The sequence below is a fragment of the Moschus berezovskii genome, chromosome X (assembly GCF_049115385.1).
Source record: "Moschus berezovskii isolate FMDL1 chromosome X, NW_MosBer_1.0, whole genome shotgun sequence".
Lineage (NCBI taxonomy): Eukaryota > Metazoa > Chordata > Mammalia > Artiodactyla > Moschidae > Moschus > Moschus berezovskii.
Window position 1 is genome coordinate 52,317,117 of NC_142488.1, and position 144,179 is coordinate 52,461,295.

Here is a 144,179-nt window from a genome sequence, read left to right on the forward strand (position 1 = left end):
TGCTACCCCATGCAGTGTAGCCCACCAGGCTCCTCTGTTCATGGAATTCTCCAGGCAAGAATACTGGAATGGGTTGCTATTTCCTCCTCCAGGGGCTCTTCCTTTGATCCTCAGGGATCAAATCCACATCTTCGTCTCCTGCGTTGCAGGTGAATACTTTACCACTGAGCCACTGCTGCTGCTGCTAAGTCGTGTCAGTTGTGTCCGACTCTGTGCGACCCCATAGACAGCAACCCACCAGGCTCCTCCGTCCCTGGGATTCTCCAGGCAAGAGTACTGGAGTGGGTTGCCGTTGCCTTCTCTGACTGAACCACTAGATGACCTCATATATATTTGTGGCTACTTCAAGACATAGAGCATATATTGTAGGGCAGCACCTCTAACACAAAAGGTGTTGTCTCTCAACTTGTGGCATAACTGTCTTCAATATAGTCATTATTCCATTGGATAAGGACAATTTTTTATTTCTGAGTGATGGAGTGCATGATAAAAGCAGTGAATTCCACAGATATAAACCAATCACCACACTGTTTGGGTTTAAAATAATCCCTTGATCAGAAGCAATACTTCATGAAATGTCACATGGATTAAATTTCTGTAATATGGATGAAATGTTCTGTAAAATCACAGATGGTGGTATTGACAGAAGTACTGCAGGCAGTGAAGGTAAGTCCATGTCTAGAATACTCACTTATTGCAGAGAAATTATAAAGCTAACTAACTCTTCCATGATATAATGGGTTCAAATTAATTAACATATGTCCTCAGTACCTGACTGACTGGTCCCCTTGAGATTAGTATGTACTAGGAATTCAGTATAGTGTTGACAAGTTGGGTATCAGCCTTTGAACAGGGAAATCATGTTCCTAAGGCCATATATAACCTCAAAAAGTGCAATGGCAAGAAGTGTGTGTAGATGTTGGATAAGTGAACTTGAGTAATATTTGTTAAAATAAAAATAATTTTTAAATTTTTATTTTATATAATTTAAGACTTACAAAATAGTGGCAAGAATAATAAAAAGAATTACCATATACATTTAGCCTAGGTCTTCCAATGTTAATATTTTACTATATTTGTATTATCCTCCCTCTATCTCTCACTCTCTACATACACACACACATGAGGACACAAATTTTAAAATATTTTGAGAGTAAGTTGCAGACATTCTCTTACAAAAAACAGTACAATAATCAAACCCAGACCAGTAACATTGCTATTAATAGACCTTATTTGGATTTTGTCAGCTGTCCAAATTGCACCAGAATTTTGTGAGCAGAGAAGGGAAAGTATTGAATCTATTATGAGGTGTGAACAGGGTAGATGGTATACTGAAGCTGGGATTAGGGTGAAATCCAGAGATGGAGCCAAAGGGTCTTCCACAGGCATTGGGCCTCCTCTGCCAGCTCCAGGCCAAAATGGCACCACCTTCCCCTTACTTCAGGCTCCCAAGAACTACCTTCTGGCCTTCCACACCTATGATCTTGCAATAATCACATTGTTTTGTTTAGTTGTTAAGTCATGTCCTACTCATTCGACCCCATGAACTGCAGCATACCAGGTTTCCCTGTCCTTTGCTATCTCCAGGAGTTTGCTCAAACTCATGCCATTGAGTCGGTGATACCAGCCAACCATCTCATCCTCTGTCACCCCCCTCTCTTCTTGCTCTCCATCTTTCCCAGAATCAGGGTCTTTTTCTATGAGTCAGTTCTTCACATCAGGTGGCCAAAGTATTAGAACTTCAGTTTCAGTATCAGTCCTTCCAATGAATATTTAGGGTGGATTTCCTTTAGAATTGACAGGTTTGACCTCCTTGCTATCCAAGGGACTGTCAAGAGTCTTCCCCAGCATCATAGTTTGAAAGCATCAATTTTGGGGTCCTCAGCCCTCTTTATTGTCCAACTCTCACATCTATACCTGACTAGCGGTAAAACCATAGCTTTGACTATACAGGCCTTTGTTGGCAAAGTAATGTCTGTGCTTTTTAATACACTGTCTAGGTTTGTCATAGCTCTTTCTCCAAGGAGCAAACATCTTTTAATTTTGTGGCTGCAGTCATCATCCACAGAGACTTTAGAGCCCAAGAATATAAAACTTGTCAATGTTTCCAATTTCTCCCTCTTTTATTTGCATGAAGTGTTGGAACTGGGCACCAAGACTTCGTTTTTTGAGGAGACTGGGTGCTATGATGCTCCTTTTTCACCCTCATTCTGAGGCTCTTTATTTCTTCTTTACTGTCTGCCACTAGAGTGGTATCATCTGCATATCTGAGGTTCTTGAGATTTCTCCTGGCAGTCTTGATTCCAGGTTGATTCACCCAGCTTGGCATTTTGTACCATATATTATGCATATAACTCAAATAAGCAGGGTGAAAATATACAGTCTTGATGTACCCCTGTCCCAATTTTGAACCAGTCTGTTGCTCCATGACCTATTCTAATTGTTTCTTCATTGACCTGCATACAGGTTTCTCAGCAGGTAGGTAAGGGGTTATTAGTTCTAGAAGATCTTGTAGGTCTTGATAGAATTATTCAACTTCGGCTTCTTTGCCATTAGCGGTTGTGGCATAGTCTTGGATTACTCTGATGTTGAATGGTTTGCCTTGGAAACAAACTGTCGTTTTTGAGATTGCACCCAAGTACTACATTTCAAACTCTTTTGTTGACTTTGATGGCTACTCCATTTCTTCTAAGGCATTCTTGCCCCCGCCCCCAGTAGTAGATAAAATGGTCATCTGAATTAAATTCACCAATTCCTGTCCATTATAGTTCATTGATTCCTAAAATGTTGATGTTCACTCTTGCAATCTCCTGCTTGACCACTTCCAATTTACCTTGATACATGGACTTAACATTCCAGGTTCCTATGCAATGAGAACCTGTTTACAGCACTGGACTTTACCTTCACCACCAGACACATTTGTAACTGAGCCAAGTTTCCTCTTTGGCCCTGCCTCTTCATTTTTTCTGACGTTGCTTCTTTGCTCTTCCCCAGTAGCATATTGGAGGCCTACTGACCTGGGCGGCTCATCTTCCAGTGTCGTACTTTCTGTCTTTTCATTGAGTTAATGGGGTTCTGAAGGCAAGAATACTGAAGTGGTTTGCCATTCCCTTCTCCAGTGAACCACGTTTTGTCAGGCCCTGTCTAGCACAGACATGCCCTTCAACCCCTCCTCATAGCTGGATGACATGTATGGTGCCTTGGTTGTGTCACTGCTGGTCCTCATTGACCATGTAAACCTACACCAGCCACTGGATGCCAGTCAGCATTCCACCTAGGGGCCTGGGCAAAGGCCCTGCTGGAGCCACTGGGAGGTCTGGGGAAGGCTGGGGTCAAGGATGGAGGACATTCAGAAGTGGAGAGCTCCCTGACCTCACTGCTCCTTCTAACTGACCCGAGGCCAACCTGCTGCTTGCTTGGCCGGCCACCAGCCAAGCTCTCTGCCTCTATATTACAGGTTGGAAAACTGACTCGAGACTGAATATCTTGACCATATTACACTAAGAATAAGTGAAGGCTGGATTCAAATTCAAATCTCACACCAAAGCCAGTGATCTTTCTGCTACACATTTAAATATATTTATTTTCCAAAAGAGAGTGTGGACGAGGTAAGAGAAGAACAAAAAGTTCCCCAAGTATCCTCAGAAGTGGAGAAAGTTCAGAGCCATCTGCACACTGCTACTCTCCTTGCTACAGTAATCACATAGTTCTCGAAATATAATTTACCTGGGATTAGTTGTCCGAAGGCAGTGACCCCAAGACTCTTCCAGCACTTCAGCACCTAACACAGCTGGGAGGATCCACAGAGCTCCATCCTTATTACACAGATTAGGTTTCTGTCTCACAGACAAGAGCTGTGGAGCAGGGAAGAGATCATCTCTTCTCATCTCTCATTTCCATTGACAACTGGGCAAGGGAGGCTCAAAGAACTCTGAGACTATTAGGGGAAGAGCCTGCCTCTTAGGCCTGGTGTCATCCCCAGACATCACACAGCTGGTCTAAAGAGAAGTTTTATAACATTGCCAAAAGCCCCTACAGCTCCCCTCCCTAAAGGTCAGCTATAATCTGCACACTACAAATTGGAGTTGGGGGTGTGGGTGTTGATGGGGAGAGGGAATGACAGCTCAGGGGAGACCTGTGCTTACCCAGGTGGCTTATGGATGGACACGTTGTTCTTTTCTGAAGCTGCAAAGTAGAGTCCATCTACCTGAACGATGCTGTAAACACGCATTGGGAGAAGCCTGGGGTAGGTGAGGGACTCTGTGGCCGAAGCTGGGACGTAGTGAAAGCACCCTCCCCTGCAGAAAGGCAGCTCCAGTCCAACAGAGCTTGGTTGTTTCCACCAACATGTAGAATAACCAGCACCCAAAAAGGTAAGGACATCAGTCCAGACCTAAGGTACCATAAGATGCAGGGCTAGAGCAACCCTGCCTGAAAGGCCTCTGGGTGAGGTTTCTGTTGTGGCAGTCCTAAAAGAGGTTGGAAAAGAATTTCCAGATATAGAATGCTGCAGATAGGAGTGAGTTTATCAAGAACAAATAGCAGAGATAAAGTGAGCACTGTGAGCGCAGCAGGTGACAACTCCTGACAGACCAGGGACAGTTTTTGTGAGTTAATAGCCAATTTTTACAGCCTCAAGACAAAATTTCTGCTGAAAGGTAGCATTAGGTGATTGGTTGGGGTGCTATAGGGTATTTACTGGAGTGGGTATCTCTGCCTAGTTTGGATTCAGGAAGCTTCTAGGTGAGGATCGGGGGCTTTTGGCAATGTTACAAAGGGGCTCAGTTAGTTTTGGAGGTGTCCTTGGTTCTGGGCTCTGCTTCTGTGGCCTTGACACAAGGCTTCACACCTGTGGCCTTGGGCAAGACTCTACATTCTCCTCTCTTCTTATCAATGTGCCAAATCTTTGGCCCCTTAACACCCTGCTCATGTCTACCTGCTTATCCTCATCTTAGGTCACGAGGACCCAGGTCATTGGGAAACGGGCAGAGACCATTTCTTCCTTCTGGAGAGAGGCATTGTGGGGTCCTGGGTTCCAATGCCCACTCTCTGCCAGGGTGCATTTGCCGAGGGAGATGAGAGTCTGCGGAATGATAAAGTGACTTGTTCTAGTGCAGTCTGTATACTAACTGGCTGCTATCCTTGTTGTAGCAACAACTGGAGGTTTATTTCACATTCTAGATGAAACAAACTCAACAAGAAGGTTAGAGATACATGGCCAAAAGATTAAAAGAAGCAGAAAAGCTGCCAAGGGGCCTAGAAAAGGGGTCAGTCAGGAGAGTCAGGAACAGACATTAGCCTGTGATGTAAGTGTTTCTCTGGGTAGGAGGAAGATGCAAGAATTGGGGCTCATGAAAACCTTTACTTGAAAATATCTATCTGAAGGCCTGTCCTGCCAGTTTTTCCCAGAGCACAGAGTGCCTCATTCCTGATTTCTACCAAGAACTCTTTTCAGGGGATGTTCAAAGTCAGCAGTTGCAGCAGCTCCTAATTTAATCTTTGCAGAGGCAGATAGGAAGAGCCAATTTCCAGTTGGCAGGGCCTCTTCATGGCCATTAATTTGACCATGATCTGGGAGGTATTTTATGGCTGCTTTCTCCTATAGTGCTGTGAACGCTCATTCCCAGGTCCGGTGAAGATTTTTCTGAAAGGTCACTCAATATGTTGTTACTGGACTAGGCCATAAAAGTAGCAAAAGTCCTAGGCCATATCTGTCTAACTAGTAGTCCCATAGTCCAGAAAAATATTCCCTCTTGTTGCTTCTTCCCATATATAGAGTTACATTATTACAATCATTGATCTCATATGTAACTATACATGATCATTTCATTAGAAACTCAGTCACACATTTAGTAATGTGAGAGACAACAATTCTGTAAAACGGGCAATATAGAAAACAATATAGCTAGCAGTTATAAAAGGTCATAAGTAAGAATTTAAGAACTTTCCTTAGGTGCAGCCTTGGAAACAAACAGAGATCATTCTATCGTTTTTTAGATAGCACCCAAGTACTACATTTTCTTTTGTTGACTATGAGGGCTACTCCATTTCTTCCAAGGGATTCTTGGCCACAGTAGTAGATATAATGGTCATCTGAATTAAATTCACCCATTCCAGTCCATTTTAGTTCACTGATTCCTAAAATGTCGATATTCACATTTGCCACCCCCTGTTTGACCACTTCTAATTTACCTTGAATCATGGACCTAGCATTCCATGTTCCTATACAATACTGTTCTTTACAGCATTGGACTTTACTTCCATCACCAGTCACTTCCACAACTGGGAGTTGTTTTTGCTTTGGCTCCGTCTCTTCATTCTTTCTGGAGTTATTTCTCCACTCTTCTCCTGTAGTATATTTGGCACCTACCGACCTGGGGAGTTTATCTTGCAGTGTCATATCTTTTTGCCTTTTCATATTGTTCATGGGGTTCTCAAGGCAAGAATACTGAAGTGGTTTGCCATTGCCTTCTCCAGTGGACAATGTTTTGTCATAACTCTCCACCATGACCTGTCTGCCTTGGGTGGCTCTACATGGCATGGCTCATAGTTTCATTGAGTTAAACAAGGCTGTGGTCCATGTGATGTTTGATTAGTTTTCTGTGATGGTGGTTTTCATCCTGTCTGCCCTCTGACAAATAAGGATAAGTGGCTTATGGAAGCTTTCTGATGTGAGACTGACTGTGGGGAAAACTGGGTCTTGTTTTGATGGGCAGGGCCATGCTCAACAAATCTTTAATCCAATTTCCTGTTGATGGGCAGGGCTTTTGCTTGACCTGAGACCAAACTATGGTGGAGGTAATGAAGATAATGGCAACCTCCTTCAAAAAGTCCCATACTCTCACTGCCACACTCAGTGCCCCTGACCTTGAAGCAGGCCACAGCCAACCCACACCTTCACCGGAGACTCCTGGACACTCACTGGCAAGTCTGAGTCAGTCTCTTGTGGGGTCACTGCTCTTTTCTGCTGGGTCCCGGTGTGCACAAGGTTTTGTTTGTGTCCTCCAAGAGTCTGTTTCCCCAGTCCTGTGTAAGTTCTGTAATCAAATCCCACTGGCCTCCAAAGTCAAATTACCTGGGGGTTCTCAGTCCCTTTGCCAGATCACCAGGATGCGAAATCTGCTGTGTCCTAGAACTTTCTTAACTGTGTGAGAATTTACTTGGTATAATTGTTCTGCAGTTTGTGAGTCATCTGCTCAGTGGCTCTATGGTGGGTTTAATGGTGATCTCCTCCAAGAGGGCATATGGCACAAGCTGTGTGATACAGGTCTGCTGCACACAGAGTCCCTGTTTCTAAAGCAGACCATTGATGACCCGTACCTCCAAAGGAGACACTCAAACACTCAAATGCAGGTCTAGCTCAGTCTCTGTGGGGTCTCTGGGTCCTGTGCACACAAGGTTTTATTTGAGCCCTCAAACATCTCTAGTGGGTATGGGGCTTGATTCTAAATGTGATTTCCCCCTCCAACCGTCTTGCTGGGGCTTCTCCTTTGCCCTTAGATGTGGGGTATTTTTTGGTGGAATACAACATTCTCCTATTGATGGTTATACAGCTGCTGCTGCTGCTGCTAAGTCGCTTCAGTCGTGTCTGACTCTGTGTGACCCCATAGATGGCAGCCCACCAGGCTCCCCCATCCCTGGGATTCTCCAGGCAAGAACACTGGAGTGGGTTACCATTTCCTTCTCCAATGCATGAAAGTGAAAAGTGAAAGTGAAGTCGTTCAGTCGTGTCCAACCATTAGCGACCCCATGGACTGCAGCCTACCAGGCTCCTCCGTCCATGGGAGTTTCCAGGCAAGAGTAATGGAGTGGGTTGCCATTTCCTTCTCTGGGTTGTACAGCAGTGAGTTGTAATTTTGGAGTTCAAACAGGAGAAAATGAGCGTACATCCTACTACTATGCCACCTTGATTATATTTACTACTGTGGACAAGAATCCCTTAGAGTATCCCTCATAGTCAACAAAAGAGTCCTAAATGGAGTACTTGGGTGCATTTTCAAATATGAAGAATGATCTCTGTTCATTTCCAAGGCAAACCATTCAATAACAGAGTAATCCAAGCCTATGCACCAACCAGTAATGCTGAAGTTGAATGGCTCTATGAAGACCTACAAGACCTTCTAGGACTAACACCTAAAAAGAAGTCCTTTTCATCATAGGGGACTGGAATGCAAAAGTAGGAAGTCAAGAGATACCTGGAGTAACAGGCAAGTTTGGTTTTGGAGTACAAAATGAAGCAGGCCAAAGGCTAATAGAGTTTTCCCAAGAGAGTGCATTGGTTATAGCAAAAACCCTCTTCCAACAACACAAGAGAAGACTCTACACATGGACATCACCAGATGGTCAATACCAAAATCAGATTGATTATATTCTTTGCAGCCAAAGATGGAGAAGCTCTATACAGTCAGGAAAAACAAGACCAGGAGCTGACTGTGGCTCACATCATGAACTCCTTATTTCAAAATTCAGACTTAAATTGAAGAAAGTGGGGAAAACCACTAGACCATTCAGGTATGACCTAAATCAAATCCCTTACAATCATACAGTGGAAGTGACAACTAGATTCAAGGGATTAGATCTGATAGACAGAGTGCCTGAAGAACTATGGATGGAGGTTCATGACATTGTACAGAAGGCAGTGATCATAACCATCCCCAAGAAAAATAAATGCAAAAAGGCAAAATGATTGTCTGAGGTGGCCTTACAAATAGCTGAGAAAACAAGAGACGTGAAAGGCAAAGGAGAAAAGGAAAGATATACCCATTTGAATGCAGAGTTCTAAAGAATAGCAAGGAGAGATTAAAAAGAAAAGCCTTCCTCAGTGATCAATACAAAGAAATAGAGGAAAACAATAGAATGGGAAAGACCAGAGATCTCTTTAAGAATATTAGAGATTCCAAGGGAACATTTCATGGAAAGATGGGCACAATAAAGGACAGAAATGGTACAGAGCTAACAGAAGCAGAAGATATTAAGAAGCGGTGGTAAGAATACACAGAAGAACTCTACAAAAACGACCTTCATGACCCAGATAACTACAATGGTGTGATCACTTACCTAGAGCCAGACATCCTGGAATGGGAAGTCAAGTGGGCCTTAGGAAGCACCACTATGAACAAAGTTAGTGGAGGTGATGGAATTCCAGCTGAGCTATTTCAAATCCTAAAAGATGATGCTGTGAAAGTGCCGCACTCAATATGCCAGCAAACTTGGAAAACTCAGCAGTGGCCACAGGACTGGAAAAGGTCAGTTTTCATTCCAATCACAAAGAAAGGCAATGTCAAAGAATGTTCAAACTACCACACAATTGCACTCATCTCACACGCTAGCAAAGCAATGCTCAAAATTCTCCAAGCTAAGCTTCAACATTACATGAACCCTGAACTTCCAGATGTTCAAGTTGGATTTAGAAAGTGCAAAGACCAGAGATCAAATTGACAACATCTATTGGATCATAGAAAAAGCAAGAGAATTCCAGAAAAACATCTACTTCTGCTTTGTTGACTATGCCAAAGCCTTGGACTGTGTGGCTCACAGAAACTGTGGAAAATTCTGAAAGAGATGGGAATAGCAGACCACCTGACCTGCCTCTTGAGAAACCTATATGCAGGTCAAGAAGCAACAGTTAGAACCAGACATGGAATAACAGACTGGTTCCAAATTGGGAAAGGAATATGTCAATGCTGTATATTGTTACCCTGCTTATTTAACTTATATGCATAGTATATCATGTGAAATGCTGGGCTGGATGAAGCACAAGCTAGAACCAAGATTTCTGAGATAAATATCAATAACCTCAGATACGCAGATGACACCACCCTTATGGGAGAAAGTGAAGAACTAAAGAGCCTCTTGATGGAAGTGAAAGAGGAGAGTGAAAAAGTTGGCCTGAAGCTCAACATTCAGAAAACTAAGATCATGGCATCCAGTCCCATTACTTCATGGCAAATAGATGGGGAAACAATGGAAACAATGAGAGACTTTATTTTTGGGGGCTCCAAAATCACTGCAGATGGTGACTGCAGCCATGAAGTTAAAAGACTCTTGCTCCTTGGAAGAAAAGCTATGACCAACCTAGACAGCATATTAAAAAGCAGAGACATCACTTTGCCAACAAAGTTCCTTCTAGTCAAAGCTATGGTTTTTCCAGTAGTCATGTATGGATCTGAGAGCTGGACTATAAAGAAAGTTGAGTGCTGAAGAATTGATGCTTTTGAACTGTGGTGTTGAAGAAGACTTGAGAGTCCCTTGGACTGCAAGGAGATCCAACCAGTCAATTCTAAAGGAAATCAATCCTGAATATTCATTGGAAGGACTGATGCTGAAGCTGAAACTCCAATACTTTGGCTACCTGATGTGAAGAACTAACTCACTGGAAAAGACCGTAATGCTGGGAAAGATTGAAGGCAGGAGGAGAAGGGGACGACAGAGGATGAGATAGTTGGATGGCATCATCAACTCAATGAACATGAGTTTTTACAAGCTCCGGGAGTTGGTGATAGATAGGGAAGCCTGGCATGCTGCAGTCCATGGGGGTCACAAATATCCGGACACGACTAAGCAACTGAACTGAACTAATTAGGTGCAGCCCAGTATATCCCAGATCATCTGACTTAGTTTGCTTAATGACTTAGCCTGGTGTGACTCTCCCTGTTGTAGATCATGGAGCATCTGATCCTTATCCAAAGACTGATTATGAAGTTAGGCTTCAGAAACAAACTTAAAATGTCCTCTTATTAACTCAATTAAATCTTGCAACTGTATAACATAACAGCAAGGAACTACCTGGGAAGTGAGTCTTGATAAACGTAGACTTTAATTAACAAAAGTAGAATTTAACATTTAGTGAAACACAATTTTTTGACATTACCCCCATTTTTATTTAACACAGCTAAGACTAATTTGTTTTTAAAATAAGTTGGGTCCATTGACTATAGATGCCTTAAACCTGCCATCAGATTTTGCCTTGGTGTGTATTTTTTTCTTCTAGAGGTCCTCAAAATAATTTGAGATTCCTGTACATGTTATGATACAGTCTTTTATTTACCTGATAAGGCTGTTCAGAACCCATGTGTCTCCAATTTCTGGAGGACCTAGGCAGAGAGAAAAGAAAAAAGTTTTAAATTTACCCACATGTGTAAATCATAAAGTTGCTTTGAACCGTAAATAGCTTGAGGAGAAGAGCTTGTTTATATCTGAAAACAAAGACTGGAAGCTAGGAATACGTCAAACAAAAAGTCATGAAAATTATATCCATATTTAGCAGTTTATTTAATTTCATGTAATTAATCTTTGTCCTGTTGTCCTTGCCTGATGATTGAGGATGAAAATGACAGTTATAGTTTTAAAAAGTTTGAAAAGTTTTTATTAAGGCACGCATGATTTGTCAAAGTAAAGTGGGTACCTTGATCACTGGGGATTGTAGAACCTACACCCCAGTGGAAGAAACACTTTCAACCATTTTTCTCCATTGTGAGAGCTTCAACCCTGCAGCCAGGAAAAGCTTTATCCCATCAAATAAAAGTGAGGTTTGTCAGGGAGCCATAAAAAGCCAGATGGCCATCTTTTATTTTCCATAGCCCTGACTGATTTATAGCCATTGTTTACCCATTTAAAATTGCTTGATTTAGCAGTAGATGAGGGGTTAATATTTGTAGAAGCAGAATGAAGTTTGTCTATGTGTGCCTCAGTTTCCATAGATCATTGTGAAATAATATTTACTTTATCATAGTAACAGTAAGTTTTAAAAACAAATTCAGATCTTAAAGGTGAAGCAATCTATATAGTCTTTTATCAAAAGCTACACTCCAAGAAAACCCTGTTCTTTTAACATAGAGAAGAAACCAAATCCCAGTTTGGTACCAGATTACATTTACTGTGAAACCAAAGTTATTTGCTTAGCCAAAGTAACAGTAAAAGATTTCAAATTAAATTTAATGTCTTAAGAAACTTGTACCACAAACAAAACTCTCTTCTCAGGGTCCAGTTCCCACAAACCTCTTTTCACTTTCTATATTCATCACTTATTTGCCCATTCAGAGAACAACCACCTGTAAAATCAGACTTACTGCCTTTTCACTTAATAAAGTGTAATCCCATTCCCTGTTCAGTTCAGTCACTCAGTCGTGTCTGACTCTTTGTGACCCCATGAACCACAGCACGCCAGGCCTCCCTGTCCATCACCAACTGCCGGAGTCCACACAAACCCATGTCCATTGTGTTGGTGACGCCATCCAACCATCTCATCCTCTGTCATCCCCTTCTCCTCCTGCCCTCAATCTTTCCTAGCATCAGGGTCTTTTCAAATGAGTCATCTCTTCACATCAGGTGGCCAAAGTATTGGAGTTTCAGCTTCAACATCAGTCCTTCCAATGAACACCCAGGACTAGACTCTCAAGAGTCTTCTCCAACACCACAGTTCAAGAGCATCGATTTTTCTGAGCTCAGCTTTCTTTATAGTCCAGCTCTCACATCCATACATGACTACTGGAAAAACCATAGCCTTGAATAGAAGGACCTTTGTTGACAAAGTAATGTCTCTGCTTTTTAATGCACTGTCTAGGTTGGTCATAACTTTCCTTTCTAGGAGTAAGCGTCTTTTAATTTCATGGCTGAAATCACCATCTGCTGTGATTTTGGAGCCCCAAAACATAAAGTCAGCCACTGTTTCCCCATCTATATGCCATGAAGTGATGGGACCAGATGCCATGATCTTAGTTTTCTGAATGTTGAGCTTTAAGCCAACTTTTTCACTCTCCTCTTTCACTTTCATCAAGAGGCTCTTTAGTTCTTCTTCACTTTCTGCCATAAGGGTGGTGTCATCTGCATATCCGAGGTTGTTGATATTTCTCCCGGCAATCTTGATTCCACCTTGTGCTTCTTCCAGGCCAGCGTATCTCATGATGTACTCTGCATAGAAGTTAAATAAGCAGGGTGACAATATACAGCCTTGACGTACTCCTTTTCCTATTTGGAACCAGTCTGTTGTTCCGTGTCCAGTTTTAACTGTTGCTTCCTGACCTGCATTCAGGTTTCTCAAGAGGCAGGTCAGGTGGTCTGGGATTCCCATCTCTTTCAGAATTTTCCACAGTTGATTGTGATCCACACAGTCAAAGGCTTTGGCATAATCAATGAAGCAGAAATAGATGTTTTTCTGGAACTCTTGCTTTTTCCATGATCCAGTGGATGTTGGCAATTTGATCTCTGGTTCTTCTGCCTTTTCTAAAACCAGCTTGAACATCTGGAAGTTCAGGGTTCACGTATTGCTGAAGCCTGGCTTGGAGAATTTTGAGCATGACTTTACTAGCGTGTGAGATGAGTGGAATTGTGCATAGTTTGAGCATTCTTTGGCATTGCCTTTCTTTGGGATTGGAATGAAAACTGACTTTTTCCAGTCCTGTGGCCACTGCTGAGGTTTCCAAGTTTGCTGGCATATTGAGTGCAGCACTTTCACAGCTTCATCTTTCAGGATTTGAAATAGCTCAACTGGAATTCCATCACCTCCACTAGCTTTGTTCATAGTGATGCTTCCTAAGGCCCACTTGACTTCATATTCCAGGATGTCTGGCTCTAGGTCAGTGATCACACTATCACGATTATCTGGGTCATGAAGATTTTTTCTGTACAGTTCTTCTGTGTATTCTTGCCACCTCTTCTTAATATCTTCTGCTTCTGTTAGCTCTGTACCATTTCTGTCCTTTATTGAGCTCATCTTTGCATGAAATGTTTCCTTGTATCTCTAACATTTTTTTAAGAGATCTCTAGTCTTTCCCATTCTATTTTCCTCTATTTCTTTGTATTGGTCACTCAGGAAGGCTTCTTTTTTTAAATCTCTCCTTGCTATTCTTCAGAACTCTGCAGTCAAATGGGTTATCTTTCCTGTTTGCCTCTCTTCTTTTCACAGCTATTTGTAAGGCCTCCTCAGACAGCCATCTTGCTTTTATGTGTTTCTTTTTCTTGGGGATGGTCTTGATCCCTGTCTCCCGTAGAATATCACAAACCTCCATCCATAGTTAATCAGGCACTCTATCAGATCTAGTCCCTTAAATCTATTTCTTACTTCCACTGTATAATCATAAGGGATTTGATTTAGGTCATACCTGAATGGTCTAGTGGTTTTCCCCACTTTCTTTAAGTCTGAATTTGGCAATAAGGAGTTCATGATCTGAGCCACAGTCAGCTCCTGGTCTTGTTTTTGCTAACTGTATAGAGCTTCTCCATCTTTGGCTGCAAAGAATATAATCAATCTGATTTCAGTGTTGACCATCTGGTGTAGAGTCTTCTCTTGTGTTGTTGGAAGAGAGTGTTTGCTATGACCAGTGCGTTTTCTTGGCAAATCTCTATTAGCCTTTGCCCTGATTCATTCTGTACTCCAAGGCCAAATTTGCCTGTTACTCCAGGTGTTTCTTGACTTCCTACTTTTGCATTCCAGTCCCCTAAAATGAAAAGGACATCTTTTTTGGGTGTTAGTTCTAAAAGGTCTTGTAGGTCTTCATAGAACCGTTCAACTTCAGCTTAGTCAGCGTTACTGGTTGGGGCATAGAGTTGGATTACCATGATATTGAATGGTTTGCCTTGGAAACAGAGATCATTCTGTCATTTTTGAGATTGCATCTAAGTTCTGCATTTCAGACTCTTTTGTTGACTATGATGGCTACTCCATTTCTTCTAAGGGATTCCTGCCCACAGTAGTAGATATAATGGTCATCTGAGTTAAATTCACCCATTTCAGTCCATCTTAGTTCGCTGATTCCTAGAATGTCGATGTTCACTCTTGCCATCTCCTGTTTGACCACTTCCAATTTGCCTTGATTCATGGACCTAACATTCTAGGTTCCCAAGCATAATTCCTCTTTACAGCATCATACCTTGCTTCTATCTCCAGTCCCATCCACAACTGGGTATTGTTTTTGCTTTGGCTCCATCCTTTCATTCCCATTCCCTGGAACTTTTTAAAAAAAACACACATTTTACTTTCCTTCAGCAACCATGAACTGTCCTTCATATCAGCTTCTGTAGATTGTGAAACATAAACCACCAAAGTTCTTATCTCATTTGCATTTTATTTCTTAAAAGTTTCTTTACAATGTCTATGTTAATTAGATTAACAAATAAACATTAATATCAGGTATTAGCTTAATAGTAAATATTCTCTAGTTCATGTGAATCTGAAATTCATTTAGTTTAATTTCTTTTGAATTTAGGATTGTTTGGTTTGCAAGCACTTACTTTTCTTTAGGCCAATTAAGTTAGAGCTTATCTGCAAAGTAACCTCAGCAATATTACCCAAAGACAAAGACACACACTGAGATATACATATATATCAAGACAGATAGAGATCGCACAGTTTTCCACTTGAGACTTAAAGTCTCTTTGTCTTTTTTTTGTTGTTGTTGGCTTGAAACTATACTAATTTGCCCAAGTGCTAAATTTTCAAATAGAGTCGGTTGTGTATCTCAAGGACATGGGAAAAGTTAACATCAGGCTTTTGCCCAGGCGTGTTTCTGTTATATTAGGATCAGAGTTCCAAAAAAGTATTTTAACAACCCAGCTTTTTCTAATTGCACATGTGAAAAGAACCAGTTTTGCAGTTTCAAAAAATAAAAATCACTTTAACCAGTTTTCTCCAGAGTCTAACAATATCCTGGCTATATTGTCTTTTTCTTTTCTGTGGTCATGGTCTCATAGCTAAAAATTTTAAACCAGAGAGTGTCCAGATTGACTCTGATGACAGAGGCAGAGTGACTGCTAAGATGTTGTCCCAGCAAGTGTTGTTTATCTGGGGAGGTGGGGTCTTAGTTTGATAAGAAAAATCTGAAGGAGTAAGGGAATTTGCAGGAGTAGGGGAAGCTTGGTTCTTTTCTCATTTTCTTCTCCTCCCCCCACTCTCTGCTGCCCCAAGAGATAGGAGGAGTTAGAAGGGGATTCTGTAGAATGTTAGAAGAGTTTCTCCCAGGCTTTTAATTATAGGAGAAAGTCCTGGGTTAGAAGATCTGATGGAAAGGGAGAGACAGAGGGAGTTGAGGAGATGGGGTGGCAACAGAAAGACATATGTGGCATGAGTCCCTCAATCCAGATTCTGACTAAGTGCCATTAAGCTTTCAGCACAAGGAAAGGTTCCCCAATTTGTACCAGATCCAAGTTTTGTTGCAAAAGAATGTGAGTCTTTTCAAGATTTTCAGGGTCAAATTTTTCCCGTTACTGAGAATACAGCCTAGAGGTGAGTCTAAGGGAGGTTCTCAAGATGTACCTGAGTCCATTCTTAGACTTTCCCAGTGAATCCTCCACGTGTGACAAGGCACCACATGTGGCTAATGGCACAAATGGACAACTGTCCCAACAACCGCATCTGACAGTGAGAGATGACCCCTGAGGCAATGGCAAGCCACTCCAGTACTCTTGCCTAGAAAATCCCATGGATGGAGGAGCCTGGTAGGCTGCAGTCCGTGGGGTCGCTAAGGGTCGGACACGACTGAGCGACTTCACTTTCACTTTTCACTTTCACACATTGGAGAAGGAAATGGCAACCCACTCCAGTGTTCTTGCCTGGAGAATCCCAGGGACGGGGGACCCTGGTGGGCTTCTGTCTATGGGGTCACACAGAGTCAGACACGACTGAAGTGACGCAGCAGCAGCAGCACAAAACCATGCAGTTAGGCCCAAGCCTAGGCACAAACTGTGAAAATACACCTGGTGGCTAAGGCCAGTGACAATAGAAAAGAGTTTCCTGGAGCCAACTGTGAATGCTTTTTGACGATTCCCTGAAATGTGGAAGGCACTCTTTGGGATGACTCGGAGGCTGCTTTTAGGCTCCTGTAAATCTGGACAGAGGGAGGAAAAGTGAAAGTAGCAGAGAAGACAGGCTGAGGAATCTGCCTTGTAGCCCTGCTGGGAAGGCAGCGACCTGGGGAGTGGGCTCAGTTTTGCTTGAAGCAGTATGTGCCTGAGACAGTGCACAAAGTAGTCTTGCTGGGGGCAGATACTGATAGCCTGGTCTGTTCTGTGATTCCCCTTTATCCTGTCATGGGAGTCTTCAAGCAGCAGGTGCCCTAATGATTTTTAAGTGCCTGACCCATGCCCACACAAATTTAATTGGCCTGGTCCTCAGGAGAAGGAGGAGAAAGAGAAAACGAGAGCCCTCATCCACTTGTGGAGAAGGCAATGGCAACCCACTCCAGTATTCTCGCCTGGAAAATCCCATGGATGGAGGAGTCTGGTAGGCTGCAGTCCATCGGGTCGCTAAGAGTCGGACAGAACTGGGCGACTTCACTTTCACGCATTGGAGAAGGAAATGGCAACCCACTCCAGTATTCTTGCCTGGAGAATCCCAGGGACGGTGGAGCCTGGTGGGCTGCCATCTATGGGGTCACACAGAGTTGGACATGACTGAAGCGACTTAGCAGCAGCAGCATCCACTTGGGATACTGGGGCAGAGTGGGCAGTGGAGCCTTTGGAACATGCCAGAGAGTAACCCTGGCCAGAGTTCCTCAATTGCTTCCACGGCCACTTGCCTGTTCGCAGAGGGTTTGAGAAAAAAGAAAGAAAAGGAGAGTCAGGTAGAGCTTCCTGAGAGTAGTCCCTGTACAGGCCACCAAATGTTGGGCCAGTCCGACCATGAGTTGGAAAAGAATTTCCAAATACGGAGTACCGCAGATAGGAGTAAGTTTATCAAGAACAAAGATCAGAGATAAAGTGGGCACTGCAAGTGCAGCAGGCTGACAACTCCTGACAAGCCAGGGAGAGTCAACAGTTTTCATGAGTTAATTGCCAATTTTTATAGCCTCAAGTCAAAGAAAAATCCTGCTGGAAAGTTGGCCTTAGGTAATTGGTTGGGGTGCTATAGGTGTTTACTGGAGTGGGCATCTTGGCTAAGTTGGAGTCAGGAAGCTTTTTAATGATGATCAGGGGCTTTTGGCAACATTACAAAGGGATTCAATTAGCTTTGGAGGTGTCCTTTGTTCTGGGCTCTGCTTCTGTGGCATTGTTAAAGGGGACTGGGGCAGGATTCAACAGTTTCCCCAGGCTTGCCTAAGAAAATGGTCAGGACCCAGGCCTGGCTGAAAGAAGGTCTGGCAGTGAGGACAAAAGGCAGGGATGGGTGGGGGCTCCAGACTACTGGCTCCTTCCTACTAACACTGGGTTCTTCCTCTCAGAATGTGGACGCTACCCAGGAACCTGAAAGAAGCCTTGGACACTGTCCTTGCCCACTGCTGAGCCCTTTCCAGGAAGCTAAACTCTTTGTTCTTGCTTTCTTCAGCCCCAAGAGTGCCTACATCTGCCCTTGCCCACGTTTGGGTACCACTAAGCTTTTGAGGAAGTTATGACCTCATCCTAACTTGATCCTCAGCAAGAGAACTCTGCTTTCCAGCAAGACCTCAGCAGTTCAAGCCATTCCCATTCAACAGCCAAAAGGCTGACTGGCTCTGCATGGAACTTTGTCTTATTTTCTCAATTCTTGTTCCCTAAGCAATAAAGGGGGCTTCCCAGGTGGTGCTAGTGGTAAATATCCCAACAGCCAATGCAGGAGATATGAGACCAGGGTTGAATCCCTGGTTGGGAAGACACCCCTGGAGGAGGGCATGACAACCCACTCCAGTATTCTTGCCTGAAGAATTCCTTGGACAGAGGAGCCTGGCAGACTAGTCTGTAGGGTCAGAGTCAGACACAACTGAAGTGACTTAGCATGCACGCATAAGCAATAATTTCCTTTTTCTCCCTGCAGGAGGGGAGAAGCCATTGTGAGGCCTTCTTCAGTATGCATAAGCCTGTTTCTATGATGAGAGCCTGTTCCTGTGGGGGTGGGGAATTGCAAAGGCTTTCTAGAGGCAGATTCCTGGGCAACATTTCCAGAGACAGCAGCAGGGGTGGGGGTGGGGGGTCAGTGGGCCCACTCCTTTACAGGCAATGTGATTAGGTGAGACTTTTCTTCTCACACAGGAAACTTTGGCACCTGGTTCATCATGTTCTCTGCTCCTATTCTTGCCCCCATCATGGAGTTATTTCACTTTCCACATGGATAATACAACCAACACCCTTGAGTCCCCAGAGCATTATCTCCAGGAACAGCTAGGAACAGCTATATTCCCTTCCCTTCAACCACCCACTCTCTGAACTTTATTAGTATTACCTGGAGTTCTACCTCCTGTCTTCTTAAATGCAACTGTCTGACCACCCACACCCTCTCTCATTATTTCATCTTTCAATGTCACTCCAAAACACCTAGCAGCATATCTATCACATGATTCACTTAAGTGATATTTAATACCATACCTATGTTTAGACCTCTTTAACATTCATGTTCATCAATCACTCTTTTGTTTCCCTATCCATTAGCTAGAAAACTGATCTGCCCTTCAGGCTAGTACTGAGGCCCCATGTCTCCCATACAAACATGGTGATTTCTCATTAAACACAGGAAAAACAGGGAACACATCTAATTTACTTTGCAGTTTCAACTTTTATTTCTGATACCAAAACTTGACAGCACACAAGGGAGGGGGTAAGCAATAGACAAGGAACAGCAAATAAATTTTTCCTGCATGCCACTTTCAGTCAACAGGATGTGGCTCTCTAGATAGCTGCGTTTAGAAGGATTCTGAGGCTTCATCCTCACTCAGGGGAAAGACAGTTGCAACGGATTAGCAATATCTGTAAACATCAAAAAGAAAAAAAAATTAAAAAGCAATGCATATACCAAGTAGTAAGGAATATCAATAACAAATACTGCTTTCCCATACTTCCTTCATCTCATCACCATGGGTTTCCTAGAACTCCCAGCTAGAGCACATAAATACATTCCCATGGACTCTATAATTCCCAGTGACCCTAAGTGCCCAATCCAAAGTGATATACCTACCCAAAATCTCACTCAACCCAGAAGAAACCGATGGCACCAAAGTTTGCAGCAAAGTTGGCACTGGCTGTACCACCAGGGCCAATAATGGGGCCAGCAAAGGTCTGAGGAAATCTGGAGCGAGCATTCTGGTGGTATCTGGCCCAGAAGGTAAATGGGATTCTGGACCAGGGATCTCCAAAATCTCCTTCCTCATCCCACGTCAGCAGCTCAAACTCAATGTCATCCCAGCTCCAGGGCCCAGACACGGCCTCATCTCCAATCCCCATGCGGGTTCTCGCCTCAGCCCGCGCCTCAGCCTCGGCTGCAGCAGCATCCAAAGCATCCAAGGCCTCATCTGCGGCCTCCATGAACTGTGCAGTCCAGTCACGAGGGTCTCTCTTCTGAACCTGAGATGAGGAGTAGAAAATAAAGCCCATGATAGTATTAGTTAATATTTATGAAGCATCCACTATATACTTAGCACCCTACTTTGTGCTACTGTTTACATAGTAACAACAAATACCACCAATAGTGTGGCACCTACCATGTGCAATACCTAAGAAAGATCTCATTCCTGCTCTGGACTTATCCCAGCCAAGTCATACTTCATCCCTTAACCTATCAAGTCTAGAGCTGTTCCTCTATTACCTCTGCAATGAATCGTAGCACTTTCATCTTGCTAGTCTCATGGTAGGATCGGAGGCCCCAGAGGAACTCATACTCAGGAGGGTTGCTGTTGGGTACTCGTCTGTAGTCTAGGTACCTTAGAAAGAGGAGAAAGGCCTTTGTTTCTACCCAGCCAAAATGAGAGTCCATCAATGCATAATAATCCGAGATTCTGACACCTCAGATTTCAGGTAGCAACTCCCTCCAGTCTCATTCCTAAACACAGGTTATTTACCCTCTAATAATCAGGCCTTCTAATTCCTGTGCTTCTACACCAAACAGTCACATAAGACTGGAGGATGACTTATGTAGAGTCATAGAAAGGACAACAATTTTTCACCCCCTCTGCCACAGTTCTAACTCCAGCTTCTTACAATCTTGTTACTGAACCACAGATAGACCCATTGCAAAGCCTCTGCTAAGCCCAGCCTTGGGAATATCTGCTGTGGGTGTGGCAAACAAGCTCCACTTGTAAGATAATTATACTGCAGGAAAAGTCAGCCACAAGGTTTATACTCAGTAAATACTCCTGAGTATATATGTGTGCATATGCATAGGTATAGTTAACATAAGAAATGAGCAGCATGGGAAGGGCTTTCTGAGGCTGACCAGCACACAGAATTCATGAGGACAAGACAAAATCACTTAGGCATCACTTACTTTTGTTTTACAAATTCGTACGTGAGAAGCTTCCTCAGATCTCCAAGGAGGGGATGTCTTACCCTGAAAGCAAAAAAAAAAAAAAAAAGAAGAAGAAGCGGGGGGTCCATAATTAGAGACTATGACATTGCCCAAAGGGAAGAAAAGAGTTTTCCACCACAGAAGTCAGAGATAAGAGAAGAGGCAGAGGTCAGGACTATTTCCCCATCCACCCAGGTCACATCCTTGGGCTCTGTACCTCCCTAAACCAATTCCCTTAGACTACCAGGTTGATGCAATCCTGGAACCATCCTCTGTTGCCAAAGAATCATATAACAGGCAAGAGATGAGAGAGCCCAATCATACCCAGGACGCAGTCCCATCTTGCGTAGTGCCTCCCAGAGGACAGCTGCAATGGGAGGCAAGGGGAGACAAGGGATGGAAAATGAGCATGGAAATCAGGCGGTGTCCGATCCCCAGCTGCTGGCCCGGCCACTCACCTTCACTGGCACGGTTGCCATTCATGAAGATGACACCCAAAATCACTAAAAGGAGACCCAGTTTCGGTGTGTCTTTGGTCCTAAAGAAGTTAAAAAAAAAAAAAAGAAGAATTTTTTTCAGCAGTCATTTACACAAGGCACCCCAGGCAGTTTACCCATCCAGCTTTCCTAGTATTCCCCAGCTAGGAGACAACTCTACCCCAACTCTGCCCATGACCTGCTATGTGACCCTGAATCCTGAGCCCCTATCTACTTGAAACTCCCAGGAAAAAACCACCGCAGAGAATGGCAATGCTTCCCCTCCTTTCCCATCTTACGTTCCCAGTATGCCAGCCAGGGACTCAGGGGTGCTGATGAGAATATACAGGTGTTCTTCCTTGTCAATTTCTTTCAGTTGAATTCCAAATTTCTACAGGGGCAAGAAAACAGACTATGAAATAACAGAATCTAGCATAAGTGTACCCACATTCACCCCCTATGATTTGCACCAAACTCCCAATAGGAATCCCATGAATCTTTTAAATCAAGACTTTCTCATAATATCTATCAAAGCCCCTCCCCGCAAACTTTTCCCCATCATTCTGTCCTTCAGGGTTGCCTTCTCACCTTCTCCAGGACAAAGCATGCACGTTCAATGATTTCTGGATACACATCAGTGTATTCACGGATGATATCTCTTAGCATTTCTGCAGGTGAGAGGAGGGAGCATCTGAGCTGAGCAGGGGCCACAGAGCTGTGACATCTTTGCCAGCCCTGCCCAGGGGAGCACAGTAAGTGAAAAAGGAAGACTCAACCATGGAAGGAAGGGATTGAAGGGGAGGGGACATATAAGCACAGAGATATCCACAGAGAACGATATGAGGGGAAGGGCAGATCTCTGGGAAAGGGTACTGGATGCCTACCTGAGCGCTTGATGGGCACCTTTGTGTAATCTTTAAGCATCAGATACTTGACCAACTTATTAGCCTGAGAGGGAAAAAGGAAATCATTAAAGTTATAAGATATTGACAGAACACTTGGCTGAATTATAGATGGAAGTACAACAAAGAAAAGAAGCGAGGGTGGGTGGGGTGAAGCAACTGGGGAGTTACAGTTCTTACTCTTTCCTGAAGAAGGGCCACATCTCGGGGCTGTGAGGCACCCAGGTTCTGTGAGGCACGCGAATTAGGAGAGGGGCGCAGGTTCGGTGAGGGGCGCAGGTTTTGCCAGTCTGGTGGAACTGGCCAATCAGTGGGGATCCAGTCAGGTGGGAGCGGCCAGTCAGTGGGGAGTGGCCAGTCGGGTGGCAGTGGCCAGTCAGGGGGTAGTGGCCAGTCGGGAGGGCCTTGCCAATCTGGAGGACCTTGCCAGCCTGGTGGAGTCTGCCATCCAGGTGGGGTCTGCCACCCAGGTGGATTCTGCCAGGCCAGTGGGTTTGGCCAGACAACCGGACCAGGCCAGACAATGGGGTTTGGCCAGATCACTGGGTTCTGCCAGATCACTGGGTTTGGCCAGATCACTGGGTTCTGCCAAGCAATTGGGTTTTGCCAGGCTGGTGGGGTCTGCCTAGCTGGGGGGCTCTGACGTGCTGGTGGGGTCTGCCTGGTTGGCTGATTTTGCCAGCCTGATGGATTCTGCCAGGCCAATGGGGTCTGCCAGAGCACATTGGGGGGTGCGCCAGGTGGGCTCTGAGTGGTAACTGGAACTGGTGCAGACCTCCAGGTCCCTGGAGCCAGTGGGGCCCGCCTCTGATCCCCACTGCTACTCTCTTCCACATTCAAGTTATTAATCTGCATCATCAAAGAAAAGGAAGGTCAGCGTTACCAAGTGTTTCTATGTCCTCACCATATCTATTTCAGGAAGGCCCCCTAAAACCCTCACCTGTAGTGACAGCCTGACCTACTAGCCAATGGTCACCCTGAGTCCTGGGCTTGTCTTTCACTGTCTTCCAGGCAGGAGTTTCATCTCTGAACCAGGCCAGGAGCAACCCAAGGGTGGGGCCTGAGGCTTCTCCTCTTCCTATGTCCATCACTGGCTCTGCTTGTACCACCCTGGACAAATCACTCAAGTCACTTCACCTCTCTGGGACTTAGTTTCCTTCTCTGTAAAACTGAAACTATGATCTCTAGCTGGTATGAGGTACCTTGAAGATTTAGTGAGTGAGATAACCTGCGTGAATGTGCCTAGGTCAAGATATAACACATGGCTACTTTGAAAATGTAAAATGAATTACATACAGATTGTATATATTATAGGCCCATGTCTCATCTCCCCATTAGTCTGTGGACTAACAAGAATCATCATATTTACCTTATCATCCCCTACAACATAGCTGTATGTAGACAATTATATATATTTAGTTTTGTCTTGTTTAGAACAAATGAACCACCTCAGAGAAGAAAGGAGAGCGCCCAAAGCAAAGTAGAACTAGCAGGGATCTCACCTTACGGGTCCTCTTGCCCCGAATTATAGTCCTGGACTCCAAATTCTGAGCCTGGGAACCATCCGCTGATGTCTGTGCAGCTGCACCATCAGATTCACAGATACCTGGGCTTGGGTCAGCCTCTATGTCAGCATGGGAAGTGGCCATCTTGGCTTGGTTAACATTCTGGGTCTGGGTATCAGGAGTTGGGGCCGTAGTGGTGTCATTCCAAGCCTTGAAGGCTGTCTTGGGCTGAGTGTTGACCATCTCATTGGCATTGAGAGACTGAGAGAAACCGTAGGACGCATTTGGGACCACTTTAGTAGTGGTATTCTGGGCCTTAAAGGCCACTTCCGACTTGTTGGCAGTTAACTCACCGGTAGGGGCTGCCTGGGAAAAATCATAGGCAGCATTTGGGCCCTTTGGGGGGGCATTCTGGGACTTAAAGGGTGCTGTAGGCAGCATGTTGGGAGTCTCCTTGGCATTAAACGCCTGGGAGAATTCATAGGCAGCATTTGGACCTTTTGTGGTGGCATTCTGGACCTTAAAGGCTGTCTTAGACTTAGTGGCAGTTTCTAAAGCCTGCGCATCAGCCATCTCACTGACTGCTGGGGGCTGTGAACTCTGAGGACTAGCATTCGGTGCACTGGCAGCTGCTGTGGCCTGGCTGGTAGGCGGAGCCTCCGAGATCTGGATGGCCTCCATCAGGGTCTGCATAAGCAAGGTGCTGTCTTCTTCAGAGGCCTCAGCCTGCAAATAAGAGGTAAAAATTAAATCTCTGGGCTTCCGAAGTGGGGTTGGCAGGGTGAGGGTGGTGCAGAATGTGTAGGGGAGGTGAGGCTGGTTGGTGCAAAAAGAGAAGGTTGAGTAAGACATCTAGAGGCCTGAGTGGCGTGAAGGGGTAACAAAACATCTGACAGGGGCTGAGTGAGGCAGGGGCTAAACAAGGAGTGGGGCCAAATGAAGAGAGGGGACAAGTGTGGAGGGGGGCTGCTGATCTAGGAGTGAGGTTAGAGCAGAGCAATGCACCCTGGGGTAGGAGCTCAGGAGGAGGAGGTGGAACAAGAGTGCCGCCTTGAGGAGTTGAGGAAAATAAGGGGGTCGCAGGGGGAATGCAGGAGAAAGGGAAGGTGGAGGCAGGAGGTTGGGGGAGGGGGCGGCACAGTGCTCCATAAGCGTCAGGGCTAGGGGGGGCGGGGGTAAAGTTCCTTACTCAATGGGGATTCTCTGGGCAGATTGCCCTTACTATTAGCAGGGTCTCCCCTTTATCTGAAGGGGAACTGCTGGCTAAAAAGGGATGACACCCCCCCACCACACACACACACACCTTAAACCATGGGAATTTGAAAAATGACGGAATCTAGGCATCAAGAAGACAACATCAGATCCAAGCGTCGGGACAGCCAAAGGAGCCCCGGGGGAACTGTCGGCTAGGGAAACGGTGGGGTGGGGAGCGGAGATCTCACCTGGAAGCCGAGGAGGCCCGCACCACAGTCCATTTTCTGAGACATGATTCTTGTCCCTCTGGCAAGAGCAGAGCCTGGGGGGTATGGAGGAGGAGTTGGGCGTTATACTAGAGGGCAAACGGGAAGGAACGAATTTGGGGAGATGGTGGTGTTTGAGGTTTGATTGTGGGGGCGGATGAGGTGTTGAATATGAGAGGAACGGGCCAGATTGGAGTGGGAAAAGTGAATGGGTGTCCGGATGGAGGTTCTGAATCCTGAGAAGCTACGAAGAGAAGCTTCAAATCGGGATTCAGATAAGAATTCTGAATCCAGGCAGATTGAGTTTGGATTCGCATTTGGGAAATTGAATGGAGTTTTTGAATAAGGAGAATCGTCTAACAGTACAGACCGAAGTCGAGAAATCTGTAGAGGTTTTGAACGATGGGAGGGGTTTAGAGAGCGAACAGGGATTCTGAATAAGGGAGAATCGGGTGAGGGGTGTGAATCGGGGCTTGGGGAGTGGGAGGGATAAGAATCCGGGATAAAGGGATCGGGATGAAAAATAGGGGGCCCGCACCAGGGGGCAAGATGCCCTATCTGGGGGCTAATTCTCACCTTGCCTCAGGCCCCAACCCCAACCCCCTCGTAGCCTCCCTTCTTCACGACTCAGAGGATCGGGATTGCAGTTTTCGGCTCTCAGCAGCCGCACCCTCTCCTTGTCCAGGAGAAAATGCCAGCGCGGCAGCTAAGACGACCCCGCCTCTTCGCCTAATATACCACCCACCACCTCAGATGGTTGTACGCATGCGCAAGAACTGATCGCCCAAATAAGAGTCCCGCCCGCTTCCCCAACAAAAGCTTCGCCCTGAAGGCTATGCTGAGCATGTGCAGTGGGAGGCGATCCCGCCCCTTTGCCAACACACCACCCCATCACCAACCAGGTTGACAGTATGCAGCGGCCCCTCCCCCAAACAGATGCGCTGTGCCTCTAGATCCCACCCCTTGCCCCACGCATCGGCCCCCCTACCTTTTCCGCAATGCGTCTCTGTTCTTTCCCTCCCCTCTCGTGGCCCCTCCTGTCAAGTCAGCGTACATCAACCACCCGCATGTCTACCAGCATTTAGGTCGCTATTAAAGAGGTCTCTGTGTGGGGTCTCTAAATGCAACAAGTGCTAGGCTCCTGCTAAAAATAATCTCATCCATTTAGGGACCTAGGAAAATAGCCAGAGAGGGATACATTAATGGAGGTAGAAAAAGTCTGTGCCTGCCACGTGACCCTACAAGATCTCCTCCCCACTCAGCAGCGTCCAGACTCAAACATTAGCTACTTTCTTGCCCTTTGTGCAGCTGCAGCTGTTTATTTTGTGTGGGGAGGTGGGGAGGTATGGGCACAGCTTGTACTTCACAGCAGGATCTATGCTTGTTTTCCTCTCACAGAAGCCCTGAGAAGTGGATATCAGCATCTCCATTTTACAGATCAAGATAATGAGGTACAGACATATTGCATGAACTAGGTAAGGACAGTCAGTAAATGGAAAATGAAAAATGTGGGCCTGGTTTTCCAGACCCTAAAACCCATGTTGCACCACTGCTGGCTCAGGGACTGAGACCCTCACTTCTTCAGTTTGAGCAGCAGATTCACCCAACCTCCCCTGCGCTGTCAACATCTGTCCCAAACTCGAGCTCATGCTCTGCATCCTGGAGAGCACAGGTAGGGGCCCCAGCACCCCCTCCCTGCCCCTGCCTGCTCTATGTGGGTCCACCCAGGTGTGCAAATTGCTCTTTGAGGTCCACTCCCTGATCCAACTGTCAGGCCTCTTTTGCTCTGAGTGGCACAAATGTCCCTGAGGTCTTCCTGGTGCCCTCCAGAGCCGCCAGGACACTCAGGTACTTGTGTGTCTGAATCGTGGCAAGCCTTGACTCACAGTAAATGTTTGCCCTGGTTCCTTCCAGGGCTGGGCCTCAGTTCCTGGGATGGAGTGCTGGGCCAGTTTTTCACTAGCTATGTGAGCCCACTCCGGAGAAGGCAATGGCAAGCCACTCCAGTACTCTTGCCTAGAAAATCCCATGGATGGAGGAGCCTGGTAGGCAGAAGTCCGTGGGATCGCTAAGAGTCGGACACGACTGAGCAACTTTACTTTCACTTTTCACTTTCACACATTGGAGAAGGAAATGGCAACCCACTCCAGTGTTCTTGCCTGGAGAATCCCAGGGACGGGGGAGCCTGGTGGGCTTCCATCTATGGGGTCACACAGAGTCGGACACGACTGAAGTGACTTAGCAGCAGCAGTGAGCCCACTCAGGCCACTGGAATTCTCTGAGTCTGGCTTCTCAACATGCAAAATGGGAAAGACAAGTAGCACTTACTGGGGTCCTATGCAACAACACAAACTGTGCTTACAGAATGGAGAGGCTCAAAAAGGCAGAAAATGTTATATAGATGTGAAATGACTCAAACTGAACTGACACTTTCCAAAAATCCAAGGTACATCTTTGTATATTTCACATTTATTCTGGCATCAGCTCCTGCCAGGAGCCAACATACAAAAGGAAGCTAATGCTGGGAAGTACTGCAGCATTTGGTCCCCAAGGGCCAACATCAATTCTGCCTGGCTGGATAACTTTCCCCATCTGTTGCATAGCAACCTCCTCTGTCAGCTGCCTGTTTTTTCTCAGCACTTCCTCTGGAAATTGTCTGCAGTGGGACGTGATCAGACTCAAGAAAGGAGGCCTAAAACACCATTTTATATGCTTTCTTCTCCCATATCTATTATCTCCAGTCTTGATTTATGAATTCTAAATCTGTAATCTGACAACCTACCCCACTCTTGCAATTGTCTGTATTTTCACAATTAACAGGTCCCATATATCCTCCTACTCACCAACACTGTGTTTGTCCTGTCATGCCCTTCTCTCTCCACTAGAATCCTTTTAGGGAGATGGATTTTTGTTTTATTCATTGCTGTATCCTTAGAACATAAAATGATGCCTAGTGTATTTTATATGCTCAAAAAATACTTGTTTAATGAATGAATGAATACCACCATCCATTCTGTTGCTTATACAAGAAACCTCAGAGGCATTCTTGTTTCTTTCCTGTGATGAATTCACTTACTTTTTCTCATTACACAAATGCATATCTGTCATTAAGATTCAAACATTACCTAAGTATTTCAGAAATTAAGTAGCCATCACTCCAAATTTCATCACTTTGAGGTAACTGTTAAGGTTTTGTTGCTAACTTCTCATACAACACTTTATGTACATATATTCTTACATAAATGGGATTACATTATATATGCCATACTTTGAACTGCATTCTTTTATTAATACTTACTGCCTCCCACTTTCTTTTACCTCTACCCTCATCTGAGACATGCATTTTAAAAACCATTTTTTATATTCCATCATGTTCAAAAGTCCTTTTTTATTGTTTTACGAAAATGAAGATCATATTATATATATTTTAATCTATCTGATTTATTTCAGTTAATGTTAATCTACCTCTGATTCATTCTTTTAAATTGCTGCATACTATTCCACGATAAGGATGGACCACAGTATATTAAATCATTTCCTCATTGATGGTAATTCATTTTGGTTTCAGGTGTTTTGGTGTGGGGAGGGAGCACATACTGACAACATTGCAGTAAAATACTTGTACATATATCCTTACTTTTAATGTTTAATATTTATTCCTGTGACATCAGATGCCCAGGAGTAAGATCAATACACTCTACAGTGTTTGGTATCATAAGCCTTTTCCAATTTTTTTCCCAACCTGATGTGTGTTTTATTGGTATCTCCTTGTGGTTTTAATTTACATTTCTGATAAGTAGTGGAATACATATTCATATGTCAATGGACCTACTGGATTTCTTTTGTAAAGTGCTGTGCAAGTCTTTTGCCTATTTTTCTTGTGTTGTCTTTGTGTTAATCATTTTGGAGATTTCTCTGAACAGTCTTACAGATGCTAATTGAAATCCCGTAGGGCTAGATGTATTGCAAATATTTTTTTCACATTTTAGTAAGGTAATACAGTGTGTATACTCTATATTACATAACAGTTCCTACTGCAAGAGCCACCTTATCAGCTAAAAGAATGTGACCTAGGATTTACCAGTGGTAGGGTCCTGAAGACCACCCTTGCGTTCAATGATTCACTAGAAACACTCACAGAACTCAGGATAGGTGTTATATTCAAGGCTATAGTTTCTTACAACGCAAGGATACCAATTTAAATCCACAAAGCTAAAAGGTGCATAACTCACATGTCCAGGAGAGAACAGGGGTGAGCTTCCATTTGTTCCCTTTCAGTGGAATTGTATGGCCAGTGCTTAATGCTCCTAGCAAGATGTGTGACAAACCTGATCCCTGGTGCCTGGGATTTACTGGAGGTTAGTCACGTAGACATGGAACACCTGGGTGGCTAACCTTAGCTACTCAATCTCCAGCCTGTGCTGAGGTCAAACTAATGCCACAAGGCTCAAGGCCCCACTATAAACCATACTCTTAACATAAACCATCTGTTGACCCAAAGCCCCGGCTGAACAAAAAGATTAGAATCAGGCATAATATGCCGAAGGTTTAGAGGTTATCTCCCAAGAGTTTGTCAAGAGCTGGACCTTTCTTTGGAATGTGCAGACATTTTTTTGGAATGCTCAGGGTCTGAACACCTCAGACCTGCCAAGTCAAGTCTTCTATTGCACAAACAGTCATAATTCCAACCTAACATTTGAACCTAAAAGGAGTGATTCAAAGATGGAATTCAATGCCATATCTATGATGCTGGGAGCAGGAACTGCAAGAAAATCCAGTTTCTAGGTGCACCATTAGGTAGCAGGGCCAAGGCAGCATCCAAAATCCCGTGTTCAGTGGTGGCAGTAATGGTATACAAGCAGCTAATTTTTATGGCATGATTTTTGAAATACAGCTGGGCCAGCTGCTTTTAGCAAATTACTTTATTTAATTCTACTATTTTAACATATTTAAGAATTTTTAAAAATTAAAATTAATTACAGATACACAGAAAATTGCAAAGATAGTAGAGAGAGGCCTTTTGCACCCTTCAGCTGCTTCCCCCAGTGGGCACATCTGTAATACAGTGGGCACATCTATAATACAGTATCAAAACCAGGAAACTGACATCGGTGTCACATGTGTAATACTCTATTTTACTTTATCACATGTAGAGGTTTCCACAGTAATCACCACAGCCATCAAGATACAGAACTATTCTGTCACCACAAAGATTTCCCTATACTATATCCCCTAACAGTCACACTTAACTCCATTCCCTCCACTATCCCTAACCCTTGGAAGCCATTAACATGTTCTTTCTCCATTTCTATAATTTTACTGTTTTATGGAGGTTATAAAATTGAATCACACAGTATATCACATTCTGAGTGACTTCTTTGACTCAGCGTAATGCCTGTGAGATATATCCAAGTTGTGTGTTTTTTCCTTTTTATTACTGAGTACTGTTTCTTGGGGCTTCCCAGGTGGCACTAGTGGTAAAGAACCTGCCTGCCAATACAGAAGACATAAGAGATCCAGGTTTGATCCCTGGACTGGGAAGATACCCTGGAGGAGGGCATGGCAACCCACACCAGTATTCTTGCCTGGAGAATCCTCATGGACAGAGGAGCCTAGAGAACTACAGTTCATAGGGTTGAAAAGAATCAGACACGACTGAAGCTATGTAGCATGCATGCATGCACTATTCAGTGGTATAGATGTGCTGCAGTTGGTTTAACCATTCACCCACTTAAGTACATCTAGGTGGTTTCCAGTGTGGGCTATTAGAATAAAGCTGCTGTAAACATTTGTGTACAATTTCTTCTGTGAACATAGGTTCTTATTTCTCTGGGATAAATGCCCAAGAGGGCAATTGTTGGATTGTGTAATAGGAGCATGTTAGGTTTATAAGAAACTTGCCAAACTTTCCCAGTGATTGTATCATTTTACATTCCCAGCAACAATGTGTGAGTGGGTCTATTTTCTCCAAATCCTTGCCAGCACCCGTTGTATTTTTTTAGGCATTCTGATAGATGTGAAATAACAACTCATTGTGGTTATAATTTACATTTTCCTAATGGTTAATGATGTTGAATATTTTAACATGCCTATTTGCCATCAATATATCCTCTTTGGTGCAATGTTTCTTCATGTCTTTTGTCCAGTTTTCTAATTTAATTGCTCGTGTGTGTTTTAAGTGTTGAGCCTTGAGAATTTACATATTTTATGTATAAGTCCCGTGTCAGATATATGGTTTGCAAACTGGTTTCTCCCAGTTTGTAACTTTTGTCTTCATCCTCTTTAAGAGAGTCACATGGCACGTTTTTTAGAAAGTCCAATTTATTGATTTTTTCTCCTTCTAAAGATCTGTGTCATTTCTAAGAACTCTTCAACAAGCCCTAAAAATCTGAAGATATTATCCTGTATTATATTCCATAAGTCTTGCTGTTTTAACTTTTGTATGGAAGTCTATCTTCCATTTAGATTTAAATTTTGAATGAGATGTGAGGTTTAGGTTGAGTTTTATTTGGGGGGATGGGAGAGGCAGAGCTACAAAAATCAATCTTATCATTCCAGCACAATTTGTTGAAAAGATAATCCTCCCGTTGAGTTATTTTTGCACCTTTGTAAAAGCTCAGTTGGCCATACTTGTGTAAGGCTATTTCTCAAGTTCTCTATTCTGTTCCATTGGTCTATGTGTCTACTCCTCCATCAATACTGCAATGGTCTTGATTACTGTGGCTATACAATAGTCCTGAAGTTGAACAGAGTTTTGTTCTTTTTCAGAATTATTTTATCTGTTATCCTAGTTCTTCTGCTTTCCCATACATTTTGGAATAATTTATATTTACAAAGTATCTTGGGTTCAATCCCTGGGTTGGAAAGATCCCCTGGAGAAGGAAATGGCAACTCGCTCCAGTATTCTTGCCTGGGAAATCCCATGCGCAGAGGAGCCTCGTGGACTACAGTCCATGGGGGTCACAAAGAGTAGGACATGACTGGGCACACACACACAAAGCATCTTACTGTAATTTTGACAGCAACTGCGTTCAGTCTGTGGGCATTCTCTCCTTTTGATTTTCTTTGATTTCTTCATCAGAGTTTTTTTTATATTCTGTCGTTGTTGGGGGGCAGTGTTCTATAAATATGGATTAGATCCTGTTGGTTGATGATGTTGGGTCTATCCAATTATGCTTTTTTCCAAACATGAGAAGTTTTCAAACATTTTTCAGCCCCTCCTCCTCTCTTTCTGTGACTATGATGACACCTATGTTAGATCTTTTGCAGCAGTCCAACAAATACTTGAAGCTCTGCTTATTTTTGGTTTTCAGTCTATTTTTCCCTGTCAGATATGATACTTACTGTCATTCCACCTTAAGTTCACTAATTCATGTTTCTATTTATTCTATTTCTGAGTTCATCTACTATTAGTGAAGTTCATTTACTGGATTTTGGATTTTTCCGTTCCTAAATTTATTTTTCATTGTTCCTTATACCTTCTATTTGTTTTGGAGATTTTCTATTTCTTTGCTGAGACTTTCTGTATTCTATGAACAGTTGCTCACTGAAACATCTTTATCATGGCTGTTTAAAAACCCTTGTAGATGATTCTAATATCTGTATCATCTTGATGTTGGTGTGTGTTGACTGTCTTCTCTCATTCAAGGTGTGATTATCATATTTCTTGATATGACAAGTGATTTTCAATTGTATCCAAGATATTTTGCATCTTATAAGGATCTGAATCTTATTTAATCTTCTGGCTTATCACATGTGAGTGGAAGTCCATATTCCTACTCAGCCTCCACTGACACCTGGGAAAGAGGGGCTCCTTGTTACTGAGGGCAAAATGAGAGTTCCAGCTCCGTATTAAGCTTGTAGGAATACTACTCTGACTGGAAGAGACCTGGACGCCTAATTACATAGCCAGAGAACTCACACCACGTCATTGTTTGGGATCTAAGCTCCCTAGAAAGCACACCATCTTATCTTCTACTTTCAGGGTTATTTCACGTTTAGATTATATAGAATGCACCCATGGACAAACATGGAAGAATATATCTACACCATTTATTCCTTCTTGCTTGAAGTCTAAGCCCCCAATTCAAGTATTTTTTTTAAAATTATAACTATTGAGATCTCTAATGTAAAATCATACTATAAAAATAATTTGATCACTTAATTTACATTAAAAATTACACTACATTTTCCTTAAAGGAAATCAGTCCTAAATATTCATTGGAAGAACTGATGCTGAAGCTGAAACTCCAATACTTTGGCCACCTGATGCGAAGAACTGACTCATTTGAAAATACCCTGATGCTAGGAAAGACTGAAGGCAGAAGGAGAAGGGGACAACAGAGGATGAGATGGCTGGATGGCATCACCGACTCACTGGACTTGAGTTTGAGTAAACTCCGGGAGTTGGTGATGGACAGGGAGGCCTGGCATGCTGCAGTCCATGGGGTCACAAAGAGTCAGACAAGACTGAGTGACTGAACTGAACTGAATTTACATTATATATTACAGTTATTCTGAGGACTTGGTGAAACATCAAAAAAGATATTAAGTAATAATAAGTAATTATTACTAAGTAATATCCTTTTCTTTTTCTTGAAATGAGTTTACCATTTCACCATTCAGAATGTTTGTTGCTTTTTTATAAGTAGCTTTTAAATATCATATTTAGTAGTCTATTTCTCTTATTTTACTTAGTTTTTTATGTTTCTTTCTGCCTTGTTCCCAAATCCTATTCCTGTTAATTGTACCATTTTAAGTACACCTTGGTTCCATTCTATTCTCTTACTTTTTATCACTTTGTTGTTAGAAGCATGAAAAGAGGGAGAAGTGAAGAGAGAAAAGTTTAAAAAAGAGGGTGTAAGAGGAAGAAAAGGGAGGAAGGAAAAAGGAAAACAGCAATAAAATAAAAAATTAATGATAATAGCAATTGCAAGTAAATGGAATTATTAAGATAATGAGAAATAAGGGAATGGAGAAACAATGCATACTAAGTTGAAATGGAAAAAGCATAGGGTTGCAAAGAATTGGACACAACTGAAGTGACTTAGCACACACACACTCAACATTTATCACATACTTTCTGCTGCTGGTTCTTCATCAGGTATGGATATCATCTGACAAATTTAGGTATACAAGAAATGCAAGTTTTCTTTTTCTCTGCAACTTAGCTTGAATTCTGTCAAGTTCCCAATCTACTGAGTGGCTGAAACTCAACTCCAGCAGTGTGAAGTTCTCCTCACCCCATTTATTGGGGTTGTGTCTAAATTATGGTATCTCAGTGTCAAAACATCAGGATGGGTGATATATGTTGGGTATCATATATATATGCCGGCATGATATGATGTCGTATTTGGTTTGCCATTGTTTGTCCAAGCAGGTAGCTGTTGAGTTGAGCCTCAGTTTCTACCATAAAGCCCTGATGGGGTCTCACTCTCTCTGAGGGTGTCATATTCTACTCATATACATGGGAAATACCCTGCTACTCCTATCATATGCTGAGGCTTTTTCATCTCTGTGAGGCTGTCTTTCATGAACATACTCTTCTTATACTTCTATGATATACTGAGCTGAGAGAAACTATGTGAGGAGACCCAAAGCTCAGAATGCCTACAGACACGACACAACCATTTCTATTTTGTAGTCTTGTTCTCATCCTCTTTCTGGCCTTTCCCAGGAAGTGAGATGCAAGGCCACACTGCTAGAGAATCTTACAAACCTATCTGGGGTTTCTTCCCATTGCTAGAATACAGGTTCTAGGTTTCCCCTTTTTATTCAAGAACCCACAATATCAACTGACTCTTTTTTTTTGTATTTCTTCACAAAACAATGAATGTGAGGCTAGAGGCAGTCTTCAAAAAAAGTGTTAACAACAAAAATGCTAAACAAACTAACAGTCAATGTCTTATACTCAACAGAAAAATGAGGTTTCAGAAAAAAATCACCATCCTGAAATACTGAAGGACAGGCAAATCAAGGGTTACAAATAAGATCTGCTTACTTAAGGCAGAAGACACTAGAACCATAAACTTGTAGGAACTCTTAAATGAAAATGTGACAAACTCCTAGAGGCTGAATGTGGACTAAAATGAGAGTGAGAAACTCTTGGGAGTGGTAGTCCTGTTGTGGAAGCACACTTTCATGGGCTTTATTTCAGGAATCTCACCAGGTTCTCACAGTCAAGATCTGAGAAAGACCCCCCACTATGGCCCCAGCAGAAGCAGGGGAAGAGTAGTTGTGATTATACTTGTGAAATATGCCCAGGGCCTACTCCGTAACTAAGTCCTACCTTTCAAGAGGAAAGACTACCAGAGCCTTGTTCCAGTCCCTCTCTACCTTTCTTGTCTCACCTAAGGTGTGTGTGTGGCAGAGAAGGGGGGTGGTAGGGGTGGGGGCAGGGGAGGACTAAACAAATAGAAATACTTGTAAAGGTCATAGGCCAGAGTTACAGGCCCACTAAAACACTGAAACATAATTGGAATATTACAAAACACTCCCTTTCCCCCATACCATACCATACCTTGGGCTTCACAGGTGGCTCAGTAGTAAAGAATCCACCTGCCAATGCAGGAGATTTAAGAGATGTGGGTTTGATCCCTGGGTTGGGAAGATCACCTGGAGTAGGAAATGGCACCCCACTCCAGTATTCTTGCCTGGAAAATTCCATGGGCAGAGGACCCTGGCGGGCTACAGTTCATGGGGCTGTAAAGAGCTGGACATAACTGAGCGAGAGAGCACCTACCACCATACCAACAGGGCTCAAGTATATTATAATGGATTATATCTGAATGAGCTGCAAGCAGAGACTTTTTAAGGAGCCCAAAGTCAAGACAGGAGACAAATCAAGGACACTAAAGGAATATGAAGCCTCTGCCACCTATTGCTAAAGTAAAATGGAAACAAAGCCCAACTCCTAGTAAGAGGAACATAAATCTTCACAATAGAGGCCCCCCTCACTCAGTTCCTATTACTTGTCCAGCTTTCAAAACAAATTACAAGGCACACCAAAAGGCAAGAAGAAAAAGTCTGAAGAGACAAAGCAAATATCAGACTCAAATACGGAATTATTAGGGAATTTAATACATTATAATTAATATGTCAAAGACGCTTATAAAAAAGCAGACAATATGCAAGAACAAATGGGTAATGTAAGCAAAGCTCAGAAAGAATCAAATGGAAATGCCAGAAGGACTTCCCTAGCAGCCCACTGCTAAGAATCCACACTTTCACTGCAGGGGGCATGTGTTCGATTGCTGATCTAGGAACTAAGATCCCACATGCCAAGGGGTGCAGTCCCCCCAAAAGGAAATGCTAGAAATACAGAAATCTCATAAAAGAAATAAAGATTGCATTTGATGGGGTCATTAGTAGACTAGACATGGCTGAGAGAATTTATGAACTTGGAAGATATGGCCAGAGATACTTCCCAAACTAATATAAACAGAAGAAAGAAAAAAAAAAACCAGAACATTCAATTATTGTGAGACAATTTCAAAGGATTCAACATATGCCACAACTGGAACAAAAGAAGAAGAAAAAATAGAGAATGGAACAGAAGAATGGAATGGAACATTATATTGCAAATAATAATGGCTAAGACTTTTCCAAAATTAATGCAGACAACAAATCACAGATTCAAGATACTCAGATAACACCCAGCAGAAAAACACTAAGAAACTTACACTGAGGAACATCATATTCAAACTGCAGAAAACCAAAAGCAAAGAAAAAATACTGGAAGAAGCCAAGGGAGAAATAAATCTAAGTATACTTATAGCAGAATAAGGATAAGAATTACAGAAGACTTCATCAGAAACTATGTAGAAAAGAAGAAGGTGAAGTGAAATCTTTAAAATGTTAAAAGAATAAAACCCAGTGGCCTAGATGTCTGTGTCTAGCTGAAGTATTCTTTAAAAGTGAAGGAGATAAAAAAACTTTCTCAGACAAACAAAAACTGAAGGAATTCATCACCAGAAGATCCACCCTACAAGAAGTGTTAAAAGATTTATCAGGCACAAGGAAAATGATACAGGGCAGAAATGTAGAATTATATAAAGACAGGAAGAGCATTAGAGAGGGAATAAGTGAAGCTTTCCTTCAAAGAGGAAATCCAAACTATAATTATAGATATCTGGGGATGCTTTAATAAAAGGAAATTTATGCAATACCTTTTTCATTATTAAACAATTACATGAAATTCACAAAAGAAATATCTCAACCACAAGCATACAGCAAGGATAAAATAAAAGGATGAAATAAGTTAATCAATAAACAAAGAAGATATATTAATATTAGACATAGTATTTTAAGGTAAAACATTATTTGAGATTAAGTTTATTGCATAATGTAAACAGAATAATATACAAAACACAATTAGACAGATGTGCAAGGAATAATAAAACTCAAATCATAGCATGTGATTATAACATCCCTTTCTAAGTAAATGATAAACTAATCATTCAAAATATGATTTCTGAAGGATTTCTCTGGTGGTCCAGTGGTTAAGACTCTGTGCTTCCACTGCAGGGGGCATGGGTTTGATTCTGATCAGGGAACTAAGATCCTGCATGCCACAATGAGTAGCCAAACTAAGATTAAAAATAAACAAATATGATTCTTGAAATTCTTACAAAGATACTATACATCAAAGCCCAAACATAAAACACCATGGTGCCTCAAAATGAGCATTATGGAATTCTTAAATCCCTCTTCCATGTTTCCTGAAATGGAGGTAACTTGATTTCATCTATTTCATTTACACATGTGAAAGAATGTAGAAAGAAATTTTAAAGTACTGTATACTTATGAGAAGCTATGTATTGTGATAAGTGTAGGGGATATAATGATGAGCAAAAACACACCTATTAACTGCTTTCAAGGCCAAATGGATCTCAGTCTAACATAAACAACTGAGCCCAATCACACACAATTTTAAGAAACCTTACTGAGTTTTTCATGCCAATTTGCATCATGGGAGCCGTCAAACTGACATCTCGCAATTATATCAAATGATTTTGTTATAAACTTAAATAGGTTACACACCTTCCTTTATTCCCCCCACTTCCCTTCCAGTTAATTCCTCCTTCCCGTCACCCAACAACTAACATTCCATTAATAGGTTACCAGAAGAGACAAGAGGAAGAAGCCTACTAGTAGAACTTCCACACAGTTTGAGAATGTTTGTTTGATATTTTATCAGATGATCATGCCACACAGGCTCTTGGAATCTTGTGACATACAGGCCCTCTATCATTTGCACTGGCAAATCCATACATATATCTGAATGTTCTCAGATACCTGCAATATGATTTAGCTCCATGTGTGTCTTAATGTTCAGTATCAATATCATATGTAATTTGAGAATCATGAAGCATTAACAACAACTGTAACAGATAGGGATCTGGGCTTGGACAAGTCATCACATACTTCAGCTTTATGGCATTTCCTGATTTCATTTTATGAAACAAGGATCATCTGAAATGCACTGGGATACCATACCAACGCCAACATTGTACACCACACTCGCATGCACAATAGTAACTGATGTACTCCATCTGAGACTGTTTTCAGTACATGATGTTACATCACAATTATTTTCACAAAACATTTTCCATGACGTTAAAAAGCCTTGCAAACTTCCTTTGTAATAACTATGCACTATCCAAGGACATAAATTTACCTATGACTAACAAAAGTGTTATTTCTATTTATTTTTGTTCATTAGATTATCATTGTAGTAACTTTTCCCCCACAAACTTAAATGCATATCTCAAATTATTTCCTTATGGTATATTATTAGAAATGGAATTACTAGGCAAAGGTATATGAACTCTTCTACCAAAATGTTTTCCAGGAAGAATTTTTAATCAATACTAGTAATATACAAGAGGTCTCATATACTCAGAGTGTTAGTATTGAATGTTTGCTTTAAAAATATTTCCAGTTTGATAAACAAACTGATACTTAATTGATTTAAACTGTATTACTTTCATGATTAATGAAGCGCAACACACTTCCAGTGTTTATTAGTCATGTGTACTTCTGCCTGAGAGTTCATTAAATATTAACCTTATACCTAGCACATTTGTTGCATTATTTTAGTTTGTAGCTTGCCTTTTAATTTTGTTTATGAATTCCTGATCTAGGAAAAAAGTTAAACCATTACTTTCTTTTCCATTGTTATTTACTCTATTTTTTTATGGCAATCCAAAAGTCAAATAAACATTCATTTTTCTGGAAATTAACTTGGAAATGTGGATTTCGGGCCTAAAAATGCTTTGTTAGTAATTTACCTTTCAAGACTATGTTCTAAGTTGAAATGATAAAATTCTGAATTATTTTGCTGATTTTCATGACAGAAGCATGCTTCTACAGAAGTATAAAGTAAGAAAATACAATACAAATTCAGCAGGACATTTAATGGGATGTCTACAGTTGCCTCAGAATTTTGGTTAAAGCTGCATTGCTAAAACAAGCAAACAAAAAAGGATGCCAAGTATCCCCATATTCTAAAAAGAGCCACCAAAGAGTCCTGAACACAATCCTATAGGGCTTAGGCAGGGGTGGCTGACTAGTCATACTATTGATACTTATTCCATTCCTTTTCAGCCCAAATCAAATGTACTTAGAGACTAGAAAGAATCAGAGAACAATTTACAGTGCTGTGGGTCTTTGGCTTAGTAATGTCTTTCCCTCCTTTGAAGAAGGGAAGGGCATGTGACTCCCTTGCCAAAGCCATGTGAGTCTTAGTTGCTCAGTCATGTATGACTCTTTGTGACCCCGTGAACCAACAGCCCACCAGGCTCCTTGGTCCACGGAATTCTCCAAGCAAGAATACTGGAGTGGGTTGCCATTTCCTTCTCCAGGGGATCTTCCCAACCCAGGGATAGAACCCGGGTCTCCCACATTGCAGGCAGGCTCCTTACCATCTGAGCTACCAGGGAAGCCCAAAGCTATGTGACAAGGGATGCAAAGAACCACTTACAGAGATTAGGGGGAATCTGCATGAGGCAAGAGAAGGGATGCATGTTATCTTTTGGAATTATGGTTTTCTCTGGGTGTATATATATACGCCCTGAAGTGGGATTACTGCGTCATATGACAGCTCTATTTTTAATTTTTTAAGGAACATCCCCATTGTTCTCCATAGCGGCTGCACCTATCCACATTCCCACCAACAGTTCACTGTAGCACTATTTACTATATCCAGGACATGGAAGCAACCTAAATGTCCATCAACAGAGGAATGGATAAAGAAGATGTGGCACACACATACACTGCAAAACTATTTAACCATAAAAAGTAACAAAACTGTGCCACTTGCAGAGATGTGGATAGACTCAGAGACTATCATACAGAGTGAAGTAAGTCAAAAAGAGAAAAACAAATATATATCAACACATATATGTGGAATCTAGAAAAACTGCATGGATGAACCTATTTCCCAAGCAGAAATACAGACCCAGATGTAGAGAACAAATGTATGGACACCAAAAGGGAAAGTGGGAGTGATGAATTGGGAGATCCTGGGAATGACATATATATACTACTATGTATGAAATAGATAAGAAACGAGAACCTACTGTATAGCAATGCTCTTTGGTGACCTAAATGGGAAGGAAATCCAAAGAAGAGGGGATATACGTATACATATAGCTGATTCACCTTGCTGTACAGCAGCAAATAACACAGCATTGTAAAGTAACTATACTCCATAAATTGTTTTTTAAAATTAATGAGGGGAGTTTTGCATTAACAGTTTCCCTACAGGTTGGAATTTCTGAGGATGACTAAGGTTTGACTTGTTCCTAAAGACTTTTTGAGTGCATGCCTATGGCTGGCTTCTCATCACCATGCATTGAACTACAGTTAGTAACTTTATTATAATGAAATTTAGTTAATTTACAATATTATATTCATTTAAAGTATACAACATTTACAGTATTCAATACTTTTATAGATTATTCAATACTATTCAATACATTTATATATTATATTCTATTTAAAGGTATTATAAAATAATGCCTGCATTTCCCTGTGCTGCAGAGTATATCTTTGTGGTTTATTTATTTTAAACATGGTAGTTCATACCTCTTACCCCTACCCCAACATTGCCCCTCTCTCTCCTTCCCTCTGCCCACTGGTATCCACTAGCTTGGTCTCTATATCTCAGAGTCTGTTTCTGTTTTGCTATATTCATTCATCTGTCTTATTTTTAGATTCCACACATAAGTGATAATATACAGTATTCGCATAGCACCATTTATGTTGTTACAAATCACAGATTTTCGTTTCTGTGGTTAATATTTCTTTGTATTTGTATACTACATCTTTATGCATTCATCCTTGTCTAACTCATTTATCCATTCAGCCTTGTCTAACTCAATGAAACTATGAACCATGCCTTGTAGGGACACCTAAGACAGACGGGTCATGGTGAAGATTTCTGACAAAACGTGGTCCACTGGAGAAGGGAATGGCAAACCACTTCAGTATTCTTGCCTTGAGAACCCCACGAACAGTATGAAAAGGCAAAAAGGTGCGACACTGAAAGATGAACTCCCCAGGTTTGTAGGTGCCCGATATGCTATTGGAAAAGAATGGAGAAATAACTCCAGAAAGAATGAAGAGATGGAACCAAAGCAAAAACAATGCCCAGTTGTTGATGTCACAGGTGAGGAAGTCAAGTCCGATGCTGTAAAGAGCAATGTTGCATAGGAACCTGGAATGTTATGTCCATGAATAAAGATATATCAGAAGGGGTCAAACAGGAGATGGCAAGAGTGAACACCAACATTTTAGGAATCAGTGAACTAAACTGGACTGGAATGGGCGAATTTAATTCAGAGGACCATTATATCTACTACTGTGGGCAAAGAATCCCTTAGAAGAAATGGAGTAGCCCTCATATTCAACAAGAGTCCAAAATGCAGTACTTGGGTGTAATCTCAAAAACGACAGCGTGATCGCTGTACATTTCCAATGCAAGCCATTCAATATCACAGTAATCCAAGTCTATGCCCCAGCCAGTAATGCTGAAGAAGCTGAAGTTGAACACTTCAATTAAGACCTACAAGACCTTCTAGAACTAACATGAAAAATGATGTCCTTTTCACCACAGGGGAAAGAATGCAAAAGTAGGAAGTCAAGAGATACCTGGGGTAATAGGTAAGTTTAGCTTTGGAGTACAAAATGAAGCAGGGCAAAGTATTGCCAAGAGAACATACTGGTCATAGCAAACACCCTCTTGCAACAACACAAGAGAAGACCTTACACATGGACATCACCAGATGGTCAATATCGAAATCAGATTGATTATATTCTTTGCAGTCAAAGATGGAGAAGCTCTATACAGTCAGCAAAAACAAGACCGGGAGCTGACTGTGGCTCAGATCATGAACTCCTTATTGCCAAATGCAGACTTAAATTGAAGAAAGTAGGGAAAACCACTAGACCATTCAGATATGACCAAAATCAAATTCATTATGATTATACAGTGGAAGTGACAAATAGATTCAAGGTATTAGATCCGATAGACAGAGTGCCTGAAGAACTATGGATGGAGGTTCATGACACTGTACAGCAGGCAGTGATCATAACCATCCCCAAGAAAAAGAAATGCAAAAAGGCAAAACGGTTGTCTGAGGAGGCCTTACAAATAGCTGAGAAAAGAAGAGAAGCAAAAGGCAAAGGAGAAAAGGAAAGATATACGTATTTCAATGCAGAGTTCCAAAGAATAGCAAGGAAAGATTTAAAAAAGCCTTCCTCAGTGATCAATGCAAATAGAGGAAAACAATAGAATGGCAAAGACTAGCTATCTCTTCAAGAAAATCAGAGATACCAAGGGAATATTTCATGCAAAGATGGGCACAATAAAGGACAGAAATGGTACAGAGCTAACAGAAGGAGAAGATATTAAGAAGAGGTGGCAACAATACACAGAAGAACTATACGAAAAAGATCTTCATGACCCAGATAACCATGGTGGCATGATCACTCACCTAAAGCCAGACATCCTGGAGTGCAAAATTAAGTGGGCCTTAGGAAGCATCACTCAGAGAAGGCAATGGCAACCCACTCCAGTACTCTTGCCTGGAAAATCCCATGGATGGAGGAGCCTGGTAGGCTGCAGTCCATGGGGTCGCTAAGTGTCTGATACGACTGAGCGACTTCACTTTCACTTTTCACTTTCATGCATCGGAGAAGGAAATGGCAAGCCACTCCAGTGTTCTTGCCTGCAAAATCCCAGGGACGGAGGAGCCTGGTGGGCTGCCGTCTATGGGGTCACACAGAGTTGGACACGGCTGAAGTGACTTAGCAGCAGCAGCAGGAAGCATCACTATGAACAAAGCTAATGGAGGTGATGGAATTCTAGTTGAGCTATTTCAAATCCTCAAAGATGATGCTGTGAAAGTGCTGCACTCAATATGCCAGCAAATTTGGAAAATTCAGCAGTGACCACAAGCCTGGAAAAGGATAGTTTTCATTCTAATCCCAAAGAAAGGCAATGTCAAAGAATGTTCAAACTACCGCATACTTGCACTCATTTCACATGCTAGCAAAGTAATGCTCAAAATTCTCCAAGCCAGGCTTCAACAGTATGTGAACCCTTAACTTCCAGATGTTCAAGCTGTATTTAGAAAAGGCAGAGGAACCAGAGATCAAATGGCCAACATCCGTTAGATCATCAAAAAAGCAGAATACCAGAAAAACATCTACTTCTGCTCTACTGACTACACCAAAGCCTTTGACTGTGTGGATCACAACAAACTCTGAAAAATTCTGTAAGAGATGGTAATACCAGACCACCTGACCTGACTCCTGAGAAATATGTATGCAGGTCAAGAAGCAACAGTTAGAACTGGACATGGAACAACAGACTGGTTCTAAATCGGAAAAGGAATATGTCAGGGCGGCGTATTGTCATCCTGCTTATTTAACTTATACGACAGGACATCATATGAAATGCCAGGCTGAATTTGAAGCACAAGTGGAATCAAGATTGCCAGGAGAAATATCAGTAACCTCAGATATGCAGATGACACCACCCTTATCACAGAAAGGGAAGAAGAACTAAAGAGCCTCTTGATGAAAGTGAAAGAGAAGAGTGAAAATGTTGGTTTAAAACTCAATATTCAGAAAGCTAAGATCATGGCATCTGGTCCAATCATTTCATGGCAAATGGATGGGGAAACAATGTACACAGTGAGAAACTATTTTTTGGGCTCCAAAAATCACTGCAGATAGTTACTGCAACCTCGAAATTAAAAGACGCTTACTCCTTGGATGGAAAACTATGATCAACCTAGACAGCATATTAAAAAGCAGACATTACTTGGCCAACAAAGGTCCATCTACTCAAAGCTATGGTTTTTCCAGTAGTCATGTATGGGTTTGAGAGCTGGACCATAAAGAAAGCTGAGCTCAAGAGAACTGATGCTTTTGAACTGTGGTGTTTGAGAAGATTCTTGAGAGTCCCTTGGACTGCAAGAAGATCCAACCAGTCCATCCTAAAGGAAATCAGTCCTGAATTTTCATTGGAAGGACTGATGCTGAAGCTGAAACTCCAATACTTTGGCCACCTGATACGAAGAACTGACTCACTAGAAAAGACCCTGATGCTGGTAAAGACTGAAGGCAGGAGAAGGGGATGATAGAGGATGAGGTGGTTGGATGGCATTACTCACTTGATGGACATGAGTTTGAGTAATGTCCGGGAATTGGTAATGGACAGGGAAGCCTGGCACACTGCAGACCATGGGGTCGCCAAGAGTCGGACACAACTGAGCAAATGAACTGAACTGATGGCTAGCAATGCTGAGTATGAGTAACATCTGAACTCTGGCTGAAAGATCAGCCAAGATCTCTACATTTGTAAGGTTTATTTCTGCTGATGAATTTTCTGGTGTTAGTAATATCTGAAGTCTGGTTAAAGGCTCTTCAATGCTCTTTGCACATGTTTTCTCACCATCATGACAGTCTTGGTGACTTATGATCTCTGCAGTTGGACTGAAGCTATAATCATGTGACCCACATCATGAGCTGTCTGTCCTATGTATGGATTTATCCTAATGTAAGACAGTGTCTGAGATTAAAGCAAAGTTCCTCTAACACTTACTATAGTCTTGGAAGCTCTCTGGTTGGGAGCCAATTCTGTGAGTATCTATTCCAAGGCTTAAACATCTATCCTTTGACGGGAGGTTAATCTGCCTCTTTAACCTGTCTTTACACTCAGAAGTCAGAGTCATGAAGAGCGACCCTTGAAATATGTGGTCACATTCCCTATGATCCAAAATCTTCCTCCAATCCTTGATTTTGAATAAAGTTCTTTTCCTTGATCAGGCTCTTTATCTGATAACACAAATTTTAAAGTACAGCCATCACTTATATCTGATTCATGGCAGCAGTGAGGACATCAACCAGCTTAAAGGAGAGGAGAGGAAGAACAAAAAAGAGCAAAAGGAAATGGAAACAAAAATGGAAAGAAAGGAAAGAATTCTTTAACAAGTCTCCTCCACATAGCTTCCTGAGAGGCAAGCTGGAGACTCGATTTACACTCCAACCTGACAAAAACACTTAAAAAGACAGGACCAAAAATGTGAAATAATATTTTTTAAGAAACTAGACATCAGGAAGTGAAAAACAATGATCCCTAAGAGATAAAGGAAAATGAGGTGAACCTTTACAATTTGAGGGAGTTTCCAGTTTGTGGTACAATGAGGGAGAATGCAGTCAAGCCTCAGAGGATTCTATTAGGTGACAGGGATAAGACCAGAAAGACCAAGGTGGCTGGAGTTCAGAGAATACTAAAAAGGCGAAAGCTGCACTTAGGAAGCACTCCAATGACCTTTGAAGGATTGCCATAAAATATTCAGGACAGTACTGATTAGTGAATGCACTTAAGGAAATCATACAAAGCTAGGAAAAGAATCACCTGAAAGTATTAGAGGGAACAGGTGTCAAAGCTCAAACTGGTCTGTGAAACATACCTGTTCCCACCATTCAGAGCAGAAAAACTCATAATTCCTGAGGCATGGGTTATTCAGATGGGTCTTGCTTCAGTACACTGGGATAATTTAGCAAACACTGCTGTGGTCCTGCCTAATCAATCTTAAAAGCATGGCTTGAAAAAGATTTATTTGCTTTGAAGTAACTGCTTCTTGTAATAAAGCTTAAGAAGATTTATAATAATACAAAAATAGCACCCAAAGGTAAACATTTATACCAAAATTTTACCAAAAAGTGAAGTTCATTATGCCTGGCATCCAATTAAAAAAAAACAGGCATATGAAGAAACAAAATAACATGACCCATCATGAGGAGAAAAAAAAAATCAATCCAAACTGACGCAGAACTTATATAGATGCTATATTTAGCAGATAACATATATTTGTTCCATATGACCAAAAGGCTAGAGAAAACAATGGTCATGTTAAGTAGAGAAATGATATATAATTAATAAGATGCAAATCACAGGTTTAGTGATTAAAACCATAATAACTGAAATTTAAAAATACACTGGATGGAATTAACTAGAAAAAGATTAGTGAACTTGAAGACATAACAATAGCAAATATTCTAAATTAAAGTTAAAATTTTTTAAAAAACAGTACACAAATGCCCTTGTTTATCCTGTTTCCTCTTTTGGGAACACTTTTCCCCCATCCCAACCATCCATCATCCTTCATCCAGTTAACTCTGACTCTGCCTTCATATCTCGGCTCAATCATCACTTCCTCTGTCTTTGACCTCCCTGAGTAGATCAACCTCTCTTTAAACCTATTCACAGAACCCGTACTTCCTCTCCACAGCAGTATCAACTTCACAAAAATTTGGTTTGTGATTAATGTCTGCCTTCTTCACAAAATAGTAAAATTCAACGATGAGAAAGAAAACATGTTTATTTTTGCCTACCACAACATCATCCCCAGCATCTCAAATTATGCCAATTATATAGTGTCCCTGTACCCTGAATCCTGTATCTCTCATATCTGATATTTTAATCTACCCTCTCTTCCATATCTTCAACCTCTCTTTGTCTACCGGCTGTATCCTACCCAACATCTTCTTATTTAGATAAACCTTTTTTTATTATGGGTGATAATGTTCCCAATACTAAACTTATATTTCCCAGACAACCTTGCAGATACTGGTGGTCATGTGTCACAGATCTGTCCACTGGACACTGGATGTAGGTGGAAACTGTTGGGTAGGATTTGGGGGAAAGCTTTGTATAAAGGAGAATAACTCTACTGACAAGATATTTTGCCTTCTCCTCTTCCTCATCTTCCTACCTGGAACATAGAGTTGCAGCAGCCATTGGGCAACTATGATGGGAACAACATGCTAAGTAAGGGTCATGGAACAACAAACAATAAAATATGTGGTAGCTAAGATATTGATGAAAATCATGGAAGTCTTAGGCTTTATACCATTGGATTTGTTTTGGGTAAGATAAAGCTATCCCCTATAAGCAACTTATTTTTCAGATCACTGTTACTCATATCCAAATGCAACTTCAAATGCCTATCACAAAACATGAAATCAATCTCTCTGACAAACATACACAGTCTTTAACATACTATCTCATTCATACATGATGCCTTCTATGACTTATATGATAATGACTGTATTTTATGATCTCCATATACCATCCCAATTGTCTAAACTCTCACACTAACAAACAACTGTCATTATTACTCCCATTTCTGCACATACATTGTTCTATCCTGTATTATCATACACACAAGAGTCCATACAGTATCACAATACCCACTGTCAAATATGACTATCTCTAATCAACTTACATATCACACACACCATCTCCATCACTCACAGTCACATCTACCACTACTCAATCCCTACACTATCACACAGTGCCTATCCACACCCACTTTACTTCTCATGTTTCCATGTGGAAGAACTTCAACTAGACTAACACTCCTGCTCTTCTGCCCATGAGAGAAGAAATGAGTTATATGCCTAGTATGTTTAGGAGAATATCTGAGTAGATTTGGCTCCAGCCCTTGTTCTCTGCTTCCCTTTCAGTAATCTGTGTGTCTACAGTGAACATGCATTCTGACTGGCTCCTTGCCATGCAAGAAGGGGATTACTTTTAGCCTGGAGTCTTGTGGTTTTGCAGTTGTTTAAGTCTGCCTAACTCTGGGGTCCACACTAATTGGAAGTTCACACTAAAATCATCTTCTCAAAGCAGCTTTATGAGTAATGAAGATAATGTTTTGATCTCCATCTATCTGATTCTTACATTTATATTTCAATTGATTCTGAACCTGGGCAAGGAATACAAGTGTTATTTACTTCAGTTCAGTTCAGTCGCTCAATCATGTCCAACTCTTTGTGACTCCATAGCTGCAGCAAACCAGGCCTCCCTGTCCATCACCAACTCACAGAGTTTACTCAAACTCATGTCCATCAAGTCGGTGATGCCATCCAACCATCTCATCCTCTGTCATCCCCTTCTCCTTCCGCCTTCAATCTTTCCCAGCATCAGGGTCTTTTCAAATGAATCAGCTCTTCACATCAGGTGACCAAAGTACTGGAGTTTCAGTTTCAACATCAGTCCTTCCAATGAACACCCAGGACTGATCTCCTTTAGAATGGACTGGTTGGATCTCCTTGCAGTCCAAGGGACTCTCAAGAGTCTTCTCAAACACCACAGTTCAAAAGCATCAATTCTTTGGCGATCAGCTTTCTTCACAGTTCAACTCTCACATCCATACATGACCACGGGAAAAACCATAGCCTTGACTAGACGGACCTTGGTTGACAAAGTAATGTCTCTGCTTTTTAATATGCTATCTAGGTTGGTCATAACTTTCCTTCCAAGGAGTAAGCGTCTTTTAATTTCATGGCTGCAATCACCATCTGCCACGACTTTGGAGCCCCCAAAAATTAAGTCTGACACTGTTTCCCCATCTATTTCCCATGAAGTGACGGGACCATATGCCATGATCTTAGTTTTGTGAATGTTGAGCTTTACTCTAAACTATAAAACACTATGGGTTTGAGATGGTAGAGTAGAAGGATGTGTGCTTATCTTCTGTGAAAGCACCAAAATCTCAACTAGCTGTTGAACAACCATCGATGAGAAGACAATGGAACTCACCAAAAAAATACCCCACATCCAAGGACAAAGGAGAAGCCTCAACAAGATGGTAGGAGGGGCACAATCATGATATAATCAAATTCTATACCCACAAGGTGGGCAACCCACAAACTGGAGAATAATAATACCAAAGTAGTTCTCCCGCCGTTTTGAAAGTTCTGAGCCCCAAGTCAGGCTTCCCAGACTGGAGATCCAGAAAAGGGGCTGGAAATTCCCAGAGAATCTGACTTTGAAGGCCAGTGGGATTTGATCACAGGACTTCCACAGGATTGGGAAAACAAGAGACTCCACTCTTGGAGGGCACAAACAAAATCTTGAGTGGACCAAGACCCAAGGGAAAGGAGCAATGACCCCATAGGGGACTGAACCAGACTTACCTGCTAGTGTTGAAGGGTCTTCTGTGCAAGCATAGGTCAGTAGTGGCTCACTGTGGGGATGGGAAAACTGGCAGCAGCAGTCCTAGAAGGTGTCCCTTGGTGTAATCCCTCTTGGAGGTCACCATTAACCCAACCTGAGACCCAGGGCTGGGTGACCTCAAGCCAAACAACTAACAGGGAGTGAGCATAACTCTATCCATCATCAAATAATTGGATTAAAGTTTTACTGAGCATGCCATCAGAGCAAGACGCAGTTTTTCCCACTGCCAGTCCCTCCCCTTAAGAAGCTTACACAAGAATCTTAGCCTCATCCACCAGAAGGTAGACAGAAGAAGCAAGAACTATATTCCTGCAGCTGTTAGAATTAAAACCACATCAAAGAAAGTAATCAGAATGAAAAAGCAGAGGGTTATGTCCCAGCTCAAGGGACAAGATAAAGCCCCAGAAAAACAACTCAATGAAGTGGAGAGAGGCAACCTTCCAGAAAAGCGATTCAGAATAATGATAGTGAAGATGATCCAGGATCTTGGAAAAAGAATGGAGAAAATGCAAGAAACGTTTACCAAAGACCCAGAAGAACTAAAGCACAAGCAAACAGAGATGAGCAACACACCAAAAGGAATCAATAGCAGAATAACTGAGGCAGAAGAATGGATAAGTGACGTGGAAGATGGAATGGTGGAACTCACAGCCTAGAAGACATAATGGTAGAAATCACTGCTGAAGAACAGAATATAGAAAAAAGAATCAAAGAAAATGAAGACAGCCTGAGAGACCTGTGGTACAACATTGTTACACCAAAAACACATTTTAGGGGTCCCAGAAGAAAAAGAAAGAGAGAAAGGACTCGAGAAAATATTTGAATAGATAATAGCTGAAAACTTCCCTAACATGGGAAAGGAAATGGTCAACCAAGTCCAGGAGGCACAGGGTCCCAGACAGGATAAATCTAAGGAGGAACACACCAAGAGACAGAGTAATCAAACTAATGAAAAGCAAAGACAAAATTTAAACACTAAAAGCAACAAGGGGAAAACAACAAATAACCTACAAGGGAACTTCCATAAGGTTATCAGCTGATTTCTCAACAGAAACTATACAGAAGGGAATGGCATGATATATTTAAAGACATGAAAGGGAAGAATGTACTACCAAGAATACTCCACCCAGCAAGACTCTCCTTCAGATTTGACAGAGAAATCAAAAGCTTTCCAGACAAGCAAAAGTTAATAGAATTCAGCATCATCAAACCAGCTTTACAACAAATAATTGCAATAGTAAAAGAACTTCTCTAGGCAGGAAACACAAGAGAAGGAAAAGACCAACACAAAATAAACCCAAAATAAGAAAGTGGTAATAGGATCACGTGTATAGAAAATTACCTTAAATGTACTTGGATTAAATACATCAACCAAAAGACAAAGACAGGCTAGTAGATGAAAACAGGTGCATGTATGTACTTCCACTTATCACACCACTTTACTTAACCCACCAAATTGTATATAATTATTTTGTATTCATGCATGCTAAGTTGCTTCAGTCATGACTGACTCTGTGTGATCCTATGGACTGTAGCCTGGCAGGCTCCTCTGTCCACAGGATGTTAGTTTAACCATATTTCCATTATGGCTTGCAAATGTAATTATCTTTTACTTTTTGTCTGGCTATTGAATGTGAAAACTGATAAACATCTTTTACTATTGTAATTATTTAACTATTATTTGCTAAATACCATTGTATCATGATTGGTCAACAGAAAATAATGTAATTCTATATCACTTAAACCACCATTTAACAGAAAAGCCCCATAACGACTTTTTAAATTAAGATGTATATCAAAATTATCTTGAGGAAGGGGGCAATCCTGGCCCCAGAGAGGCATCTGATAACAAACTGCAGGCAGGCATCAGCATTAACCAAGACTTTTTGGGTTTCTGGCTGGTAAACATCCACCTGAGAAGGTGCGCCAGTTGTATACCCAGAAAACCAAGTGGGAGGGACCAGGAAGGTGATAAGTTGCAGCGACTGCACTCGCCAAACACCTGGTCACTTGAGCTGCTCGGTTCGGGGAAGGCACAAAACGCAGGCCCAACCAAGTCTACGCCTTTGTGGAGTACCCGAGTATGTGAACCTGAGTGGCTTAGACCTGGGACGTGCATGCAACCCAGCGCCGGCCTCAGTTATCGGCAGAGCAACTTAGAGCCTGTGCAGTGTAGACTGGGACAGCACACACGCCGTGAGCGGGGGCAAACCCAGTGTGGCCGGGACACTGCGAGCACTCCCCACAGACACCAGAGATATTTCTCTGCAGTGTTCCTCCCTTCCCAGAACAGGACTGAATAAGTGAGCCTTAAAAAGTGTCCACCACCACCCCCTAGTGTCAGGGCGGAAATTAGACACTGAAGAGACCAGCAAACAGAAGCTAAAACAGAGGGAACCACCTTGGAAGTGACAGATAGAGAAGCCTAGAAGCTACTGCAAGAATAAGAATGAAAACCAGAGACAGGAGAATTAAGTTCAAATCGCAAGAACACCAGAGAACTTCTGACTATAGGGAACATTAATCGATAAGAGCTCATCAAACGCCTCCATACCCACACTGAAACCAAGTACCACCCAAGGGTCAACAAGTTCCAGAGCAAGACATACCACGCAAATTCTCCAGCAACACAGGAACGTAGCCCTGAACTTCAATATACAGGTTGTCCAAAGTCACTCCAAACCTACTGACATCTCATAACTCATTACTGGTCACTTCATTGCACTCCAGAGAGAAGAAATCCAGCTCCATCCACCAGAACACTGACACAAGCTTCCCTAACCAGGGAACCTTGACAAGCCACCCGTCCAACCTCACCCATAGCGAGGAAACTCCACAATAAAGAGACTTCCACAAACTTCCAGAAGACGGAAAGGCCACCCCAAACACAGCAATATAAGCAAGATGAAGAGGCAGAGAAATACCCAGCAAATAAAGGAACAGGATAAATGCCCACCAACCCAAACAAAAGAGGAAGAGATAGGGAATCTACCTGATAAAGAATTCCAAATAATGATAGTGAAATTGATCCAAAATCTTAAAAGTAAATTGGAGTTCCAGATAAATAATTTGGAGACAAAGATTGAGAAGATGCAAGAAAGGTTTAACAAGGATCTAGAAGAAATAAAAAAGAGTCAATATACAATGAATAATGCAGTAGATGAGATCAAAAACACTCTGGAGGGAACCAACAGTAGAATAACGGAGGCAGAAGATAGAATAAGTGAGTTAGAAGATAGAATGGTAGTAATAAATGAAGCAGAGAGGAAAAAAGAAAAATGAATTAAAAGAAATGAGGACAATCCCAGAGACCTCTGGGACAATTTTAAACGCCCCAACATCCAAATCATAGGAGTCCCAGAAGAAGAAGACAAGAATAAAGACCATGAGAAAATACTTGAGGAGATAATAGTTGAAAATTTCCCTAAAATGGGGAAGGAAATAATCACCCAAGTCCAAGAAACCCAGAGAGTCCCAAACAGGATAAACCCATGGCGAAATACCCCTAGACACATATTAATCAAATTAACAAAGATCAAACACAAAGAACAAATATTAAAAGCAGCAAGGGAAAAGCAACAAATAACACACAAGGGGAGCCCCATAAGGATAACAGCTGATCTTTCAATAGAAACTCTTCAGGCCAGGAGGGAATGGCAGGGCATACTTAAAGTGATGAAAGAAAATAACCTACAGCCCAGATTACTGTACCCAGCAAGGATCTCATTCAAATATGAAGGTGAAATCAAAAGCTTTACAGAGAGGCAAAAGCTGAGAGGATTCAGCATCAGCAAACCAGCTCTCCAACAAATGCTAAAGGACCTTCTCTAGACAGGAAACACAGAAAGAGTGTATAAACTTGAACCCAAAACAATAAAGTAAATGGCAACAGGATCATACTTATCAATAATTACCTTAAATGTAAATGGGTTGAACGCCCCAACCAAAAGACAAAGACAAAGACTGGCTGAATGGATACAAAAACAAGACCCCTACATATGTTGTCTACAAGAGACCCACCTCAAAACGAGGGACACATACAGACTGAAAGTGAAGGGCTGGAAAAAGATATTCCTCGCAAATAGAGACCAAAAGAAAGCAGGAGTAGCAATACTCATATCTGATAAAATAGACTTTAAGACAAAGGCTGTGAAAAGAGACAACGAAGGACACCACATAATGATCAAAGGCTCAATCCAAGAAGAAGATATAACAATTATAAATATATATGCACCCAACATAGGAGCACCACAATATGTAAGACTAATGCTAACAAGTATGAAAGGGGAAATCAACAATAACACAATAATAGTGGGAGACTTTAATACCCCACTCACACCTATGGATAGATCAACTAAACAGAAAATTAACAAGGAAACACAAAAGTTAAATGATACAATAGACCAGTTAGACCTAATTGATATCTATAGGACATTTCACCCCAAAACAATGAATTTCACCTTCTTCTCAAGTGCACACGGAACCTTTTCCAGGATAGATCACATCCTGGGCCATAAATCTAGCCTTGGTAAATTCAAAAAAATTGAAATCATTCCAAGCATCTTTTCTGACCACAATGCAGTAAGACTAGATCTCAATTACAGGAGAAAAACTATTAAAAATCCAAACATATGGAGGCTGAACAACATGCTGCTGAATAACGATCCAATCATTGAAGAAATAAAAAAAGAAATCAAAATATGCATAGAAATGAATGAAAATGAAAACACAACAACCCAAAACCTGTGGGACACTGTAAAAGCAGTGCTAAGAGGAAGATTCATAGCGATACAGGCATACCTCAAGAAACAAGAAAAAAGCCAACTAAATAACCTAACTCTACACCTAAAGCAACTAGAAAAGGAAGAAATGAAGAACCCTAGGGTCAGTAGAAGGAAAGAGATCTTAAAAATTAGGGCAGAAATAAATGCAAAAGAAACAAAAGAGACCATAGCAAAAATCAACAAAGCCAAAAGCTGGTTCTTTGAGAGGGTAAATAAAATTGACAAACCACTAGCCAGACTCATCAAGAAACAAAGGGAGAAAAACCAAATCAATAAAATTAGAAAGGAAAAGGGGAAAAGGGAGAGATCACAACAGACAACACAGAAATACAAAGGATCATTAGAGAATACTATCAGCAATTATATGTCAATAAAATGGACAACTTGGAAGAAATGGACAAATTCTTAGAAAAGTATAACTTTCCAAAACTGAACTGGGAAGATATAGAAAATCTTAACAGACCCATCACAAGCATGGAAATTGAAACTTTAACCAGAAATCTTCCAGCAAACAAAAGCCCAGGTCCAGATGGCTTCACAGCTGAATTCTACCAAAAATTTAGAGAAGAGCTAACACCTATCCTACTCAAACTCTTCCAGAAAATTGCTGAGGAAGGTAAACTTCCTAACTCATTCTATGAGGCCACCATCACCCGAATCCCAAAACCTGACAAAGATGCCACAAAAAAAGAGAACTTCAGGCCAATATCACTGAACATAGATACAAAAACCCCTAACAAAATTCTAGCAATCAGAAACCAACAACACATTAAAAAGATCATACATCATGACCAAGTGGGCTTTATCCCAGGGATGCAAGGATTCTTCAATATCCGCAAATCAATCAATGTAATACACCACATTAATAAATTGAAAAATAAAAACCATATGATTATCTCAGTAGATGCAGAGAAAGCCTTTGACAAAATTCAACATCCATTTATGATAAAAACCCCCCAGAAGGTGGGAATAGAAGAAACATTCCTCAACGTAATAAAAGCTATATATGACAAACCCACAGCAAACATTATCCTCAATGGTGAAAAATTGAAAGCGTTTCCCTTAAAGTCAGGAACAAGACAAGGGTGCCCACTCTCACCACTACTATTCAACATAGTTTTGGAAGTTTTGGCCACAGCAATCAGAGCAGAAAAAGACATAAAAAGAATCCAAATTGGAAAAGAAGAAGTAAAACTTTCACTGTTTGCAGATGACATGATCCTCTACACAGAAAACCCTAAAGACTCTACCAGAAAATTACTAGAGCTAATCAATGAATACAGTAAAGTTGCAGGATATAAAATCAACACACAGAAATCCCTTGCATTACTATACACTATTAATGAGAAAATAGAGAAATTAAGGAAACAATTCCATTCACTGTTGCAAAGAAAAGAATAAAATACTTAGAAATATATCTACCTAAAGAAACAAAAGACCTATATATAGAAAACTATAAAACATTGGTGAAAGAAATCAGAGAGGACACTAATAGATGGAGAAATATACCGTGTTCATGGATTGGAAGAATAAATATTGTGAAAATGAATATATTACCCAAAGTAATTTATAGGTTCAATGCAATCCCTATCAAGCTATCAACAGTGTTTTTCACAGAGCTAGAACAAATAATTTCACAATTTGTATGGAAATACAAAAAACCTCGAATAGCCAAAGCAATCTTGAGAAAGAAGAATGGAATCAGGGGAATCAACCTGCCGGACTTCAGGCTCTACTAAAAAGCCACAGTCATCAAGACAGTATGGTACTGGCATAAAGACAGAAATATAGATCAATGGAACAAAATAGAAAGCCCAGAGATAAATCCATGCACCTATGGACACCTTATCTTTGACAAGGGAGGCAAGAATATTCAATGGAGAAAAGACAATCTCTTAAACAAGTGGTGCTGGGAAAAGTGGTCAACCACTTGTAAAAGAATGAAACTAGAACACTCCCTAACACCATACATAAAAATAAACTCAAAGTGGATTAAAGATCTAAATGTAAGACCAGAAACTATAAAACTCCTAGAGGAGAACATAGGCAAAACACTCTCCGACATAAATCACAGCAGGATCCTCCATGACCCACCTCCCAGAATATTGGAAATAAAAGCAAAAATAAACAAATGGGACCTAAGTAAAATTAAAAGCTTCTGCACAGCAAAGGAAACTATAAGTAAGGTGAAAAGACAGCCTTCAGAATGGGAGAAAATAATAGCAAATGAAGCAACTGATAAAGGATTAATCTCCAAAATATACAAGCAGCTCCTGCAACTCAATTCCAGAAAAATAAATGACCCGATCAAAAAATGGGCCAAAGAACTAAACAGACATTTCTCCAAAGAAGACATAAAGATGGCTAACAAACACATGAAAAAATGCTCAACATCCCTCATAATCAGAGAAATGCAAATCAAAATCACAATGAGATACCATTTCACACCAGTCAGAATGGCTGCTATCCAAAAGTCTACATGCAATAAATGCTGGAGAGGGTGTGGAGAGAAGGGAACCCTCTTACACTGTTGGTGGGAATGCAAACTAGTACAGCCACTATGGAGAACAGTGTGGAGATTCCTCAAAAACTGGAAATAGAACTGCCATATGATCTAGCAATCGCACTCCTGGGCATACACACAGAGGAAACCAGAATTGAAAGAGACACATGTACTCCAATGTTCATTGCAGCACTGTTTATAACAGCGAGGACATGGAAGCAACCTAGATGTCCATCTGCAGACGAATGGATAAGAAAGCTTTGGTACATATACACAATGGAGTATTACTCAGCCATTAAAAAGCATGCATTTGAACCAGTTCTAATGAGGTGGATGAAACTAGAGCCTATTATATAGAGTGAAGTAAGCCAGAAAAAAAAACACCAATACAGTATATTAACACATATATATGGAATATAGCAAGAGGATAATGATAACCCTGTATACGAGACAGTAGGAGAGACACGGATGTGTGGAGCAGTCTTTCGGACTCTGTGGGAGAGGGCGAGGGTGGGATAATTTGGGAGAATGGATTGAAAGATGTATATGTGAAATGAATCTGACGTGGTTGGGGGCTCCCCACCCCAACACTGTGGATTTAAGAGGCCGTTCCTTCCGGAAGTGTATAAATTAGCCTGGGATAGAACCTACACCCTGAATTTACTAATTAAGAAATGAGAAACCAGAACTATAAAGGTGGCATAGAAATACAAGAAACTATTCTTAAATAATCTTTTAAAACTTTGAACAGAGTTACAGAATTTACCATTTGTTATAAACTGGTATATATAATTTTACCAGAACGAAAAGAAAATTAGTATTGTGTGATTTCTGAAGCACTTTCAACATGTTGTAGGAATAATGTGGACTTTCTTGAGTTTTACATATTCATAAGTAAATGGTCTGTATCTCGTGCCTTTGTTGGTTTTCTGTGAGCTGTAGTTTCTGAGAAGTGAGCAGCTCTCATGCCTGTAACTCTTGTAATTCAGTCATTCGTGTGCCTCCTTCATGAGGATTCAGTACGGCTGTGGTGCTGTTATTCCTCTGATAGGAACTCTAACTCGGTGTAAAGCCCCAAAGGTCTGTTACTTATTTTTATTTTATATTGTACTATATTTTATTTACAGTGTTGTGTTTCTTTCAGGTGTATAGCAAAGTGATACAGTCATATATATATATATGAATTAACAAAAGCAGCTCCCGTCTTTTGATGGGGTGCTCATGGTTTATAACATAAAAAAAAATTATATTGGAGTTTTCTGAAAAATACAAATGTCCAGGTATTGCTTTTTTCTCCAAAGTTCCAAATGTGTTTTTAATGAGCAGCCATGTCCATCTGCAGATGGAATTGATAAGAAAGCTGTGGTACATATACACAATGGAGTATTACTTAAGCCATTAAAAAGAATACATTTGAATCAGTTCTAATGAGGTGGATGAAACTGGAGCCTACTATACAGAGTGAAGTAAGCCAGAAAGAAAAACACCAGTACAGTATACTAACGCATATATATGGAATTTAGAAAAATGGTAACGATAACCTTGTATACGAGACAGCAAAAGAGACACAGGTGTATAGAACAGTCTTTTGGACTCTGTGGGAGAGGGCGACGGTGGGATGATTTGGAAGAATGGCATTGAAACATGTATACTATCATATGTGAAACGAATTGCCAGTCCAGGTTCGATGCATGATACAGGATGCTCGGGGCTGGTGCACTGGGATGACCCAGAGGGATCATATGGAGAAGGAAGTGGGAGGGGGCTCAAGATGGGGAACACATGTACACCCGGGGTGGATTCATGTCAATGAATGGCAAAACCAATACAATATTGTACAGTAATTAGCCTCCAATTAAATTAAAAAAAAACCAATTAGTCTATATGATGATATTTTACTTCTAATTTTTTAACTTTTTCTATTTCGTATCAGTGCTCCCATTTCACTTATGTTTTCCAGTTTCTTCATCTCTTTGTTGTTATTCTTTCTCAAGCCCTTTTTAAAAAAATTATTTATTTATTTTAATTGGAGGCTAAATACTTTACAATATTGTGCTGGGTTTTGCCATACACTGACATGAATGTGGCATGGGTGTACATGTGTTCCCCATCTTGAACCTCCCTCCCTCCCCATCCCATCCCTCTGGGTCATCCCAGTGCACCAGCCCTGAGCACCCTGTCTCACGCATCAAACCTGGATTGGCGATTTGTTTCATATATGATAATACACATGTTTCAATGCCATTCTCCCAAATCATCCCACCCTCGCCTTCTCCCAGAGACTCCAAAATTCTTTTCTTTACATCTGTGTCTCTTTTGCTGTCTCGCATATAGGGTCATCGTTACCATCTTTCTAAATTCTATATATATGTGTTAATATATTGCATTGGTGTTTTTCTTTCTGACTTACTTCGCTCTGTATAATAGGCTCCAGTTTCATCTACCTCATTAGAACTGACTCAAATGTGTTCCTTTTAATAGCTGAGTAATATTCCATTGTGTATATGTACCACAGCTTTCTTATCCAATCATGTCAATGGACATCTAGGTTGCTTCCATGTCCTAGCTATTGTAAACAGTGCGGTGATGAACATTGGGGTACGTGTGTCTCTTTCAATTCTGGTTTCCTCTGTGTGTATGCCCAGCAATAGGATTGCTGGGTCGTATGGCAGTTCTATTTCCAGTTTTTTAAGGAATCTCCACACTATTCTCCATAGTGGCTGTACTAGTTTGCATTCCCACCAACAGTGTAAGAGGGTTCCCTTTTCTCCACACCCTCTCTAGCATTTATTGCATGTAGACTTTTTGATAGCAGCCATTCTGAATGGCATGAGATGGTACCTCATTGTGGTTTTGGTTTTCATTTCTCTGATTATGAGGGATGTTGAACATCTTTTCATGTGTTTGTTAGCCATCTGTATGTCTTCTTTGGAGAAATGTCTATTTAGTTCTTTGGCCCATTTTTTGATTGGGTCGTTTATTTTTCTGGAATTGAGCTACAGAAGCTGCTTCTCAAGCCCTTTTTAAGCATAGTAGAAAAGCTTCTGTATACATATATATATAAATAGGAAGCAAAATATATATTTTAGAAAACTCATTAATTTTTGCCTAGCTAAATAGTTTATGACATCTTGATTCCATTTGTTTGAATTAATATGAATAGAATGCTAAATCTGTAATTTATATTCCATGTACTTTGGCATCTAGTATTATAGCTAAAAGTCTAGAAAGTTTATTACCTTAGAGGTTAAAAAATATTTGTTAATGAGGATTGAAATTTCTAATTCAATTCTGAGAATATAAATACTATATTTTTTAAAAAAACAGAAAATTAACATGTGATACCATATTATTAACTAAAGTGCAGATTTTGTTCAAACTTCACAAAATTTTATGCTAGTGTCCACTATTTTCTTTCATACCTCGTTGTATTTAGTTGCATTGAGAACCTTCAGCTGCCTGCAACAAATTCTGGTAAATTCTCTCTTCAGTTTTATTCTGTTACAAGTATTTTCTAATTTTCCTTGTTATGGCTTCTTCACACCCATCATTTAAAAGCGGACATTTAATTTCAAAATACATGAGGTTTTAAAAAAATCTCTGATATTAATTTCTCATTTAAATGCTTTCCTCTCTGCAATCACCCTCTGTGTGTTTTCAGTCTTCTAATTTTATTGAGGATTTCAGTGGCTAAGCCAAAGATCTCTCTTGGTAAATGTCAGATTGCATTTGAAAATATGTGGGCTATTTTCAAATATCTTTTGATATTGGTTTCTAAAATAATTCCACGGTGATAAGGGCACAGACTCTGTAGGACTTCAACACATTTAGACCATGAAACTTTTGCACCTTGTTTTATGTCCCTGGATATGTTCCAGTGTCTCCTAACTTTTAGTCTATGGGAACTTGAAAAGAATTTGTATCCTACTGTTGTGTGAAAATTGTATAAATATTAAATATGTAAAAAAAAACTATGAAACACTAATGAAAGAAATTGGAGATGATACCAAAAAAGGGAAAGATATTCCATGCTTTTGAATTAGAAAAATTAATCTGTTGAAATGGCCATTCCATCCAAAGCAATTTATAGATTTAATGCAATTCTTATCAAAATATCCGTGACATATTTCATACTACTGGAACAAACAATCCTAAATTTCACATGGAACCACAAAAGACCCCAAACTGTCGTAATCAAAACAGTAGGGTACTGGCATGGATCAACAGAACAGACAGAAAGCCCAGAAACAAACCCAAGCATCTATGATCAATTAATCCATGACAAAAGAGATCAGAATATACATTGGAGAATAGATAGTCTCATCAACAAGTAGTATTGGGAACATTGGACACTTACATGTAAAATAATGAGATAGAACATTTTCTCACACCATAGACAAAAGTAAACTCAAAATGGATTAAAAACTTAAAGGTAAGACCTGAAACCAAAAAACTCCTGGAAGAGAACATAAAACATTCTTTGATATAAATCATAACAATGTTTTCTTGGATCTGTTTCCTAAAGAAAAAAAGCAAAAATAAACAAATAGGACCTAATTAACTTAAAAGTTTTTGCACAGCAAAGGAAACCATAAATGAAACCAAAAGAAAACCTACAGAACCAGAGAAAATATTTGCAAATGCCTCAACCAACAAGGGGTTATTATCCAAAATATAAAAAGCTCAAACAATGCAGTATCAAAAACAAACAACTCAATAAATAATGGGCTGAAGACCTGAACAGACATTCTCCTGATGAAGACATATAGGTGGCCAACAGGCACAAGAAAATATGTTCAGCATTGCTAATCACCAGAGAAATGCAAATAAAAACTACAATGAGATACCACAATGAGGTCTATCACCTCACACCTGTCAGAATGGCTATCATCAAAAGAACACAAGTAACAAATGTTGGTGAGGATGTAGAGAAAAGGGAAGCTTCTCACACTGTTGGTGGGAATGTATATTGGTGCAGTCACTATGGAAAACACTATGGAAGCTCCTCAAAAAAACTAAACCTAAGTACTACCATGTGATTCAGCAACTCTACTCCTGTGTACATATCCAAAGAAAATGGAAACATTCATTCAAAAAGATACATGGATCTCAATGTTCATAGCAGCATTATTTATTTTTATTAATTTTTTCAATTTACTTTTTATTGAAGTATAGTTAATTTACAATGTTAATTTCTGCTGTACAAAAAGTGTGATTCAGTTATACAAATATAAACATTCTTTTAAAAATATTTTCTTCCATTATGGTTTATCACAAGATATTGAACATAATTCCCTGTGCTATACAGTAGGACCTTGTTATTCATTCTATATATAATAGTTTTTATCCACAGTAGTATTATTTACAATTACCGAAATATGGAAGCAACCTAAGTGCCCATCAACAGACAAAAGAAGTTTTATATATATATATATGTATGTATGTATACACACACACGTATATATATTTATATATATATATATTCAATGGAATACTAGTCAGTCAAAGAAAAGCATGAAATCTTGCCATTTGCAGCAACATGGATGGACTTGGATTGTACTGTGCTAAATGAACTTAGAAAGACAAATACTCTATGATTTCACTTATACATGGAATCTAAAAGATAAAACAAACTTGTGACTATAGCAAAAAAGAAACAAACTCACAGATATAGAGAATAAACCTGTGATTACTGGTGGGGAGAGGGAAAGGGGAAGAGCAAGATAGAGGTAGGGATTTAAGAGGCTGAAACTAACCCTAAAGTGAATAAGCTACAAGGATATATTGTAAAACACAGGGAATACAGCAAAGGGTAACAGAGTTTTGTCAAGATAATATGCTGGTCACGGCAAAGACTTTTCCAACAACACTTTTCCAACTTTTCCAAAAGATGACTCTATATACATGGACATTACCAGATGGTTAATACTGAAATCAGATTAATTATGTTATTTTCAGTTGAAAATGGAGAAGCTCTATATAGTCAGCAAAAACAAGATCTGGAGCTGACTGTGGCTCAGTTCATGAGTTCCTTATTTATTATTCAGGCTTAAATTGAAGAATTTAGGGAAAACCATTAGGCCATTCAGGTATGACCTAAATCAAACACAGAAGAGATTAAGATGAGGTGGCAAGAATACACAAAAGAACTATACAAGAAAAGTCTTAATGACCTGGATAACCACGATGATGTGGTCACTCACCTAGAGCTGGACAGCAGACATCCTGGAGTGTGAAGTCGGCCTTAGGAAGCATTACTACAAACAAAGCTGGTGGACTTGACAGCTGAGCTATTTCCTAAAGGATGATGCTGTTAAAGTGCTACTCTCAATACGTCAATAAATTTGGAAAACTCAGCAGTGGCCACAGGACTGGAAAAAGTCAGTTTTCATTCCAATCCCAAAGAAGGACAATGCCAAAAAATGTTCATTCCAATCCCAAAGAAGGACAATGCCAAAAAATGTTCAAACTACTGTACAATTGCACTCATTTCACATGTTAGCAAGTTATGCTCAAAATACTTCAAGATAGGCTTCAGCAGTATGTGAACCAAGAACTTCCAGATGTTCAAGCTGGGTTTTGAAGAGGCAGAGGAACCAGAGATCAACTGCCAACATTTGTTGGATCAATGAGAAAGCAAGGAGTTCCAGAAAAACATTTACTTCTGCTTCATTGACTACTTAAAAGCCTTTGACGATGTGGATCACAACAAACTGTGGAAAATTCTTAAAGAGATAGGAGTACCAGACTACCTTTCCTGTCTCTTGAGAAACCTGTAAGTGGGCCAAGCAGCAAAAGTTAGAACCGGACAAGGAACAATGGACTGGTTCCAGATTGGGAAAGGAGTACGCCAAGGCTGTATACTGTCACCCTGCTTATTTAACTTCTATGCAGAGTACATCCTGTGAAATGCCAGGCTAGACGAATCACAAGGTGAACCACCACACAACTTGGTAGCCCCAGTCACAGATACAGTGGAGTTGGAAGTTACTGGTCCAAAACAGTCAGGGACAGAGGAGACTGAAGACGGGAGAGGGGAAATTTATTGAGAGAGAAACTCAGACCGCCACAAGAGGGCACAACAAGAATGCAGTATTTCCCCTGGTTCTTCTCCATCTTTCCTGCTGCTCATTCTCATCTCTTTTGCCCACACCCTTCACCCTCACATGTGTATTTCTGAGATTCTGTCCTGCTCCCCACTCTCACTCCACATATTCTCCTGGGGCAGTCTCATTCATACCTTAATTAAAACCACCACCTCTGTACTTGATGACCTCCAAAACTATCTAACCCTACTTTCTTCACAGCAGCAGAATAAAATTGCTGGTTGCTTATTGAATAATTCCTCTTGGACATTCCAAAGGTGCTTCGGATCTCAACTGTTCAAAATTGAACTCATCATTTTCCCCCTCAAACCTGTTCCTCATTCTGAGTTCCCCAGCTCAGGGAATGGCTTTTAAATCTCAACCACCCAAGGCAGTAAGAAAACTGAGGATCATCCTAGATTCCTTTTTCTCATCAGCCTTCATATATCCTCCAGTCAGGCACCAAGTTCTTAATTCCTTATATACATGTATTCTAATTTCATTCCCACTACCTTAACTCAGGCATCAACATCTCTCCTCTTTTGTAATAGCCTCTGAAATGGTCTCCCTGTACCCAGTTCTGTCTTCTTCAGTATCTCATCACTGGATATTTCTAAATTGCAAATCTTCTCCTGTTAATTCTTTGACTGAAATCCCCAAATATCTTCCCACTGTTCTTAGTAGAGCATTCAAGGCTCTCCGTGATCCAGCCACTATCTCCTTCTCATTAAATACCCTCTCACTCTCTATGTTCCAAGTATACTAATGATCTTGAACATATCATAAACATACTGTAAACATTGAATTATTTCATATAATATGTCTTTGCTCACACCACCACTACTTGAAATGACTATTTCTCAGATGCAACAGTTAAAACTGACAACACAGCTTTCAAGATGTATGCATTAATATTTTTCTGGAACCCTCTCCCACCCAGCAGAATTAACTATTTCTTCCTTTGTGTCTCTAATGTATTCTATATAGACTTTTTATCAAGCATCTGTGATATGTTGCTGTGTAGATTTGTTTATATGTCTCTTTTTACTAATATCAGTTTCTCTATGACCAGGAACATATCTTTTTCTTATCTCTATCAAACTATATATCAGAGTGCCTGGTATAGAGAAGAAACTTAAAATACTTAAAATATTTCTCTAAAAAATCATCATCAGGATGTAGTATATGAGGCCAGTCTGATGCCAGTCTCTGATCTCTGGCAAATATCAGTAATCTACCAAACAATTGCCCCCTTGCACCTCAGAATCACTGTCAAGACAGCATAGTATGAAAACCTATTTCAATTGGTTGGAATAGGCACAAGACATTTATTTCTTATCTTGGAATGTAGGCAGTCACAATGGAGTGCCTAAGTAATAAGAGGAGTTGATCTAAGAGAACTAACATGGGAGAAGTAACGTAACTAATGGCAGAATATCTCCTAAACACTCTTTCAACAGTGTGTTATAGCAAAAATCGGCATCGGGAGGTAAATGCTATCCATGTGCATCTAGCACTGCCCACTGAAGAAACATCTTATCAGAAGAAACAAAACCCCATATATTGGTATTCTGATTTATACTTCAATTTTGTCTCAACTGATTCAGAAAATATTCCTCTCTGACTAAGGATCAGAAATCTGGTAACAAGCAAAGTGCTACACCTGAGCTAACAGGCATATCACACCTGGAGAAACAATGGATCGACATATCTTCATTCCTTCTGCATCCAGGACCCCTGGGAAAAGTACAGAAAAGGGTAAAAGCTCTTTTCTTAAATGGAACAATTTACTGGAGCACTATTTCCAAATCTTAAGCCCATAACACATACATAAAATGATGACATGTACAGACACGGGGCTATACTGGACAAGACTTTTCATGACCAGAAGTAACTGGCCTGGAACCTCCAGGCAAACTGGGCTACCTGTACAGTGTATTAGTTTCCTATCGTCAGTACAAATTACCACAAACTTAGTGGCTTAAAGCAGCATTACGTTTATTCTTTTATAATTCTAGAAGTCGAAAGTCTAAAATGGGTTCACAAGGTTGCATTCCTTCTGGAAGTTCTAGGGGAGAATCCATTTTCTTGCTTTTTCCAGGTTCCAGAGAGTCTACATTTCTTAGTTCATGACCCTTCTATTCATTATCAAAGCCAGCAATTTAGCATCTTCTTTCCTCCCTGGAGCCCATGGGGTTGCAGAGTCAGACATGACTTAGCAACTGGAAAACAACAAAACTGTCTTTGCCAATTTCAGAGTCTACACCATGAGAAGTGGTTATGGAGAACATTTGAGAAGAGAATCAGGCTATTAATGAAATCTTTCAAAATTGGAGGTGATCCCTACTCGAAGGGAGTTATAGGATAAACTCTTTATAACCTTTACTCCATTTTTTGGAGTCCGATGTACAGTTTCTGGGAGTACTTACCAGATCCCAAAACTGACTGAATGCTACAAAAACTCACTGCACTGAAGAATGAATTGTGATTTCTGGAATGAATCCCTTAATGATAAATAAAGGCTAACACGTCTCTGAAGATTTACACATTGCCATTATAAACTCAGAAGAATTAAACTCTCAGGGATTCAAATCCTAGCTCTTCCAGTGATAGCTCTGTGACCTTGGGGAAATTCTTTCATCTCTTTTTCTCAGTTTCTTCATGTGCAAAAAAAGAATGAGAGTTCCTATATTATGACTGTTGCAAGAACTAAATGATTAAACAAACTATGTAAAGTTCTTATAGTGCTTAGCACGAGGCTGTTGTTGTTCAGTTGCTAAGTCATACCCAACTCTTTATGACCTCATGGATGGCAGCAAGCCAGGCTTTCCTGTACTTCACCATCTCCCAGAGTATCTCAAACTCATGTCCATTGAGTCAGTGATGCCATCCAACCATCTCATCCTCTGTTGCCTCCTCCTCTGCCCTCAATCTTTCCCAGCATCAGGGTCTTTTCCAAAGAGTTGGCTCTTTGCATAAGGTGGCCAAAGTACTGGAGCTTCAGCTTCAGCGTCAGTCCTTCCAATGAATATTCAGGGTTGATTTCCTTTAGGATTCACTGGTTTGATCTCCCTGTGGTCCAAGGGATTCTCAAGAGTCTTCTCCAGCACCACAATTCAAAAGTATCAGTTCTTTGGTGTTCAGTGTTCTTTACATGGTCCAACTCTCACACATGGTAGGTGCATAATTATATGCAATAAGTGGAAAGCATTTTAATTAACTTTTATTATAAACCTTCTTTTCATTTCTACCAAAATCTGATTTTTCTCAGAAAAACCTTTCCATAGCATTACATTTATACGATTCCTGTATTGTCTAATGCTGAGTAAAATTACACTTTAAACTGAAGGCCTTTCTACATCTACTGCACTATGAACTCACTGATATCAAATAAGGCTAAATCCTACTGAAAGCATACTTATAATTTTTATTTACACAGAGGATCTTGCCTTTATGAATCATTTAATGATAGATAAGACAGCCTCTAATTTAAGGCTTCCTCATTCTAGTGGTTTCTTTTCACCATGAATTTGCCGATGATAAAGAAGGATCTCTTTCCATCTCCATTATGAATTTTCTGATGTTCTATAGGGCTGATATAAGCAAAATCTCTTTTCCACATTCATTACATGCATAAGGTTTCTTTGCACCATGAATTATTCCATACTTAGTAATGTCTGAACTGGATCTGAAAAGCTTTCCACACAGGCATTACAAGCATGGAAGATTTTTTTTCCCATCAGATTTTCTCTTCTCTCTCTCATGTTTCAAAAGAAAATCTCTGAGCATATCCTAAAGTCTTTTCCAGTTAATACATTCGCAGGGTTTCTCTTCACTATGCTTCTTCATATGCTGGAAAAAGTTTGATTATTCATTGCAATTTCTTTCACATTGGGAATGTTTCCCCACGTTATGAAATTTCTGGTGTTGAAAGAGAATTGAGCTCTGCCTGAAGGCCTTCCCACATTTTTACAGTCATAAGAATGAATAAGTTCTCAGGAGTGAATCCTCAGATGTCAAATAAAACCAACCTCAATAACTAAAAATTACTTTATATTCATTACCTTCATAGCATTTCTATTAGAGTATTCTGAGGCATCGACCATAAACACTAACAACATCAAAAAGCTTTCAGACACTAATCATACAGGTAGGATTTCTGTGCATCAAAAATTTCCCAGTGTCTCTCACATTCTAAAAATTTTGCAGTGATAGTCCTAGGAACTGTTACTCTATGCTCTTTCTTCTAGAGATTTTCCTCATGTAGCAGACATCTAGCTCAGCCTATTCTCAGCCATCGCACTCTCAGCCTTTCTCTTCAGTAGGATTATCTTTATAAGTGGCAGGCAGTGTTGTGCCTGCAGCAGACCTCCCTGGAAAAGGGAACATGCTAGATTCTTTCCTGCCAAGCTTTCTTGAAGCCTATGTCATCACATGCTAGTTTTCTCCACAAAAGAGACTCTGACCAATTGGTCTTGGATTCTGGATCTGTAATATTCTCTGAAATTTGGCTTTTTCTGAAATTTCCCTCTTTCAAGTAGATCGTACTCTTAGTTATAAATGATAGATCCTCAAACATAAATGGGTAAAAAATATGTGTAAACCATTCACAAAAAAGAAATACAAACAGATAATAAACACATGAAATATTTCACCTTATTAGTCATCAATAACTGTAAATTGAAACAAGCATGTGAGGTTAACTGTTCCTCTTTAATTCTCACCAAGCAGTTTATATGAGTGCATGTTTGACTGTTGTCTTTCCTGGTATGAATGTAAACTGGTACCAATTTCTAGAAAACAACTTCCCAGTGTGTAATTATGAGTCAGAAAATAGTTGTACCTTTTGAGTCACTCTTTAGAAAATCTATCCAACAGAATGGTCAGATATGCAAATAAAAATTCACGTACAAAATGACTCATTGAAGCATAAATATTAGTGAAAAAAATGGAAACACAAAATTTCCAAAAACATGGAAACTGAAGTATACTCAACAAATTGCAGTATATTCTTCTGATGGGATATTATGCAGACATCAAAAATGTTGCCAAAAGTTGTTACTGACCAGGGAAATTCTCATGAGATAATTTTTAAAGAAAGCAGGTTTTAGAGGAGAAAGCATGAGCTGATTGCATCCCTTCAAAATTCTTATGTTGAAGTCCTACCTCCAATACCTCAGAATGTGACTATCTGGATATAGGACCTTTAAAGAGGTAATTTAGTTAAAATGAGGCATTAGGGTAGGTAGGCCTTTATCCAACATGACTGGTGTCCTTACAAAAAGAAGTTAGAACACAGAGACACATAGCAGGAAGAACACGTAAAGACATGATTTAGAAAAGATAGCTATCTACAAGCCAAGGATAGAGGACTGAGAAGAAACCAACCCTATCAACAACCTGTGGCAGTTGATTATGGCAGTACTGGCAAACTAATATAGCAGGATACAAAACTGTATATACTGAAAGAAAATATATCAATTAGTTAATAGGATTTATAGCTGGGTAATGAAATGAACAAGTTTATTTCCTTCCTTATAAAGTTTTATTAGTCTCCAAAAATCCTCATGATGAGCATATCTCTACTTTAATAATACAAAATATGTTAAAAAAAAGGTAAAGATATCCATAAACAAACAATTAAAAAAGAACAGACAGAAAAAAATCATATAACTTTTACTTGATGAAGCTGCCAAAATGAGGTAGAAAGAAAATTGGTCAGAAAAGTAAGACCCAGGAACTTCTTGGCATTGTCTCGTTTTAGGTGGCCGCTCGACTCAAGAAGGCTTGGAAAAGCAAAGTAATGTCAGGATGACTGGTTTGTTTGGAAGGTAGTGGCAGAGACAGTAAAGGAGATTCAACTGAGTAGAGAAATCAGAAGTTGACCTGAACAAAGGAGGTGCTAAGAGTGAAAAGCAAGGATTTGGAAGAAGGGAGACAGCAAGAGATTCATTTTCAGCGTACTGAAAAAGGGGAAGCAACAGAGAAGTAAGAAGTAACTGGGCATGCTAACAAAAAGGTAGCCACAAAGAAAATATGAAAAGATTCTCCTTTGCTTGGTCTTGTGGCACCCACCAGATGGAGAGTTTGAGAGGGGCATAGGGGTTCAGAATGTCACCCCAAAATGTGTTGGCATATTGATTATTTTGAATTAAAGGTACTTGAGAAACAGCTGGTACAAGGATACTCTGGACCTCCTTTGTCTCCCTGAAAGTAGGAGAAAAGTTTCTCAAGGGAAAGATATCTTCCCTGTACCAGAAGGGTAGAACACATCCTTATCACCAGAGACAGGTAATTTAGAGCTCAAGAAGGCTGGACAAAAAACCTTATTAATTCTTTACTATTTACTACTTCTAGCCCCAAAACCTCTATGCCTTGTTGATACTTCATAAATTTAATGGGTTTTGTTTTGTCTAAAAGGTATAAAAGCTCTGCTGTGGTCACTTGAGTTTCACATTTTTGTAGGACTCTTGTACATACAAAATTAAATTAGCTTTTCTGATTTGAGAGAATAGCACTGAAACATGTACATCACCATATGTAAAATACATGACTAGTGCAAACTTGGTGCATGAAGCAGGGCACTCAAAGCTGGTACTCTGGGACAACCCAGAGGGACAGGGTTGGGGGTAAGGTAGGAAGGGGATTCAGGATGGGGGAACACATGTGTACCCATGGCTGATTCATGTTGATATATGGCAAAACATCACAATATGTGAAGTAATCATCCTCCAATTAAAATAAATTAATTTAAAATTTTAAATTAGTTTTTCTCCTGTTAATCTGTCATATGTCAATTATTAGACCAGTCAAAGAACCTAGAAAGGAAGAAGGAAAAAACTTCTCGCCCCTACAGTTGCAACAATAAAGATAACAAAAGCATAAGCACTTCACTGAAAGGCTATACTTGGAAAACCTTGAGAGACAGATATTATTATTTCAAATGTATAGATGAAGAAACTGATGGTCAGAGAGGGGAACTGACTTCAGTATTTTAGAATTAGTAAGTAGGGGAACTGACAGCCAATTCAAGTATGTTTTCCCACCATGCCAAGGGGGCTGTGGGCATTCACCAACCAAAATTCCAAAACTACCCTAACACTATCTAATAAAGGTATAAGTTCACAAGCCCCTTCCTGCCTCAGTTTCCTCTCTGTCCTCACCTAAGAGGATTTCTTTCTGGGTTTCTTTGTCCTCAGCTCTTTCCAAATTCAGCTGGGAATTTATTTTGGTCTTTTGATGTGGAAAATCCTGTACTTGAAAAGGAAACAAAACTTTGTGGTTAGAACTGGGGTACTTAATGTCCCTAAATTCAGTTCTGAAAGGTATAGGGAGGGCAGTGGAAGGGGGTTTCTTACTCAGGAGGTTTCAGAACCAGGCAAAGGTTTTATGAAAGAGGCATAGAAATGGTTGTGTTTCCAAGGGCCAGGGAGAGGGTACTGACCTTGATCGATGAAAACCCGATTTAAAAAAAAACATGTCACTTACTCTTCATGGATTTGTTCCATAATCCACAAACAAAAAACAGTGGAATCCAAAGGTTAGAGTGCACTGAACTGGTTAAGCACATAGGCTTCAGGGTTAAACAGAGCAAGGCTAAAATTCCAATGTTGTTTCTTCCTTGCTATTGGACCTTGGGCAAGTATCTTTACTTTTTTGAGCACTGGATGTGTGGAAACAGAATGTTGCCTGCCATTCCTGTAAACAAGTCAACAGCCACTGGAGCTGCCCCCCGCCCCCTCCACGTGGTTCATTCTGAAGGGAATTCACTGTAGAGAAAAACAGGAAGCATTCTATGCTGGGGATACTTGCTCTAGATAGTCATAAGATGCATATGTAAGAAATAAATTGATCCCAGACTCTTGCATCTTCCCAAACATAAACACTAAAATCATTAACTAGAGAAGTATATCTTTGTGATTAGCAATAACATTTTGAGGTTTGAGAACATTTTTTCCCCAGGAAAAAAAACACCTCCTATATATCCTATCTCCTCCCTCAGTAAGGTTCCCGAATCAACCTTAACTCCCAACTTTTAGGTTGTACATTTTAATTCAGCCAACAGATCTTTCCTTTCTAAAATGAAGAAAATAAAACCCAAAAGGTAATGAAACATCCTGAGCCTAAATCTTATCTCAAAAAAAAAAAAAAGGTAGGAAAGAGTTCGAGGGAATGTTTCTAGTTCTGGTAATTGCCCCCCAGCTTGTTTGGACAAACTCTCAAGGGGAGGAGGGAGGTGGGAGGGGGGTTCAAGAAGGGGAACACATGTACACCCGGGGTGGATTCATGTCAATGTATGGCAAAACCAACCAATATTGTAAAGTAACTAGCCTCCAATAAAAAAAAAAAAAGGAAATTATCAACAAAATAGAAAAAAAAAACACAACTGAAAAAAATTTTGGTAAAAATGAAGTAACAACAACCTGAAAACAACAAAAACAGCAATAAAAATATGGCAACAGAGCAACACCATGAGAAAAGGGGAACCTAGAGAAGTAAATATCAGTCAGTTCAGTTCAGTTCAGTCGCTCAGTCGTGTCCGACTCTCCGCGACCCCATGAATCACAGCACGCCAGGCCTCCCTGTCCATCACCAACTCCCGGAGTTCACTCAAACTCATGTCCACAGAGTCGGTGATGCCATCCAGCCATCTCATTCTCCGTCGTCCCCTTCTCCTCCCGCCCCCAACCTTAGGTGATGGAATTCCAGTTGAGCTATTTCAAGTCTTGAAAGATGATGCTGTGAAAGTGCTGCACTCAATATGCCAGCAGATTTGGAAAACTCAGCAGTGGCCACAGGACTGGAAGAGGTCAGTCTTCATTCCAATCCCAAAGAAAGGCAATGCCAAAGAATGCTCAAACTACCGCACAATTGCACTCATCTCACACGCTAGTAAAGTCATGCTCAAAATTCTCCAAGCCAGGCTTCAGCAGTATGTAAACCGTGAACTCCCAGATGTTCAAGCAGGTTTTAGAAAAGGCAGAGGCACCAGAGATCAAATTGCCAACATCCGCTGGATCATGGAGAAAGCAAGAGAGTTTCAGAAAAACATCTATTTCTGCTTCATTGACTATGCCAAAGCCTTTGACTGTGTGGATCACAATAAACTGTGGAACATTCTGAAAGAGATGGGAATCCCAGACCACCTGACCTGCCTCTTGAGAAACCTGTATGCAGGTCAGGAAGCAACAGTTAGAACCGGTCATGGAACAACAGACTGGTTCCAAATAGGAAAAGGAGTGCGTCAAGGTTGTATATTGTCACCTTGCTTATTTAACTTATATGCAGAGTACATCATGAGGAACGCTGGGCTGGAAGAAGCACAAGCTGGAATCAAGATTGCTGGGAGAAATATCAATAACCTCAGATATGCAGATGACACTACCCTTATGGCAGAAAGTGAAGAGGAACTCAAAAGCCTCTTGATGAAAGTGAAAGAGGAGAGTGAAAAGGTTGGCTTGAAGCTCAACATTCAGAAAACAAAGATCATGGCATCTGGTCCCATCACTTCATGGGAAATAGATGGAAAAACAGTGGAAACAGTGTCAGACTTTGTTTTTTTGGGCTCCAAAATCACTGCAGATGCTGATTGCAGCCATGAAATTAAAAGACGCTTGCTCCTTGGAAGGAAAGTTATGACCAACCTTGATAGTATATTAAAAAGCAGAGACATTACTTTGCCGACCAAGGTCCGTCTAGTCAAGGCAATGGTTTTTCCCGTGGTCATGTATGGATGTGAGAGTTGGACTGTGAAGAAAGCTGATTGCCGAAGAATCAATGCTTTTGAACTGTGGTGTTGGAGAAGACTCTTGAGAGTCCCTTATACTGCAAGGAGATCCAACCAGTCCATTCTAAAGGAGATCAATCCTGGATGAAGCAGAGGCAATTTCTGCCCTGAGGGAAATCCCCACAAATTTAACTTCCATTTCAGTTGTCTTGAAAGGCAAAGGAAACAGATTAAAGCCCAGAACTACTTAGAGTAGGAAAACTATCAGGAGACCCTCTCTACAACCAGCTGGATAGGTGGGAAGGAGGTCATTTTGCAGCTCAAGTTGAACTACAGGACTTGCCCTGGGATCCTTGAACCTTGAATTAGACAAAGAAGCAAATCAGCAGGATCAGCTGATAACAGAAAAGATTTCAAACACTGGGATTAGCGAACACAAGCCATAAAATAAGTATTTTTCACAGATAAATAACAAACTTAAAGATATTTCCAAGCAACAGGAAAGTATAACTAGTATATCACAATTAAACCTAATCAAACATAAAAAAAATACAATACCCCAAATGAAAAGTTCAAGGAATAGCTTCAGCTGGGAGACTAGGAAATAATTTGTGAAAATTTAAGACAAGTCAGAGGAAATTAATAAGAGTCAAAAGGTGGAAAGTACAGAAGAATGTAAGTATAGGTGTGTACACACTAAATCGCTTCACTCATGTCCGATTCTGTGAAACCCTATGGACTGTGGCCTGCCAGGCTCCTTTGTCCATGTAATTTTCCAGCAAGAATACTGGAGTAGGTTGCTATTTCCCCCTCCAGGGGATCTTCCTGACCCAGGAATTGAACCTGCATCTCTTACGACTCCTGCATTGGCAGGTGGGTTCTTTACCACTAGCGCCACCTGGAAAGCCCCAGAAGACTGTCAGTTCAGTTCAGTCGCTCAGTCATGTCCGACTCTCCGCGACCCCATGAATCACAGCACGCCAGGCCTCCCTGTCCATCACCAACTCCCGGAGTTCATTCAAACTCATGTCCACAGAGTCGGTGATGCCATCCAGCCATCTCATTCTCTGTCGTCCCCTTCTCCTCCCGCCCCCAACCTTTCCACTGAGCTCCAGTAGCATACTGGGCACCTACCGACCTGGGGAATTCCTCATTCAGTATCCTATCATTTTGCCCTTTTCATACTGTTCAGGGGGTTCTCAAGGCAAGTATACTGAAGTGGTTTGCCATTCCCTTCTCCAGTGGACCACATTCGGCTGTGGTCCATGTGATCAGATCGGCTAGTTTCCTGTGATTATGATTTCAGTTTTTCTGCCCTCTGATGCCCCCTCGCAATACCCACCCAGAAGACTGTAAGAAACTCAAATTGCTCTTACTCACCAAGCAGGTATAAGAACTTTGTAAAAGTGATCACACTAAATCTTAACAACTACTTTATGAGACACAAAATAAATCTTAACAACTACTTTATGAGACACAAAATGCAGAATTTCATTGATAAAAATTAAAATCCTTTTCATATCTTTTTCCATTTCTAAAAGCAAAATTGGGCTCCAGACCTGCTTTTTCTTTAAAAACATAGCTAGTAAAAGTCCAGAACCTAATTTTACAAATGCAAATGTTCACAATCAACAAAAGGAAACTCAAAAAGAGATGTGGGCTCTGTACTCACTCCCCCACAGCCTTGGAGGGGTGGAAATCATTTTGCTTCACAATTATTTCAAATATTCTAAATCTGAAAGATGCTAGAGAATTTTAATAAGATGTCAGTCTTGTAGTCTTTTACAATATGGAGACATGAATATTCATAACTTCTACCAACTAATTCTATTCTGTTAATACAAATCTTTCCTTAAAAGTATTATTTAAAGAAAGGGATAAGACTTCTACAACTTTAGAAACTGATGTTTTGTTCTATGAAAATAACCCACAAAAGAAATGTGTAATTCTTACTTGGTAATTCATTAACCTGGTATGGTAGACAGAATAACGGCCTTCCCAAGATGTCCACATTCTGATCCTGTGAATTTGTCACCTTACATAGCAAATGGAATTTTGCATTTGAGATTAAGGATCTTGAGATGAAGAGATTACCCTGAATTATTCTGGTGGACTCAATATAATTACAAGAGTCTTTATAAGAAGGAAGCAGGAGGATCAGAGTCAGAGAAGGAGCTATGAATATGAAAGTAGAAGGTCAGAGTCAGAGAGATGAAGATAATATACGGGTAGATCTGAAGATGGAGGAAAAGACCATGAACCAGGGGAATGCTAGAAGCCTCTAAGAAACTGGAAAAAGCAAGGAAACAGATTTCCCCTTAGAACCTCGGGCGGGAGCTCAACTCTGACAATACATTGATTTTAGGACTGCTGACCTCCAGAACTGCAAGACAGTAAATTTGTGTTTATTATCTATGCCACAATTTTTACAGCAACAATAGGAAACTAATACATCTGGTGATAAAGTTGAAATTGCCATCTCTCTATTTAAAAACAGATTAATACTTCTAAGATCATCCTGACAAATTGGGTAAGGATCATTGGCACTTTCTTCTCTACCCATAGGCATGGGTAAACAAACATAAACCCATGATTCCACTGGACTCACTATGTAAGAAATACTTTGAGAGGATATATTTGTAATGATTTCTATTTCACCAGTGAGAAAAATGAAACATCTAAGGTCAGTACACAAAGAGCCAGGATTCAAAGCCCTATCTACTAGCTACAAAGTCCAATATTTTTTTCACTACATCTTGCTGTCTCTCAAACTACTTGGGATGTGATGAAGAAAGGGTAGAACATCTAAATGTATTCCTCAGACAAACCACAGCTGCACAAAAATCTCCATATTTGTGAGATACTCTTCTTTCTTTAATTCCATGCTTATAATGAGCAACATGATGTTTTCTTAGTTTGACTTTCCAAGTACCCCAAATGGCATGCACTAGAGAGAGGACCTGAGTGTTCTGGCTATCAGAAAGAAAATATTAGTGTAAGACATGTGTGCTTTTCTCTCTGTATCTATCTTAGTCTCAGTAAACTAATTCGTATTTGTTTATCACCAAGTTTCATTTTAGCATTTCACAAATGCTAAAGACCAAATCCTGGACATGCATGCGTGCTAAGTCGCTTCAGTCATGTCTGACTCCACAACTCCATGGACTGTAGCCTGCCAGGCTCCTCTGTTCATGGGATTCTCCAGGCAAGAATACTAGAGTGGGTTGCCATGCCCTCCCTCCAGGGGATCTTCCTGACCCAAGGATCGAACCCAGGTCTCTTACATCTCCTGTATTGGCAGGAGGGTTCTTTACCACTAGCACCACCCAGGTGGTAGGTAGTCACTTAACTGAAATACTACCACCTGGTGGCTCAGTGGTAAAGAATTTACCTGCAATGCGGGAGATGTGGTTTGATCCCTGGGTTAAGAAGACACCCTGGAGAAGGAAATGGCAACTCACTCCAGTATTCTTGCCTGGCAGAAGAGCCTGGCAGGCTACAGTCCATGGGGTCGCAGAGTCAGACACGACTTAGTGACTAAACAACAACAGGGTTTTTTTATTAAGTACTGGTAAAATTTCCAAATAAAGGTAATTTCCTTTCTTTGATGTATTTTGCAGTATTTACAAATCAAACACAGCTCGTTAGAGCAGGAGGCCTCAGAAATGCTCACGTGAAACCGTTGCACAAAATAATTCTGCTTTACTTTATCTACAATGACATCAACTTACAGAGGTATAAGGACTGAATGGGAAAAACAATTGCAGTTATTCACAAATTACATTAACAAACCAAAAAAACTTTGCAATGATTCACTGAACTGTATAATTCATGTATAAAACACACTTTTAAGTATGTTTTATATAAACGTTATGTAAAAACTCAATAAAATTTGCAAACAAACAATTGGGCCTGGAGAAATGTTAGTAAGGTGAATGGATCTAATAAACTATACACCAGAAACAAGCATTCCCATACTCTAGTCACAACAAATTACAAAATATAATTTAAAAATATTAACTACAGCAACAAAAACTATCAGTGCAAAGAAACAAAACAGGTATGAGACCCTTGCAGAGAAAATTATAAAACTTTTTTCAAAGACATTAAAAATACCTAGATAAAAGGAGAGATAAACTACATTCTTTGTTGTAAAGATGCCATTTTTGTATCTATAATCTATAACTAAAATGTAGTTCTAATCAGAATTTCAGTTTCTTAGAGACCATATTAACCTTATCTCAAAATTCATATGAAAAAGTAAACAACAAAGAACACACTTTTGAGGGAGAGGAAAAAGGAAGGGAAAGGGGTCTTTCCCTATCAAATATCAGATACAATATAAAACTATAGTAATTAACAGTGTACATAAATATATACATATATAACAACTTGGTATATTATAGAGACAGCATTATAAATCTGTGGAGAAAGAACAGACAACACAGTAAACAGTCCTTGAACTACTGATTAATCATTCAGAAAAAAATTAAGATCTCTACATAATACAACACATAAAAATGAATTCAAAGTGAGTCATAAATCTAATTCTGAAGATTACAAAAATTTTATAGGAAGATATACTAGAACACCTTTATGAAATCAATACGAGAAAGAATTCCTTCAAAAAACATGGCATATAGAGAAACTGATAATTTCATAGGGAAATGGAAGTGGCTGCTCTTCCATGACGGAGAAGGCAATGGCAAGCCACTCCAGTACTATTGCCTAGAAAATCCCATGGATGGAGGAGCCTGGTAGGCTGCAGTCCGTGGGGTCGCTAAGGGTCGGACACGACTAAGCGACTTCACTTTCACTTTTCATTTTCCACTTTCACACATTGGAGAAGGAAATGGCAACCCACTCCAGTGTTCTTGCCTGGAGAATCCCAGGGACGGGGGAGCCTGGTGGGCTTCTGTCTATGGGGTCACACAGAGTCGGACACGACTGAAGTGATTTAGCAGCTCTTCCATGAAGGCTGAGGTGATCAATCAGTTCAGTTCAGTTGCTCAGTCATGTCCTCTTTGCAACCCCATGAACCTCAGCACGCCAGGCCTCCCTGTCCATCACCAACTGCCAGAGTCTACCCAAACTCATGCCCATTGAGTCGGTGATGCCATCCAACCATCTCATCCTCTGTCGTCCCCTTCTCCTCCTGCCCTCAATCTTTCCCAGCATCAGGGTCTTTTCAAATAAGTCAGCTCTTCACATCATGTGGCCAAAGTACTGGAATTTCAGCTTCAACATCAGTCCTTCCAAGGAACACCCAAGACTGATCTCCTTTAGGATGGACTGGTTGGATCTCCTTGCAGTCCAAGGGACTCAAGAGTCTTCTCCAAAAACACAGTTCAAAAGCATAAATTCTTCGGTGTTCAGCTTTCTTTACAGTCCAACTCTCACATCCATACATGACTACTGGAAAAACCATAGCCTTGACTAGATGGACCTTTGTTGACAAAGTAATGTCTCTGCTTTTTAAGGTGATCAATATTATAGCATAAATTGAACCATTTATGAAACTATTTCTATCTGCCTCCCTTTTCTAGCTCTTCTAGACCAGAGTGGCCTCCAACTGTCCATTTCTTCAGGTAGTTCCCAAGCTCAAGACTAGATGACCTACATGGTCTAGATGACCACCTGCTCTCTGGTCCCAACACCCAGAGGATTCTCATCCACTGCCAGGTTAACTGCTACTTCTATGGAAAATTAAGTTCTTCCCATGGGCCCTTCCAGGAGGTCTTCTCTGAGTCTTGCCCCAAGATGGGCTAGAGATACCCTCCTCCATATTGCTACTGAAAGTACCACACCCTGGTCTCACCATCAGAATATTCCCTGTTGCAATGTCTGTGTCCATCTCACCCACCAGACTCAGTAAAAAATATATCTAATTCAACTACACCTGCTCATTTTGCAGCAAAGGGTCTATCTATATCACTACATTTCTACTTATTTTCTTTATTGATTAATTAATGGTTTCTAGCTAACTTTTCTAAGGTTTGCAATCAATTGATCTTCTCCACTGGTATCCTAGCACTTCTAACATTCTCAGACTATGTACGTTTTCCTCTCTCACCTACTATGACTTCCCCCTTTGTTCACTCACGCTTTTTGTCTACCAGGGCCTTGGGAAAATATTTTTCTAATAACCAAGAAAACAAATAGAGGGAATGAAAAGTAGAAAGGCATGCTCACCACCTCCTGAAGTTATCTGTTCACTATTCTCCTTCCCACCTAGAATCTCTCCTTTGTGACCTCCAGGATCCCCTCCTCCTTGAAAAATAAGCTCAAAACACCCTTCAGTGATGTATAGAACACACCCTTCATCTCCAAGCCATAAATGGATCCTGAGCCTGCTGGATCTCCCACATCCCTGGTCGCAAAATTCCCAGCTGGTAAACTATGCACACTGGTATGTGAAACCTCTGCATAATATACGACTCAAAGAATTTCATACTCAAGCAATATCTGTCAGATGGACATTCTCAGGTGGCTTGCCCTGTGATATAGAGCAAAGCCCAATGTGTTGTAAAAGATAACAGGGTCCTACACTAACTGTCCTGTAGGACTACACTGTAGTGTCCAACTGGTAATAAAAAGGATGTTTTCTAGAACATAGAATAACAAAAGTTATTCTAGAATAACTTTTCTCTGTGAGTATGTATGAAAATGCAGCCAGAGCATAAACAGACTGACAAAAATAGAAGCCAAAGGATGAAAGGACATCAAGTGGAGAACCACAATAAACATGCCACTGCTTTCAATATCTTGAAAATTCTAATTCTCAACATGCACAGAGAAAACAAAAATAATAACAATAGTAAAAAGTAAAGAAACAGTGAACTAAAATACGAAATAAGCAACTCCTAATTTTAAATGTGCTCTCAGGATCTTCCCGACCCAGGGATTGAACCTGTGTCTCTTACATCTCCTACAATGGCAAGTGGGTTCTTTACCACTAGTGGAACCTGGGAAGCTCAATTTTAAATATGCTGTAATATTAGTGAAATAACACATACAGTCAGATCCAAGAAGTACATTAAATACTAATTATAATTAAGGTTTAGAACTATTTATTATTCTTATTTTAAAATAAAAAAATCAATAATACATATGCATAATATTTCACATTTTCATATAAAACATTTTGTTAATTTTCTGAAAGTTGATAAACTCAAACAATTTTTGACCACTATAAGTGTATTTCCACTAAATTCAGGTAATTAAAGGTGTGTCATAAACAAGCATAAAAAATGAGACTCTGGACAGGAGGACATGACCAGTGGAAAAGAATATATAGAACCATGCAAAACTCAATAGGACAAAGGAACTAGGGGGAAAAACAGGAGTATTAGTAGGACTGGACCTACCCTCGGCGGGTGGGGGACCTGAAGCAGGGATCCAATCCCCACAGCGGGGCAACTGTCTGAGTCACAGGGGAAACATTTAAGGCTGAGAGTGAAACAGCTGATCTGTGGCAGCCTAAATGGAATGAGAATTAGACAGTCTTTGCCACAGCCATACATATGCTGCACAGGAACGCGGGTCTCCTGGAAGTGGCAGCAGCTGGGAGCTGGAGTTTAGGTATTGTGGAGCAACCCCAGGGCAACGGCTGCTGTTGACTGCAGCGAGACAGATCAAGATGTGAGGGAGGAGATCATGGTGGGAAATGCCTGTGGAGGAAAGCCAGGCAGCCATCGAAGCAAGGTGATACTGCTGAGTCACGCATAGAGGCTAGAGCCATCACCATAGCCTCTCTCTCTCCACACGCCAGCATCAGCAGCTGAACAATGCTGCTGGCCAATCAAACACTTGATGCACTGAACTACACAGTAGGACCCCACCCAGGGTGATCCTTTAAGTGACTGATGCGCTGAACTACAGAGTAGGACCCCAGTCAGGAGGGCCCTCTATGTGCCTAATGTGCTGAACAACAAAGAAGGACCCCAGGCAAGGGATCCCTTTAAGTGCCTCAAAGGGCAGAGCTACAGAGAAAGACTAGCCAAAGAGGCCTTCTGATTGCCAGCTACAAGAGGCTCGAAAAAGACTCTGATAGGGACGTAACTCCTGCCGTGGAGGCAGTTTGTGTCCTTGAACACTTGGCTCTGCCAGGGTCCCTGCAAGCCAAGCAGCTGTACACCACCCTCACGCTCAATTCTCACTGCGGCAGAGCTGCTACTGGCAAAAAAAAAAAAAAAGTCTTGTGTTTATGCACTCAGGGTCGCTTTGGTCCTGTCTGGCTCTTTGCGACTCTGTAGACTGTGGCCTGCCAGGCTTCTCTGTCAGAGAAGGGGTTCTCCAGGCAAGAATACTGGAGCGTATTGGCAAACACTGGGTGCCATACCCTTCTAGAGCATGGTATTTCCTGCTGCCCTAGCCGCCAATGCCCCTGAGTACCTGGTGCTGCCAGAATCCCTGTGACCCAAGCAGCTGCACCACTTCAACACCTGGCCCTCAAAGGGGCAAACCCAAGCCCTCCAGGGCAGCCTCAGGAGCTTAAACCCCAGTGGACAACCCATATGTAGAGTGGAAATAAAACCACAGTTGAAACCCAGGGGCAGTGTGACTAAGGAAGAAGACCCAAAACCTTCCCACCAGCTATACAAGCTGCAGATTAAATCCACACGATCAACTAAGCAGACTCTGTGTCTATGGAATATATAAAAGGCCATTGAGAGCTCCCACAAAAGAAAACGCACTAGCTCTGATAGCTGTGGACGTTGGAGGCAAGAACACACAGGAGTAGGACCAGATTAGAATCTGAACAGCCCTGACAGCAGGTCCAGAGATCAATACACTATTGGAGGGCATCCTAGGGAGGTAAGGTGGACGGTGATTCCCAGCACGGGAAAGGACCCTGACAGTAGAGACTAAAAAAAACATTTATTATTCTTTTTTTTACTTGTTCTGTAGATTCTTTTGGATTTTTTTTCATTTTTTTCCCCTTCCCCCCGCCACCCCCACCCTGGTCTGTTGTAGTTGTTGATTTTATTGGCACTAAGAAATCCAATTAAACTTCTGAGCTTTTCTTTTTTCTCAGTCACATTTTTTATTGTTGTCATAAACTTTTGCCTCTACATTGGGCTTTTGCAGTTGTGTGGAGTTTTCCTTTTTTTCATTTCAATTTTTAAAACCAATTTTTATTTTTTCCAAATTTATTCCTTTGTTTGCTTTTCCTACTGTTCTTTTCCCCTTGCTGCTAAGTCACTTAAGTCCGACTAGTTAATCTTTAATGTATATAAATCCTCTTCATCTAACTCTATGTAACTTAGCATATCTGTTCTTTCTTTCTTCCCTTTCCTCTCAACATATTTGTTAGTTTTGTTTTCATTGCTTTATTCCCCACTTGGCACCTTGCTTTACTTTTGTTTTCCAGTTTGTGCTTAAGTTAGTTTTGTTCTTAACTAGTAAATATAATTTTTTATTTCCTTTGTTCGCCAGATCAATCTACTGTACCGTATTTTTAATTGGACTGTTTTCACTTTGCTCATGGGTGTATATGTATATGTGTATATTCGATTATTTTAATTATCATTTGCCTGATTTTTTAACTGCCATTTGTCTGGGGTTCATCTTTGGTTTCTCATTTTTGGATATTTGTTTTACTCTCCCAGAATGCCTTAACAGTCCACTTGTGGAATCTTCGTTCCTGAGCAGAGATCAAACCCTGAGCTTTTGGAGTGGGACCACTGAATCCAAGACCTTAGACAACCAGAGAACTAACCCTAGGGAGTATCAAATAGTGAGAACTCACACAAAGGAAACCACTTGAATACAAGACTCAGCATCACCCAACCACCAGTAGCACCCTGTGCAGACGCTTCATCTAAACAACAAACAAAACAAAAATACAAACCCAATCATCAGCAGATAGGAGTACCACCTATCACAGTCTTGCCCATCAGAGGAAAAATAAACAAACAAAAACTCAACACAAATATCACTCTATACAAAGCTCACACAAACCACTGGACCAATCTGAGGAGGGCAGAAACCAAAAGGAAGAAAGAACTCAACCTTCTTCAAGGAAAGCCTGGGAAAAAGAGACCTCAAAGACAATAACTTAAAAAAAATGAAAAGGCAGAGAAATACTGCACAAATAAAGGAACAAACTAGAAACACAGAAGTCCAAATAAATGGAGAGGAAATAGGAAAATTACCTGAAAAATAATTCACAATAATGACAGTAAAGATGATCAAAAACCTTGAAAACAAAATAGAGAAAATGCAAGAATCAATTAACAATGACCTAGAAGAATTAAAGAATAAGCATAGAGACAAACAACACAATTACTGAAATTAAAAATACTCTAGAAGGAATCAATAGCAGAATATCTAAAGCAGAAGAACGAATCAGTGAGCTGGAAGATAAAATGGGGGAAACAACTTCTGAAGAGCTGAATAAAGTAAAAAGAATGAAAAGAGCTAAGGACAGTCTCAGAGACCTCTGGGACCATACCAAATGCACCAACATACGAATTATACAAGTCCCAAAAGAAGAAGAGAAAAAGAAAAGGTATGAGAAAATTTTTGAAGAGATTATACTTGAAAATTGCCCCAACATGGAAAAGAAAATAGTCAATCAAGTCCAAGGGGCACAAAGAGTCCCATACAGGATAAACCCAAGCAGAAACAGGCCAAGACACATACTAACAAACAAAGACTAAACACAAAGAAAGAGTATTAAAAACAGCAAGGGAGAAGCAACAAGTAATATACAAGGGAAACCCCATATGCTTAACAGCTGATCGTTCAGCAGAAACTGTGCAGGCCAGAAGACAATGGCAGGATATATTTAAAGTATTGAAAGGGAAAAATCTACAACCAAGATTACTGTACCCAGTAAGGATCTCATTCAAAATTGATGAGACAATCCAGTACCACCAAACTGGCTTCACAACAAATGTTAAACGGACTTATATAGTCAAGAAATACAACAGAAAAAAAAGGTCTACCAAATCAACTCCAAACAATTAGAAAATGGCAACAGGAACATATATGTCAATCAGTTCAGTTCAGTTCAGTTCAGTCGCTCAGTCGTGTCCGACTCTCCGCGGCCCCATGAATCACAGCACGCCAGCCCTCCCTGTCCATCACCAACTCCCGGAGTACACTCAAACCCATGTCCACAGAGTCGGTGATGCCATCCAGCCATCTCATTCTCCGTCGTCCCCTTCTCCTCCCGCCCCCAACCTTTCCCAGCATCAGAGTCTTTTCCAGTGAGTCAACTCGTCGCATGAGGTGGCCAAAGTATTGCAGTTTCAGCTTTAGCATCAGTCCCTCCAATGAACACCCAGGATTGATCTCCTTTAGAATGGACTGGTTGGATCTCCTTGCAGTATAAGGGACTCTCAAGAGTCTTCTCCAACACCACAGTTCAAAAGCATAATTACTTTAAAGGTAAATGGATTAAATGCTCTGGCCAAAAGACACAGACTGGCTGAATGGATACAAAAACAAGACCCAATATATGCTACAAGAAACCCACTTCAGAGCTCAAAACACATATAGACTGAAAGTGAGAGGATGGAAAAATAGATTCCATGCAAATGGGAAGCAAAAGAAAGCTGGAGCAGCAATCCTCATATCAGACAAAACAGGCCTTAAAATAAAGATTACAAGAAATAAGGAAGGACACTACATAACGATCAAGGGATCAATCCAAGAGGAAGACATAACAATTGTAAATATCTATGCACCCAACATAGGAGCACTTCAATACATAAGACAAACACTAACAGACATAAAAGGAGAAATTGACAGTAACACAGTATTAATAGGACACTTTAATACCCCACTCACACCAATGGACAGATCATCAAAACAGGAAATTAATAAGGAAACACAAGTCTTAAATGATACATTAGATGAGATGGATCTCATTGATATCTTCAGGACATTCCATCCAAATGCAGGAGAATACACCTTCTTCTCAAGGGCACATGGAACATTCTCCAGGATAGAGCACATCTTGGCTCACAAATCAAAACTCAGTAAATTTAAGAAAACTGAAATTGTATTAGGCATTTTCTCCAACCACAATGCTATGAAACTGGATATCAATTACAAGACAAAAACCGTAAGAAACCCAAACACATGGAGATTAAACAACACGTTTCCAAATAACCAACAGGTTACTGAAGAAATCAAAATGGGAATAAAAACATTTCTAGAAACAAATGACAATGAATACAGGACAATTCAAAACCTATGGGATGCAGCAAAAGCAATTCTAAAAGGGAAGTTTATACCAATACAATCCTATCTCAAGAAACAAGAAAAGCATTGAATAGACAGCCCAACTTTACACCTAAAGCAACTGGAAAAAGAAGAAAAAACCCCAAAATTAGTAGAAGGAAGAAATCATAAAGATCCGAGCGGAAATAAATGAAAAAGAAACGAAAGAAACAATGATAAAGAGTAATAAAACTAAAAGCTGGCTCTTTGAGAAGATAAACAAAATTGACAAACCCTTAGCCAGGCTCATCAAGAAAGAAAGAGAAAAGAATCAAATCAACAAAATCAGAAATGAAAAAGGAGAGCTTACAATGGACAATGCAGAAATACAAAGGACTAAAAGAGACTATTATGAACAACTATATGGCAATAAAATGGATAACCTGGAAGAAATGGACAGATTCTTAGAAAAGTTCAATCTTCCAAGACTGAACCAGGAAGAAATAGAAATTATGAACAACCCAATTACAAGCACTGAAATTGAAGCTGTGATCCAAAATCTCCCAAAACTCAAAAGCCCAGGACCAGATGGCTTCAAAGGAGAATTCTATCAAACATTTAGAGAAGAGATAATGCCTATCCTTCTAACTCTTTCAAAAAATGGCAGAGGAAGGATCACTTCCCAATTCATTCTGAGGCCACCATCACCCTGATACCAAAACAAGACAAAGACAACACACAAAAAGAAAACTTCAGGCCAATATCACTGATGAACATAGATGCAAAAATTCTCAACAAAATTTTAGCAAACAGAATTCAGCAACACATCAAAAAGCTCATACACCATGATCAAGTTGGGTTTATTTCAGGGATTCAAGGATTTTTCAATATATGGAAATCAATGTGACACATCATATTAACAAATTGAAAGATTAAAAACCATACGATCATCTCAGTAGATGCAGAAAAAGCCTTTGACAAAATTCAGCACTAATTTATGATTAAAACTCTTCAAAAAATGGGATAGAAGGAATCTAACTCAACATAGTAAAGACCATATATGATAAGCCTACAGCAAACATTATTCTCAATGGTGAAAAACTGAAAGCATTTCCCCTAAGATCAGGAACAAGACAAGGGTGTCCACTTTCACCACTATTATTCAACATAGTTTTGGAAGTTCTAGTTTCAGCAATCAGAGAAAAAAAAGAAATAAAAGGAATCAAGATCAGAAAAGAAAAAGTAAAGCTCTCACTGTTTGCAGATGACATCACTTGCATTTCTATATACTAACAATGAAAAATCAGAAAGAGAAATTAAAGAATCAATCCCATTCACCATTGCAACAAAAAAGAATTAAATATCTAGGAATAAACTTACCTAAGGAGACCCTTGTGGCTCAGCAGGTAAAGAATCTGCCAGTAATGCAGGAGACCTGGGTTCAATCCCTGGGTTGGGAAGATCCCCTGGAGAAGGGAAAGGCTTCTCCAGTGTTCTGGCCTGGAGAATTCCATGGACTGTATAGCCCATGGGGTCGCAAAGAGTCGGACACGACTGAGTGACTTTCACAAGGAGAAAAAAGAACTGTACACAGAAAATTATAAGACACTAATGAAAGAAATTAAAGATGACATAAACAGATGGAGAGATATTCCATGTTCCTGGGTAGGAAGAATCAATATTGCGAAAATGACTATACTACCAAATGCAATCTACAGATGTAATGCAATCCCTATCAAATTACCAGTGGCATTTTTTCACAGAATTAGAACAAAAAAATTTCACAATTCATATGGAAATACAAAAGACCCCGAATGACCAAAGCAGTCTTGAGAAAGAAGAATGGAGCTGGAAGAATCAAGCTTCCTGACTTCAGGTTATACTACAAAGCTACAGTCATCAAGACAATATGGTACTGGCACAAACACAGAAATACAGACCAATAGAACAAGATAGAAAGCCCAGAAATAAACCCATACACCTTATTCTTGAAAATGGAGGCAAGACTATACAATGGGGCAAAGACAGCCTCTTCAATAAATGGTGCTGGGAAAAATGGACAGCTACATGTAAAAGAATGAAATTAGAATGCTTCCTAACACCATACACAAAGATAAACTCAAAATGGATTAAAGACTTAAATGTAACATCAGAAATTATAAAACTCTTAGAGGAAAACACAGGCAGAACACTCGATGACATAAATTAAAGCAAGATCCTCTATGACCCACCTCCTAGAGTAACAAAAATAAAAGTAAAGAAGTAGGACCCAATTAAACTTAAAAGCATTTGCACAGCAAAGGAAACTATAAGCAAGGTGAAAAGACAACCCTCAGAGTGGGAGAAAATAATAGCAAATGAAACAACTGACAAAGGATTAATTCCCAAAATATACAAGCAGCTCATACAACTCAATACCAAGAAAACAAACAACCCAATCAAAAAATGGGGAAAAGACCTAAACAGACATTTCTCCAAAGACATACAGATGGCTAACAAACACATGAAAAGATGCTCAACATCGCTTATTATTAGAGAAATGCAAATCAAAACTACAATGAGATATCACCTCACACCAGTCAGAACGGCCCTCATCAAAAAGTCTACAAACAATACATGCTGGAAAGGGTGTGGAGAAAAGGGAACACTCTTGCACTGTTGGTGGGAATGTAAATTGATACAGCCACTATGGAAGACAGTATGGAGATTCCTTAAAAAACTAGGAAGAAAACCACCATATAACCCAGGATCCCACTCCTAGGCATATACCCTGAAGAAACCAAAATTGAAAGGGACATATGTATCCCATTGTTCACTGCAGCACTATTTACAATAGCTAGAACATGGAAGCAACCTAGATGTCCATCGAGAGATGAATGGATAAAGAAGTTGTGTTATATATACACAATGGAATATTCAGTTCAGTTCAGTCGCTCAGTCGTGTCCGACTCTCCGCGACCCCATGAATCACAGCACGCCAGGCCTCCCTGTCCATCACCAACTCCCGGAGTACACTCAAACCCATGTCCACAGAGTCGGTGATGCCATCCAGCCATCTCATTCTCCGTCGTCCCCTTCTCCTCCCGCCCCCAACCTTTCCCAGCATCAGAGTCTTTTCCAGTGAGTCAACTCATCGCATGAGGTGGCCAAAGTATTGCAGTTTCAGCTTTAGCATCAGTCCCTCCAAAGCCATAAAAAGGAATGCATTTGAGTCAGTACTAATGAGGTGTATAAACCTAGAACCTATTATACAGAGTGAAGTGAGTCAGAAAGAGAAATATACATACCATATTCTAACACATATATATGGAATCTAAAAAAATGGAACTGAAGAATTTACTTACATGGCAACAATGGAGAAACAGACATAGAGAATTGACTTATGGACATGGGGAGAGGGGAGGAGAGGGTGAGATGTATGGAAAGAGTAACATGGAAACTTACATTGCTGCTGCTAAGTCACTTCAGTCGTGTCCGACTCTGTGAGACCCCATAGACGGCAGCCCACCAGGCTCTGCCATCCCTGGGATTCTCCAGGCAAGAACACTGGAGTGGGTTGCCATTTCCTCCTCCAATGTGTGAAAGTGAAAAGTGAAAGTGAAGTTGCTCAGTCATGTCCGACTAGTAGCGACCCCATGGACTGCAGCCCACCAGGCTCCTCTGTCCATGCGATTTTCTAGGCAAGAGTAGTGGAGTGGCTTGCCATTGCCTTCTCCGGGAAACTTACATTACCATATGTAAAATAGATAGCCAATGGGAACTTGCTTTATGGTTCAGGAAACTCGAACAGGGGCTCTGTATCAACCTAGAGGGGTGGGATGGGGAGGGTGATGGAAGGGAGCTTCAAAAGGGAGGGGATGTATGTATACCTATGGCTGATTCATGTTGAGGTTTGAGAGAAGGCAGCAAAATTCTGTAAAGCAATTATCCTTCAATAAAAAATAAATTAATTTAACAAATAACAAATTTTTAAAATAAATAAAAATTTAAAAGCAACTTTCTAGACCCCGAGACAATTTAGAAGACAATGCCTTTCCCCAGTATTAGAAATGTAAGGCATTTTAAAGCCGAATATGCATCCTCCAGAGAGTTTGGTTTCTGTTGAGCATGATTGTATGAAAAGATCAAGCCCCAAATAAATAAGAGAAGAAACTGAAAAAAAAAAAATGAGACTCTGGTAAGCAATCCAAATGCTTACCCAGCCAGCTTTACTTCACACTGGCCACAGAAATAAACCAACCAAGGTTCTCAATAGTTGAGACTTCGAGAAAGAAACAAACAAGCCATGGCCCTCCCTAAGGAAAAGATTCCCTAAGGGACAGACTATGGGAAAGAAAGGAACAAGCCAGCTCCCTCCTTGGAGTTGGCTAAAGATGGTTATTCAAGGATCCTCCAAAGACACAGGGTCATCTAAGTCTTTATATCCTGCTATCCACAGATGCTAATTATCTCTGATCACTTCCTGGTTTCGGTTCTTGAGCCCTGAGTATGAGGAAGAGTTAACTGAGTTAGAGTCCACACACAGAACCCCTGGTTAATTGCTAAGATCATTGTTTGGACCATCCAAGAAAGAGGAGCATTATAGGATGGTAACCCAGGTTATCTTCATTCCCAAATGGCCTCAAAGGCTGAGCAACCACACTGAATTCTAGGGCCCAATTCCTGGGCCTAGAAATTCTGGGAAAGATAGGATCAAACCAAAGTTCTCTACTGAAGCAGTTAAGGGCAACTGTTGCGGGAGAAAGGTGAGATTGTAATCAACCCCTCATATTCACAGCAAATTACGAGTCCTTGGCTATCTCTGATCACCTCCAAGCCACAGTATTCTAGCCTCAAAACTAGGGGAGAAAAGAACCAAAGTATGAATCCTCATATACTTTTAGTGGGAGTCAAAACTGGTGCAATCCTTTTGAAAATCAACTTTCCATTATCTTTTAATTATCTGTTAAAGTTATCTTTTAAAGTTAAAAAGCAACGACATCACTTTGCCGACAAAGGTCCATATAGTCAAAATTATGGTTTTTCCAGTAGTCATATACAGATGTGAGAGCTAGACCATAAAGAAGGCTGAGCACCAAAGAATTGATGCTTTTGAACTGTGGTATTGGAGAAGACTCTTGAGAGTCCCTTGGACTGCAATGAGATCAAACCAGTCAATCCCAAAGGAAATCAATCCTGAATATTCATTGGAAGGACGAACGCTGAAGCTGAATTTCCAATACTTTAGCCACCTGATGCAAAGAGCCAACTCATTAGAAAAGACCCTGATGCTGGGAAAGATTGAGGGCAGGAGGAGAAGGGGGGAAAAGATGAGATGGTTAGATAGCATCACCAACTCAATGGACATGAGTTTGAGCAAACTCTGGGAGATAATGAAGGACAGGGAAGCCTGGCATGCTGCAGTCCATGGGGTTACAAAGAGTCAGACATGACTGAGTGACTGAAGAACAACAGCAAAGTACAGCTGAAGATATGCATAAACTATTACTAGCAAATCCCTCTCCCAGATATGTATCTCAAGCACATGTGGAACAGGAGCAGCACTGTTCACAATAGCCAAAAACTGAAAGCAATCCAAATGTTCCTAAGTAGTAGAATGTACAAGTAGGTGTGCATGTGCATACGTGTCTATATACACAGATGAAGAAATCATTACCATAAAAGGCAAGTCAGGATAAATGGTTACCTCTGGGAGAGAACCGTTACCTCTGGGAGAGAACCGTTACCTCTGGGAGAGAACCGTTACCTCTGGGAGAGAACCGTTACCTCTGGGAGAGAATTGAGGCTTCTAGATAACTTGCAAATGTTCTATATTTGGTGTTGGAAGGTTCTTTTATGGGTGTTTACTTTATGATTATTCATTTCAGTGTACTTTTACACTTTATGCAACTTTTGGTATTTTTATTATATTACACAATTTGAAAAACTTTAAAAAAAAGAATCCAGGGCCTTCATATGGAACTCCTTTAAAGCATCCCCTAAGAGCATGTGTTCTCAATCTTCTGAGATAACGGATGATATAAAAAGCATCCACCCCTTTGTGAAAGCTATGCTGCTGCTAAGTCACTTCAGTCGTGTCCGACTCTGTGCGACCCCATAGATGGAAGCCCACCAGGCTCCCCCTTTCCTGGGATTCTCCAGGCAAGAACACTGGAGTGGGTTGCCATTTCCTTCTCCAATGTGTGAAAGTGAAAAGTGAAAGTGAAGTCGCTCAGTCGTGTCCAACCCTTAGCGACCCCACGGACTGCAGCCCACCAGGCTCCTCCATCCATGGGATTTTCTAGGCAAGAGTACTGGAGTGGCTTGCCATTGCCTTCTCCATGTGAAAGCTATAGGCACTGGTTATCCACATTCATTTATAATAGGACTCTTGGAACGGGAAGCCCGGGCTAGCTGGTAGGCTAGGGTCCTACCAGCAGTGCCATTTTCCTGAAAGTTGCTAAGGGCAGTTGTTTAAGTCCCTCCAAGCACAGGAATCAGTGAACAGAATGCTATCTTAGGTTCCCTTACATTCAAGATTTTACCACCAGTTCTTTCCTAGTCCTGGGGTTTTGGCCAAAAAAAAAAAAAAAGTTTGTGAAGCAAAGACAAAGCTGAAACAAAGCCAGGACCATCCAAGGGATCTGGTGCAAAGCTGCTTCCATTCCCTAACTCCTCCTCCCTTTTGTAAAAAATCTCCATTCCTATCAACGGAATGGCCTATCCTTTGTCCAATCAATGTCATATCCAATGTTCAATCAATGTCATACCATGTGCTTCTCAGCCACACTCACCCCTTCTACAAAATAGAGCATCTTTCTCACCTTTCTCCACTCTTAAACCCTCTATCTTTTCCCATCTTTGATGATCCCATGGCTAGCTTATTCATCCCCCAGTTTCACAGTTCCTTGACCTCCTCCACTCCAATTCACCCACCCACAGAACCTTCTCATCACTCAGAACTACTTTTCCTCTGAAATCTTAAACTCCAATATCCTACTATGACCACAATTTCTTATTTGCCATTCTACCTTTTAAACAACCACTCTCTGAGCTTTGAAATTGCTATACAGCTTCACTGACAGCCACCCACCTATCTTCCCAGCTTCTCTACAGAATCCTACTGAGAATGCATTCTTTCCTGATGAGACTAGATCCCATGGTCTATAACCTGAACAAATCTCATCAGTAACCTCAACAACCCACTTAGCCCTTCAAACCTCCCACCACCCAAAATCATCATCACACATTCACAAGTCTAAAATCAAATCTAATGTTTCCCTTCCTTGCTCCCACTTCTTGGCAACTGAATACAACTGGAAAAAAGGACAAGACTAAAATCACTTTATTTCCAGCTCAGATATGCATTTATTACTTACTGCCCATCAATCTTTTCTCATTCCCCAGAGAAGGGTGCAACCTTACTCCTCCTTCCACTGGCCCCTGTTCATCCCCTCTCACACTCCAGAAAAGCCCTTACTACCTTATCACAGAGAATGAATCAGGACAAGAAACTCTCAATCTCTCGCCTCTCCAACAACCTCACAAACAAGCCTTTCTGACCCTCTTTAACTCTGATATTAGAAGTGATGCCCATTCTCTTGCTTATGGCCAGTTCTTCCACATATTCATTATACCATATCTTTTCCACACCTGTTTGTTTCTCCAGTTACCCATTTCTCTCCTCTATTTTCAACAACCTCTTTGACTTAATTAGCTCCTCCACTACAGAACATATAAACATGCTCAAATTTCTCATCCTAAAAATATACATATACCACTTGTTATCTATTCTACTTTTCATAGACAATAGTCTACATTCACTTCATTAACACCTTTGCCAACTACATTACTGGTCCTCTGTGCCTTCACCAACACAGATCCATACACACTCACTGCCCTGGCTTCCCCTAAATCCTTAACCTAACAGAACCATCTCAAGTCTATATCTTATATATCCATGTAGATGAATTTCACACTATATACTTTTAAAAGTTTAAGACAGTAATTTTAAAAGAGAAGTGCAATACACATTCTTTAGTATACAACAAAGCTTGGCACAGAGAAACACATAAAAGGAGCTAAGCATCTTCAATCATCATTTCACTCTCCCAGAGATAACTGTTAAAGCGACATACTAACCTCCAGGAGAAGCTGAAAAAAAATCACCTCACTCCCTCCCTCTCCATACCCTTAAATCCCAAGGAAAGGAGGAAGAGGAATTCTCAAGATTACTTAAGGATACACAATTGGGCCTCAGTGCCAACTGGTGGAGCTTTGAAGGGGAAAAGCACAATAAGCCAAAGTTTTGGTGTGGCCTGTTAAACAAAAAATCATTCTGACACATGTTAAAATGGTAAGAAAGACTTTATTAAAGACTACTGTTTAATAGTAGACTTTAATAAAGACTACTGTTTAAAAGTAGACTTTAATAAAGACTGCTGCTGCTGCTACTTCAGTCGTGTCCGACTCTGTGCGACCCCATAGACGGAAGCCCACCAGGCTCCCCCGTCCCTGGGATTCTCCAGGCAAGAACACTGGAGTGGGTTGCCATTTCCTTCTCCAATGTGTGAAAGTGAAGTTGCTCAGTCATGTCTGACTCGTAGCGACCCCATGGACTGCCGCCCACCAGGCTCCTCCATCCATGGGATTTTCTAGGCAAGACTACTGGAGTGGCTTGCCATTGACTACTGTTTATTAAAGACTACTGGATAGTTGTCAAGACTACTGCAATACAGGGGAGAGACGGACTCAACTATGAATAGTTAAAGACAGCTGGGGATCTACAGGCATGGAGCTATAGAAAATTACTAAAAGGAGACATCAAGACTAAGTTGATCCTTGCTAAACTGACTTGCTGGGAGAAATATCAATAACCTCAGATATGCAGATGACACCACCCTTATGGCAGAAAGTGAAGAGGAACTCAAAAGCCTCTTGATGAAAGTGAAAGAGGAGAGTGAAAAGGTTGGCTTGAAGCTCAACATTCAGAAAACAAAGATCATGGCATCTGGTCCCATCCCTTCATGGGAAATAGATGGAAAAACAGTGGAAACAGTGTCAGACTTTATTTTTTTGGGCTCCAAAATCACTGCAGATGCTCACTGCAGCCATGAAATTAAAAGACGCTTACTCCTTGGAAGGAAAGTTATGACCAACCTTGATAGTATATTAAAAAGCAGAGACATTACTTTGCCAACCAAGGTCCGTCTAGTCAAGGCAATGGTTTTTCCCGTGGTCATGTATGGATGTGAGAGTTGGACTGTGAAAAGCTGATCGCTGAAGAATCGATGCTTTTGAACTGTGGTGTTGGAGAAGACTCTTGAGAGTCCCTTATACTGCAAGGAGATCCAACCAGTCCATTCTAAAGGTGATCAATCCTGGATGTTCATTGGAGGGACTGATGCTAAAGCTGAAAGTGCAATACTTTGGCGACCTCATGCGACGAGTTGACTCACTGGAAAAGACTCTGATGCTGGGAAAGGTTGGGGGCGGGAGGAGAAGGGGACGACGGAGAATGAGATGGCTGGATGGCATCACCGACTCTGTGGACATGGGTTTGAGTGTACTCCGGGAGTTGGTGATGGACAGGGAGGCCTGGCGTGCTGTAATTCATGGGGTCGCGGAGAGTCGGACACGACTGAGCAACTGAACTGAACTGAACTGAACTGAAACTGACTTGGGATTCTCGCTGAAGGCAGACCAGAGTGCTAAAATATCAAGCAAGGGTGGGGGATTCTTGCTAAATTGACTTGGCAGGATTCTTTTTAAAACTGAGCTAAATAGGCCAAGACAATGCCCAAGGATAAAGTTTAGTTGAAAAAAGGGCTCAAAGGAGCATGACTAATGTTAGGTCAAGGAGAATCTTTATTGTGGTTTCCCACCCCTCCGCCTTCCTTGGGAAATGTTTCTCCACTGAAATATTCTAAAGTCTAGATCCATGGCAATGAGACAGCCCTTGGATATACACGCACATACAGAATTATAAACACATAACACTACATCCATGTGTATATGCACAGATCTATTTTATATATATTATTCTATATATATGTGTGGTGTGTGGGACAGTCATGTGTGTGTATGTATATATATTATATATTAAACATTTTAAATATAACTGTTGTATATAGTTCTATATGTAATATATATAATCTATTGTGTATGTATATAATCTATAGTATATATATATATTATAACCTATTGTAATGCACACACACACACACTTCTCCCACATACTACACACATACCTGAGGTGCACTGTAACATGACATTCTTTCTCTTCTGTTTCTCCTCCTTGCTATTCTCCTACTGCCCCATTCCTCCCCACCCAGCCAGTGCATCATCAGTACCATCACAGGGGTGATTATATATCTCATCTGCTTAAGACAATGTCATTACTTCTCCTTCAGAGCCTTCAGAGTGAAATCTCAGTTCTCTGATCTGACTTTTGGGGCTCTCAACATCCTGGACCCCATCCATGTCTCCAATTTTGTCTCTCCTCCCCTACATAAAACTTATGTTTCAGTTATGACCAACTATATACATACCTTTCCTTGAATACATCAAGATCCCTCTGCCTCTTTCAGTTTCCTCCAACTGAAACCCTTCATAGCTCCTCTACCTTCATACTTCTACTCATCCAATGTCAAGCATTATCTCCTCTTTCCAAGGCATTTTCAGAAGCCCATTCTGTGCTGCCACAGACTGTCAATCCCACTTGCCTATGTCCACCAGAGTACTGATCATACTCTTTAGTCACTGACTGTTTATTCATATTACCACTATAATGAACCTTCATCAAGGACAGGAAACTAGTCAGATTTACCTTCACATCTCCTATACCAAACATAACACCATATATATCATTGTAAGGAATTTTTGCTGAATGAATGAAAGACTACATAAATAAAGCCATTCAAATGTATTCAAAATAGAGAGGAAAAGAGCACAACAAAAGGTCAGGTAGCATGACAAAAAAAAATCTCCTGAGCATTCACATCTTGTTTTCTAAGTATCAATCCTTACTGAAAGAATACATGGTTCCTTGCAAAATGACTGATTCCAGCACTGGGGCAGACAGTGTACATGATGAGCCTAAAATGTATCAGAGAGCAGTGAAGTCAAGATCTAATGAAATCTTGTCAAATGATACAGGAAACAAACAAAAACTACTTCTAATTTCTAAAATGGCACAATTTGAGCATCAAAAAACAAAAAAATCACAATACTACAAATAATAGATGCTAGATAGGGTATCGGAGAAGGCAATGGCAAGCCACTCCAGTACTCTTGCCTAGAAAATCCCATGGATGGAGGAGCCTGGTGGGCTGCGGTCCGTGGGGTCGCTAAGGGTCGGACACGACTGAGCGACTTCACTTTCACTTTTCACTTTCACACACTGGAGAAGGAAATGGCAACCCACTCCAGTGTTCTTGCCTGGAGAATCCCAGGGACGGGGGACCCTGGTGGGCTTCTGTCTGTGGGGTCGCACAGAGTCGGACACGACTGATGTGACGCAGCAGCAGCAGCAGATAGGGTATGGAGAAAAGGGAACCCTCCTATACGATTGAGTGGGAATGTAAACTGGTACAGTAACTATGGAGCACTATGGAGGTTTCTTTAAAAGCTATTAATAAAAATAGACTACCCTAAGATTGAGCAATCTCATTCCTGGTCACAGATCCAGAAGACAAAAACTAATTTGAAAAAATATATGCATCCCAATGTTCATATCAGCACTATTTACAACAGCCAAGACATAGAAGCAACCCAAGTGCCCATCAACAGACTACTGGCTAAAGAGATGTGGTATTGATATACAATGGAATACTACTCAGCCATAAAAATAACAAAGTATTGCTTTTGCAGGAATATGGATTGACCTAGAGAATACTGTGCTTAGTGAAATAAGACAGAGAAAGACAAATACTATCATATATCACTTATATGTAGAATCTAAAAACTAATACAAATGAATCTATTTACAAAACAGAAACAGACTTACAGATATAGAAAACAAACGTATAGTTACCAAAGGGGGAGTATGGGTTTAATAGGGATTATTCAAGATGGTGGAGTTGAAGGACGTGCATTCATCTTCTTCTGTGAGAACTCCAAAACTGCAACTCACTGCTGAACAACCATTGACAGGAGAATGTTGGATCCCACCAAAAAAGATACCCCACATCCAAGGGCAAACAAAAAACCCCAACAAGGCAGTAGGGAGGCAAAATCACATTTAGAATCACATCCCACACCCCCCAGAGATGCTTAGAGGGATCAAACAAAACCTTGTGTGCACCAGGACCCAGAGGCCCCACAGAGACAGAGCCAGACCTGCCTTTAAGTGTTTGAATGTCCCCTGACGAGGAACGGGTCAGCAGTGGCCTGCCACGGGGCAATAAGCCTCTTATCTTCATTCTTCAGAGGGCAGACAGAATGAAAACCACAATCACAGAAAAGTAAACAAACTGATCACATGGACCACAGCCTTGTCTAACTCAATGAAACTATTAGCCATGTCGTATAGGGCCACCAAAGACAGACAGTTCATGGTGGAGAGTTCTGACAAAACATGGTCCACTGGAGAAGGCAATGGCAAACCACTTCAGTATTCCTGCCTTGAGAACCCCATGAACAGTGTGAAAAGGCAAAAAGATAGGACACTGAAAGATGAACTCCCCAGGTTGGTAGGTGCCCAATATGCTACTGGAAAAGAGTAGAGAAGTAACTCCAGAAAGAATGAAGACATGGAGCCAAAGCACAAACAAAGGCCAGCTGTAGATGTGACTGATGATGGAAATAAAGTCCGATGTTGTAAGAACAATATTGCATAGGAACTTGGAATGTTAGGTCCATGAATCAGGGTAAATCGAAGTGGTCAACAGGAGATGGCAACAGTGAACAGTAACATTTTAAGAATCACTGAACTAAAATGGACTGGAATGGGTGGATTTAATTCAGGAGACCATTGTATCCACTACTGTGGGCAAGAATTCCTTAGAAGAAATGGACTAGCCCTCATATTCAACAAAGGAGTCCAAAATGCAGTATTTGGGTACAATGTCAAAAACGACAGAGTGATCTCTGCTTGTTTCCAAGGCAAAACATTCAATACCACAGTAATGCAAGTCTATGCCCCAACCACTAACGCCGAATAAGCTGAAGTTGAATGGTTCTATGATGAGCTACAAGACCTTCTAGAATTAACACCAAAAAAAAGATGTCCTTTTCGTCATAGGGGGCTGGAATGCAAAACTAGGAAGACAAGAGATACCTAGAGTAATAGGCAAGTTTGGCTGTGGAGTACAAAATGAAGCAGGGCAAAGACTAACAGATGTGCAGATGGCACCACCCTTATGGCAGAAAGCAGAGAACTGAACAGCCTCGATGAAAGTGAAAGAGAGTGAAAAAGTTGGCTTAAAACTCAACATTCAGAAAACTAAGTTCATGGCATCTGGTCTCATCACTTCATGGCAAATAGATGGGGAAACAATGGAAACACTGAGAGACTTTATTTTGGGGGGGCTTAAAAATCACTGCAGATGCAAACTGCACTGCAGACTGCAGCAATGAAATTAAAAGACACTTGCTGCTTGGAAGAAAAGCTATGACCAACCTAGACAGCATATTAAAAAGCAGAGACATTACTTTGCCAAGAAAGGTCTGTCTAGTCAAAGCTATGGTTTTTCCAGTAGTCATGTATGGATTTGAGAGTTGGACTATAAAGAAAGCTGAGCACCAAAGAATTGATGCTTTTGAGCTGGGGTGTTGGAGAATACTCTTGAGAGTCCCTTGGACTGCAAGGAGATCCAACCAGTCCATCCTAAAGGAAATCAGTCCTAAGTATTCATTGGAAAGACTGATGTTGAAGCTGAAACTACAATATTTTGGTCACCTGATGTAAAGAACTGACTCACTGGAAAAGACCCTGATGTTGGGAAAGATTGAAGGGGACAAGAGAAGGGGACAACAGAGGATGAGATGGTTGGATGGCATCACCGACTTGATGGACATGAGTTTGAATAAGCTCCAGGAGTTGGTGATGGACAGGGAGGCCTGGTGGGAGGCAGTCCATGGGGTTGCAAAGAGTCAGACACGACTGAGTGACTGAACTGAACTGAAAGGCTAAAAGAGTTTTGCCAGTGGATGCAGTGGTCATAGCAAACACCCACACCCAACAACACAAGACTCAACTCTACACATGGACATCACCAGATGGTCAATACTGAAATCAGATTGATTATATTATTTGCAGCTGAAGATGGAGAAGATCTGTACAGTCAGCAAAAATAAGACCTGATTGTGCTGACTGTGGCTCGGATCATGAATTCCTTATTGGAAAATTCAGACTTAAATTGAAAAAAGTAGGGAAAACCACTAGACCATTCAGGTATGACCTACATCAAATCCATTATGATTATACAGTGGAAGTGACATATAGATTCAAGGGATTAGATCTCATAGACAGAGTGCCTGAAGAACCATGGACAAAGGTTCATGACATTGTACAGGAGGCAGTGATCAAGACCATCCCAAGAAAAAGAAATGCAGAAAGGCAAAATGGTTGTCTGAGGAGGCCTTACAAATAGCTGAGAAAAGAAGAGAGGAGAAAGGCAAAGGAGAAAAGTAAAGTTATACCCATCTGAATGCAGAGTTACAAAGAATAGCAAGGAGCAATAAGAAAGTCTTCCTAAGTGATCAATGCAAAGAAATAGAGCAAAGCAATAGAATGCGAAAGACTTCAAGAAAATCAGAGATTCCAAGGGAATATTTCATGCAAAGATGGGCACAATTAAGGACAGAAATGGTATGGAGCTAACAGAAGCAGAAGATATTAAGAAGAGGTGGTAAGAATACACAGAAGAACTATGCAAAAAAGGTCTTCATGACCCTGATAACCATGATGGTGTGATCACTCACCTATAGCCAGACATCCTGGAGTGCAAAGTCAAGTGGGCCTTAGGAAGCATCACTATGAACAAAGCTAGTGGAGGTGATGGAATTCCAGTTGAGCTATTTCAAGTCCTAAAGGATGATCCTGTTAAAGTGCTGCACTCAAAATACCAACAAATTTGGAAAACTCAACAGTGGCCCCAAGACTGGAAAAGGTCAATTTTCATTCCAATCCCAAAGAAAGGCAATGCCAAAGAATGTTTAAACTACCTCACAACTACACACATCTTACATGCTAGCAAAGTAAAGCTCAAAATTCTCCAAGCTAGGCTTCAACAGTATGTGAACTGTGAACTTCCAGATGTTCAAGCCAGATTTAGAAAAGGCAGAGGAACCAGAGATCAAATTGCCAACATCTGTCGGATCATTGAAAAAGCAAGAGAGTTCCAGAAAAACATCTACTTCTGCTTTATTGACTACACCAAAGCCTTTGACTGGGTGGATCACAACAAACTGTGAAAAATTCCCAAAGAGATGGGAATGTCACATCTGCCTCCTGACAAATCTGCATGAAGGTCAAAAAGCAACAGTTAGAACTGGACATGGAACAACAGACTGGTTCCAAATTGGGAAAGGAGTAAGTCAAGGCTGTATACTGTCACTCTGCTTATTTAGTTTATATGCAGAGTACATCATGCAATATGCTGGGCTGGATGATGCACAAGCTGGAATCAAGATTGCCGGGAGAAATATCAATTACCTCAGATAGACAGATGACACCACCCTTATGGCAGAAAGCAAAGAACTGAGGACCCTCCTGATTAAAGTGAAAGAGGAGTGTGAAAAAGCTGGCTTAAAACTCAACATTCTAAAAACTAAGATCATGGCATCCAGTCTCATCACTTCATGGCAAACAGATGGGAAAACAATGGAAACAGTGACAGACTTTATTTTCTTGGGCTCAAAAATCACTGCAGACCATGACTGAAGCCGTGAAATTAAAAGACGCTTGCTCCTTGAAAGAAAAGCTATGACCAACCTAGACAGCATAGTAAAAAGCAGAGACATTTCCTTGCCAAGAAAGGTCCATCTAGTCAAAACTATGGTTTTTCCAGTAGTCATGTATGGATGTGAGAATTGGACCATAAAGAAGGCTCAGTGCCAAAAATTGATGTTTTTGAACTGTGGTGTTGGAGAAGACTCTTGAGAGTCCCTTGGACTGCAAGGAGATCAAACCAGTCAATCCCAAAGGAAATCAGTCCTGAATATTCATTGGAAGGATTGATAAGGAAGCTGAAGCTCCAATACTTTGTCACCTGATGCAAAGAGCCAACTCACTGGAAAAGACCCTGATGCTGGAAAAGATTGAAGGCAGGAGGAGAAGGGGACGACAGAGGATGAGGTTGTTGGATGGCATCACCAGTTTGACAGACATGAGTTTGAGCAGGCTCTTGGAGTTGGTGATGTACCGGGAAGGCTGGCATGCTTCAGTCCATGGCGTCACAAAGAGTCAGACATGAATGAGCGACTGAACCGAACTGAACTGATGGGTTTAATAGATACACACTACTATACATATAAAATAGATAAGTAACAAGGATTTACTGTATGGCATAGGATACTATATTCAGTATCTTATAATAACCTCTAATGGAAAATAATCAGAATAAATATGTCTGTAACTGAATCACTTTGCTGTAGACCTGAAACTAACACAGCATTGTAAACCAACTATACCTCAGTGAAAAATTTTAATCACAATGGATACACATTAAATACATAAAAATCCATGAATTCTTAATGATATTAAACAATAAAAGTCTCTAGGAAATCAATTCTGAAAACTGATATATGAAAAAAAAAGCTTTTATCCTTTCTGTTTTAAATGTTAACAGTTTTTAACTGAAATACAGTTAATTTATAATGTTGTATTAGTTTCAAGCGTATGGTAAAGTGACTCAGTTATATATACATATGTGTATGTATATATATAGTTTTTCACATTCTTTTCCATTATAGATTATTATGAGATATTGAGCACAGTTCCCTGTACTACACAATAGGGTCTTGCTGTTTATCTGTTTTATAAACAGTAGTGTATATTTTAATCCCAAACTTCTAATTTATCTCTCCCTCCCCTAATCCTACTATCCCATTTGGTAAATGTCAGTTTGTTTTCTATGTCTGTGAGTCTATTTCTGTTCATAAATCCTGAGTTTCTTTTTATGAAACATAAATTAGAACAAAAAAACGTAGCTAGCAAGAAAAAGTTCTCCTTTATAAAATAATCCCAGCTAATAAATGCAGAATAACTGCTAGAATTCTACCACTATTTACAGCCACTATTGAAATACTGAATTTAGACAGTTATCTCCAATGGCTGTGAAAATCAACAGGAGAAAGGTTGGGAGGAAATGCTACAATGGAGGGATCAGGCTGAGATCACCTGAAAACACAAATCAATCCCAGCATCAGTTAAAAAGATAAAATCACCCATGAGGTAATGCAATAAAAAGTGCGTTACACTGCCTGAGATGATTCTTACCTTAAAAACATAATTAAACTGAAGCTAATCAAGCCTCTAGCTCTAAATTCCAGTGAAGAGGAAATATGGGAAGGAGAAAACAATAAAAACCACATCAAAGAAGCAATCATCTAAATCCATTTGTCAATCAGACAAATAACTTAGTTTCTCCAATAAATCAACAGTCTTTAAAATTGGCAGGGCATGGGGGTGGGGGCTTTAGAGGATTTACAGGAAAAAAGACTCAAGAGAAAAACAGCCAGTAGCAATAAATGGTCTTTCTTTGGATATAGATTTAACAAAGCTACTGTACATAGACATTTTTCAGACAATCATGGAAATCTAAATATGAACTATTAGATGATATAAAGAATTACTGTTAATCTTATAAGTATAATGGCCTGCTGCTGCTGCTGCTAAGTCGCTTCAGTCGGGTCCAACTCTGTGTGATCCCATAGACGCAGGCTCCCAGGCTCCCCGGTCCCTGGGATTCTCCAGGCAAGAACACTGGAGTGGGTTGCCATTTCCTTCTCCAATGCATGAAAGTGAAAAGTGAAAGTGAAGTTGCTCAGTCGTGTCCAATTCTTCGCGACCCCATGGACTGCCGCCTACCAGGCTCCTCCGCCCATGGGATTTTCCAGGCAAGAGTACTGGAGTGGGGTGCCATCACCTTCTCTGGTATAATGGCCTAGTGGTTCCTTATTTAACACACCTATGACTTAGGGATCCATACTGAGTTATTTATCTGTGCAATGACATAATGGCTGACTGCCATTTTCTCAAATGCCCCAGTGAGAAAAGTGGGTGAGGAGAAAAAAATCAAATGAAATTCGTTAAATGGTATTAATTGCTGAAGCTTGGGAAAGGATTTATGCATGGTTATATGTATGTGCGTGTGCTTACTACTTTTTTCTTTAAAACTATTTGAAAATTTCAGGAATAAAAGAAAAAAAACAGAAGCCAACGTGAAGGAGTTTCATGTGGCTACTTCCAAACTGGACAGTCTGAGCAACAGAAGTAATGACTTGAAAAGTACTAAATATATAAGAAGTTCAGTAAAATATAGAAAATAACAATAAAATCTTAAGAAATATAAAAACACATTAGGTTGGATAACAGTTTTAAATAAAAGACTTGTTTGAAAAAAATCTGAAAATGCAGTAGGTAAGTATATGATATTAGGGAATTACTGTTGTTTTCTAAATAAGATAATGGCAATTAAATTATTTACAAAATGCTCCTAATATTAGGAGATGAACACTGAGATATTTATGGGGAAAGTACCAAACTGACCTATTAAAGTGGTATCTGAATCAAAATGCCAACAAGGATTTTTGTGAAAACTGACAAGCTGATTCTAAAATGTGTGCATGCTAAGTCACTTCTGGCATGTCCAACTCTTGGCGACCCTAGAGACCGCAGCCCTCCAGTCTCCTCTGTCCATGGGATTCTCCAGGCATGAATGCTGAAGTGGGTTGCCATGCCCTCCTCCAGTGGATGTTCCTGACAGATCAAACCCGCATCTCTTCAGTCTTCTGCATTGGCAGGCGGGTTCTTTACAACTAGTGCCACGTGGGAAGCCCTCTAAAATATGTATATGGGTGAAAATGAGTATAATAACCAAAGCAATCTATAGATTCAATGCAATCCCTATCAAGCTACCAATGGTATTTTTCACAGAAGTAGAACAAATAATTTCACAATTTGTATGGAAATACAAAAAACCTCGAATAGCCAAAGCAATCTTAAGAAAGAAGAATGGAACTGGGGGAATCAACCTGCCTGAATTCAGAGTATACTACAAAGCTACAGTCATCAACACAGGATGGTACTGGCACAAAGACAGAAATATAGATCAATGGAACAAAATAGAAAGTCCAGAGATGAATCCACGAACCTATGGACACCTTATCTTTCACAAAGGAGGCAAAAATACACAATGGAGAAAAGACAATCTCTTTAACAAGTGGTGCCAGGAAAACTGGTCAACCAACTGTAAAAGAATGAAACTAGAACACTCCCTAACACCATACACAAAAATAAACTCAAAATGGATTAAAGATCTAAACGTTAAGACCAGAAACTATAAAACTCCTAGAGGAAAACATAGGCAAAACACTCTCCGACATAAATCACAGCAGGATCCTCTATGACCCACCTCCTAGAGTAATGGAAATAAAAGCAAAAATAAACAAATGGGACCTAATTAAACTTAAAAGCTTTTGCACAACGAAGGAAACTATAAGCAAGGTGAAAAGACAGCCTTCAGAATGAGAGAAAATAATAGCAAACGAAGCAGTTGACAAATAATTAACCTCAAAAATATACAAGCAGCTCATGCAGCTCAATACCAGAAAAATAAACGACCCAATGAAAAAATGGGCCAAAGAACTAAACAGACATTTCTCCAAAGAAGACACACAGATGGCTAACAAACTCATGAAAAGATGCTCAACATCACTCATTATCAGAGAAATGCAAATCAAAACCACAATGAGGTACCATCTCATGCCGGTCAGAATGGCTGCTATGAAAAAGTCTACAAACAATAAATGCTGGCGAGGGTGTGGAGAAAAGGGAACCCTCCTGCACTGTTGGTGGGCATGCAAACTAGTACAGCCACTATGGAGAACAGTGTGGAGATTCCTTTAAAAACTGGAAATAGAACTGCCATTTGACCTAGCAATCCCACTGCTGGGCATGCACACCGAGGAAACCAGATTTGAAGGAGACACGTTTACCCCAATGTTCATGACAGCACTGTTTACTATAGCTAGGACATGGAAGCAACCTAGATGTCCATTGGCAGACGAATAGATAAGAAAGCTGTGGTACATTTACGCAATGGAACATTACTCAGCTATTAAAAAGAATGCATTTGAATCAGTTCTAATGAGGTGGATGAAACTGGAGGTAACTCAGAAAAACACCAATATAGTATATTAATGCATATATATGGAATTTAGAAAGATGACAACAATGACCTTATATGTGAGACAGCAAAAGAGACACAGGTATAAAGAACAGACTTTTGGACTTGGTGACAGAAGGCGAGGGTGGGATTATTTTAGAGAATAGCATTCTCTAAACATGTACATTACCATATGTGAAATAGATCACCAGTCCAAGTTCGATGCATGAAACAGGGCACTCAAAGCCAGTGCACTGGGACAACCCAGAGGGATGGGATGGGGAGGGAGGTGGGAGGGGGTTCAGGATGAGGGACAGATGAACACCTGTGGCTGATTCATGTCAATGTATGGCAAAAACCACTACAATACTGTGGAGTAATTAGCCTCCAATTAATATAAGTATATTAATGAATTTTTAAAAATGTATATGGGAATTCAAAAGGCCAAGAATAACCAAAGCATTATTAAAGAAAAAGAACAAAATTGTAGGACTTACTGACCATATATAAGATACATTATAAAGTTACATTAATTATGACAGTGGTACTCATACAAGAATAGAAAAACCAAAATGAAACGAATCCAGAAACAAACCCTCATATATAACCTAATCATCTGATTTATGAAAAAGATGATGATGCTAGAGGGAAAGGATGATCTTTTCAATAAACGGTATTGAATTGCTGGATGTCTGTTTCAAAACAACAACAAAACAAAGGGCCTTTATCCATATCTCATACTGGCAACATACAATAAAATCAGTATCAAATGAACTGGAAATATAAATGAGATTAAACAGTATCATCACATAGAAAAATATCTCCATGAATTTGAGAAAGGCAAAGATTTCTTAACCAGGACAAACAAGCACTACCCATATAGAGGAAAAATTATGAACTCAACAATATTAAAATTGAGGTACAAGCATATCTTGTTTTACTGCGCTTCACAAATAGTGCATTTTTTACAAATTAAAGGTCTGTGGCAACCCTGTGTGATGATGGTTAACACTTTTTAGTAATAAAGTTTTTTTTAATTAAGGTATATTCTTTGTTTTTCAGACAGTGCTATTGCACACTTGGAGTTTCCCAGGTGGCCAGTGCAGGAGACACAGGTTTGGGTTGGGAAGATCCCCTGGAGGAGGACACGGCAACCCACTCCAGTAGTCTTGCCTGAAATTTGGTGGGTTACAGTCCATGGGGTCGCAAAGAGTTGGACAAGACTTAACGACTGAGCATGCATGCATTGCACACTTACTAGACTACAGCATAGTACAAAATTAACTTTTAAATGCACTTTGAAACCAAAATATTTGTATGACTTGTTTTATTGTGATATTCACTTTACTGCAATGGTAGAAGCAAACCTGCAATATCTCCAAAATGTGGTTGTATTCAGTTCATCAAAAGACACCATTAAGAGTCTGAAAGTGCAAACAATGAAATTTGCAATAAACAGATCTAACAAAGTATTCACATCCTTACTAAAGAAAGTCTTCTACAGAACAATAAGAAAAGGATAGTCCAGGAGAAAAAGTGGTCAAAAGACTTGAACAGGTACCTTGAAAAAAAGATATCCAGGCCAATAAACAGGAAAAGATGCACATTTATCAGCAGAGATATGCAAACTAAAATCACAAGATACCATTAATAATCACTAAAATAGTTACATATTTTTTCCTTAAAAAGACAACACAGTAAGTGTTGGCAATATTCTAGAGCACGGGAACTCTTAAAATTTTCTATTAGTTTTTTTTAGTACAACTGCTTTGGAAAACTGGTTGGCAATACTTACTAAAGCTAATCTTATCCATAACCTACAAATTCATCAATTCTACACTTAGGTATATGTCAACAGAAATCTGTGTATATATCACCAAAAGACATGTTCTAGAATGTTTATAGTACTATTTGCAGACCAAAGATGTAAACAACCAAAATGCCTATCAGTTGTGGCATATTCACACAATGGAATACAGAGCTATAAGAATAAAGGAATTACTACTACACTTGATAACTTGGATCAGTATCAAAACAAAATCTTAAGCCAAAGTCAAACATGCAAAAAAACATACTATACTATATTTCTATAAAGTACCAAAACGGGAAAATTATTATACAGTGATAGAAGCCAAGATGTGGTTAATTTGGGGTTTATATTGTAACTGGTAGGGAAATATATTCAAGGGATTTCAGATACTGATAATTTTTTTTTTAATGAAGTATGCTGTTGTTTAGTCGTTAAGTCATGTCCCACTCTTTTGCAATCTCCTCTATCCATGGGATTTTCCAGGCAAGAATACTGAAGTAAGGTGCCATTTCCTTCTCCAGGGGATCTTCCAGGACCAAGCATCGAATCTGCCTTGCCTGCACTGGCAGGCAGATTCTTTAACAATGAGCCACTAGGGAAGTCCAACATGAATTTACAGTTGATTTACAATATTATATTAGTTTCAGGAGTATAGCATAGTGACTCAGATTATACTCCATTAAAAATTATTAAAAGATAATAGCTATACATCCATGTGCTATACAATATATTCTTATTGCTTATCTATTTTAGACATAGTAGTTTGTATCTCTTCGGAGAAGGCAATGGCAAGCCACTCCAGTACTCTTGCCTAGAAAATCCCATGGATGGAGGAGTCTGGTAGGCTGCAGTCCGTGGGGTCACTAAGGGTCGGACACGACTGAGCGACTTCCCTTTCACTTTTCACTTTCACACAATGGAGAAGGAAATGGCAACCCACTCCTGTGTTCTTGCCTGGAGAATCCCAGGGATGGGGGAGCCTGGTGGGCTTCCGTCTATGGGGTCACACAGAGTCGGACACGACTGAAGTGACTTAGCAGCAGCAGCAGCAGCAGTTTGTATCTCTTAATCCCATACCTGCTATTTGCCCCTCTCCCTGCTGGTAACCACTAGTTTGTTTTCTATATCACCAAGTCTGTTTCTGTTTTGCTATATATATTCATTTGTATTATTTTTTAGATTCCAAATATAAGTGATACCATAAAGTATCTGTATTTCTCTGTTTCACTAAGCATAATACTCTCTAGGTCCATACAACACTGTTACAAACAGCAGAATTTCATTCTTTTTTACGGTTGAGTAATTGCGAGGCTTCGCTGCTGGCTCAGTGGTATAGAATCTGCCTGCCAATGAAGGAGATGCGAGTTAGATACCTGGGTCAGGAAGATCCCCTTGAGAAGGAAATGGCAACTACTCCAGTATTCTTGCTGGGAAATCCCACAGACTGAGGAGCCTGGCGAGCTACAGTACAAGGGGTAGCAAAAGAGTCGGACATGACTTAGCGACTAAACAACAATATTCCATTGTACATATACACCATATCTTTATCCATTCATCTGCTGATGGACACTTGGGTCATTTCCATATCCTGGCCATTGTAAATAGTGCTTCTAATAACATTGGAGTGCACACATCTTTTCAAATTAGTATTTTCACTTTTTCCAGATATATACCATGAGTTGAATTGCTGGATCATGTGGTAAGTTACGCAGTGGTGACAATGCTTTCAGCTGTACCCTTATGTATTCATACCCTAATAAAAATTAAAAAGGAAAAAAAGAATAAAAAGTTTGAAAATAGGGAAAAAATTCAAGTAAAAAGTCATCACACTTTTCAGCTCTTAACATTTATAACTAGGAAGTAAATCAAGTACCTGATATAATCAGACTTGTGAAAGAAAGCTTACAAAATGAAATTTTTATATCCAGACTATGTCTAATAAAATATTCTGTGTATTTTCTACTTCTCATTAATAAACAGAGATAGAGAGAGAGAAAGAGACGATCAGGCCAGGACTGAGTATCTGACAGACTTTAACTCCATTAACTCCACTACCATTTAGCAAGTTACTACCCACCTGAGTCTAGGTTTTGTCATCAGGAAAATGACAATGATGATACTGACTTTAAACAGTGGTTCTGAACATTAATTAGGGAGCCAACTACATTAAAAAGGTTGTATATAAAAGACAGGCACTAAATTCATTTTAATTTACCACACCAAACATTTATGGGCAACATTATGAATACGCAGTTAAAAGAGCAGTGAGAGAGGAATGCTGTAGGATAGCATACAATGCACCACAAATTAACACATTGAGGAAGAGGTGAGGATAGAGGCAGATGTGTCTTCCCAGAGGGGCTGGTAACTGGCAATTCACCTAAATGGTAGCAAGAAGCTAGCCAGGAGAAAGACAATATGGGGAACTTACATGGACAGATTAGATCATTCAAGTAGGCAGAGTGGTGCATTAATGTTATGCAGGCTGGTGACCACAGGCAGAGGGGAGAAGAGGGAATGTTGGAAGCAAAATGACCAACAAATGCAAAGCCACTGTCATAAATATATCCCAGCTTCCCACTCATATCTGTATAGTCTGTGCCCTCTTTTCCTTTAGATTTCTGCTCAAATGTCACAGTACCAGGGAGGCCTTCCTGCCTTTCCTGTCTAACATAGTACAACCTTCTCTATCACAACCTATTATAAATTTATCATATATTCACTCATTGTCTCTCAACTATACTTAATCATCCCTTATTTTGGTAAGTCTAACACATTATAGAAGAGGGAATAAGTTGCTTGTTCAAGGAGACTGCTAGTTAAATTCCTCTTTATAACCTGAAATACCCCGCACCCTCATTATAAATTTAATTTTCTCTCCCTTGGAATTGAAATAATAAATTGTGATAATTAATGAATAGTATTGCAAGACAGATTACACATGATAAATGGTGCAAAAACATAATTTCACATTGCAACAAATGAAAAAGACAAAATTCATAATGCACCAAATAGATAATACATGCATAGCTCAAAAAAAAAATCTTTGAAAAATCTGTCAACTTGCTCTTCAATATTGCTACTGAACACCAGGAAAAGATTTACATAATACACCCAACTCATATGAATTAATAAATTTGTGATTGGATGTCATATCTGTCAACCATTTCTGCCCTGTGAGAAATTCTAAAGATGGGAAAGCTTCCACCCTCTAAAGCTGACACCAAGTTATAAGCAAAACTCACTATGTTTGTCATTCAAAATTTGGAGATTCAGTTGTATACCAAAATTTTCTTATGTCATAGGCTGAAACCAGTGTAATATCTGATATGTGATTTCGTTTAGGGTAATAAATAAATACAAGTACATAATCTGAACAAGTTCCTACGTCTCTGAGAGCTCTAAAAAATTTCTGCTCCTTTGCTTATTTTTAAAAACAACAAAAACAGCCTTGCCCTTGAGATTGAAGTCACAGCTGATTTTATAAAGTATTAATAAATAATTCACTGTCCTCTACAGAAATAGGACCAAAGAGAATCAGAAGTCTTCAGGGGGAGTAAAATACTGGGGTCGAAAGGGGAAAAAAGGGAAGAATTAAGCTCAGACTGGGGGAAAGAAAGAAAGAGAAGTCTCTCTCAGTCGTTTCCGACTCTTTGCGACCCCATGGACTGCAGACCACCAGGCTCCTCTGTCCATGGGATATTCCAGGCAAGAGTACAGGAGTGGGTTGCCATTTCCTTCTCCAGCGGATCTTCCCGACCCAGGGATCGAACCTACGCCTCCCGCATTGCAGGTAGACGCTTTACCGTCTGAGCCACCAGGGAAGCCAGAGTCGGGGAAGAGGGTAGCAAAAGTTCTGAAGCTAAGAGGAGGGAGGAGTGGAAGGTGGGAGTAAGAGGTAGGAAAGAAATCGCTGGTACAGGGAATGATCCAAGTTCATAAAGGCCGGGAAGAGGATTCGCGATAAAGAGGTGAAGTGAAGAATAATCAGGACAAGATAAAAGGACCATGACAGTCAGAAAGAGGAGGAGATGACGGCCAGCCATCTCCCGAGGAGTGAGACAGCGGAGATAGCGATCAGAACCACAAGCGTCAGACACATCCTTCAATGTACCCTAGAGATGAATTCTTTCCACCTCGCGGTGAAACAAAGAAGAAAGCGTTAATGAAGTGTTTGGGGACTCACTTATGAAAATTATCAGTCCCTTTCTTTACACTCACCTTGGTGAAGAACGCCGCGACAAGATGAAGGCGTGACCGGAAGTGCTAATTTCTTTTGTTTGGCGGAAGCTTTTGCCGGGGACGCCACACCCTCACCCCCGCCCCATCACTCCCCGCCCCCACCTCCGCCTTCACTCCAGTCAACTTCCTGTGCCTCTCTAGCAAGCTTTTGAAATACTGTATCTCAATGGCTCTCTCACCAGATGCGCACCTAGATAGTGACATAGAATGTCTGGAAGAAGGAATCAGCAACTTTTTACAAATCCTACTAGCCCTAGTCATCCCAGGAACTGCAGCATCTCTGCCAAACTCTATGTATCTTATTTGTCACCTCGCCTTGCTGATTCAGACTTTCAAGTACTGTTACTTCCTTAACTCTCGGATGTCTGCAGTTACATATTTACCATACTGATTAACTGCTTTCTGGAATTAAAAAATAAGTTCACTTTAATTACTGGTATAAAAATTTCAAGATCTTTCAGTTCAGTTCAGTCACTCAGTCGTGTCCGACTCTGCCACCCCATGAATCACAGCACGCCAGGCCTCCCTGTCCATCACCAACTCCCGGAGTTCCATCGCGTCAGTGATGCCATCCAGCCATCTCATTCTCTGTCGTCCCCTTGTCCTCCTGCCCCCAAACCTTCCCAGCATCAGAGTCTTTTCCAATGAGTCAACTTGTCGCATGAGATGGCCAAAGTATTGGAGTTTCAGCTTTAGCATCAGTCCTTCCAATGAACACCCAGGATTGATCTTTAAAAAGTCTTAAATCTGAATCATTTCTGTCTTGGAATGGTATGCAGAAAGTAACATTCCATACTCAAATTTGCAATGAAAGTGAACTCATTTAGAAAGCATTCTGGTATACTTTTATACCCCCCACCCAAATGAAGACACTGATAACTGACAAAAAGTTCAATAATAAGAATAAGCTTTACTTTGGTTAAAAGTTCAATATTGAGTTACCTATTGCTGTTACCTCCAGAAAACTCCTCTAGGGCCAAAATCTGTACCCCAGTTCTTCTCTTTTGTGGTTATTTTCAGCCAGTTCGCAAGTGTAGCAAATACTATGCTAGACCCAGAGACATGGCACTAGAAGCCCACAGCCTAGGGGCTAAGGCAACATTTAAACACATAAGAGTCTAGCATTAAATAGGTGATTATAGATGCTTGTGGAATGAATAAATGACCAAAATGTAGTCAGGGCAATGACAAGGGCTAGCACAAGGTCTTTACTTTTGCTAGTATTTATATAGTTCATATCAGCATTTGACTCCTTCTGTCATTCAACCAACAGATTTTGAACAACCACTCGGTGTAAGGTTCTGTTCCTGATATTGTCCATATGGAGAAGATTAAGATATAATCCTAGATTTCAAGATCTTCCAACCAGTGAGGGAAATGAACACATAAATGACTAGTAGCACTATAATGTGACAATAATAATAGATGAAGAGAAGACAGTGTTGAAACTATGGCTACTCCATTGACTGGTGAATAATTATAATCTGAAATACTCCTTATATACTAGAGGATGCTCAATGAAGACTTGTTTAATGTTGAATAAATGATGGAATGGATGAATGGAAAGGAAGAAAGATAGTGGATTTGAAGTATAGTGTGAAAGAAGCAGTGATGAGAGATGAAGGCTGAATGTAAGAGACCAGACAAGGAAGAACCGTGCATGCCATGTTATGGAGTTTGAGTTTAATTATGAGGAAAACAGAAAATCAAAGACAATTTTAAGTAAGAAAAAATATAGTAATGTTTCAAATCAAAATATAGAGAATGGGTTGTACCAGTGCAACCTTGTTGAAAATTGGGAAAGGAGTACATCAAGGCTGTATATTGTCACGCTGTTTATTTAATTTATATGCAGAGTACATCATGGGAAATGCAAGGCTGGATGAGCTCAAGCTCGAATCAACAATGCCTGGAGAAATATCAATAACCTCATATATGCAGATGGCACCACCCTTTTGGCAGAAAGTGAAGAGGAACTAAAAAGCCTCTTGATGAAGGTGAAAGAGGAGCGTGAAAAAGCTGGCTTAAAACTTTACATTCAAAAAGCTAAGATCATGGCATCTGGTCCCATAACTTCATGGCAAATACATGGGGTAAAAAATGGAAACACTGACAGACTTTATTTTCGTGGGCTCCAGAATCACTGCAGATGGTGACTGCGGCCATGAAATTAAGACAGTTGCTCCTCGGAAGAAAAGCTATAACTTAGCTAGACAGCATGTTAAAGGCAAAGACATCACTTTGCTGACAAAAACGTCTGCCTGGTTTTTCCAGGAGTCATATATGGATGGGAGAGTTGAACCATAAAGAAGGTTGAGCACTGAAGAATTGGTGCTTTCAAGCTTTGGTGCTGGAGAAGACTTTTGAGAGTCCGTTGGACAGCAAAGAGGTCAAACCAGTCAATCCTAAGGGACAACCCTAAATATTCATTGGAAGGACTGATACTGACTAAAGCTCCAATAATTCTGCTACATGATGCGAAGAGCCGACTCACTGGAAAAGAGCCTGATGCTGGGAAAGACTGAAGGTGGGAGGAGATGGGGATGGCAGAGGACGAGGTGGTTGGACTCAATGGCTCACTGACTCAATGGACCTGAGTTTGAATAAACTCTGGGAGATAGCGAAGGACAAGGAAGCCTGACATGCTGCAGTGCATGGGTTTCAAAGAGTAGGACATGACTGAGCGACTGAACAGCGACAAGTGCAACCTTGAGGCAGAGAGGTTGGTTTAGAGGCTATTGTGGTGATCAGTGACAAAATACAGAAAACAAGGGGGTTTATGATATTAAGAATTAATTGTGTTCGGAATTGAGCTGGAAAGAAAAAAACAATGGATTATTATAAATCCAGAGGCAGTGAAACCTGAGCATTTTCCTTGGTGCCCTTCGCAACAAAATTTTGATTATTTCGTGCAAAAAAATTTTAATTAATATGCACCAGGCCCTGAGGATAGAACTGTGACTAAAATGGGCAAAATTTCTGCTCTAACAGAACTTTCATTCTTGTGTCATGAATAATAAAATATTTCAGAAAATACATGCTAAAAGGTGACAAGTGCTGTGTAGAAATAAACAAAGTAAGTGAAATAGCGGGGCTTCCCTGGTGGCTCAGTGGTAAAGAACCCTGCCTGCCAGTGCAGGAGATGAGGGTTTGATTCCTGGGTTGGGAAGATCCCCTGAAGAAGGAAATAGTAACCTTCTCCAGTATTTTTTCCTGGGAAATCCCATGGACAGAGGAGCCTGGAAGGCTACAGTTCATGGGGGTCACAAAAAAGACAGACACTCAACAGCAATAAAGTGAGATAGAAATGTACTATCGGGGTTACATTACGTAGTGAAGGGGAAGAAGGTTGCTATTACAGAAGAACTCACTGAACATTTATAGACTTCATCCACTTCTCATTGATCAGGATCACTTAGCTCAGACCTTCCATGTTTCTCCCCCAGTTGCCAACCATGATATATAGAAGTCTTGACAGTCTAACTCTGTCTCTCTCTCCATTTCTCATCACACAGCTTCTCCCTAAATCCAAGTCTCATGCAGCTGCTTATAATTTGGAAAGTGCACCAATATCTCAGATATCTGTGGTTTCACACTCTGCTAACTCATATTCATCTTTCAAAGGTCAGCTCAAAACCTTGCTGATGCTTTGTTTCACTCCTTAAACAAAACCATACAATTGCTCCCCTTCTCTGCTTCTGCCGTATAGACTATTCTTAGTACTTTCATTCACTCAACAAACATTTGATGGTCAACTTTCATGTGATCGCCACTGTTCCAGGCAGTAGAGATAAAAGCATAAATAAGAGTGGAAAAAAGTCCTTTCACTGTTGTAATTTACATTTCAGTGAGGAAGACAAGCAATAAACAACATAAGTATGGACTTTATAAAGCAGTAGTGCTCAACTCAGGATGCCCATTAAAATAATTAAGAAAGCTTTCATCTTTCTTCTTTTTTAAATGCCAATCCCTGATCCCCATCCCACCTAACGTTAATCTAAAGCTTAGTGTGGTCAGGCATTTATGTATATTTTTAAAGCTCCTTAAAGTGTTTCTGTTGGACAGAGAATATAGAAAACTACTGCACTTCAGGATATGGAAAATGATACCAGAAGGACAGTCTAAAAAGCTAAAAGGAATTAAGAGTAAATAAAATGATAAACATGGATGTCAATTTAAAAAACATGGTGTGTATTAAAAACATAATCATACTGAGTGGTGGGTTGAAAAAATGGTGATTCAAAGATTCTAAACAAAAATATCATACAACTCAGGAAGAGAGAGATCAGAATAAAATTGTTTGGTAGAGAAGTTAATATATTTTTGAAATTCAGACATCGTTAAGTTAAATAATTAAGAAATATTCAGAAGTTACCACTAAAATAACAGAAGCACATGAGAGTAAAAAGTACAATAAAGAAAAATGCATACATTAAAATTTGTAGAGGAATAAAATAGAATTAATTAGTTCAGTTGCTCAGTCTTTGCGACCCCATGGACTGAAGCATGCCAGGCTTCCCTGTCCTTCACCGTCTCCCAGAGCTTGCTCAAACTCATGTCCATTGAGTGGGTGATGCCACCCAACCATCTTGTCCTCTGCCATCCCCTTCTCCTCCTGTCTTCAATCTTTCCCAGCATTGGGGTCTTTTCTAATGAGTCAGCTCTTTGCATCAGGTGGCCAAAGTTTTGGAGCTTCAGCATCAGTCCTTCCAATTAATATTTAGGATTGATGGACTGGTTTGATCTCCTTGCAGTCCAAGGGACTCTCAAAAGAGTCTTCACCAACACCACAGTTCAAAAACATCAATTCTTTGGCTCTCACCCTTCTTTTGGTCCAACTCTCACATCCATAAATGACTACTGGAAAAAACCATAGCTTTGGCTATCCATACTTTTATGGGAAAAGTAATGTTTCTGCTCTTTAATACTCGTCTAGATTTATCATAGCTTTAATCCACAGAGCAAGTGTCTTTTGATTTCATGGCTGTAGTCACCATCTGCAGTGATTTTGGAGCCCTCCAAAAATAAAGTCTCTCACTGTTTCAATTGTTTCCCCATCTATTTCCCATGAAGTGATGGGACCAGATGCCATGATCTTAGTTTTTTGAATGTTGAGCTTCAAGCTAACTTTTTCATTCTCCTCTTTCACCTTCACCAAAAGGCTCTTTAGTTCCTCTTCACTCTCTGCCATAAGAGTGGTGTCATCTGTGTATCTGAGGTTATTGATATTTCTCCTGGCAATCTTGATTCCAGCTTGTGCTTCATCCAGCCTGGCATTTCGTGTGATGTACTCTGCATAAAAGTTAAATAAGCAGAGTGACAATATACAGCCTTGACATACTCCTTTCCCAATTTGGAACCAGTCTGTTGTTCCATGTCAGGTTCTAACTGTTCCTTCTTAACCTGCATACAGGTTTCTCAGGAGGCAGCTAAGGTGGTCTGGTATTTCCATCCCCTAAAGAATTTTCCACAGTTTGTTATGAACCACACAGTCAGACTTTAGCATAGTCAATGAAGCAGAAGTAGATGTTTTTCTGGAATTCTCTTTTATCGATGATCCCACGGATGTTGGCAATTTGATCTCTGGTTACTCTGCCTTTTCTAAATCCAGCTTGAATATCGGGAAGTTCTTGGTTCATGTACTGTTGAAGCCTAATTTGGAGAATTTTGAGCATTAATTTGTTAGTGTGTGAAATGAGTGCAATTGTGCGGCAGTTTGAAACATTTTGGGCATTACCTTTCTTTGGGATTGGAATGAAACCTGACCTTTTCCAATCCTGTGGCCACTGCTGAGATTTCCAAATTTGCTGTTGTATTGAGTGCAACACTTTAGCTTATCTGGAATTCCATCACCTCCACCAGCTTTGTTCGTAGTGATGCTTCCTAAGGCCCACTTGACTTCGCACTCCAGGATGTCTGGCTCTAGGTGAGTGATCACACCATCGTGGTTATCTGGGTCATTAAGATCTTTTTTGCATAGTTCTTCTGTGTATTCTTGCCACCTTTTCTTAATATCTTCTGCTTCTGTTAGGTCCATACTGTTTCTGTCCTTTATTGTGCCATCTTTGCATGAAATGTTCCCTTGCTATCTCTAAGTTTTTTGAGATCTCTAGTCTTCCCCATTCTATTGTTTAGGATGGGAAATAGATGTATTATTTTCTATATGTCATATATTTTAATAAAGATGTAAAGAATAATTTTAAATTGCCATAAAAGAGACAAACTGATGTATGATAAAAACTCTCCATCTATTTATTTATTCAAATTTGACTGCACTAGGTCTTCATTGCTGTGCATGGGCTTTCTCTAGTTGTACACAGTAGGCTTCTCATTGTGGTGGTTCCTCTCATTGTGGAGCATGGGCTTCAGTAGATGGAGCACATGGGCTCAGTAGTTGTGGCTTGTACGTTCTAGTCGTGCAGACTCATGGTTGTGGCAGTTGGGCTTTGTTGCCATGTGGCATGTGGCATCTTCCCGGACCAGGAATCTAACTCATATCCCCTGTATCAGTAGGCTGTTTCTTTACCACTGAACCACCAGGGAAGTCCAGCTCCCCATCTTATACCTGGACCTTAGCTATCTAGTGAATTTCTTAATTATTCTTCCAAAGATATTTTATACATATGCAAATAAACACACACACACACATATATATATTTACATTTTTACCAAACAACACATGTGACACAAATTATTTTGCACCATTATTTTTTCACTTAACTATATTTCATGGGCATTAATTTCACCTTGGTACATAGACAATTGTCATTTTAAAAAATTACATATAGTAGGCTGAGTCACTCATTGTTCTGCTGAAACCATCACACCATTGTTTGTTGTTCAGCTACACTCCAAAACAAAAAGTTTTTTTTAATTACAAACAGTAAATTACTTTTTATGTATAGCATAGATCATGTAACCAAACCACAGTCAGGATACAGAATAATCCCATAACTCCCAAAATCTCCTATGATACCCTAAGTCACACAGCCTTCCCACTCTTAATGTTCTCTTTCAATCTACTTTATTCTTTTCTAAAATATCATCTAAATGGAAGTATAGAATATGTAACCTTTTGAGATAGGCTTTTTTTTTCACTTCAGATAACACCTCTGAGATTCATTCAAGTTGATGCATATATCAACCATTCATTAGTCTTTATTTATGAAGGGCATTTCATCATATGGTTGTATTGCAAATTGTTTACCTATTCACCAATTGAAAAATATTTGGGTAATTTCTACTTTTGAAGATGATGAATTAAGCAGCTATAACATTCATATCAGTCTTTTGGATGAACATAAATTTTAATTTCTCAAAAGAAATGCCTAGGAATAGGATTGCTTATAAATGGTTATGATATATAGATGTTTATAAGAAACTGCCAAAATATTTTCCAAAGTGACTACAATATTTTGTGTTCCCACCAGCAATGTGTGAGAGTTATAATTGCTCTACATCTTTGCCAGCACTTGGTATTGTTTATACTACTTTTATGTTTGCCATTCTAACAGATATGTAGCAGAATTTCTTAGTGATTTTAGTATGCATATCATTTGTTAAAAGGACAATTATTTCTCCATTGAATCTGTATCTTTCCTTTAAAAATCAATTCATTGTATTTGTATTGGTCTATTTCTGAATGCTTTATTCTTTTTCACTGATCTGTGTGTTACTCCTTCACCAATATCATACTGTCTTGATAACTCTGCATGTGTGCTGAGTCACTCAGTTGCGTCCAACTCTTTTCAGCCCCATGGACTGTAGCCTGCCAGGCTTCTTTGCCCATGGGATTTTCCAGGCAAAAATACTGGAGTGGGTTGCCATTTCCTCCTTCAAGGGATCTCCCCAACCAAGGGATCGAACCCAAGTTTCCTGCATCTTCTGCATTGGTGGGCAGATTCTTTACCACTGAGCCACCTGGGAAGTCCCCCTAATAACCGTAGTTTTAAAGTAAATCTTAATCTCAAGTAGTGTGATTCCTCCAAATATATTTTTCTTTTTCAAAATTGGTTTGATGATTCTAATTGCTTTGACTTTCCCTATAAATTATGGAATCAGCTTTTCTACAACTACAATAATCCTGTTGTGATTTTGATTGAAGTTATGTTAAATCTATCGATTAACTTGGGGTAATTGTTATCTTATTAATAGGACTCTACAAATCTATGAGCATTAGATAATCTCCATAATCTATAGATTAACTTGGGATAATTGTTATCTTATTAATAGGACTCTACAAATCTATGAGCACTAGATAATCTCCATTTCTTTATAGCTTCGTAGCGTCCTTTAATCAGTGTCCTATAGTTTTCAACCTGCAGATCCAGATTCTGTTTATTTTGTTGTTGTTGTTAAATTCACACCTAACTGTTTTCCTTTTTGAGTTATCATAAATTGTATGGTTTCTTCAATTTTGCTTAAATGTTGGAGCTAGTACAATTTTTAAAAATTTCACTATTGTGTGCTGAACTATATCCTGAGTTTTTGTTAAACTCACTTGATACTTCTAGGGGTTTTGGTTTTGTAGATTCCTGGCAATTTTTTCTAGACAGTTATGTTTTCTGAAAATAAGGAATCTTTTTATCCCCCTTTCCAATTAATGTAAATTTTATTTCTTTTTCATGCATAATTGCACTGTTTAGGACTTACAATACAATATTGAATAGAAGTGGTGAGAGTAGCCTTTTTGCAGAAATTAGGGAGAAAGCATTCAGCTTTTCACTATTAAGTATAACAGCTGGAGTGGCTACAATAATATTAGAAAAAAAATAGACTTTAAAACAAAAATGCTTACTATGCATAAAGAAAAACATTTAAAATGATAAAAGAGTATTTCTGTAAGATATTAAATTTGTAAATATATATGCACCCCAAAGCAGAGCATTAAATGAAAGAAGGAGAAAGTTGTAGAATTGAAGAGAGTTATGGAGAAAGACAGGGAAGCTTTGCATGCTGCAGTCCATGGGGTCACAAAGAGTCATACGTGACTGAGCAACTGAACTGAACTGATGGAGAATTCAACAATAATAGTTGGAAACTTTAACACTCTACTTTCAGGATATTCAGAACAATAAAGCAGAAGATCAATAAGGAATTAGAAGACTTGAACAACAGTATAAAGAACATAAACTTAATAGACATTTATAGAACACTCCACTTAAAAAGGCAGAATAGATACTCTTGACAAGTACACATAGAACATTCTCCAGGTTAGACAATTATGCTAGGCCATAAAACAACAAATTGAAAATCAAGAGAACAAAAAAGTCAGTTCTCTGAAAAGACCAACAAAATTCATAACTCTTTAGCTAGAAGGACCAAGAAAAAAAGGCAGAAAACTCAAATTACTAAAGTAAGGAATGAGATAGTGGGTATTACTACTGACAGTAAAGAAACAAAAAAGTATATAACAGAATGCTATGAGCAACTGTTGCCAATAAATTATAACACTGAGATGAAATGGACAAATTCCTAGAAAGAATTTAACTATCGAAACTAATTCAAGAAGAAGTGGAGAATCAAAATAAACCTATAACAACTATAGAGATTTAATTTGTAATTTAAAAAACTTCCTACAAGAAAAAGTACACGTTCAGATTCACTGATAAATTCTCCCAAACTATTAAATGATTAATTAGAATCAATAATAATTATTTTCAAACTGTTACAGAAAATAGAAAAAGAGAAATATTTCCCAAATTCTACAAGGCCAATTATTTTCCTACTAACAAAAGCAGACAAAGGAATGACAAGAAAAGAAAACTACAGGTTTTCCTCAAAAAAAAAAAAAATATATATATATATACTACCAAACCAAACCTACCAGCATATTTAAGGGACCATATTATGACCAAGTAGAATATATCCTATAAATGTAAAGTTGGTACAAAATCATAAAATCTATTAAAACAAGTCACCATATCAATAGAATAAAAGACAAAAACCATGACTTATTTGAATAGACACAGAAAGAGCATTTGACAAAGTCCAATCCTCCTTCAAGAATTTTTTAAAAAAGCCAAACCAGAAGTTGAGCAGAACTTCCTCAATCTTATAAAGGTCTTCTGTGAGAAATGCACAGCTATTATCATACTTAATAATTAAAGATTGCATGCTTTCTCCCTAAGATAAACAATAAGGCAATAATAGACACGTCCACATTTTTTAAACACTGTACTAGAGCATTGTGCTAGAGGTTCTAGAGAGGGCAGTTATGCAACAAGATTAAAAAAGCAAATCTTGATTGAAAAGAATGGTTAAAACTATCTCTATTTACAGAAGACATGATCTCATTTAGGGAAAATCCTAAGAATCTCCAAAAGAAACCTTTTTAGAACTAATAAATGAGTTTAACAAGTTTGTAAAGTACAAGATCAATATACAAAACTTAATTATATTTTTATACATTAGCATTTAACAATCCAAAAATGAAATCAAGGAAGTGATTCCAGTTACCATAGAATTAGAAAACATAATTAGGAGTAAATTTAATAAAAGAAGTTTTAAAAGTATACTCTTAGGCTAGAAAACATTATTAAAAGTAATTCAAGAAGACCTATATAAAGGGAAAGAAATCACATGTTCATGAATCAGAAGACTTAGTATTGTTTAGATGGAAATGCTCTCCAAATAAATCTACAAATTCAATGCAATCCCTTATCAAATCCTACAGGCTTTTTTGGTAGAAATTGGCAAGTTAGCCATAAAATTCATAGGACTGATAATGGCTAAAACAATCTTTATTGTCAAAATTGAAGGACATAGACTGCCTGATTTTAAGATTTTCTACAAAGCTAAAGCAATCAAGACATTGTGGTATTGGCATGAAAACAGACATATAGATAAATGGAATAAAGTGGAGAGTCCAGAAATAAACTCTTGCAATTGGTCTATTGATTTTCATCATTAGGGCTATTAATTTTCATCATCAATACACCAAGAGTACAAAACAGTTTATAGTGATGGAATAGTCCTTTCAGTGGTCCTCAGAAACTGAATATCACATCAAAAAGAATGAATTTGGACCCCTACCTCATACTAAACACAAAAATTAACAGAAGAAAAATAAGAAGAAGAGGAGGAGAAAAAGGAGCGGCGGGGGGCGGGGGGGGGGGAGGAGGAGGAGGAGTGGGGAGGATGAGATTAGGCCTGAGAGGCTTCTGAGGTAATTCTTACGATAAACAAGGTGAGAAAACCTGAGGGGCAAAAGAAACCTCCCTGGGTTCTCTCAAAGTAATTTGGCAAAGACTGAAGTTTCTGAAGACTAGGAGGGAGCAGAATAAAATAAATATTCCTTTATTAGTTATTTAAGTTTTTGGCCATTGTGGCCTGGGAAACATGAAAAATTGGTAATTGGCAGATGAAAAAATAAACTCAGGAAAGAATACCATTGATTTAAAAATAAAGTTTTTGACTTGCTATCTAGACAAGAAAGATGAAAAATAGGAAGTAAACCACTACTTTTTGTACATCATCCTGCCACTTTTCTTGATTGGAATAATGGTTGTAATTCTATTAGCATCATTCACTTTTGCTAGCACCTATTGATATTCTACTATGTGAATGATAAATAACTGGTAACAGACTGGGTGTACAAGCAGGATTTAGAAAAGGCAGAGGAACTAGAGATCAAATTGACAACATAGAGAAAGCAAGGATCATAGAAAAACCAAGGGAATTCCAGAAAAAACATCTACTTCTGCTTCATTGACTATGTTAAAGTCTTTGACTGTGTGGATCACAACAAAATGTGGAAAATTCTTAAAGAGATGTGAATACCAGACTACCTAACCTGCCTCCTGAGAAACCTGAATGCAGGCCAAGAAGTAACAGAACAGGATATGGAACAGCAGACTAGTTCCAAACTGGGAAAGGAATACATCAAGGCTGTATATTGTCACCCTACTTATTTAACTTATATGCAGGGTACATCATGCTAAATGAAAAATAAGAGATGAGAGTTGGAACATAAAGAAGGCTGAGTGCCAAAAAACTGATGCTTTCAAACTGTGGTGCTGGGAAGACTCTTCTTGAGAGTCCCCTGGACAGCAAGAAGATTAAACCAGTCAATCCTAAAGGAAATCAACCCTGAATGTTCACTGGAAGTACTGATGCTGAGGCTGAAGCTCCAATACTTTGGCCACCTGATGTGAAGAGCTAACTCACTGGAAAATTCCCTGATTCTGGATAAGATTGAGGGCAGAAGGAAAGGAGGCAACAGAGGATGAGATGTTTGGATGGCATCACCAACTCAACAGACATGAGTTTGAGCAAGCTCCGGGAAATAGTGAAGGAGAGGGAAGTCTAGCATGCTCCAGTCCATGGGATTGCAAAGAGCTGGACATGACTTAGTGACTGAACCATAACAATGGATTGGGTGGGTTTGGTGTCAAACTGGGAAAACATGAATACTCAGGCTCAGTACTGTTTGACAAAATGTGCTGGCAAGGATGTAAAGGAAAGGGAACTCTTGTACACTGTTGATGGGAATGTAAATTGGTGTAGCCACAATCAAAAACAGTATGGAGGATCTTCCAAAAACTAAAAATAGAATTATCATATGATCCAGCAATTCCATTTCTGGGAATTTATCCAAAGAAAACTAAAACATTAATTAGAAAAGATATAAGCATTCCCATGTTCATGGTAGCATTATTTACAATCGCCAAGATATTTGAGAAACCTGATGTCTATCAACGGAAGAGTAGATAAAGATGATAGATGTCTATCAATGGAAGATAATAGATAAATGGACGACTAGTCAGCTACAAAAAAAAGAAGGAAATCTTGCCATATGCAGTAGCATGGATGAAATTTGGGGTTCTATGCTAAGTGAAATATCAGACACAGATAAATATCATATGATCTCATTTATATATGAAATTAAAAATAAAGCAAAAACAAACCAAGCTCATAGATACAGAACACGGATTGGTGGCTAACAGAGGCAGAGGGTAGAGGTGGGCAAAATGGGTGAACGGGGGTCAAAAGGTACAAACTTTCAGTTATAATACAAATGAATCTTGGGGACATAATGTACAGATGGTGACTATAGTTAGTTAAAAATACTGTATTGTATATTTGAAGATTTCCAAGAGAGTAAACACAAAAGTCTTCATCATAAGAAAAATATTTTTTGTAACTATATGTGGTGACTAGGCTTATTGTGGTGATAATTTTGTAATATATACAAATATCACATCATTATTATACACCTGAAACTAATATAGAGTTATATGTCAATTACACTTTAATTTTTTCCCCAAAAAGTTTATTTTCCACTATGTTGGTTGATCAAAAAGTATCCTGTGTTTTTTTTTTTTATTTTTATTACTTTCATTTCCCACTTAGGATTGTCATGTCTTTGAAGGTAAATGATCTGTACTTTTTATTTTATATTGATCCATATGTTCTTTAAGAAATCTTTATATTGTCAGTTAACTCTTTAATACTCATGTCTTGTTTGACATTTGAAGGTATTAAATACTTCAGATAATCACTGTGGTGGTTTAGTTGCTAAGTCGTGTGTGACTCTTGAGACCCCATGGACTGTAACCTGCCAGCCTCCACTGACCATGGAATTCTCTAAGCAAGAACACTGGAGTGGGTTGCCATTTCCTTCTCAAGGGGATCTTCCTGACCCAGGAAGACAGATTCTTTACTGACTGAGCTACAAGGGAAGCATAATCACTATCAAATAAACGCTGTGGCAGATACTATTGCCCTGCCCATATCCTGTCCACACTCGTGTCTTTACAATGAAGGTTGCCCTTATTGAACTTCTCAACTTCCTGTCTGAGGGAACTTTTGATTTTGTTTCTTGCTATAGGATAGGAGTACACGTATTTTTTTTCCCCTACTCTGTGTGGCTTGTGGTATCTTAGTTCACCAACCAGGGATTGAACCTGGGCCCTTGGCATTGAAAGCATAGAGACCTAACCACTGAACTGCCAGGGAATTCCTAGAAGTACACTTATTTTCAGTCAGAGCAAGCCAAAAGTGTTAGATATTTCCCTTGGAAAAACTAATAAGTGATGGGAATGAGTGGCTGAATACAGTAGTTTCCTATACCTTAATTGATATAACTCTAAGATGCATTTACTATTTCCCAGAGTTGTCCAACTGGGTGAATTCCAATTGTGCACCTATGTTGGCTTCCTTCTGTTCTTTGTTATTCTTTCCCACTACCATATTTACTTCTTTTTAAAATGTTTGTTTTTTTAAATTGAGGTAGAGATTATTTGTAATGTTTCAGGTGTATAGCAAAGGGATTCAGTTATACATACACATATCTATTGGTTTTCAAATTCTTTTGCTTTATAGGTTATTACAAAATATTGAATATAGTTCCCTGTGTTGTACCATAGGTCCTTGTCATTTATATACTTTATATATAGTAGTTTGCATTTGTTAATCCCAAATTTAACCCTCCCCCCTTTTCCCTTTGAGAAATCAGTTTGTTTCAAAGTCTGTGAGCCTATTTCTGTTTTGTAAATAAGCTCATTTGTATTTTTAGATTCCACATATACATAATACCTTATGGTATTTATCTTTCTCTATCTGATTTATTTCACTTAGTGTGATAATCTCCAGGTACATCCACGTTGCTGCAAGTGACATTATTTCATTCTTTTTTAGGGTTGAAAACGTTTCATTATATATAGCTACCAAATCTTTATATCCATTCATCTGTCAATGGACACTTAAGTCAATTCCAAGTCTTGGCTATTGTAAATAGTTCTGCTATGAACACTGGGGTGCATGTATCTTTTCTAATTAGAAATTTCTTTGGATATATGCCCAGGAGTGAGATTGCTGGGTTATATGGTAACTATTTTTAGTTTTTTTGAGGAACCTCCATACTATTCTCTGTAGTGGCCATACCACTATATATCCCCATCAAAAGTGTAGGAGGGTTCCCTTTTCTCCACACCCACACCAGCATTTAATATTTTTAGACTTTTTGGTAACTCATGTGAGGTATCAGTTACCATACCTCATTATGGTTTTGATTTGCATTTCTCTAATAATTAGTAATGTTGAGCATCTTTTCACATGCCCATTGGCCATTTGTATGTCTTCTTTGGAAAAATGTACATCTGGTACTTCTGCCCAGTTTTTTTATTGTTGTTGTTTTTTTTTAATTCAGCTGTAAGTGCTATTTGTATATTTTGGAAATTAATCCCTTGTTGGTCACATAATTTGCAACTATTTTCTCCCATTTTCTGTGGTTTTTGTTTTGTTTATTGTTGCCTTTGCTGTGCAAAAAATTCTAAGTTTAATTAGGTACTGGTTGTTTATTTTTGTTTTTGTTTAATTACTCTAGGAGACTGATTCAAAAAAAAATACTGCTGCAATATATGTCAAAAATTGTTCTGCCTATGCTTTCCTCTAGGAGTATCTGGCCTTAGATTTAGATCAGTATCCATTTCAAGTTCATTTCTGTTTATGGTGTTAGGGCTAGGGCTAAGGGCTAAGGGCTAAATCACTTCAGTCGTGTCCAGCTGTTTGTGACTCCATGGACTGTAGCCTGCCAAGTTCCTCTGTCAATGGTATTCTCCAGGAAAAAACACTGGAGTTAGCTGCCATTCCCTCTTCCAGAGAATCTTCCCAACCCAAGGATCAAACTTGTGTCTTTTATGTCTCCTGCACTGTAGGCAGATTCTTTACCACTTGAGCCACCAGGGAAGCCACATGGAGTTAGGGAATGTTCAAATTTCATTCTTTGACATGTAACTGTCCAATTTTTATAACTCATTTTTTAAAAAGTAAAACAAAAAGATCTACTCTGTTCTGTAATAGCTATCTGTAAAAAAAAAAATTAGAAGTGATAATACTTGAAGAAAAAAGACAGGAATTGATAGCTGAAGTGTGGCAACAAAAAGATCACATGGACTTTTCATGGCTGTAGCCTAAGAACAAGGAGACTGGCTTGCAATGAAACAGTAGTGGAGGAGGAATGGGAAATCTAGGAATGCTTAAAAATTTTAATAACTTGATCTGGCCAATGATTGCACAGATTGGTAGATAACTGAGCTCTACACACCTGAGTAGTGCATATTCAGTCAATTCAGTCATGTCCGACTCTGTCTGCAACCCCATGGGCTACAGCACACCAGGCCTCCCTGTCCATCACCAACTCCCTGAGCTTTCTCAAACTATATCCATCGAGTTGGTGATACCATCCAATCATCTCATCCTCTGTCGTCCCTTTCTCCTCCTGCCTTCAATCTTTCCCAGCATCAGGGTCTTTTCCAATGAGATGGCTCTTTGTATCAGGTGACCAAAGTATTGGAGCTTCAGCTTCAGCATCAGTCCTTCCATTGAATGTTCAGGACTGATTTCCTTTAGCACTGACTGGTTTGATCTCCTTGCAGTTCAAGGGACACTCAAGAGTCTTCTGCAACACCACAGTTCAAAAGCATCAATTCTTTGGCACTCAGCCTTCTTTATGGTCCAACTCTTACATCCATACATGACTACTGGAAAAACCATAGCTTTGACTAGATGGACCTTTGCTGACAAAGTAATGTCTCTGCTTTTTAATATGCTATCCGGGTTGGTCATAGCTTTTCTTCCAAGGAGCAAGCGTCTTTTAATTTCATGGCTTCAGTCACCATCTGCAGTGATTTTTGAGCCCAAGAAAATAAAGTCTGTCACTGTTTCCATTGTTTCCCCATCTATTTACCATGAAGTTATGGGACCAGATGCCATGATCATTGTTTTTTGAATGCTGAGTTTTAAGTCAGCTTTTTCACTCTCCTCTTTCACTTTCATCAAGAGGCTCTTTAGTTTTTCTTCTCTTTCTGTCATAAGGGTGGTGTCATCTGCCTGTCTGAGGTTATTGATATTTCTCCTGGCAATCTTGATTCCAGCTTGTGCTTCCTCCAGCCCGGCATGTCTCATGATGTACTCTGTGTATAAGTTAGATAAGCAGGGTGACAATATACAGCCTTGACATACTCCTTTCCCAATCTGAAACCAGTCTGTTCTTCCATGTCCAGTTCTAACTGTTGCTTCTTGACCTGCATACAGATTTCTCAGGAGGCAGGTAAGGTGGTCTGGTATTCCCATCTCTTGAAGAATTTTCCACAGTTTGTTGTGATCCACAAAGTCAAAGGCTTTGGTGTAGTCAATAAAGCAGAAGTAGATAAAGCAGAATAATATGTACTTATTGCCAGTGCATATTACTGCACATAAAATACTTCAACTTAAATGACAGTAAGAAAAAATTACCTATATCTCTACTTATGGACAATATGGAGTAAAAACCAAAATTTACACTCAAAGCTGAGACAACCAAAAGATATGTCAAACTATATGAAACATCAGTTTTTAAGACACTGGAGATCCAGAGGTCCAGCAATGGGGACAAGTGTGGTGAACTCAAAGGTTGCCTCAGTTTATTCCTTTGAGAGGTTTTCTGGGATATGGTGCAAAGAGAGAGAATTGAGGATAGAGTGATGGACTCCTTGCATTGAGAACATGAGGTTGAGTGTCTAGAGAGGCCTAGGTGGCTAGAATTTTCAGCAGAGAGTACTATAGAAGAGAAACTGCACAGAAGTCAAACTACAGATATCTACTGAGATTCCCCTTATCATTCAACTGAGGACTGATCAGAACATGCATGTGAGGAAAGTATCCAAGGCCAGATAGAGAATCACCCAAAAGGATTAGAACTAACAGTATCTGGCAGAGGGATGCAGGGCCAGAAATAATATCTATTCCCATCAACCACACTAAAAAATTCCCTCAAAATTCATGGTAGACAAGATGGAGTATACAGAACAGTAGCTTCATTAGTGAGGAATCACTGAGCCTAGAATGAGCACTATGTCAGTCCTGTGGTGTAATCACAAATCAAAGCGTGACCCAAGAATATCAAACCATTTTCAGGTACCTTAATTATGTCCCAGAACTTTGTCAAGAATATTTATAGGAATACAGACATATTTAGCACTGAAAAAGTTAAAATTGACACTATCAAGGTAGTATTTGGGGCTTCCCTGATGGCTCAGATGGTAAAGAATCTGCCAGCAGTGCAAGAGACCTGGGTTCGATCCCTGGGTTGGGAAGATCCCCTAGAGGAAGGCATGGCAACCCAATTCAGTATTCTTGCCTGGAGAATTTCATGGACAGAGGAACCTGGTGAGTTCCAATTCATGGAGTCGCAAAGATTCGGACATGACTGAGCAACTAACACTCACTTTTCATTTTCAGGTAGTATTTAATTTAAAATGACAAAGAATGCAGAAAGCATAAAAATATAAACAAAAATTATTGAGGAAAAAAATCAAACTAAAAGTTGGAACTGATCAAAAGATGTTAGATTTATCAGACACAGTCATTTAAATAGACACTATAATCATATTTTATATGTTAATAAAGTTAAGTAGAGACATAGAATATATGAAGAAGACTCAAATAGACATTGTTAAGATAAAAGCTAAAATTTTTAGGATGAAAATAATGATGGATAGGATTAATGGATGATTTGATGCTGGGAAAGGTTGGGGGCGGGAGGAGAAGGGGACGACCGAGAATGAGATGGCTGGATGGCATCACCGACTCTGTGGACATGAGTTTGAGTGAACTCGGGGAGTTGGTGATGGACAGGAGGCCTGGCGTGCTGTGATTCATGGGGTCGTGGAGAGTCGGACACTTCTGAGCGACTGAACTGAACTGAACTGAACACACTGCATAAGAAATGATTCATTTACTTGATGGCATAACCTATCCAAAATGAAACAGGGAGAATTATAAATAAATTATAAAAAATGAACAGAGTATCAGTGAGCCATGAGACCAGTAACTAATGAATGGATAATTGGAGTCTCTAAAAGAGAGGAGAGGGGAAGGAGACAGAAAAAAAATTGAAGAAAAAAAGGCTGAAAATTTATAAATTTGATAGAACTATAAACCCACAGAATCAAGAAGATAAATGAATTCTAAGCACAAGAAAAAAGAAGAAAACTACACCTATGTACATTATGATCAAAGTGCTCAAAACCAGTGAAAAACAGAAAATCTTAAAATCACCCAGAGTAAAAGGCTTGCTATGTAAAGAGGGATAAAGAAAATGATGACATCAAATTTCTCCTGGGAAATGATGCAAGTAAGAAGACAATGGAGAAACATCTTTAACATTCTGAAAGAAAGTAAAATGGTAAAGCAAAATTCTGTATTTGATAAGAATGTCTTTCAAAAGTAAAGATAATTTTCAGACACACAAAAGCTGAAATAATTTATTACTGGCGACATGTACTACGATAACTAGTAAAAGTGCTTAATGGAGAAGGAAAATGGTACCAGATGGAAATATTTATCTATAGAAAACAATGAAGAAGGCCAGAAATAGTGTGATATTGTTATTTATAATAAGAAATATATACTTGGTCTTTGGCCACATAGCCCCTAAAATTCTTGTAATTTCCTGTATAGAGCCATAAGGGCATTTTTTGCTATAACGTTTAGTCTTTTTCCTCAGTTCCTGATGTAGGTTTAAGGCATAAAGGTGAAATGGATGTCTTGTTATTCATAACAAATCCCTGTCAATCACATTTAAATTATGTTAGTGAGGTGACTTTTGGAAAGCTCCTAAGGATAGGAGCTAGTAGCCAGGAGAAACAACTTTGATTTGAAATTTTCAGCCTTAACCATCTCTGCCCCACACACATAGCCCCCAGTGAAAGAAGAGGGGCTGAAGATTGAGTTCAGTCACCAAAGGCCAAAGATTTATTTCACCATGCCTATGTAATAAAGCCTCCACAAAAACCCAAATGAACAGATTCAGAGCGTTCCCAGGTTGCTGAATATCCCAAGATGCTGGAAAAGTGGTGTATCCAGAGAGAGCATGGAAAATCTGTGCCCCTTCCCACATCCTTTGCCTTATGCATCTCTTTCATTGGACTGTTCCTGAGTTATATCCTTTTATAAAAAACCAGTAATCTAGTAAATAAATTTTCTCCTGTAGTCTTTGAGCTGCTCTAGAAAATTAATTGAATCTGAGGAGGGGGTCATGGAAGCCTCCAATTTATAGTCAGCAGGTCAGAAGTAAAGGTAACAACTTGGACTTGCGATTGACATCTGAAGTGAGAGGGACAGTCTTGTGGGACTGAGTCCTTAACCTCTGGCATATGCTGCTATCTCCAGGTAGACAATATGAGAGTTGTAGAACACCCAGCTGGTATAGAATTGTTTGGTGGGGGGACACCCCCCAACACACCTCATGTCAAAAGTGAAGAAGTGTTAGAAAACTGAGAATGGAGGAGACACAGAGTAATGTGTTTTTCCTCTAGAAATTGTATGAAAAAGGATGACATATTAAATATACTAAAATAAATCTACTACATAATTATATAATATAATATGATATAATATATATTTAATTACATATAAGGCACAAAAAGAATTATATATGATTCTTATATTGCTGTTGCTGTTGTTCAGTCACTAAGTCATGTCTGAGTCATTGTCATCCCATGGACTTCAGCAAACCAGCCTACATAATAATAAATTATATAAAAATAACATATAATATCTACAACAATATATAACATATTAGAATATACATAATAGCTATGCTAATAAGTTGTTGTTGATGTTCAGTCATTCAGTAACGTCCGACTCTGCGACCCCATGAGCTGCAGGGCACCAGGATTCCCTGTCCTTCACCGTCTCCCAGAGCTTGCTCAAACTCATATCCATTGAGTCAGTGATGCCATCCAACCTTATGTCCTATGTCTTACCCTTTTCCTCCTGCCTTCAATCTTTCCCAGCATCAGGGTATTTTCTAATGAGTCGACTGTTTTTATCAGGTGGTCAAAGCATTGGAGCTTCAGCTTCAACATCAGTCCTTCTAATGAATATTCATGAATGATTTCCTTCAGGATTGAGGGTTGGATCTCCTTGCAGTCCAAGGGACTCTCAAGAGTCTTCTCCAACACCACAGTTCAAAAGCATCAGTTCTTTGTCACTCAGCTTTCTTCACAGTCCAACTCTCACATCCATACATGACTACTGGAAAAACCATAGCTTTGACAAGACGGACCTTTGTTGGCAAAGTAATGTCTTTGCTTTTCATTATGCTGTCTAGGTTTGTCATAGCTTTTCTTCAAAACGTCTTTTAATTTCATGGCTTCAGTCACCATCTGCAGTGATTTTTGAGCACAAGAAAATAAAGTCTGTCAATGTTTCCATTGTTTCCCCATCTATTTTCCATGAAGTGATGGGATCAGATGCCATGATCTTCATTGTTTTCTTTATTTTTTTATTGAAGGATAATTGCTTTACAGAATTTTGCTGTTTTCTGTCAAACCTCAACACGAAAAAGAGAAATATAGACCAATAGAACAAGATAGAAAGCCCAGAAATAAACCCACACACCTATGGGTACCTTATTTTTGACAAAGGAAGTAAGAATATATACAATGGGGCAAAGACAGCTTCTTCAATAATTGGTGCTGGGAAAACTGGACAGCCACATGTAAAAGAATGAAAATAGAACACTTCCTAACACCATACACAAAGATAAACTCAAAATGGATTAAACATCTAAATATAAGACCAGAAACTATAAAGCTCTTTGAGGAAAACATAGGCAGAACACTCAATGACATAAACCTTCATTTTTTGAATGCTGAGTTTTAAGCCAGCTTTTTCACTCTCCTCTTTCACCTTCATCAAGAGGCTCTTGAGTTCCTCTTCACTTTCTGCCGTAAGGGTTGTGTCATCTGCATATTTGAGATTATTGATATTTCTGCTGGCAAACTTGATTCCAGCTTGTGACCTTCATTCAGCCTGGCATTTTGCAAGATGTGATCTGCATATAAGTTAAATAAGCAGGGTGACAACATACAGTCTTGACATACTCCTTTCCCAATTTTGAACCAGTTCGTTGTTCCATGTCCAGTTCTTCTTGACCTGCATACAGGTTTCTCAGGAGTCAGGTAAGGTGGTCTGGTATTTCCATCTCTAAGAATTTTCCACAGTTTCCTGTGATCCACATAGTCAAAGGCTTTAGCATAGTCAGTGAAGCAAAAGTGGATGTTTTTCTGGAATTCTCTTGCTTTTCTGTGATGCAACCGATGTTCACAATTTGCTAATATGTAATATACCATATAATATATACTATAATAAAGCATAATGCAGATATGCAGATAAATACATAATAAAGATATGCAGATGACACCATCCTTATGGCAGAAAGTGAAGAGGAACTGAAAAGCCTCTTGATGAAAGTAAAAGAGGAGAGTGAAAAAGTTGGCTTAAAGCTCAACATTCAGAAAACTAAGATCATGGCATCCGGTCCCATCACTTCACGGGAAATAGATGGGGAAACAGTGTCAGATTTTATTTTTTTGGGCTCCAAAATCACTGCACATGATGATTGCAGCCATGAAATTAAAAGATGCTTGCTCCTTGGAAGGAAAGTTATGACCAACCTAGATAGCATATTAAAAAGCAGAGACTTTACTTTGCCAACCAAGGTCCGTCTGGTCAAGGCTATGATTTTTCCCGGGGTCGTGTATGGATGTGAGAGTTGGACTGTGAAGAAAGCTGATCGCCGAAGAATTGATGCTTTTGAACTGTGGTGTTGGAGAAGACTCTTGAGAGTCCCTTGGACTGCAAGGAGATCCAACCAGTCCATTCTAAAGGAGATCAATCCTGGGTGTTCATTGGAAGGACTGATGCTAAAGCTGAACCTCAGGCGAAGAGCTGACTCACTGGAAAAGAATCTGATGCTGGGAGGGATTGGGGGGAGGAGGAGAAGGGGACGACAGAGAATGAGATGGCTGGATGGCATCAGCGACTCAATGGAGGTGAGTTTGAGTGAACTCTGGGAGTTGGTGATGGACTAGGAGGCCTGGCGTGCTGTGATTCATGGGGTTGCAAAGAGTCAGACATGACTGAGCGACTGAACTGAACTGATACATATGTTCCCCACCTCTTGAATCTCCCTCCCACCTCTTGCCCATTCCCACCCCTCTAGGTTATTACAGAGCCCCAGTTTGTGTTTCCTGAGTTGCACAGCAAATTCCCATTGGCTATCTATTTACATGTTAGTGTATGTGCTTCCATGCTACTCTCTCCATTTATCTCACCCTCTCCCTCTTTCCCCTCACTTTTGTCCATAAGTCTGTTCTCTATGTCTGTGTCTCCATTGCTGCTCTGCAAATAGATTCGTCAGTACCATCCTTCTAGATTCCATATATATGTGTTCAGTTCAGTTCAGTCGCTCAGTTGTGTCCAACTCTTTGCGACCCCATGAATCACAGCACGCCAGGCCTCCCTGTCCATCACCAACTCCCGGAGTTCACTCAAACTCATGTCCACAGAGTCGGTGATGCCATCCAGCCATCTCATTCTCTGTCGTCCCCTTCTCCTCCCGCCCCCAACCTTTCCCAGCATCAGAGTCTTTTCCAGTGAGTCAACTTGTCGCATGAGGTGGCCAAAGTATTGCAGTTTCAGCTTTAGCATCAGTCCTTCCAATGAACACCCAGGATTGATCTCCTTTAGAATGGACTGGTTGGATCTCCTTGCAGTCCAAGGGACTCTCAAGAGTCTTCTCCAACACCACAGTTCAAAAGCATCAATTCTTCGGCGATCAGCTTTCTTCACAGTCCAACTCTCACATCCATACATGACCACGGGAAAAACCATAGCCTTGACTAGACGGACCTTTGTTGGCAAAGTATTGTCTCTGCTTTTTAATATGATGTCTAGGTTGGTCATAACTTTCCTTCCAAGGAGTAAGCGTCTTTTAATTTCATGGCCTCAATCAGCATCTGCAATGATTTTGGAGCCCAAAAAAATAAAGTCTGACACTGTTTCCACTGTTTCCCCATCTATTTCTCATGAAGTGATGGGACCAGATGCCATGATCTTTCTTTTCTGAATGTTGAGTTTCAAGCCAACCTTTTCACTCTCCTCTTTCATTTTCATCAAGAGGCTTTTTAGTTCCTCTTCACTTTCTGCCATAAGGGTGGTGTCATCTGCATATCTGAGGTTGTTGATATTTCTCCCGGCAATCTTGATTCCAGCTTGTGCTTCTTCTAGCCCAGCGTTCATCATGTATATATGTGTTAGTATGCGATATATGTTTTTCTCTTTTTTACTTATTTCACTCTGTATAATAGGTTCTAGGTTCATCCACCTCATTAGAACTGACTCAAGTGCATTCCTTTTTATGGCTGAATAGTATTCTATTGTATATATGTTCCACAGCTTCTTTATCTATTCTTCTGTTGATGGACATCTAGGTTGCTCCTATGTCTTGGCTATTGTAAATAGTGCTGCAATAAACATTGGAGTACTTGTGTCTTTTTCAGTTTTTGTTTCTTCAGGGTATATGCCTAGAAGTGGTATTGCTGGGTCATATGGTGGTTTTATTCCTAGTTTTTTTTTTTTAAGGAATCTCCATACTGTCTTCCATAGTGGCTGTATCAATTTATATTCCCACCAGCAGCGTAGGAGTGTTCCCTTTTCTCCATATTCTCTCCAGCACTAGTTGCTTGTGGGATTTTTGATTATGGCCATTCTGTCTGGGGTGAAGTGATATCTCATTGCAGTTTTGATCTGTATATCTCTAATAATAAGTGATGTTGAGCATCTATTCATATGTTTATTAACCATCTGTATGTCTTTTTTTGAGAAATGTCTATTTAGATCTTTTGCCCACTTTTTGTTTGGGTTGTTTGTTTTTCTGGTATTGAGTTGCACGGGCTGCTTGTATATTTTGGGAATTAATTCTTTGTCAGTTGTTTCATTTGCTATTATAGGAAGAAACAATTTAGATTAGCAATAGATTTCTCATCAGAAACATGGAGGTTAAAAGGAAGTAGCAAAACATTTTTCAAGTGCTGAAAGAAAAGAACTGTTAACATAGAAATCTATATCCAGAGAAAATATCTGTCAGAAAAGAGGAGGAGATCAAGACATTCTCAGATGAAGTAAAACTAAGAATATTTGTCCCAGCAGACCTACCCTAGAAGAATGGCTAGAAAAAAAATTCTAAATAGAAAGGAAATTATGAAAGAAGGAGTCTTTGGAACATCAATAAAGAAGAAAGAACAACACAAAAAGAAAAATTAGGGATAAACATAATAGACTCTCTGTCTCCTTAGTTTTCTAAGCCATGTTTAGGAACTGAAGGAAAAATTAAAGTATTGTCTTAAGTGGTTTTCAAAGTATGTGGAAAAATAATTAAGATGATGATAGTATTATAATAGGGAAGAGCAAAGGGAATTAATAGCTGGAAAGTTTTCTAATCTTGAAGTAAAAAATGAAGACATGGTTGGACTATGATAAATTTTGTACATATATAGAATAATATGCATAATGAAATAATATGTACAGTATATAATATACTACTTAGAACAATGTAAAAATCTATACGAAGTGATACATTCAGAAACACTATAGATAAGTAAAAATGGAATTCTAAAAATAGTGAGTAGCAAGACCATAGTATCATTTTTTTTCCTGTTCCTCTCTTCTAACTATAAGCTCTGGAAATAATGCATGAAGGAACCAAATGAGAACTCTGAAAGGTAGAAAGGGGAAGACAGTCTAGTTAGGGCCCCAGGATTGCAGGAACAACATGGTGGCAGAGTATCTTATGACAACTCCCCACCACAACACACACACACACACACACCCAGACACACACACACCCAGACACACACACACACCAGACCTGGCATTTCCTAAACTTCAATCTGTTAGCACACACCCAGACCTGGCATTTCCTAAACTTCAATCTGTTAGCAGGAGAAAGCCCAAGTAGGCTTATTTCTTGCCTGAGCTGAATAGAAATACCATCACCAACACTCAAAGGAGCCTGGTAGTAACGGCCAGGAGGATCTATCAGGACACCTGCTGATAATAAGCAGCCAGAGGAAATGCATTACTTCCCTGCTGGGCTACCCTCTGCTACAAGAGATAAGAGGCAACAGGGTGGCAGGATCCAGAGTGCTTCTACCACAACAAGCAGCTCCAACGAGGAAGCTTCTTCCAGGGCCTGAGACACCCTTGACAAGAATTTTAAAGCAGCCATCATAAAAATGATTTCACAAGCAATTTTAAATTCACTTAAATGAAAAATTAGGAACTCTTGGAAAGAAATAATGTGATACTGAAATAAGAAAACTCAACTCAATAGTATAGTGGAGAAGAGAGTATAAAATCACTGAATTGAGGCTATATCAAGTGAATTTATTCAATCCAAAAGTTCAGTTCAGTTCAGTCGCTCAGTTGTGTCCAATCCAAAAGTAGAATAGACCAAATACAAACCAGAACCTCAAGATCCTGTGACAAAATAACGAGTGCTGCTATTTACAAGAAACTCAGTAAAGCTTCACTTTACCTATGTCATTCAAACTCAGTGATATAGGTAAAGTGCAAACATACAAAAAATACATAATGCAAGTGTTAACAAAAAGAAAGTCTTTGAGAAAAAGTCAATAACATTAATAAACATTTTGCTAGATGAGTAAAAATTAAATGAAAGGACACACAAATCACCATTATCATGAATAAAATTGGGGATATTGTTAAAGATTCTGCATAATTAGAAACATAAAGAATATACAAATAATTTTCCATTTATAAATTTGAAGATACAGAAGACAAAGGCATATTCCTCAAAAATCATAACCTGCCAAAATCTAGCCAAGATAATACACATAATCTGATAATCTGATTAGTCCTATAACCATGAAAGATATTCAGTTTGCAATTTAAAAGCTCTAGAAAAAGAAATCTCCATGCCAAGATGCTTTCACTGGACAAACCTACTGAATATTTAAAGAATAATTAACACTATTTTACACAATATGTTTTAGAAAATAGAAGAGGGGAGAATAATACTTGTATTATTTTATGATTTAAGATGAACCTGGAGCCTATTATACAGAGTGAAGTAAGTCAGAAAGAAAAACACCAATACAGTATATTAATGCATATATATGGAATTTAGAAAGATGATAATGACAACCCTGTATGCAAGACAGCAAAAGAGACACAGATATTAAAGAACAGACTTTTGGTGGGAGAAGGTGAGGGTGGGATGATTTGAGAATAGCATTGAAACATGTATATTACCATATGTGAAATAGATCACCAGTCCAAGTTCAAAGCATGAAATAGGGCACTCAAAGCCGGTACACTGGGACAACCCTGAGGGATGGGATGGGGAAGGAGGTGGGAGGGGGGTTCAGGATGGGGGACACATGTACACCCATGGCTGATTCATGTCAAATGTGGCAAAAACCACTACAATATTGTAGTTAGCCTCCAATTAAAATAAGTAAATTAATTTTAAAAAAGAAATATATATTTTAGGGGAAAAAAACAAATTACTCTAATTGAAAAATCAGACAAAAGCAATACAAAAACAAGTATATGAACATAACTGCAATAGAACAACAAAATATTTTAAACAAAATCTGAAAATGCAAAAGATGAATTATAGATCGTGGTCAAATGGGATTTGTTCACCACTGCATTCCCAGTACATTATAGATGTTTAGCACTGATTCATGGGAATGAATGAATGGATTAATTAGTTAATTGTTACTGAACCATTCTTTTCACTTAGTTGTCCCAAACTCAGTTCATATGCAGCATGATTAAAAATTTACTTATTAATTTATATGCTCCTCTTCCCAATCAGCACAATGTCAGGAATATACTCAATAATACTACAATCAATCAATATTTATTGAAAGAATAAATGTACCTGTTAAAGACAGGCCACCATCATCCAAACACCTAAGCCCAAACTGAAAGACTAGAGTGGTCAATGGCATAAAGTTTGGAGTCAAATAGAATTGAACTGAAATTCAGTTTTACCATTTATCACACGTGTGAACAAAAATAAGCTGATTTCTCAGAGTAAGTACAAAAGTTAGAAAAGACTAATATCCCACCTAGAGGCAGGAAGAGTTCCTTCTTACTCCATTTATTCGATCCAGGCCTTCAACTGATTGGAAGAGGCCATTCAACATTAGAGAAGGCAATCTCCTTCACTTAGTCCACCAATTCAAATGTTAATCTCATTCAGAGATGAAAGAAAGATTAATATTCTCACATACATACCCAGAAATGATGTTTTGCAAAATGTCTGAGAATCTCTGGACACAGAAAATTAACCACCAGAGGGAGTAACAACTGTGAATAGAAAAGGAAGAAGAAAGATTCAGCAGACAGAGCCACTGAACCATGATGCAGAGGTGGAAAAATTTCTCTCAGAACAGTGAAGAGTTCTAGGGCAAATATTGTTTGTTAGAGGAGCCTATGTTTGGTGGAAATGGTTATATCCTTGTATAGAGACCTTACTCAGATAGTGGCTAGGAAACACCAGTAAAAATCTTGAAGTTGGCTACCATCATCTTGTTAATTTGTTAAGTGGGGGACATCAGAGAAGATTAGGACTTCATTTGGAAAGCAAATGCAGGCTCAAGGAGCTAACTGTTGTCAGTTAAACACATTCTTCTCGACTGGATGGCAAGTTTCATTTTGAAGAAGAATACAAGAGGAGCAACACAGATATATGTGCCACAGCATCAGGTCCTAAGTCACCATCATTTCTCATTTGGATAATTTCAGTGCCCTCTTAGCTATTTTCTTGTTATCAATCTTGTCCCTCACCTCTCTCTCCTGTTTAAGTATTCCTCACAAAGTTCTGAGAAATCCTAGTAAAATGTAAGTTAAATCCTCTATTCACCTCAACAAACTCCTAATGCTCTCCATTTTCTTTGAAAAATAAAAGTTAATACAAAGACTAACAAAGGCTTACATAATCAATCACTGCATTTATTATTTATTTCATAGTACTCAGAGCACATAATCACCTTCTCAGAGAGACTTTCTTATCTGCCACATCAGATGGAGAGAGTACTTCTCCATTCTCAATGACCACATTATATTTATTTCAACCATTCAGGTATTATCTGAATGAAATCCCTTATGATTATGCAGTGGAAGTGACAAATAGATTCAAGGGATTATATCTGATAGAGTGCCGGAAGAACTATGGACAGAGGTTCATGACAGGAGGCAATGATCAAGATCATCCCCAAGAAAAAGAAATGCAAAAAGGCAAAACACTTGTCTGAGGACAAATAGCTGAGAAAAGAAGAGAAGAGAAAGGCAAAGGAGAGAAGAAAGATATACCCATTTGAATGCACAGTTCCAAAGAAGAGCAAAAAGAGATAAGAAAGCCTTCCTCAGTGATGAATACAAAGAAATAGAGGAAAACAATAAATAGGAAAGACTAGAGATGTCTTCAAGAAAATTAGAGATATCAAGGGAAAATTTCATGAAAAGATGGGCACCAAAAAGGACAGAAATGGTATGGACCTAACAGAAGCAGAAGATATTAAGAAGAGGTGGCAAGAATACACAGAAGAACTGGAAAAAAAAAGATCTTCATCACCCAGATAACCACAATGGTGTGATCACTCACCTAGAGCCAGACATCCTGGAGTGTGAAGTCAAGTGGGCTTTAGGAAGCATCAGTCAATTCAGTTCAGTTCAGTCGCTCAGTCGTGTCCGACTCTTTGTGACCTCATGAATCACAGCACGCCAGGCCTCCCTGTCTATCACCAACTCCTGGAGTTCACTCAAACTCATTCACGAGTCTTCTCCAACACCGCACAGTTCAAAAGCATCAATTCTTCGGGAATCAGCTTCCTACACAGTCCAACTCTCACATCCATACATGACCATGGGAAAAACCATAGCCTTGACTAGATGGACCTTAGATGGCAAAGTAATGTCTCTGCTTTTTAATATGCTATCTAGGTTGGTCATAACTTTCCTTCCAAGGAGCAAGCATCTTTTAATATCATGGCTGCAATCAGCATCTGCAGTGATTTTGGAGCCCAAAAAAATAAAGTCTGACACAGTTTCCACTGTTTCCCCATCTATTTCCCATGAAGGGATGGGACCAGATGCCATGATCTTTCTTTTCTGAATATTGAGCTTCAAGCCAACTTTTTCACTCTCCTCTTTCACTTTCATCAAGAGGCTCTTTAGTTCCTCTTCACTTTCTGGCATAAGGGTGGTGTCATCTGCATATCTGAGGTTGTTGATATTTCTCCCGGCAATCTTGATTCCAGCTTGTGCTTCTTCCAGCCCAGCATTCCTCATGATGTACTCTGCATATAAGTTAAACAAGCAGGGTGACGATATACAACCTTGACGTACTCCTTTTCCTATTTGGAACCAGTCTGTTGTTCCATGTCCAGTTCTAACTGTTGCTTCCTGACCTGCATACAGGTTTCTCAAGAGGCAGGTCAGGTGGTCTGGGATTCCTATCTCTTTCAGAATGTTCCACAGCTTATTGTGATCCACACAGTCAAAGGCTTTGGCATAGTCAATGAAGCAGAAATAGATGTTTTTCTGGAACTCTCTTGCTTTCTCCATGATCTAGCGGATGTTGGCAATTTGATCTCTGGTGCCTCTGCCTTTTCTATAACCAGCTTGAACATCTGGAATTTCATGGTTCACGTTTTGCTGAAGGCTGGCTTGGAGAATTTTGAGCATGACTTTACTAGAGTGTGAGATGAGTGCATTTGTGCCATAGTTTGAGCATTCTTTGGCATTGCCTTTCTTTGGGATTGGGATGAAAACTGGCCTTTTCCAGTCCTGTGGCCACTGCTGAGTTTTCCAAATTTGCTGGCATATTGAGTGCAGCACTTTCACAGCATCATTTTTCAGGATTTGAAATAGCTCAACTGGAATTCCATCACCTCCATTAGCTTTGTTCATAGTGATGCTTTCTAAGGCCCACTTGACTTCACATTCCTAGATGGCTGGCTCTAGGTGAGTGATCACACCATCGTGATTATCTTGATTGTGAATATCTTTTTTGTACAGTTCTTCTGTGTATTCTTGCCACCTCTTCTTAATATCTTCTGCTTCTGTTAGGTCCACACCATTTCTGTCCTTCATCGAGCCCATCTTTGCATGAAATATTCCCTTGTTATCTCTAATTTTCTTGAAGAGATCTCTAGTCTTTCCTATTCTGTTGTTTTCCTCTATTTCTTTGCATTGATCGCTGAGGAAGGCTTTCTTATCTCTCCTTGCTATTCTTTGGAACTCTGCATTCAGATGCTTATATCTTTCCTTTTCTCCTTTGCTTTTTACTTCTCTTCTTTTCACAGCTATTTGTAAGGTCTCCTCAGACAGCCATTTCGCTCTTTTGCATTTCTTTTCCATGGGAATGGTCTTGGTCCCTGTCTCTTTTACAATGTCACGAACCTCCGTCCATAGTTCATCAGGCACTCTATCTATCAGATCTAGTCCCTTAAATACCCCATGAACAGTATCAAAAGGCAAAATGAAAGGATACTGAATGAGGAATTCCCCAGGTCGGTAGGTGCCCAGTATGCTACTGGAGATAAGTAGAGAAATAACTCCAGAAAGAATGAAGGGATGGAGCCAAAGCAAAAACAATACCCAGTTGTGG

At 39.9% G+C, this 144,179-nt stretch overlaps 1 protein-coding gene across 4 annotated transcripts; it reads right to left on the minus strand.

Moving 5' to 3' along the window:
- Nucleotides 1-19,436: 19,436 nt before the first annotated feature.
- On the minus strand, nucleotides 19,437-112,741 carry MAGED1 (MAGE family member D1). 4 transcript variants are annotated; one of them, XM_055438039.2, is made up of 13 exons: nucleotides 112,682-112,741; nucleotides 25,507-25,580; nucleotides 24,062-24,790; nucleotides 22,740-23,408; nucleotides 22,542-22,605; nucleotides 22,246-22,325; nucleotides 21,957-22,048; nucleotides 21,640-21,719; nucleotides 21,506-21,548; nucleotides 21,161-21,223; nucleotides 20,483-20,597; nucleotides 19,856-20,241; nucleotides 19,437-19,647 (listed from the first exon to the last, which is right to left on the minus strand). In XM_055438039.2, the coding sequence occupies exons 2-12, from the start codon at nucleotides 25,549-25,551 to the stop codon at nucleotides 19,864-19,866; spliced, it is 2,358 nt and encodes a 785-aa protein (XP_055294014.2). In that variant the 5' UTR covers nucleotides 25,552-25,580; nucleotides 112,682-112,741; the 3' UTR covers nucleotides 19,437-19,647; nucleotides 19,856-19,863. The 4 variants fall into 4 exon arrangements, with proteins under 4 accessions (XP_055294014.2, XP_055294016.2, XP_055294013.2 ...); XM_055438041.2 differs by lacking the exon at nucleotides 112,682-112,741 and adding an exon at nucleotides 110,134-110,158; XM_055438038.2 differs by lacking the exon at nucleotides 112,682-112,741 and adding an exon at nucleotides 66,124-66,147.
- Between the last annotated feature and the right edge of the window lie 31,438 nt (nucleotides 112,742-144,179).

Bases quoted from the DNA above. Each gene is read 5' to 3' on its own strand.
- MAGED1 (XM_055438039.2), bottom strand. From the start codon at position 25,551: ATGTCTCAGAAAATGGACTGTGGTGCGGGCCTCCTCGGCTTCCAG. The intron at 24,791-25,506 runs GTGAGATCTCCG...TCTTATTTGCAG, and splicing joins CGGGCCTCCTCGGCTTCCAG to GCTGAGGCCTCTGAAGAAGA. The intron at 21,224-21,505 runs GTATGATTGGGC...TTTTGCTTTCAG, and splicing joins AAGATGGGACTGCGTCCTGG to GGTAAGACATCCCCTCCTTG.